Raw genomic sequence first — 144,179 nt, 5'->3', positions numbered from 1 at the left:
AGTGGCTGAGGAGTCCCTATGGAGCTAGGGGCTGCTTTGTAGATTGGGATTTCTTAGAAATCCATGTCCTGCCACCCAGACAGCGATGTCCAAGCAGGGTCCTTATCTAGCTGTCTCAGAAAACCAAAAAGCAGGTGTGTACGTGAGACCTGCAGCCTGCAATCTCAGCAGCTCTCTGTATGCTGGCCCGGCCATAGCGGCACTGTGAGTCCAGGAGGGCACTCCTCCGTAGGGGCGTCCAGGGAGGAGAGGAGCTGGCTCTGTCCTAGCAGGTCTCCCAGCCGCTGCCCCGGCACCATGCTTCCCTACCACACAGCAGGGCTCAAACGTGGTGTGAGTGCATGGCTGGGGAGTACAGCACACAGATTTAAGCCACTTCGTGTGGGGATGGGTCAGGACTGGCAGAAAGAGCACAGAGCAGAGCCAAGCAAAGCACATATCGTTTCCCCATGTGGGTCTGTCTGGGATGATCCAAGCCAGCCACGCTCTGCAGATTAAGCAATAGAAGCAGTGATCCCTCTGACTGGTATTTGCTACTTCCCAACAACCATTAGATGAAGGAATGAATTCAGCAAATGCAGAAGGCACTTTTGTGCTGAATAATCTGCAAAGCATCTTTGGACAGACATTGAGAATTCTGCTGTGAGAGAGAACCAGGAAAAAACAAAGTTGAACTCCAGCCCTTTCCCTCAATAAGCCTGTTTTTCTTACTGAGTCTGCTACTCAATCCATTTCTGTCCACCCGCCAAAAAAACCAAGAGACCCAAAAGCATAATAAATTGATTGACTATTCCCCCAATACCCTAATTTATGCCGTTATTTTGCTTCAGTAAGGAAATAATGAGACTAAGAAACATAACCTCATTTATAAAAACTTGTTTGCCAAGAGGAGGGTGTTCTGTTTCTTTCAGCAAGCTGGAGTTAGCAAAGCAACACTACAGAGATTAAATGCAGACAGTTTTTTATGATACATTGCTTCCTATTTATTGCAGAATTGTATTGGGTTTGCATGGCAAGGTTTTGGTAGCAGGGGGGCACTACAGGGGTGGCTTCTGTGAGAAGATGCCAGAAGCTTCCTCTATGTCTGATAGAGGCAATGCCAGCCGGCTCCAAGACGGACCCGCTGCTGGCCAAGGCCGAGCCCATCACCGACGGTGGTAGCGCCTCTGGGATAGCAGATTTAAGAAAGGGGAAAAGTTACTGCACAGCAGCAATTGCAGCCAGAGAGAGAGGAGTGAGAAGATGTGAGAGGAACAACTCTGCAGACACCCAGGTCAGTGAAGAAGGAGGGGGAGGAGGTGCTCCAGGCGCCGGAGCAGAGATTCCCCTGCAGCCCCTGGGGAAGACCATGGTGAGGCAGGCTGTCCCCCTGCAGCCCATGGATGTCCACGGTGGAGCAGATATCCACCTGCAGCCCCTGGAGGACCCCACGCTGGAGCAGGGGGATGCCTGAAGGAGGCTGTGACCCCGTGGGAAGCCCGTGCTGGAGCAGGCTCCTGGCAGGACCTGTGGCCCCGTGGAGAGAGGAGCCCAGGCTGGAGCAGGTTTGCTGGCAGGGCTTGTGACCCCGTGGGGGACCCGCGCTGGAGCAGTCTGTTCCTGAAGGACTGCAGCCCATGGAAGGGACCCACGCTGGAGCAGTTCATGAAGAATTGCAGCCCGTGGGAAGGACTCACATTGGAGAAGTTCGTGGAGGACTGTCTCCCGTGGGAGGGACCCCACGCTGGAGCAGGGGCAGAGTGTGAGTCCTCCTCCCCCTGAGGAGGAAGGAGCGGCAGAGACAGCGTGTGATGAACTGACCCAAACCCCCGTTCCCCGTCCCCCTGTGCCACTCAGGGGGAGGAGGTAGAGAAAATCAGGAGTAAAGTTAAGCCCGGGAGGAAGAGAAGGGTGGGGGGAAGGTGTTTTTAAGATTTGGTTTTATGTCTCATTATCCTGCTCTGATTTGATTGGTAATAAATTAAACTAATTTCCCCAAGTCGAGTCCATTTTGCCTATGATGGTAATTAGTGAATGATCTCTCCCTGTCCTTATCTTGACCCATGAGCCTTTCGTTATATTTTCTCTCTCCTGTTCAGCTGAGGAGGGGAGTGATAGAGCGGCTTTGGTGGGCACCTGGCATCCAGCCAGGGTCAACCCACCACAAGAATATATAACTGTGTCCAAAAGAGAAACAAGAAGCCAACTACATGAAGCCTCACAAAACAATTTTAATTTGACTGGCAGAACATGAAAAGCTTGTTGATAAGAGTCCCCCGAAGTCCAGGTTTGCTTTGTGTCAGCAGTACACGAAGCCCAGAATGAGTGAGAGATGCCATAACTAAAGAGGTGCTGCAAAAAGGGAAAAGAAGGGTGGAGGGGCAGGACTGTCTGCCTAGCCTTATTATTTATCTTATTATACGATAAATTTAGTGGGTATTTTGACCACTTAAACATCCTGTGGAAAATTAATTATGCTACAGGTCCTCTCTCACATCATAAACCATGATTTTAAATAAATAATAACAATAAACATTTAATAATACATATTAAAGATAAGCAATGATGTTCCTAGGTATTCACATCACTTCTACTTATATACTGAACTGATTAATAGGCTGTAACTTCTAACAGTAGAAAAGAATAGGTAAAGAAAAATACAACCTTTTCCACATAGCTTTACCTTGGGTACGTTGAATTAATTGAACTGATTATTAGTTCTGTAATCTTGACATGAAAGCAGTAGATACTTGGGAATAAAAAAAGACATTTTATTAAGAATATACAAACAACAAATCCATAACAAGCAGTAAACGTATCAGTGAAGTTCTTTACTTACTTAAAGCAACGTCATATGGTTGATGTTTATACGCAAGAGATTTTTTCTTTCAGTAATAAGCAGTTTAAAAAAATAAAGGTGCCATTGTTTTTTTAGAAGCAGCTGCTGAATTAGGAATGCCCTTCCTAGCAAAACAGAGCAGTTCTAAATAACCTGAACATCTTTGAGAACCACAATATAAACTCTACTATGCTGAAACGAGTCTTTCCCCGATTGAGAAGTTTTGACTGGGATCCAGATTCCAGTGTTCTTTCTCGTAACAAACAGTCATTTACTTCAGGAAAAATCTCATTAAAACCTAAAGCAAGTAAGTTCTCAGCTAAAATACTTAAACCAATCATACCTTCTGCAACTAAGTAGTTGCGTTTGAAGCCAAAGGTGTTTAAAAAAAAAGATTTAAAAGAAAAAGATGTTTGTTTACCTTTTCTTAATATTCACCCTCAAAGGCTGTTTCATTGAGAAGTAAAAAGAATACAGCTATAAAGAGCAGCTCATTTTTCTCTTTCACCGGTAACCTGCTTCACAGATACAGCTACAAGAGAAAATGGTCTCTGGCTCCAGCTTTCAGTACACTCAACCTGAGAACCACTGCCGGTAACACACTAAGGTATGTCCAAGTCAGACACAGTACAGCTCTCCCCAGATAAACCAGGACACTGGCCACAACCTAAACCTGTGTGCTCCTCAGCTGCGGAATTTTATCAGGATATGAACACATATCATAGAATCATAGAATGGTTTGGGTTGGAAGTAACTTTCAAAGATCTTCTAGTCCAACCCCTCTGCCATGGGCAGGGACACCTTTCACTAGATCAGGTTGCTCAAAGCCCCGTCCAACCTGACTTTGAACATTTCCAGTGATGGAGCATCCACAACTTCTCCGGGCAACCTGTTCCAGTGTCTCACCACCTCCATAGTAAAAAATGTCTTCCTTATATCTAATCTAAATCTACCCTCTTTGGAGTTTAAAACCATTGCCCCTTGTCCTATCACTACTGGTAAAAAGTCTCTTTCAATCTTTCTTATAAGCCATCTACCTACATTGAAAGGTTGCAACAAAGACTCCCCAGAGCCTTCTCTTCTCCAGACATGTTGCATCCTTCAGAAACTTCAAAATCATTTTATGACATTGCTTTACAGTGATTAATTCTGAAGCTTTCATCTGAAATGCTTTTGCAGGTTTTGGTGATTATACTAGATTTGCAATGAAGCAAGAACTCTGAATAGAAGGCACTGATGCGATATGAGGCAACGTACATTAGGGCAGGCACAGATCCTGGTAGCAATTCAGTGAGACTCCAGGAAGGGAAGTAGAATCCATTTTCCAACAAATATTTTGGTCTAGTTTCTTTGTAAGAGACATCTTTCTCACAGTAAGAATTACCTTGAAATATAGTTGTGAGGGTTTTTTAATCAAGCCATGACAATTTTGGAACTCACCACAAGGGGTTTCTTTCACATACAACTCAACAATCAAACCCCAACTTTTCCTTGGAATGTCAGTGCCCCAAAACCACGCAAAGTATGAATACATTGAATGAAACATTAAAACTTTATCAATATAAAATACTGATCTGTGAACCATTTCAGGGATCACAAGTATCCCAGGCCTCTCGAACATAAGCACTTCTGTAAAATTTGGATAGGGGAATTCTACTGTTACACATCTCCAGATTGGGAGGAGAAGATGCAATAGCATGACTTGACATAAATGGCTATTCAATTTCACTGATAACTGGCAGGGCATATCCTTTAGAGTCATATCCATGGAAATCTCCCACTATATGTTGCTTTATCATTGCAGGCTCTAATGGCAGTTAATATGGCTGGAATTGGTGGATGTTGTTTCATCCCAGTGATTAAGCAGGAGAATATAACCCACATCAACTGTAAGGTAAGTCTCTGTCTTGATTTAGTGGCTGATAAAATACTAGTTCTATTAAAGCTGGCAGGTTAAGGCTGGAGGCTTAAACTCTACAAAGGTACCTGCATATTTTTCAAATACCTAAGCATTAACAGGAGACCACAAAGGACCCAGAAAACCCCTGAGGCATCCTAATGTCTTTGGATGTGCTGCTTTGTACCCAATAGACCCAAAGTGACTTTGTTAGACATGCATAAAAAGGTTGCCTCCAGCTTTGTGGATCCAAGTCTGTTTGGCCATCTGCAAATGCTGGGGTGTTGTAATGCTGTTATCGAGTCAAAGTGCCTTTGTGGATGTCAGCCTTTACATCCTGCAGCAGAAGCTCAGGTCTGAGTCAACTCCTATTTAAAATAAACAGGAATTTAATCACTGGTGTCAACTGGCCTTGCATCAGGGCTTTAGAGGGAAACCTCAGTCTCAATCCTTTGTAATGACCTACATTGAAACAATTCTCAAAGGAATATTTCAATTAATTCAGACGGTTATCAGCTGGATCCTTCTCCTCTCCTTTTTTTAGCATGAGTTTTTTTATCGCCATTTTTCTTATCTCACTAAACAGAAGCAAAAATTCCTACAAAGTAGTTCTTAGATGATGCTAAGTTAGTGAACTTGAGTGAAATTACTTTGGGTAATGGTAGCTTGAGGAATTTTTTTTTTTTTTTAAATACTAATTATATTTGTCCTTAATAAACATGAAACAGAATACAGAAAAATGTGCAAAGTGTCTTTTTATCTTTTAATAAGTAAAAATTCAGAAAAGCTAAACAAATTTAATTTGTTGGGTAAGGAAGTACAAGAGTAAACAGGCAAAACCTGTTACTCATTTCAAGAGAGACCTTATTTTCCTCAACAAAATGCACTGCAGTAGGTACTGTTTCGAGACTAGCTTTTCCATTACACTCCAGTGCTAAGACTACCATCTAGCCTTACACAGAGTTGCAGAAAACTGAACAGACCCCACTCTGGGATTTCAAGTGACATAACCACTTCCATAGGCTGTCCCAGTACTGCCGCTGAGCTCAGAAGGATCCCTGCACCCAGGGCAAAGAGAAGTCAGGAGAGCACTAACATAAAGGATCGAGATCCAGATATGTAGTTCCAAATTAAAAAATTGCTTCTAACAAATTGTATTGATGGCTCTGGATTTCAGATTCCTGAATAGTCCCAAGGCCAGAATTGTTCTGATTACAGTTAAAATAGTTAGGAAGGCAGCTCCAGGCTTGTTTCCTCGGACTCATAATCTTTACCCTGAGACATGCCTTGAGAACATTTCACGGTTCACCTCTAATGTGGGTCATGTAACTGCCAGCAACATTTGAATTAGACAGATGCCAACTGTGTTTGGAGGGGCTGAAGAAGGTGCAATTTGAAGGACCTCCTTTATTGCTATGAACTAGAAAAGCTGCTGAAAGACAAAGAAGGGATCTATCCCTTCCCTCTCATCCATTTTGGTGGGTCTTGTTTCGTGACAAAATGAAGTTTGAAATGAGAGTCCAATAGGTGTGGATACATCCTGCAGAGGGCCATCAGTCATTAGCAGATTGTGACAAGACTCCAGGGACTGTCACGGGAGCTCTAGCTCATCTTGTGGTGAGACAACATCCCCAGTAAGGAGCCTGTCATTTAATAGCATTCTTAACCCTACCTTGCTCACTGCTTATTAACCTGCTTTTTCCCACTGAAGATGTGAGATTTCAGCCGATGGTCTGGTAAAATACTAGATTACAGAGAGAATTTTCTTGCTACCTGCTTCTCTTCTCCCCTACAAACTTAACAAGAGAGGCTCAACAACACGGTCTCAAGACAATCTAAACCCGATACTTCAGAACTTATTAGACAGTTGTTCAATTTCTTAGGCCAGTTCAAGCAAACCATAAGTTAGTTCAGGTAGATGGGGTTAGCAATATTCCAGCCAAACGCTTCCGCTTTGGACCAAGATCCCCAACATATCAATGTGGTGCATCCACAGGTGTGCAACACAGGCTCCAGATCTTCATGTGCACTCTGGATGAGCAATGACTGTATAAACCTGTGCACATACTGCGTATATCTGTGCGTATATGATCAGATAGGCTCTGTAATAGGTGTCAAAGTGATAGAACGAACCTTAATACAGTAAAAACACTAATTTTTGTGATCAGTGTTTCAAAGAGATACTATCTATTGTCATTATCATATAATAAGTGTTGCTTTGGAAGTTTTCACTATATCTGAAGGAAAGCATTAAAACTAAATTGATTAAAACTCATACCTAAAATGAATCCATTTTCATTCACAATTCAAACTAACTGCACATTCAGCAAGTGGCTGAAATTAGGCTCTGCTCCAACTGAAATGGATCTTAGATGGCAGCAAGCTTCCTAGCGGCTTAGGTCAGAGTGCTTGTGAGTATGCACAGCAGCTGAAGTGTAAGCATCTAAGAAACACTGTTGCCCAAAATGTAAGCTCCTAATAGGTTTTTACAGCTGCTGGAACAAAGACTTTTTGGAGCACCTTCTCAGATTAAGATTCGTAATTCCATCTAAATGATGCCTTTCTGGATGTTTCCCTCACCTCCAAACTTGCTAAGCCAAGTTCAACTTTAACTCTTCATTTTCTAGCTTTTTAAGTGTCGTTCGTATTCTTATTGTTATTTCTGTGTCACACTTTTTCTGGCTTAGTGGTTACTTTGTTACTTGATGCAAATCAAAACCATTTGAAAACCACGGAAGTTTCATAAATCTTGGAAAGAAGAACTGCTGGAATACAAGATATCAGCTTCCTGCCAAAGAAAAAGAACCAGTCAACAAATAAGTGTACTCTAGCATACTATGCAAATTTTGCTTCCCTGAACTGACACGCAAGGATAAATTCCTGGCTTCAGCCTTTACAACATCCTCTGAATAGTCATCGCAAAAGTAAGTATTGTGCAGAAAGTAAGACATCATGTAAAGGTGTTTAGTTCTATCTACAAAACCAAATAATGGATTGATAAACCATACAGTTACTGAATAAGACAGGAGACTAGTTGATTGGTTAGCTGATTGGTTTTACTCCTTCCGTAAGAAAAACAATGCATGAGAAAAAAGAAAAAAACTTTTATATTGAAGAGTTAGGTCCCCGCTACTATGAAAATATAAAGTGATAATTTTATAGTAAAGTTAATATTGTTAATTCTGTTTTTAATACTTGTCTTTGGTTTTAACAGCGTGGTTAGACTTGACACACAGAGATTATGGTCCTTACATCTTCCAGGGCATTAGAAATTAATAATGTAAATGAGCACCGCTGTGGGTTATATCATTGTATTTTAAGCTGAACTTAAAAGTGGCTATTAAGAGTGGTTTTGTTTTCTTTTATGGCACTTACGCTACATAGGATATTTTACCTATAAAGAAAATGAGAATTGCTCAGAAATTGTCTATGTCATGCTGGGCTTTGAAGCAAAATTCTCAAGATGGACTCTAATATTGAGAACGAGTCCAAAGAGCTCTCTTCCTTTTTCTCAGTCTCTCCCACACAACGGTTACAGAAATCAAGCCTCTGATACAGCAGTCTGCATGCCGACAGACTGTCTTTGAAAAGCTGTGACAGAGAGGAACTGATGTGTGAGATGAGGAAAACAACAGTGAAGAAAATAAACCACTTGAGATGACTTCTGAATGCTGAAAAATATTTCACAGAGGTGACTCAGTCAGTAGTAGATCTGAGAATGATTCCTTAAAAACTGAAAGAGAAATTGCTCCAGTTACTCAAAAAGTATAAATGCTGTAAAGATGTTATTTACCTGATCTGTTCCCTGCATGAAACTGCTCTTATCTGCTTCCTCTAACCACACAAAGAAAAATCAGCCTATTTCAACTATTTTTTTTAACCTGATGTTAGTTTTAACTGTCACCATAGAAAACAGAGTTGGATTCTCTGTATTCTGGTGGCATTTTATCCCAGTAAGAACACATTATATTTTCCCATTATGTCTACTAACGAAAATGTGAGCATTTAATTAAAACAGCTAGTTTAGTTGTCAAGTCCTTCAGATAAATTTTCCTTCAATGATGCACTAGACAAGGCATCAAATGCTCCAGTTCCTACATGTGCAGTTCATCTCTGGAATTTGGGGGGAGTGTTGCCTGAATAACAACTGCAATACTGGGTGGAAATTGTTGTCATCTGATAGAAGGGAGTCAAGAAGTACTGGACCCATCCCTCTTCCAAATCAGGAATAGAAAGATTGGGATTTAATAGGTAAAATAAACCCCCAGAAGCATTTGGAGAGACTGAAAGCCACTGAATCATGAGAGTTCTGTTAAAGCATGACAGCGTAGACCAGGTTAGGAAATCTGACATGATGGAGAAAGTCCAAGAAGAAAAGGTCACTTGGAAGATCTGAATGATAAGCTGCCCCACAAATATCAGGAAGACATGCTAATTTGGCTGACCACAAATAGAAAGAGTCAAAAAAAAAATTATTAGAAAGATTATTAGAGAAATGAATGGTTCTATAGCACAAAAGTAATTTTCGGCTTTGTGTTCCTGAGTCCAACAGTTGCCATTGAAAATCCTAAGCATTCTCTTTTAAAAGCATTTTGTGCTGAATGAAAAATAAGAGCATATAAACAAGTAACAGTATTGCATTAAACTTCATTAGGCTATGAACCTGTGGGTGTGCAAGGATACAGACACTATGTATCTTATTGGTCATTTACAAGAGAGGAAATATGGAGAGATGGTTTCTGGTTTTGGGAATGGCATAATACACAATCCAAAACAAACCCCGCATAGTTTGATTTATAATCCCTCCTTGATTAGTTACTATCCTTTATTTAATAGAGGTACTTTTATTATTCGTGCTTTTAACTGCAGCTACTCTAATTTAGTGGCTACCCTTGTTTAGCAGCCTCACCTTCAGCATAAGCTTCAGATTAAAGTAATTACATTTAATAGAAGCTGCCCACTTTTGAAGCTGCCTTTGATTTAGAGCTTCAAGGAGAAGTACTTAAATATAATAGAAGCCATGGCCTGCAAAAGAAGTCTAGAACAAAGATTAGTTCATATACCCAGTCTAATACTATCTATATAAGTGGAATGTGTCAACGAAATAGAATAGTTCCTGGAAAAGACTATACTTCATATTGAAAGAAAGCTTCATTCAGTGCTGAACAAAAGGACCACTGTTCTATTGTACCACACTAGCTATCTGTTTTTGTTTAGGCAAATAAACAGTCCTTGAAATGATCTTGCCATAAAACATTATGCTCCTGTTCATTTTTAAAACCTTTATCAACCTCTTTTCTGGAAAAGGAAGGATGGCTCTGCAGTATGACACTATGAGGGAAGTGATAATGTTTCACTTCAAGTCTCTGACACCGATTTCCTGTATGGCTAGACAGTGAGATTTGTTGCCTCAGTTATCTCCGTTTGTGAAAGTGAGATTTCTGTTAACACCTCATCCTGTCCATTTGCACCAGTAAGGCAGAAGCTGCTTCCTCCTATGGACTTGCCATGTATGCCCTAGTTTAGGGTGGGACAATATCCTAGAAATCACTCCAAACACCTCTGTTAATAATGGCATCTCAAAACAAGCTATGACGGTCACTCTCATCAACAAAAAAACTCAAGGTCACCAGGGGTGGCCTTTTGGTTTCTGATTAAAACTGATGTATTTTACTTTACAAAAGAAGTGCTCCCAAGGTCAGTTCCAAAGACCCAGTCGAAGGGGCGCTAACTTCCAAGCAATAGCCAACCGCAAGCAACTCCATTAACAGGTACAGCTTGTCCATGCGAATCAACACAGCTCTCCCTATATCCTGAGGCTCTCTTCTGGAAATAATCACCAGTCCAAAGCTGAGATTCTCCACATGTTACGTGTCAAAAGTAGACATATCACTACCCAAGTTCGTCTCCAGTGAAGAGAGAAGCAAGTTTTCCTGCCATCTCGGAAGTCAACTGCAAGGGCCAACAGACTAGACTGCATTTGCCTGTTCCCCTGGTCAGAAGCATAAATTCAGGACTACGTTCCTACTGCTGTTGCTGATGAGGCCAACGGTTTTCCAGTCTTGTTTCAACCCTCTCAGTGCTTCCCCAATGTATATAGATTAAGACAAATAATTATAACATAATTTTAACAAGAATAAATAAATTATATGTAGGAATATACAATTACATCATAATGGAGATATATTAAATTATACCATAAGCATATTATAATGTTACATGCTATTCTTACTATAATTACCTTAAGGTATACATGCTAGACATAGTCATAAATGTTTACTTTGCATGTGAATGAAAACAGTGATATATTCAGCTGTTTGATTGACACTGAAATTCCTCCTATCCTCCTCCCATAAAAAAAATTTAAACCACCCAGACTGAATTGATATATACCTATAAATAACACAAGTGCTGCTTGGAAAGATTTACAATAAAATACTGTAAACTTTCAATTCAGCTTTTCTATTGACCTCAGCATGGCCATGGTTCAACCCAGACTGTTCAGCCAATATAACAGCTAAAGAAGACTCTCAATGAAGAATCTGAGCCCACTGTTTAAGGAATACAGTAGGTACACAGTATTTTTGCTTGTAATCCAGTGTTAGCCACTTGGCAGCCAATAGACCAGATCTCATCCCTGGTATGACTGCTGTTGGCCCCCTGTCTTTTCTAGATAGAAAGGCTGTGCTTGAGACTGCTTAAGGACATCTAAATGTCTGATTCCTTGAGCTCTAGTGAAAAAAAAAAAAAAAAAAAAATTTGTTTTCTGCTTATTCACATTACTGAATTTTAGAAATCATAACAGCCTATGCTAGAAATACAGCATCAGTGGCTGATAGAGATCTGTAACGTACAGGACCGCTGCACACTCTCCGATCACACTGCTCCTGCCTTGTGGTCAGTGAAACTGTCAATGCATTTTGCAACAATGAACTAAATATATATGATCTTTTAAATGAGTCTTTGAACGCCCTTAAAGTTAATTAGCAGTTCTACAAGTCTTATTTCCAGTGAAATTACAGAAATGAAAATATTGTTTGCCTTAGCCTGACCTCAGTAAATTTCAGTCCTAAAAAAAATCTCTACAATATCTGAAGGAAATTGTAAGTGCAAATAGCTTTCAGCATCAAGCAAGAGACAACTGTCAATGAAGTGACTAAATTTTACAGCCTTTCTTACTGATGAGTTCTTGAAGTATTAAAAACATTGATTTAGAGATGGGAGCAGTGGACAGGAATCTATTAGAAAGCAGGAAATATGTCATGACTATGAAAATCAATGCAGCTGGCAAACAGAGGGACAGAAAATGTGAAAATATGCAATCACCTTTAAATGGGCAATGAAGAGAATTGTGAAACAGAGCTCCCAAACAGATGGGCCAAACAAGGCATCTTCACTGTAAAAATGAAGAAGCAAGCAGGCACTAATTAATTTCTATAGGGACCAGCACAATAAACAAAATTAGCTTATGATAAGATTTGTTTGATAGCTAGGTTAAACCATTTGCTGTCAGCTAAGCAACTACTCTGTCTTGTCAGTGTTAAAAGACAAATGTAGACATTTTTAGGAGTGAATACAGACATGGTAATGTTTGCCTCTTACTGTCATGACAGCAGAGGAAGTTGAGTCGCGTGCTGTGCTGTGCTGCCTGCCCAGTCCCTCGGCACCATACCTCTGCAAATAGCTCCATTTGAAATCAAGGGTTAGAATTACTGCATTGTGTATGGGGACACAGAGACAGACCTTGCATTTGAAAAGAGTCCAGGATTTATCAACATGTGAATTTTAGTGGAGAAAACTTTGTTGTAAGGAACAATATTCCAGGTTTTTTAAGTTCACCACAAAATTCCTGTATACCTTGCTAGGGCCAGAATTTTACCTGACTATGCAGACTCAAACACGCTTATCAAAACCTCACCATGCTTGCTATTTTATAGAGGACTCTTGTCCCATTCTGTGCTGGTTTTGGCTGGGGTAGAGTTAATTTTCTTCATAGTAGCCAGTATGGGGCTATGGTTTGGATTTGTGCTGGAAACAGGGATGTTTTCCTTATTGCTGAGCAGTGCTTACACAGAGTCAAGGCCTTTTCTGCTTCTCACCCCACGCCACCAGCGAGGAGGCTGAGGGTGCACAAGAAGTTGGGAGGGGACACAGCCGGGACAGCTGACCCCAACTGACCAAAGGGATATTCCATACCATATGATGTCATGCTCAGCATATAAAGCTGGGGGAAGAAGGAGGAAGCGGGGGACGTTCAGAGTGATGGCGTTTGTCTTCCCAAGTAACCGTTACGCGTGATGGAGCCCTGCTTTCCTGGAGATGGCTGAACACCTGCCTGCCGATGGGAAGCAGTGAATGAATTCCTTGCTTTGCTTTGCTTGTGCGCACGGCTTTTGCTTTACCTGTTAAACTGTCTTTATCTCAACCCATGAGTTTTCTCACTTTTACTCTTCTGACTCTCTCCCCCACCCCACTGCAGGGGCAGTGAGCAAGCAGCTGTGTGGTTCTTAGTTGCCAGCTGGGGTTAAACCATGACACGTTCCTACCTAAAGAATAGGTAGTCCACGAGCATAGCTTTGCCTGGTGATGGTGCTGGAAGAAAATGCTACATCACCATTGCACCTAGCAAAACAAATTGTAAAATATGTCCTAACAAGAAGTGGTTTGAACTTCAATATGTCATGTCTTTCAGATAGACCCTTCCTTTTTCTTTATGAAACAATAAATGTTTTATGCCATAATGAAAAATGACCATAAAATACCTTATAAAAATAAAGATGACCTCAAGCCGTAAGAGTCAGAGCTTAATCAGTCATTTGCATTATATAACAGTGTAATTGTTAGAGAATAAGATTATAGTTTCCTGTAAATACAGAAGATATCCACATTTCAAAAATTTGCATACACTATACTATTTTCAAAACACAAAAATAAAATAGAGCTTACACTGGGAGTTCTATTGCTAGATAACATTTCACATTATGCATTACACCAATAAATAAGAAGATAAATTTCATATATATAAAGTATATTACATCCAATTGCATATCTCTTTCAGCTAACTAATTCTCCATAGAATCTCAGACTTTGACCACACACCAACTCCTTCTTCTCATAGCACCTTTCCTCTTGCCAAACAACAGAAAGTGACAGCACATGAGCTTCTGTTACTTAAAAAATAACCTTTTCCTTCATTGCCTTTGTCTCCTGCCTTCCTGTTTTCCCTACAGCTTGAAAGGGATCAAATTTTGACATTTGACTTGCATATTCTCCTTGGGGGAGAGCACAGAAGCCAAGAACTGAATGTAGCATAGTTAATATTAAACACAGCTGCAGAATTTCCTCTGCGCTGAATGGCAAAAAATGTGATGATGATCATGTCTGATGTACCTAGCGCAACTCTTTTTATAACATCATTATTTGGCTGAATTTTGGCCAGTAGTGCTGGGCTTTCATTTCATTATGCCAAATATAATGTTGGACTGCAAGTGCCATCTTTAGGCACTCTAACGTACTGGACTAACACCCAAGTGCTTTAAGGTCCAAGACTTTAATCAGTAAAATACTCAATATTATACTCTATTACTCTGGCCTGGACTGCAACTTAGACTGCACACCCAGCAACCTGTCCATGCAGAAGCCTGAACTTCCTGATTATTTATTCTCCACTTACTCCCATAATAGTAAGAGTTCTTCAAGCTCTCATCCTTCTTCTAAAGCACCGGGCAGGAGGATCAGGATTGTGAGAAATGTGTTTAAACTTTGGCTTTTGCCAAAAAAGAAAAAAATGCAAGCTACTCCCACATTGGACAAACAGAAGAGCAGGGAGGGTATTGCCGTTCAAGGTGAAGCACTTCATAAGGCTCTAGAATTGAAATATGATTTAATCTTAAAATATCTAGGGGTTGGAACAGGTGTAAATCAGTGTGTTTCAGTGTTTCCTTCAGGAGCTGACAGTCTGTCCCTGCCTTTTATAAACATAGTTGCAGGGAACATTCAGTAAAAATAAGGTTGAGAGATCACCGTTTAGTTTTTCCCATAGCTCAACTGAGAGTGCCAGTTATCTGTAAAGTCTACCTACCCCCTTGTGTTTGCAGGTGCCAAATCCAAATATAACCCATTCAACCCATCTTTGATAATTACTGGGTAGGGATTTAGTAGGACATTTCTCATTATGTCAATCCAGTATTTCAGTACGTTATATCCCTAGTGACTAGATATCTTTTTTTTCCACCCTCCTTTATCTTTATCTCTCTCTAGTATTTCTTCTGCCTAAAGCCTTCAAATCATATTAGCTGACTGCTATATTTATTAGGCGTCTTCAATACATTAAAACATTGTTCCCTGTGAAATGTGCTGTTAAGTATTACCTTGGTTAGTAATTTAATTTAATAGGATAGTGACAACACATTGACATTGTGCAGGTTTGTGACCTAATGATTTATGAGACAAGTTACATTTGCAGACACATTGATTTTGGTAACTGTGCAATGAACAGAAGTGAAGAACAATTTTCACTTTTCTTTTTTTTAACGTCTGTCTTTCCTCCTCTCCCAATATTACTTTATACATAGAATGTCCTCTTTTAAAGCTTGCTGATCATTTGAAAGAGGTTTTAGGTCATGGCATTACTTTTTGAATGATGCTTAAAGCCTTCATACACTTGAGAAGCCCTGTGCATCCCAACAAGTGCCAATTAATGTGTTCCACATCGCTGGGCCTTAGAAGTGATACGATAAAATGCACTGACTGTAGTAATCCAATTTAAATGATGGTGATAACTTTATGCCTTGACATTTAGATGAAATAAGGAGGACAAGCAAAACAGCAATCCCATCACATGCAGAGTGCTTTCCTCCATCAGCTGGTGAACATGGGTGGCCACATGCAGGAAGAACTGGCCTGGTTCACTTGGACTAAACCTACTGGGAGCATCTGAGTGGAAATCAGAATCCTTCACTGCTCGTAGGAGAAATGCTTTGCTGTGTTGCTGCATAGCCACACCAGCCTTCCAGGAATCTCATCAGGTAAACCAGATAGGGTGACTAGAGAGGAGTCAGGATATGCTACGGGAGATGACCCTCCATCCATCCGTTAGCAGCTGTGGGAACAAAGCACATGAACTTTGTGGCAAGGGAGGGAGTACACAAACATTTGCCATCAAAAATATGCTGCCGTAAAAGGGAAAAGAAAAGTTTGTGTACGGCACAGCCGGTAACCAACAGCCGAGATGGGCGAGGGCTGAGAGTGGAGATGACATCTGTGGTAGCACCACAGCCAACACTCAGGTTTTTCCACACATCAGAAGCAACTGGGGAGTGACAAACCTCAGGTGTAGATCCATCAGGGAACACCCTACCTGGCTGCTCCTTAGCTACAGCCCTTCCACAGGCAGAGAGAGGGGACCACACAGCAGCCCAGCTGGTACCCCACCTCCTGAGGAGAGGGATACTGTGGCACCAGTGGGCAGCACAAGCAGAAAAATCGGGGGTTAATCAAGCACTTTCCTCCGCAGGTAGCATATAACTCAACTTGTCCACAGCTAGGAACCATGCAAATGTTGATTAATGCTACCATAGTACAGCCAAATAAGGAGCATCTTCCTCTACTCCATATTTAGTGAGAAAAATCACATGCTGGTTGGACAGACCTATAAACTAAAGCTGAAGTTCACAGATTACACCATGCTAAATAAGACAATACTACAGTATCTATCTTAAACCTAGAAGGTCTCTTGTTCTTTCAAAATTTATGCCAGTTTAAATCTTTGCAGCTGATCCATATTTTCAAAAGGACTAGTGGAAGTTCTTCACCCCTTCCTCTCCCAGCTCCTGTCCTTACCATGACACCCTCATGTGTGCTAGCAGAGCAAGTCATGTTCTGCTAGTAGGAGCTCAGTTCTGTTACTCAGTTCAACCTGCTTCAATTTATGTCATACTACTTCACATTTATACCGACTTCACATCTGTTTTAAGCTATGCTCTCTTCCTCATCAAATATCTTTTCTGTCTTCAGTCTGATATGGATATTTTATGTCCGTGACATCATTTCAATATGATTTTAAGTATATCTTTGTCCACTTCATAAACTCCATCAGATTACTTGTACCCTTATCCTTTTTCATTTCTTCTGACATTTCCTTGTTAAATAACATTGTTCTAAAATGAGGAAAAAGTTTTGTGGTTTTTTAGGGGTGTGCCTTTCTATGCATTTGTGCATCCCCATATAGCTGCATCTTACTTGCACAACACTATTAAGAGGATTTCTACTTGGTTCAGTACTGCATCAATCAAAAATACCGGAGCTGGCTCTGCAAGAGTCCTAATGAGAAGCAGAATACAATAGATGGCACCCAATAAGTGTAATGCTATGTCCCATTATTTGAGCTAGCTCATTCAGAGCTACCTTGAGTATCTTTACACAGTGCTACATTGCCCTGTGCAGGCATAGCATAAAAGACACTTTAATGTCAATGTGTCAGACATAGGATTAATGATGGAGGAGATTTAAGAGAGAAAAGAAAGGAGCAATAAGAAAATGGGAAGACAATGCCAGAAAAGCCTTTTGAATTCACTACTTTGTTATAGCAAACTTTCTTGTTAAAACCACAAGAAATGTAATAATAATAGCAAGGATTAATTGAGATCCTTCTGCTGCAAAAGCATAGGACCTTATCACCAATCCTGTAGAACCATCAGTTTCCACCATCACCAATGTGAATTTGACACTGGATTTATAAGCTAATGTTCAGTTGGTTAAGGAATAACAGTTTATGCAAAATGTACCTTTTCATTCCCTCGGGCTAATACTCTTATCCCTCTTCTATCATTAAGTTAGGTTTTAAAATAATGTTTAGGCTTCTATAAAGTTATTGATGGATTGAAATGTATGTGGCACTGAGATGCATGTGTGTCTGTGAATGGGATGATCATCCACATTAAGAGAAATCTACAGAGGTCACCAGTGTTAAACTGCTATTCAGTTAAGAGTGTTTCAGCAAAAACTGAAAGAATTTAAATCAATTTTTTTTTAATGATAAATGAATTTGAATAAAAGTAGTTGCTTGGTAAGTTTATCTGCTTCCAGCTCTAGCAAACACCACGACCTCTCACTGGTTTGAGTGTTTGTAGATCAGGGCTCTGTTTCTCTGTCACAGACTCCCCGTGTGACCCTGAGCATCTCTCACTTAGATCTAATTAGGTACTTACAAGTTAAGTGAGTCATTGAGGGCCCCACAGGGAAGGAGGCATCTCCAAACAGCGACTGAACCGACAGCAGCCACAAGCAGAAGTGCTGCAGCCTGTTTTAATGCAGTAGTCTCGTGGCTGGAATAGTCTCCACAGGCAGAAGAGACCAAGATTCAATTTTCTCTCCCACCTTGGGGCCCTTAAACCCTGATCTCCTCCTTAAACTAGCAGACTATATACATTAAGTTGGTTTTATCCTTTTTACATGCTCCTCCTGTGGCCCTGAAGTCTTGACTATTAGTTTGTACTTGGGCACAACTTCTGTAAATAGCACTGAAGAATTATGAAAGGATGAGAATAATGATACAAAATTAATGTCAAAAATTACCAAAAGAAGAGGATATGTTTGAAATACAACTCAAGAAGAAAAATTATACAGAAGGTCCCATGTTTGCCAGGAGGGAATAAATACATGGTTTTTATTCCAAGGGCCATAAGTTCCCATCACATTTATGCAGACAATACATTAAATGTATTTGCAGAGAAACAACCAGATGCTCCCATTCACCATTGTAGTTAGAGGCAAAAAAGCAGACAGTGGGTGAACTGTACATCCCTTACAACAGAGTCTTTCTAAGCTACGCACAGTTCTTAAATGTTTGCTAACTTCCTGGTACTGCGATTATCACTGCAGTGAAAGCAATAAGCTAGTCAAACATAAGGAAAATTAGAAATCTGAACATTTTCATTTATTGTTATTTCACTCTGAAATCGTTTACTGCAGGAATGCCTTTCCAATTTTCAGACTTGTCAGTCCTATTGAAAGTCTCCCGATATCCTAGGAAAAAAATCTTGTATTTACTACTTAGTTGTAAGGCATCATGACTGTTGAACATCACAGGAGTCCTCTCATTTACCTTCGTTATTTTTCATATCAGTGGATGGCTTAAAGATGCTCACAAACAATGGAGAAGGTAAGTGCTGAAATACATATGTACATAATCAACAGAGCAGTTGAAATTAGTTCTAAGAAGCTTCTATTTCTCTTTTACTATAACTTATTAAAGACTAACTTAATGGGCACTTTATGATTTTCTAAGCTAGCACCACTTTAACTCCTTGCTAAAGTTTTGAATTCCAGTAAAAGAACTCATATTTTTTTCTTTTGAGATTATGGGTTGTGGTGGGTTCACCCTGGCTGGATGCCAGGTGCCCACCAAAGCCGCTCTATCACTCCCCTCCTCAGCTGGACAGGGGAGAGAAAATATAACAAAAGGCTCATGGGTCGAGATAAGGACAGGGAGAGATCACTCACCAATTACCATCACGGGCAAAACAGACTCGACTTGGGGAAATTAGTTTAATTTATTACCAATCAAATCAGAGCAGGATAATGAGACATAAAACCAAATCTTAAAAACACCTTCCCCCCACCCTTCCCTTCTTCCCGGGCTCAACTTCACTCCCGCGTTCTCTACCTCCTCCCCCGCAGCGGTGCAGGGGGACGGGGAATGGGGGTTTGGGTCAGTTCATCACACGTTGTCTCTGCCGCTCCTTCCTCCTCAGGGGGAGGACTCCTCACACTCTGCCCCTGCTCCAGCGTGGGGTCCCTCCCACGGGAGACAGTCCTCCACGAACTTCTCCAATGTGAGTCCTTCCCACGGGCTGCAGTTCTTCACGAACTGTTCCAGCGTGGGTCCCATCCACGGGGTGCAGTCCTTCAGGAACAGACTGCTCCAGCGTGGGTCCCCCGCGGGGTCACAAGTCCTGCCAGCAAACCTGCTCCAGCGTGGGTATTCCTCTCTCTCCATGGGGCCACAGGCCCTGCCAGGAGCCTGCTCCAGCGTGGGCTTCCCATGGGGTCACAGCCTCCTTTGGACATCCCCCTGCTCCGGTGTGGGGTCTTCCAGGGGCTGCAGGTGGATATCTGCTCCACCGTGGACCTCCATGGGCTGCAGGGGGACAGCCTGCCTCACCATGGTCTTCCCCAGGGGCTGCAGGGGAATCTCTGCTCCGGCGCCTGGAGCACCTCCTCCCCCTCCTTCTTCACTGACCTGGATGTCTGCAGAGTTGTTCCTCTCACATCTTCTCACTCCTCTCTCTGGCTGCAGTTGCTGCTGTGCAGTAACTTTTCCCCTTTCTTAAATATGCTATCCCAGAGGCGCTACCACCGTCGCTGATGGGCTCGGCCTTGGCCAGTGGCGGGTCCGTCTTGGAGCCGGCTGGCATTGGCTCTATCGGACATAGGGGAAGCTTCGAGCAGCTTCTCACAGCCACGCAAAGCCAATACATGGGTTTCCTCAGAGTATCTGGAAGAGTATCACCCACAGACATTGCATTGCAGATATCCCTTTACAGACACAGCACTGAACGATATAGCACACCTATTTATTGATCTATTGTTTACAGAACTTCAATTTAGAGTAATACCAAGTTCACATTAAACCGAAGTATTTCTCAGTACTATTACTCTTTATTTTGGTGATACTAATGCCCAAGCTGCCCTCATCAAAAGGGTTATCACTGTGGTAGGCACACATGCACAGCAAAACCAGTTGCTGCTACAAAAAGACATTATCTTTACACATCTCTGTGCAATGACTAAGTTTTATCCCCATTATCTGCAGTGTAATTAAACAAGGCACAGTGACGTTAAATATGACACAGAAAAACTCAGGGATTTCCCCAACATCAGTCATGAAATCTTCAACCGATCTGGCAAGAAAAGACAGATCTCAGTTTCAGTCTAGTGACAAAACAATCTTTCTAAAATCGGCCACAACTGATAAGTAGTCTTCTGGCCACCATATGAGCCCTCAGAAGGAAGTTAGTCCATATCGCTGTGAATTCCTACGTTGTTATTTTCTATTTAAGAGAGTCTCATAAAGGTATATTAACTAAGCTTACAACATCTCTCCCCACAGTCAAGTGTTCAACCCATCAAGTACTTCAGTTGCAGCAGCCTAAGGGAGTATTATACATCAAGAAAATGCCATAAAATTTTTCAAAATATACAAATGACTACTTTCAGTTTTAAGATGAAATCCATGTAGTGGACATGATCTATCCAGCCTCTCTGGATTAATCTTCTGGAAATAGCTTAGGAAAAACAATATTTCAAGTCTCCTTTAATGAGACCTGTCATTGGGTTCCTTTTTTTTTTTTTTTTTTAAGCAAGCAGCCCAAGCCAGCCAAATCCTAGCTTTCAGTCTAAGATTCATTTTGCAGCCCACCGCCTAAGGCACCCTTTTCGGATGTCATATCTTGGGCGCACACTGTCACAGTGTATGTCCCCTGACAAAAATCAGCACCAGCAGAGGTGATCTATCCCAACTGTCAGGTCAAGCAATGCAAGAGGGCCCACAGCATTGCAGAGCCATGTACGCACAGGCACGCACAGACTATTTTGCAAAGCAGTGAGAAGGCGGGACTGCTCCTTGTGCTGCGTGATCTCAGGCAAATTCTTACACAATGGGACAGCAGAAAGATGAAAAGTTTGAAGATAAATATGCAGTCCATGGTATCCCAGTAGGAAATATTCAAAGCAGTTTGATTTGCTGCAGATGCACAGAAACCAAAGTAGTCATCATTTAGTAAAATAACGGATGAGACTCAAACATATACTCAAGAAATCAAAGAATTATTATAATCTTTGTCTGGTGGTTGCTTTTTTTTTTTCTTTCTGAGAGAAATATAGTCTGAAAAACTAATCTGGAATCATATCCCCAATAGGCAAGCATCACAAAATTGCCATCTAACATTACATAAATGGTAACACCCATGACTATGTTTTGGAAAAAGATGCAAAAAGTAATTATGAAACACACTTCTCTTAGAAGTCTGATCTAGTCTAGTGGAAAAGTAAGAGTAAAAAAAAGGATGCAGAACAAATCAATTACAAATCAAATACTCTAAAATGGAAATGACTAATTTCTGCAGTCAGTGCAAAGTAATTGAAATACTCTTTGAACTTGGTTATTTTCAGAATTACTTGGAAATGAAGACGAGTGTTCCTTCCTGTCTAACTGCAGTTTGTTCTTAAACTATATGTAAAATTGTAGTATTAGATATATAGTAACTAACATGAAATCACAACTGGTTTAGCTGTGTTCTAGATGTTACAATAAAGCTTTATATTACACCAAACAAGCAGACTGGAATTAATCAGTGTACTGAGTTTATGATACTGCAGTGAACATAGCTTAGCAGTAATTGATCCAACAGCAGGTATGTGTGTAAAATCTAAATACAGGTTTAATAAATTAGACCAGCTTGCTAATTTTCATTTTAGATGCTCATTTATAATCATAATGTCTGAAACATGCATCACCACATATCCTGAAAAGCCTACTTCTGGGCTGTCAGCTTGGTCTGCAAAATTATATTTGCTTGGCATGTACCAGAATGCTTCTATTTGTTATTAGTAAAATAAGTATACACTCACAAAATTAAGACAAATTAACTGTGTCAGTTTTGTAGAGCAAAACACAGTGTTTTCCTACGGCTTCTTTCACAGAGCAGGGCACGCACTGTGGCTGCGCGGCGGGGAAGCACCAAACTGGGGCAGGAAGGAGCTGGGGAGGGAGCCTGGCAGCAGGCAGAAAAGCTAACTTCAGCCTAGTGAGTCATGCCATGCTTCCTATTCACTTAGTGGGGCGAAATGAGTTTCTCCAGAGAACAATTCAGATCACGAGCCTAATACAGTTGTTTTGAATCGCTTATCTCTCCCCAGTGACTAGAGGAGGAGTCTAAAAAGATTAATTTTAGTAGGGTAGAGTTACCCCCAACAGTAGCTAATGGACTAAGACATATGTTGAGACTCATTAGGAGCTTGATTTTCCTTTATTTCTGCAGTATCAGAAAGCTCCAACACCTCCAGATAACACAATGTTCCTGTTGGGCACATTTAAATTATGACGCTAATTTAAAACACTCAACACTGTGGGCAAGCAGTGGGCTGTTGGGGTGCCACAGAAATCTGCTGTGCTACTCCTTTTCCCATCTGTTGCACTGCCACCGTACTTCCAGTGCCAGGGAAAAAGCTTAGAGCCCAGTTTGCAGAATAGATGCATAAGCAGCAAGTTCCTAAAACCTCTGAGATGACTCACTTCTACATCATGATGCCATTTGCACTCAAGGGCAAAGACAGTCTGGCATCCCACACAGAAAACCCACTGTTGTTCCTTTTGGGATGTACTTGGTGGGAAATGCCAGTAAGCAAAGAAAACAGCTGACTGTCAAGTCTAAGTTCAGTTCTGTATGCACAAATGAATAAGAACATTATAGTTTGTCTGGGTAAAGGTGTGAAAATATGATCCTCAAAGCTGGATTTGAACTATGGAAAGCATATGTATCTTATAGTGCTTGAAGTTGAAATCAAACATTAGCCTCTACAACTACAGCAAAGATGAAAAGAAGCTGCCTTGAGGGAAATAGCAAGAAATTGTTAGCAATAGACCTGCCTGCCAGTTCTAGCACTGGGGTCACCTCACTTCCCAAGAGGGTTGGCAAAGTGCAAGCTTGGGGAATTGCAGGAATAGTGCAAATGCTGGTAGAAAAGCTGCTCTCTGGGTCGGACACTAATTTCCTGTAAATGAGGAATAACTCCAGACACCAGTGGCACTCCAAAACCTTTAATCAACTCAGAATCTTTGGTTTAAAACTCATCTTTGTCAGAAACCATTGATCAACAAGGGTCTTCAGGAAGGCTAAACATGAAAACTGACAACAGAGGAAATATATCAAAGACAATTTTTGAAGACCTATTTATCCAAAGTATAACTATATCTTCAACTGCAGTAAACCATTGCAATTGAAAAAGTGGAAAATTCCATTTCTGAACACTTTTTTTCTGAATTTTCAGAATTATTAATTAAAAGTATCTGATATCTGACAAATGAGAGTACATCCTTAACTAGAAACTGATGACACTGAGCAGCTGCTGGGACAAATTTATCTAAAAGCCTAGGAACAATGTTCTTCCAACACTTTCATTGCAGTAATGCATTTGGGTTTGTATCACTGGCTGACCACAAATGAACATAATCCCATCTGTTCTACATGCCTTTCAGTCATGAATTGTCAGCTGTTAGCTTTATTCTTGGTATTTTGAGGCAAACTTAAAAGTTTTTTAAAAGAATATCAAGTACCTCCATATTTTGCTTCCCTGATGCCTCTGCCTCCACCTAAGCAAGTAGTCTGAAAACATCTATATTCCTGAACACAAATAAAACAACCTACGTATAGCAGCTAAGTTGCGTTTAATGTAGCTGGTTAACAATACGTGTTAAACCCCAGCTACTGAGAAATAGTTTACACTGAGATTTGTTCAAATGTTTAGAAAAAATTCCTGAAACAGACAAGTGGAAGAAGAGTGTCCATTTTCACCCCATAGCAAGTGCCCAGCACGATTTCTCAGTGCTGAGAGTGGCATCAAAGCTGCTCAGGAAGCCTGCGAGGATCTTGTGTTATCAGTGCTGTTTACTGAGAGATCTATTACAGAGTGCCGTAATGTGCCCTCTGACGTCCAGAGAACACAGGACTTCTCAGCTAGAGCCACTGTTGTGTTGCAATCGCTAATTCTGTGTCTTTCAGGTGAGGAATAACCTTGTGGTATTGCTAAAGAACAAAGAGAATTGTATACACTGCTATTCTTCCTTTGTTTCGCTCTTGTTCTTACCCTGTCATGCCAAAAGGGTACTACACTTTGATGCTGGTTCTTCAGATGCCAACAAGGATGGCATTTCATAAAGGACATACAATCAGTCAGCAAGCAACTTCTGCAGTTTTTAGATTATTTTCTTTGTCCCAGTTCGTCTGTTGCTTTTTGGTTCTTTGATACCATTGAAGAATGGCCAGATAATGCAGCGTGGATTGCATAATAGAAGTGCAAATTAGAAATCACAGAATAGGGTCTGCATAACATAGCAGGCTGATCTAAAAGCTTTTCATCCGGTGGCCTTGAATCAAACCCTTAGCTCAGAGCGACCACTCAATAAGATTGTAGATGTCTCATCCTGTTCTGGGCCTGACGTTTCATTAGGGCACTGCATGGTTCAGCACACTAGGGTCCCTTTGAGCAACTGTAGGTTTTGACAGACTTCAGAAGGAAGGTCCAGTGTTCACCGCCAGAAAGGCAATATTTGCTAAAATACTTAGTTACTCCATTCTCCTCAGTTAAGCAGGAAAACGTGGTATTTCACTGCATCACAGCAGCAGGTATAAGCTGAAGAATGACAAAGGTGGGACTGTTTGGGAAACCTCACGTAACGTGGGTAAGGCTCATGCTCAGTTCATGCATATTTCTTGCCTTTCATAAACATTGCATTTATCCTCAATTTTAAAACTAGATCTGTACCTTTGCAGAGCAGATTTTTTCATCTGATGTCAAGGGACAGAGGTAGAATTTGCATTTTGTAACACTCAGTGCTCACTCCTCCGAGCACCCATGCAATGGGGAGCCTGGGGCCCAAGCAGTTCAGCAGTACCTCTCACTCAAGGATCTTGAATCCACTAGTAAATATGCCTATTTTCATTTTGGGAGATAAGAGCAAACACAGAACAAGAGCCCCTGTCCCTGGTTGCAGGGAAGAGGTTCAGCATCATGCCAGGAGTAAAACCTGCAGTCTCCCTTCCAGTCCTGGCTGACCACTGCAATCCTGGGTGAGAGCTACCCAAATGCTGTGGGAGCTTCACTCTTGCCTCTGGCCAAAAAAAATAGTAAAACTTTTTATATCGAAGACATAAACCAATACCATAATTTTACGTACATAACTTCATTTATAAGGGGTGTGTAAAATGAACGTTAAACCTGCTATTTAGTGTGATGGTTAGATGCTCATCTTTCTGACTGCTTTAGGTGCTTACAAGCCTCTTATTATTAGAGAGAGTCATAATCTTTCATGAATGTGTCCTCAGAAGACCTTGATAGTAAGGGTAATGTTATTACCTCTATTTCAAAATTTGTGGAAATGAGGTACAGGCAGATCAATGTTAAGGCTAAATGGATGAATTCAGGAACTTCACATGGGATTATCCCAAGACATCAACAAGAAAAATCAGAAGTCCAGATAACATGAACTTTGTGAGGAAACATTAATAAAATGAAGGTTGTTTAAGTTTAGGAAGAGACTTGATTATATATATGAGCTCAAACTTTAAGAAGAATGAAGTACTGGAAGAGACTGCCTGAATCCTAAAGGATTTTAAAGAGAAATTACAGAGACATTGGCCTAGGAAGGCTAATGAAGATGAAGTTGTTTTTACTTTTATGGAAGAAGGATGAGCTTACTGACCTCGGGATGTGCTCACTGACGTAAGCTGAAAATCTCTCTGTGCCTTCAGAGCGATTTGAGTCCAGATCTAGGTGACATAACCCATCGAGGATGATCTCAGTGGGAACTCAACACATCCCAAAGTCATCCTTTTGAACACAGTACAGCCTGCTACAGTAGTTGCTGGGGTAGGTAAATCCAGGCTCATCCCATGCAGCCTTTTATAATTCAACAAAGCTCAAAGATGTAGGCCACTGCTTGCTTTAACATTAGGAAATAACAGTCATTACAGATCTGAGTCTCAAAATGCTGAGCATCTGCAGATACTATTGAATTCTTCTGGAGTTACTATAAGCTCACTGCATCTGTAAATTAGACTTTTACACATCTGGCCACTGTAGTGATTATTATTGTTATTATTAAAAGAGAGTGCAGAAGAGCTAAATAAAACACACAATGATGCTCTTGATCATTCACTTATTTCTTTTCTGTAGCAGCCTACTGTATTGCTAAGAAAAAATAAAATACAATTATTCATATCAGCATAACACTTAATTAGCTTTTCAAGAAGACGCTAAGCAACACACCAGATGCTAATGAAATCCTGAAAGTCCATTTTGTAATGAAGCACATATGTAGTAACATATTTTAATTTCAAACTGATTTAGAGATTACAAAGATAAATTGGAAGTTACAACCTCGAGATGCAGTCTTAAGACTGCATGCAGACATGCAAGAAGCAAATTGACATTATTGGGAGTAGGATTTATAGTTTAAATAAAATATCACTGTCAACAATAAAAAACCCACACAGCCAGGGCATTCATCAGATTAAAACAACTATGACAGCTGGCAACACTATTGGTAAATTCCCTGAAGATAAAAAGCAATACCAAGTCAGAAATCATTGGTAGTCTGAAAGTAGCCTAGGAAAGCCTCAAAGAAAAAGATGTGTAACCCATTTGATGAAAAGTGAGCGAAGATCTGCAAAGAGGGAGAGATGATCAAAGGATTAGGCCAGGAAAATTATCTATTTAAAATCCTTTAAAGCTACCAGTGTGAAGCTCTAAGTGTCTATTTCTGCCCAAATGTAAAGTATCTCTCCAAGGGCCCAGTTCAAAGCCAATCAAAGTCACTGAGAACCATAAATTTTGGATAAGGCCTTTACGATCATCCTGAGGATGTCCATAATTACCATCATTGCATTGCCCTTTTAGAGGGCAGGCAAAAGCAGCTCATGTTCTCTGGCTCTCCTGTGCACCTCAGGCCCAGAGCAGGGATTTGAGCCAGACCATGCCTTGTCCCAAGGACCCCCTGACTGCTGGACCTGCCAGCAGTAAGCGGAGCCGCTCTTGCTCCCCCTGCCCATGCGTGGAAAGCTCCAAAGTGGTGCTTCTGGCCATATTAAATAGAGAAACTCAAAGAACAAGTTTTCTGATGACCTCACTTCGTGTCAAGTAGGGATACATTGCTGGAACAGCGTGAGGTTTTGTGCGTCTCTGAGTTGCTGTGACGTTGGAGAACCAGGCACCCGGTAGAGTCAGATGCCTCTAGTGGCTGGGAGCAGCTGAGTGGCTGTTTCAGGATTGCTGCTGATGGATTTACACACGTAAAGTGGCTGCTTGGTACTTCTGAGTGTATCAAAAACTGGAGTTCTACCCAAAGTGAATGGAAATGGAGCAATTAAGAATTAGTGTTTGAAAATCTGATCCTTTGACTGTTGGGACAGCGTTTTATGACACAGACATCTTTGTTGCCGTATTGTGGCACTGCACAGCTGTGTTAATATTCCTTTACCTTATCACAGTCAGGAAAGTCTCTTTATTCTCAAGAAAAAACCCAAAACATAAAACATCTGACCATATTTTACAGCAATCCGCCAGGGCACTCCACCTAATCCCAGTGATATTACAGACACTAGCGCAGTAAATACTTTAAGGACTGAAGTAATGCAGCAACTCTAGCAACTGAATTGATGCTCAGCAGCACGATTATTGTTTCTCTCTACTATTTGAAAACATTCAGTTTCAAACTCTTTGAAGTAACCAGAAAAAGAAACTGCTACAGGAACTCATTCTGTGACCACTGTCAAAAACGTTATTGCTAACAGTAAGATTACTACAGCGACTGGGACAACTCCCAGTTCTCTACAGAATGCTTAATAGTTGTTACACATATTATCTAATAAAACATGCATTTTTTTTCAGGCATAGGTGGAACATAAAAATTCATCTAAGAGCTTTACATAAAGCTGAATGAATGCAAAAATGAGCAAAATGGACAAGATGCATTTTTATTAACATAATGAAAACTAAACCCAGCAAATTCTCCCTCATTTTTAAATTAGCAGTTAGAGGTATATTATTATTATGCAGTTCTCCTTCTTCCTTTCCTCTCAATGTATTGATTTTTCTTTTCTGCTAATGAACTAGGCACTCTGAGAAACGTAAACATGCCAGTGTCCAGTAATTTCAATACACAAACCTACTAGGAAGCATTTACAGAGAGATTCTGTAGTAGTCACAAAATGCTTTTTTTATTAGTCACTTGTTAACACCCATTGCATAAACGTATATAATTGCTCAAATGTTCCGTAAGCCACCGTTACTTGGTTGAAGAACTTGGACAAATTGTTTGACTTATTCCGTACTCACATTCGCAGCACAAGTTGGAAACACGCCAGAGGAATAAACTACCCAACAGATGTTAATTGTGCACTAGACCACACTGCATGACTCCACGTTGTACATGATTTTAAATATTGCAATTACTCAAAGATACAAGGGCAGGCTCTCCAGACAGCCTTTTGCACCTTAAAAATTCTTTCTGGAAATGAGCAAGGAAACAAGACTAAGTTAAGAGCTTAATGTAAAGCACACAAGCAATAGTGATGTTTTCAAAGAGTTCTGCCAAATTTTCCACGTATTATGCTAAGGAAGAGAGAGGGAGGTTCAGAAAAATACAAGTAAAGAGGCTTTGGGAGGGAAGACAAATAAGGACTGGCAAGAACTGAACAAGCCCAGGAAAAACAAAAGACAGAGAGGTTTATGTTCCACATCAGCACTGTTGCGGCCAAACCCTCTATGGAGCTCTGGATGCATGGGGGTGGGGGGTGGAAATCTGTGGATCCAAAAACCCACACTACAGTTTGCGTATTTGAATTCTAAATCCAGGTTTGCAAATTTCTCCACATTAGGTCTGAATGAGTAGCAAAGAGGTATCTTAAGTCCCAGTCTGTATTCTCTGACTGGAAATCACCTTGTCTCGCAGCATTTTTGGCTTTAGAAACTTTAGATAAAAGCTATCTGATTTACATTCTCCCTTCTCTTCTATGTATGGCATTCATCTTGTCTGAGTTGTCAGTGCTTTGGACTTTTTTTGAAGACATCTTTCACTCCATATTTATACAAGGTATGCATAATAGGACCCTGACCTTAGTGTGGGTACCATTTTGATTTCTCACCTCTATTGCCCTTTAAAAAAGCCTTAATAAAAAGACTGAAAAATCTGAAAGAATTAATTTCTATGTTCAGACATTTCTCTTCTCAGCCTTGTTTTGGTTGTCAAGTAAATATCAACTTAAAAAAGAAGACATTTTCCAGAGATGTTCATTTGATGAAAAAAGGAATTAGTCTTCTTTTAGAGACTGCTATCCAAATATAATTAGACAGGTTTACGAAATTTTTTTTTTTTTCCCTTTCAAATGGAAACCATATTTTAGCGGAGATTTGAATGTGTAACTTCTAAGCAGAATCAAAGGAGCTCATCAATATACAAGTCTTTTATTGTCTGAAAGGCATGGAAATTTTGTCTGAGTAGAGATTGATTTGATGCCAGCTTGCTGCAATTAGAAAGTAATTAGCATTCTTTCAAAGTGAGGACCAGAAGAATGGCCTGAGGTTGACATTCAGTTCAGTGAATAAGCAAGAAAATTTGTGTCTCCTGCTTTTGAGTAGGTGATGATAGAATTTGGAAATCGCTGGCTGTACTGTAAACTCTGCTACCTCTAAGGCCAAGCCCAACATGTATAAACAGAGACCTTTTTAATTAGTGAACACAGTATTTTGACTCCAGCGAAGAAGTCTGCTAATAGGTTTTTCCAATTAGCCAACGTTTCTTCTTTGTCTTTTAAGATGCTGCCCTACTGGCTTATTGACTAAGAAAGCTCAGCTCACTTATGCACTAAGGATGGTAACACTAGGAAGACAACCAGTCCAAAGCCCTCATGTCCTTTAAGTTCTACTTTAATTCTTCATAAAAAGCTTTTTTTTTTTTGGCTCTTTTTCAGGATTTTTTTCATTTCAGTCGCTGTTCAAAGGTATAGGGCAGCCTTGAACATGTGGCAAAAGACTTCTGCACCTTCATAAAATACCGTAAACCTTTAACTGCAACTTACTGAACTAGTTCTCTTTACACAAATACTAACCTTAAATTTCAATATGAGCTAGTACTGTAACCAACCGCAGTGAATGCAAATGTAAATACTCTGCTCATACCATTACCCGTTACTTTTATTTCTTTGATTGGTATTCTGTTAGGAAACTTGCTGGAAGGTATAGAAACTGAGAACACAGAAATATTTGAAGTTTTCAAGAAAAGCCATTCCATATTGGAAACAAAGAAAAATGCAAACCAATGATCTCTCGTGTTTTTTGTTGCAAGTTTTATATTTCTATGTCTAAACTAGGAAAGAATGGAGAGATTAGAAGACAAGGGGTCTCTGATTCTGCATTAAAAGTAGTAACTAGTAGGCCATCCTTTCTCTCAGCATCATCTTTGAACAACCATTTCCTGGAACAAGGGGATAGAGAGAGTGAATTACAGTATGCAGTGCAGGAGAAAGTGATCTAAAGACAGGTCCGGATACAAGAAAATGACGCACATTTTTCTCTTTTTCTTTTACTTGCCTGTAAATATCATGTTTCCTAATAATGACACCAATAAATAAGCTCTCAACTGGAAATAGGCATGTGAACCAATTGAGGACTTTTGACACCAGCTAGACATGGGCCTAGCCACTATTTCATACCCATCATTAACGGCTCTAAATTGCTAGTAAAATAGAAACACAAATATTTTTAAAAAGCTCACAAACAGCAAAAACAAAGGAGAAGAGGAAAGAGCCGGCCACAAAGTTGAAGGGAGAAGGAGAGAAAGCATTTGTTTCCTGACTAGAAAAGCTCAGTTTACAGAGAGGATTAAGTTTAGTTTTCTAATTAGAACCTTCTTAGTCTTGAATTCTATGCAGCAGCGTGGAAAGGAAATCACGGGGGAAATGGTGTATAAGCCTATGTTAATGTTCAGCAACAACCACAATAGGCAGGCTGTCACCAAAGGTGCAACTGTACAAGTTTCTATTTCTTCGCTTTAAGGACTGAAAGCAGAAAAACTTTAAGCGTTAAAGAAAAAGTAACATCACCAGGAGTGAAAGTTTTAACAAGTCACGTTCTAGGAATACACTCGGTCTTACAGACTTAACAAACAATAACTGATCTGAGTACAAATATAGGTGACTTTTAGTGTGGTTTCCCTTTTTGAAACCCACACCCCCCTCGCCCCCCCAAATAAAACTAAACAGCAACTACAACAGCCTAAAGACCCTTATTTTGTCTGAAGACTGACGTTCTGGCAAGACCCCAAAACATGATAAAATCTCATTCAAGGGAAGAAAAAAAAGCAAGAGGAGGACTTAGGAGGGTACTCAGTACAGGAAAAAACTGTATTATTCTCTTGGAATACATGCTTTTAGGAAGATGGTAAAGGCTGCTGTAACCACTGATAGAAGCCAAAATCAGTAACAGCCGTGCTTGACATGGCCATTATGGGTGACGAATCCAACTTAGAGTGGATACACTTTTGAGAACTGTGTATGGATCCCAAAGGGAAGCAGAAGAGTGAACTAAAGAATGAATGAAAGAAAGACTGAAATGAACCAGCACATAAAAAGGGAAAGTCAGCGTTATACCCCCGTGCTTATCTTATACCTTGGACAGCTGTGGCATAGCTCCAGGATTTTACACAGGAGACTACATCTAGAGAAATTAAGAAAAGTAGATCTCTGGTTGCTTATTTTTTCACATGGTACTTCCTTGCTATTTCTATTTAATCTAGAGCATGTTTATAATGTCAAGTCAAGATGAGCTTTCGGGCTACAACTTGGTCAGGATTTGTATCTACACTGAAGTTAATGACATTGCCCTTCAAGGGTGACAAGCAGCTTGGTAAACAGTTACATGTAACCATAAAACAAATTAATGCTGAACCTTCAGTTATCCCTCACTGTCATGGGGACGCACTGCAACCTCAGCAGTCCTCCATGCAAACACTCTCTCAGAAGAGCTCTAGTAGAAATTGGATCTATCAGAAATGGGTAGACACAGAAGAATGCAAAGAACTCTCTTGTTTAGCAGTGAAATTGGGGACCAAAGTCTGGGGATTAGCATAAATAAGTTTAAGAAACAAGACAAACATTTGTATTTATATGTATGATTAATTTCTGGAACATGCTACCATAAAAAGCTATGAACTTATGTCTTGTTGGCTTCAAATCAAGGCTGAAGACCTCTGTAATATATTTACCATGATGGAGCTGAAGTTAACAGGCTCAACATAAGATAAAATTCTATGGCCTCTATTACACAAGGTCAGAGTAAATGATCAAATGTCCCAGTTTGTCCTTAAAAGCTATGGTTCCATAATAAGAATAATTTCTGAAGCAATGGAATGAAAGAAATATAAATTTTCTACACTGACGAGGGTAAAATGTTCCTTTTCCATTTCTTATATCCATCAAAGAGATTTATCTTCTAAACTAACCTTTGAATCAACACAAATGGCCCCCTTTTAATGTCAACCCCTTTCCTCATAAAGTAACAATTAGACAGTTAAGAGTAAATGTCCCAGAACTAATGGTTTCAAACAAACAAACAAAATTATTAAATGTGTTGTTACAATAACTGGGTAGTTAATTATTTTCATGTTTCCCACCAAGGAAAACTTTGCAACTTTGAAAAACTCACTTTGTTAACAGACTGTTTCATCTCTCTGTGAATGTAGTAAATAGGTTCACTTAAACTTCGTTGACTATCTTACTTAACTTGCACACAGCTTTAAAATAGAAACAAAGCAAACCAAACCCCAAACGAAAAAGAGGTGGCTCTTCTAGAATAAGTGATTACAGGTTATTTAACCAGTTTAGTAAAATATCATAGAACGTACTTGTTTTAAGGAGAAAGCCTGCAACCCCTTCTAGAGTAGATTATTCTGTTTTCCTTGATTATCAAAGCAAGTAAAAGGACAGATTTTTTTTTTTTCCCTGCGGCCTCTGTGGTTATCAAAGGGATTGTTGACAGCAGAGTTCCCCTCTGTCTCTCATCTTCATTAAGTTCTAATTTCAAACTCGCCTGAATTTTCTTCACTGTCAAATTTACCCATGTGTGAGGGGTGAGACACAGCCTGCAAGCCATTTCAATCCACAAATTAACTATTCTTTGACCCTAATTAGGCAAATCAGCAAGCTAACCTCCATATATTTCTCAAAGCTAACCCTGTGGTACCATGTTGGGCCAGAGCTCCTCTACCAGTTTCCAACAGCATTTTTTGAGCCTTCACGGGCTCTCTCAGGCAAAAACCAGAGGAGCACCACTAAGAACAAGGTGAGACTGGGATACACAGCCAACCATGAGGCTTCACCACCTTTTCCTGAATATTGACATAGCCAGAAACTAGGCTGAAAGCAGACAGTTTTGGGAGTGAGGGGAACTGCAGGACCAGAGAGAAAGGAAATGAAGACACCAGCTTGGAAGCTGCTCCTATAGCCTTAGAAGCACTGCTGATGTAACAGAGAAAGATTTGCGGTTCAATACAGTTTGAAAGAAGCTGAGAATTGCAAGGTATTCATGTCTCTCCTGTTGTTTCATTCTCCTTATGTTCAGAAAAACAGAAGGGTTTGCATTTTTTTAATTAAATAAGATTGCATATAAGAAACAACCAACTCCATTACCAACATAACAGAAACAACCTACAAGACCCAGAGATTTTGACTAATTGCCCATGTCAAAAGGAGAGAGGGGATAATACAGCTATAAGTTTAAGTTTTAGTAATTAGATATAGTAATAAGACCGACAGCTCCGAATGTCCTTGGGATCACAATTTTTTTGGCTATAAAACATTCAGAATGGTTATGGTGAGCATTATGAATGTTTATTAACATAACAGTACATTCTGGTTCCACAATATGCAGGATGTGTATAATGGTGTTACATGCATTATTCATATTATGCAAGACTAAAATAATTCCTTGCTTCAGTCTTATGGATTCATAATTTAAGATGAAGACACAGTCTCTTTCTTACAACAAAGAAGTTTATTCTGCTCTTAGTTAGGTTCATATGAGTCTTGCGCAGACACAAAGCAGAGAATGTGACCTAACAAATCAATCAATATGAAAAATAGTTAACAGCATTTCTGAGCACCCCGATAATCTCAGAATAAAAAGCAACACCACAGCCCCTTTTCTCATGCAAAGTATCATGTGTTAAACATAATAGATGGAAAATAGCATTATGTAAAATAGCAGGTTGATAAATTCAGACTAGGAGCACAAAGCAGTGTGTGTAGGAGCCAGAAACCTATTATTTCCTATTGTTGTTCTTTTGTCTCTGGCAGCTCTAAATTTGGAAACAAACTAGCTTAAACTATTTTTGTGAGCTTAGAGAACTTAAAAAACAAGCACTGGTTGGGGATGAAATTTTAACCTGGTAGTTGTGACTGCCTGAACACCAAGGTTAATAAAGGAAGTGTTGACAGATCTCTACCTACAACATGCTATGATACCAGTCGAAATGTCATGTTTGCCCAGCACTGTCTCAACTGCTCCCATCTCTTGACCAACTGAAGGGATGACAATTCCCTTCTTAGTAGCTTCTCTCGTTTTTTTATATAGGGTACTACAACATAAATTTCAATACAGACTGTACTGAAATACTGTCTGTGTACCAGGAATATTTATCAGTTTATATTCTTCTTAAACACTATAGAACAGTAAATATTTTTGTTCGATATAATATTTTTGCTTATAAATTCAGTTTTGGATCAAGCGTACTATTCAAGAATTCAGAGAAACTGTCCAAGGAATGCAGCTGAAAAAATCTTCAGAAACAAGTTGAGAAATGTTGAAATATTTCATTCTGGCATTTTGAGATACAATATTTGAATTTTTATCTTAAAAAAATGCAAAAAAATAAAACAGAAAACAAATCAAATTTATTTCATTTTGGTGCGGGAAAAAGATACAAAAAAAAAAATTGTATCAGCCCAAAACAATTCATTTGGCAAACTACAGCAATAGTAAGAGGATTAGTGGCAGATTGCAAACATTGAAAGAAAAGGATGAGAAACAGAACATGAACATAGTGAACCTGACGTAGCATTCACATGTAGGGCCTGGTGATCCGAGATCAAGGACTTTCCTGAGCCAGATGATATAAAAACAGACCAGAATGTTTCATAGAAATCCCCAAACTGTGAAGTTGTCAACCCATTTTTAAATCCCTTCCCACTTTTGGCCTAACACAATTTCCGTTATATCTTGTAAAATCTCATTTACAATCATTTTCTAAAATATTTAATTATCCATTAATTTATCCAGCAATATTAAGTATACATGATGTGGGAATTGACAATCCACGTACCCTACAGAGTAACAGTTTTAAGCAATCAAAGCAATTCTTAGTGCAGTTTTGATACATAAAGCCATACACATCTTTCCCTACAGCTGCGCAATCTTAATCGCTGCACTCTGGCATAGCCAGGCTGCACTATGCAATAATCTACACAGTTGTTGCTTCCAGGAGGCACAAGTCAGATGCCAGTTTAAAACCTCTGTGAACAAACAGTCCTGAAACCACACTGTAATGTGCGCCATTTATATGTCCCTCTCCAGACTTCTAAAATTTACTTTTTAAGCATTCAGTTTGACAGGTGTTTTGATGTATAAATCATACCCATAAATTATGTCTGAAACCACTTTGGTGTCTGACAACAAGCAGAGAGTAAGGATACCACTTATCTAGAAAAGTGATGAAAAATGACACAAAAGACGACCTTGTCTGTCCTTGAACGCAGCACAGGCACACTCAGAGATGACTGCCCTGCGTGACGCAAAGTGAATATATCTGCCCTGGCTTGACCAAGGGAGAAGAGCTCTGTGTCCAGCTGAGTCCATCACCAGTTCTCGCTCTGTCATGGGCTCGCTGTTGACAAGCCTCTTCATGTCCCGTTTCTAAAAAATGCCTTTAAACATGCTATTATTTTGTTTCCATTAAACAGAGTTCACAGCTTGTATCTATTTGCACAACATTGCCATTATGCCCGTTAAATGTCAAGCCTAAGTCAGAGAAGAAATTGTGATTCCTTTGCATTACAACAGCCAGAATACATCTGCCCCGTACTTTTAGTTTATTTCACAGTTTAGTCAATGTTTCAATTTTTGGAGCACAGCAGAGGCATTTTTCCAAGTCCAAATCCAATTAGTCTTTTCATTATGTGACTGCAATGCACAGTATAAAAAAATAATTTATTGGTTTTGTTGCCAGTTATTTAATCCGGGTGTAAGTAAAATTGCTTATTTGATCATTTATCTAGGAACGAACATTGTGTCACAGTTTTACTGATCACATAATTTGATTTTATTTTCATTTGTTATTAGAGACTCCAAACGGTGGAACAAAAAAGTACATTTACTACTTCCAGTTAAAACTGAAGAACTGAATTTCCCACCTGAGTCAACAAACCACCCCCAGCGAGCAGTGAGCTTGTATGTTGGTGTCAAGACTATAGTGGAATATTAGCATGTGCTTAAATAGAAAGATATTAAAACTTTGTCAGCAGGAACACAATCAAGTAAGTACTGTGGTGTCTGAAAGAAAAAAAAGCCAAATTCCAGAATTACAAAGAAGATTTAGCAGAGGATGATGGCAGAGTTGTTGTCCAAGCACTTAGTACAGCGCTTCTGATCACGGTGCAAAAATAGCCCAGATTCTGCAATTGGGCTTTAATAGATATGATGTGACTGACACTGCCTGAGAAAACAATTTATCTGCATGTGTTTATTTTCTTTTGGCTCATAAGCATTTCTAACAAGTCAAGAAGTTTTATCTTATTCTCTCCTGAAATTCATTTTATTGCACAGGAGGTCTGCTTTAACTGTTAAGACCAACCATTTCCCCACCTCTTCAGGACAAGGAAAAAGTGCAATCTGCAGTTTTGAACAAAATTATTGTGCACAGTATAAGTTAATTCAGCTCAGATCTGCGGTAGCATTACACAGTTTTTGCAGCTTAATGTCTAAGAAGTAACACAGACAAATTGCCCTCACTCTTAAGAAAGCTGAGTGTCGTGTTTGAGATTTTTTTAAATGAGGAGCAAAGCACTGTTAGAGAAAAATGTTACCACAGTGGTATATATTTTTAGCTTAATAATATTTCACACACTTTAAAAAATGTTTCTTTAAAAGAAAAAACATCTTTCTGAGAGGAGTTGCCTCTCCCGTGAGCTATACTCCATAATGTGCTTGCAAAGAAATCAAGACCCACAACCTGTCCGGGCAGCCCCACAAGCAGCAAAATTCTTCTCGCTCCAGCATCATCTGTGGTGTTAGAGAATAGTTTGTTTGTCACATATGCTCTCTAAGTGTGAAGTCATTCAAATGAAATGAAAGACAGTCTGGTGTAGCTCATTCATTAATTTTCACAGCAGTTGGTGCCCTGTTGGCATTTCAAATTAACATAAGGAAAAGTTCAAGAGATTTAGCTTCATTTCAAATCCTGTCTACTATGATTTTCAAGAAATGTTACAAATAGATTAAATTGCATTAGTAAAAGCTAATTGCAGAGCAAAAGAGAAGAATATTAAATGCTAAGTACCAAACTAATTTCAAAGTAATGTAATTTTACCAGCTGAATCATCCCCTACATGAAAGATTGCACTCAAGTAGCTGCAGTGGTGACTGTGAGTCAATGCACAAGGCTGAAGTCCCTGAAGATACTGGTTGCAAGTGTTAAATGACAAATTGAAAAGAAAGGATTTCAGTCCTGTTCATTTCACAGCTCCAGGCCCTTCCAACCTTCTCTGCAATTGGATCCAGGGTCTAAAAAATCCTCCACAGGCCTGTAGTTCTTACGCATATAATAAACTCTTCGGGGCTACTGAAAAACTGCAGAGCTTTAAGAACATGCAGAGCTCTTATGATGGGGTTGGAGTTTCCTGATAATTGCCTTTGGCCATTCATTTTCAAAACTCCCAGTAACTTTTTTGTATTAAACTAATCCGATCTGACCATGAAACAGGGAACTCGCATTAAAACCCTGCAATCTCAAGTGTAATTGCAACTCCATATTCATTTCTGCAGTGGTTGGTTTCGCTGCCTGTCCTTGTTCTTCTAACTTTAAGATCTCAGACACAGAAGACTCAGGAAATACATCGATTCAAGAAAATTGGCCTTTTGCTGACTGAAAAAATTAAAACATGACAGTTCTTTCCAAATAATGGAATATCCAATGCATTTTATGCCTGCCTTCCTTCCCTGATGTGTGGGGAATTTCTGCATGAAAACGGTGCACCTTCCAATGAAAAACTTTACAATTCAAAAAAAGAAACAAAAGGTGATAACACTGGGGAAACTTGAAAATCGTAGCCAGGCTTTATCTGATTACAAATCAGGGAACTATTAATGAAGTTGGATAAGAGCTGACAAAAGGACTGAGGTACAACCACCTAATTTAGATATTGGCTGTGCAGACAGCCGCATTTAAGTATTTCCCTTCTATATACTGGAGAGAAATAGGTTCTTCTATGCCATGGTTTATCTTTCCCTGTAAAGGAATCAGAAGTGCTTATTTTTCTCATTATCTGTCTATTTTCCTATTGTCCATAGTCCAGATGATATCCAAAATCAGGTAGGGTGATTATGATCCTACTCCCTGGTATATGGATGCTACTGAGAACCCGAAATGAGGCATTGGCACCCTCGAGAGTGCACCCAAGGGATATTGATGAGGTGGGAGGAAAGGATGAAATTCATCAAATTTCCAAAAAGAATTTACCTAAGGGCAGGACCTACATTGCAGTGGCACTGCATCAGTAAGGTCTGTATGTGTTTTGACAAATAGACAAATTCTCACAGGAATAAAGCATTTCATTGGAATTTTTCTGACCTTATTTTTCTCTAAACAAGTGTGACTTCATGCTGAAACAGCAGCAAGAGCTGTAGAGTTTCTGTGATCAGGTGAATTCAAAGCTGAGTTAGATGGAGAAACAATAAATATCCAGTGGTACTTCACAAATACTTCATGCCACAGGATTGGGAGAAAACATCCATAAGGAAGCCATTTTATGCTTGTTATATTCAAAGCATGGGAGGGACACTGTGAGAACATTTCTGAGCTTAGTAGACACAGAAGGACTGCTCTGGGTTTTTTTCAAAGTAGAAGCTGCATAAACAGAATCATAATAGCTCAGTATTTGCTAAGACTGCATACCCAAGAAATAAAGCCACAAATTAAAAAAAAAAATAGAATAGAGATGTGCATTGCAAAGTATTGAATAAATGAGCTAAGGAGCCAGGCTAGGAAACAGAAGGAAAAATACACAGCTTAGACTTTGGTTGCATTAAAACATTTATTCCTGTCCATAGTAAGAGCTGGCCATGAGGTTGCCTTGAAATTAGTCTAAATCGCATGAGCTGCTCCTCCCTTTCCATAATAGAATAACAATAATAATAATGTAATGTTACAATATAATATAATAGAGCCTCCACTTCAGCTATCTGCATGTGCTCACTTCCTCAGTGTGACACAGAGATGGCTCCTGTCACAAGGCACACATTTCTATGTGCCTTGTGACATAAAACCCTTGCAGAAATCAGTCTGTAGGCCACTGTCTTTTCCTACTTACGGGCTTCAGAGTAACAGAGTAGAGAGCAGAAGGGCCAGAAGTCAGGAAGAAGAAAGTGAGCTAGCTGATCACGGATTCCTGTGCTCAAAGCATACAGAGCGAGTCTAAGTTCCTGGAATGGCTCAGAAGCAGAAAAGCTTGGAGGTGACCAGTTACGGGGTCGACTTCAGAGGGTAGAGTAACACAGTATGCTGTGTCCGCGTCAGTCCTAGCATGGTATATGTTTTAACTGCTGAAGTTATTTGTTCTTCAGGCCTGGGTAACAAAGCTTTTCCCTTCCAGATCAGTGGTATCAGACCGATGGGGCAAGCTCCACTTGAAACTTTCTGTACATACACAGGAATAGCTTAAAGGCAGTTCCTTTCCCCTACCTTCCTCTTGGGTCCTTAAAGATGCTTTTAGATTAATTCCCCTCTACTTCCTCACCATGCACATTTATCTAAGGGCACTGTCCCATCCACAGGTTCACCACTGCTCTTCTGACATTCATGAATTATCAAAGCACCAAAACAGCTCTCTGTAGAGACTCTATTCAAAGTTTCTGCAAACTTGTAGCTTGAGTGTTTTACAGATACTTGAAAACATGCAGCAATATGCCCCATTCACTGTGCAAAAGGGAGTAATAATGAACAGCTTATTTAAGGGTCTTTCCCTCTTTTTCCTCCTCCAGATCTTTGGACTTGGTCTGTCGTTTGTTCAGAGGCCAAGGGGCTCTGAACAGGAGTTATTGTTTACCTGCAGTTTACTTGTGCAAAACTACCCATGTCCATAATGATTTTGCAAAATATCTGTAATTTCTTTGATTGAATGCAAACAGCCATAGCTACAAATTCTAGCTGGGACACAGAATCGTTGGGATCAGCTGATTTGGAAAGCTATAGCCAGTAAGGCAGTGGAGTCATACCCATACTGCAAATTCAACAGAGCTTCCACAGCTGCCACTGGGGTGAAGCTTGTAGGTCTACAGTTCAGATAATAAGTGTGGATGAACTTGAGCAGTACCTTATGCTTGAACTCAGCTATGTTAGCCCAGTCCAAGCCCAAAATCTATAGCACAGTATGCAAAATAATAAAACTATGCAACAGAATGATGGGATGCTTTAAATGCAAATCCAAAGAATTAATTTCTGCACATATGATACAACATGCTGTATGAGGTTTTAACCACCTTTCAAATAAATGGGAGAGAAAGTAAAACAGGACTGTAATGAAACTCTCATTGTCTCAAGCTGTTCTCTCATCAATCTGAACAAGCCAAGCAAAATCGTGCTAAATAAAAGGTTGGGACTGAGGATCTCCAACTGCTGTCTGACATTTCAGCATTGCAGTTAAAGGTCTGCTCCTTTGGAGTAGCCTCTGTATTTTCCAAATTAAGCATCAGGAATGTTTTTCAGTTACTTTGTAACCTTCTTAAAAGTAATAAATAAAAAAGAATGAGCATAAATATCAGACTAAACATTTGAAAGTGTAGTATCTGATTCAATGCGTGCATAATGTATTAAATTCATTACACATATAATGCTGAGAGGCAAAGCATTGCTGTCAGTAACTTAGTCCCAGATCAGAAAAGGACTTCGGTATTATCACATCCAGAGAGGAAGAGACAGTGATTCACATCTCCCAGAAGATTTTCAAGAGCAATGGAAAAATCTTAGAGTGACAAATTACCACAGGGATCAATAGTTTCTTTAATTGCAATTGTCTACAAACAAATCATGTATTTTGGCAAGTGCTTTTGTCTCTACCAGCAGACATGATAAAAACAGTAGTAATAGCATAGTCTCAGGAAATGTTGTGGCATTTGGAGTATTTCACAAGTGTTTCAGTTTAAAGAGCTTTTCATTAGAAGATGGTGAATTTGCTGATACCTAAAAATTTCATGGAATCATATTGAGTTCCATATTTTGGGTAGTGAACTGGGATGACGATAGAATTTCTGGGAAAGTCACAACATCCTGAAAAAACTATTACCCTGCTACTGTCCCAATTCTCTATGTGTTGCAATGCTTAGTGGAACAACACAACAATACCTCTAAGAATCTGGACCCAGGACTTCGCATCCCATTAATCAGAGAGTTTATGATGCAGACATCATATTCTGCACAACACACTGCTTAATAAGCATGCTACTACAATTTCATAGTAGGCAGAGTCTCTAGGGAAACTGACTCTTCATAATGTTCTGTGCAGGCCTGAAATCCCTTTTTTCCCCTGAGGGAATGCCAATCAGCCAACACTAGAAGAAATTTAAACAAACTATACTTTGTTCTGTGAGAAAGAATGAATTTATGTTTATATCAAGAAGATAAAAATAAGATCTAATGGTTGCAACCCCTTACACACACACCCTTTAGGAACACTGGGCATAAACTAAGTCATTTCCACAACCCCAGAAAAAAGTTGAGGGTTTTGGGGTTTTTTTTTCCCCCCAAAGAAGGGTTTGGGTTTTTTTTTTTTTTTTTTACCTCTGAACAGAATGCACCAGGATGCACTGTAAGAAACTCCATCACACAACTAGTACAGTCATTGTATGCCCTGGTACTTCAAGAACATTATTTTCATTATTATTAATTCTTTTCATCTGGAAAGAACTGTGGGAAAGGTCCCCTAACGAGTCTTCAAAAATAACACTTTTAAATCCATCTTTGTTAGTGGCAAGAACACAGAATTAATTCGGTTACTGCCAGACTTATTAGAAATGTAGTGATTATCAGGAAAGCAGCTGGTCCAATTTGGAAGTTTCAATAGAACAGTTTGATAGTCTGAAAGATTACAGACCTTCAAATTTTAGCAAATGAAGTTAAAAGCCAAATGTAGGTTAGCTTGGAAAGAAAAAGATCACCTCATAAATAGACAGAAGGAAGAAAGATATAATTTGAAATGCTTTTTCTGTTACAAATAGAACTCTGAATCCTATTAATCAAAATGTAAGCAGAAAACTTATAACTAGAACTTTTCATAGAAGGGTATAAAGCTTTTAAAAGAGACTGCTTTACCCACACAGTGCAACATGGGTGGGGGTTTTTCTGCATTCTTACATCTTCTGAGCACACATAAAAGCGAACTTAAGAACACTTACAGACATCTATCTGTGCATTTACGCAGTTATGATGACAATTATTATGAAATGGAAAAGTCATGACAGTAATGGAAAACAAAAAAAAGATAAATATATGAAACAGATAAGAATAAGCATAAAAGTCTGATTGTAATGCTGTAACATGGTAGCAGACCTTTGATATAAAGAGTGATGGGAAGATTTTTCTCCCAGTTCTAATGATGACGAGCAGAAAGTTGGCACAGAGGATCTATGCAGAGGAGCAAAGGCCTTCTGCAGCTTTAACAACAATTTACATCCGTAACCATGAACAGCGTTGCATAGAATGTACATTTAATACGATAAATAATACTGCCACCTAACTTTCATCAGTAGCTTTCAATGGGCTTTTTTATTGTCCTGCATGTCTTACAGATGGTGAAACAGAAGCAGTGCGAAGTGAAATGATTTGCCAAAGATCATCTAGGAGATTACAGACTCCCGAAACTCCAGACCATTGCTTTATACTTTCAGAGTACTCAGCACAGAATGTTGCAATGCAGCGTTGTTGTTCTAACCAAGCTAGACTCACCGTTCCTCATTAGGTCTCTGCATTACAGAAATCACTGCAGCTGTTTACAAAATTATGGTTCCCTATGACTCACACAATCTCTTTTAAGTAACAAAGTGAGATATTTCATGGTTCAGATCACTGTTTTTGTCACTTCCTTTTCTTCCTCTCTTCCTGCGGAATAAACAGCGGGGATTTGACATAGCCCTGCTCACGTGATTTTGTCCTTTCTATTTTACCAAATTTCAAGAAATTATAGGCAGAAGGTAAACATATATTTTCTTCTCTGTTCCTTAGAAAAATATCTTAAAATGTGTTCATTAAATGGTCACAAGATTTACATAGTCAACAGAATTCAATTGTATCACATCTTTTTTTGCAATGACATTGAAAAGGTAAGTAGAGGCAGTTTGCCCTCAAAAAATGCTAAAGAACTATGTTCATCTACCAGAGAAATTTACAGACATGTGGCTTGAGGACAATCAGCTTTTCTTTTTTTGTCACTTGCCCCAAACATGCTCTTGATGTGAAACAATTGCACGCTTGAGGCCAGCAATTTTAAAGATGTTGACATAACTAAAATGGGGTGACAGCAAAAACCAAAATGAGTCCCTGACTTCAGACAGGACAGCAACACATGTACAGGCAGCAGCCAAAAAAGGAAAGGAGAGGCAAAAGATGGCAACAGGGACTGAGTACCAAGATCCCATTCAGCAAACGTGAGGATAGATGTGCTAAATTACCAAAACAATGACAGAGCAGCTGTCCCAAGGTGATGACCAAACAACTCTCACCACGTGATATGGGCAGGCAGGAGCTGGTTTTCGTACTTCTCGCACCTATCTTCATCACCCCGGCAGCCTCACCTCCCTACCTGTGTCCTGCTCTCCCCTTCCATTCCACCTGCTTCCACTCCTTCAGCTCTCTTCCCTGCACAATTCACCCAGGATCTGCACAAGACACACAAAAAGACACACACTCCCCTCACCTTAGCTCCCATCAATAGCGTTTTCAGCTCTCTCCCACGTCTCCAGTGGCATCACAGCCTCGCTGTCTTCCAACACCTCCCACATCTGCTGGGTGACACAAAGGAAAGGACACAGTACGCTTGGTTTAAGTGTGCTGTTGACCCCACAAGACTCCTTTTGAAACGAACAGTAATTGGTACCTTCCTGGCTTGTTCTCAAGGCTTTATTTGGCCTCACTCACCTGTGCAACCATTAATTTTCTTAAAGTTTGAAAGAATTTAATATTTTTGCAGAAGTTTGGCAAATAGATGACATTTTCATCCTTGTGAGAAGCGGTACTTAAACTCTTTGTCTTCGCTATTGCTCATCACAGGAACATCTTCAAGCCAATGTTACACTGACTGGAAAAACGTACATCCTACATCAAACTCCTAAATAAACCACCAGCAGTGTGACACTGGTTCCACTGAAGTACATGGAAAAGCTCAGAACAAGTTCAAGATAAGCAGGCAACATACTGAAAGATTATTTTCATATTTTTCCAAGGGTAGCTGGAATCTTTTTCCACCTACTCTTTCTTTGCACTATGCAAGAAAGCTTGCCATAATCATACAGATCAGCATAGCTTATATTTATTGCTTAATTATGAAAGAGTAATAATGAAAATGAAAAACGGCAATATAGATTTTCAGTCATATAATTCCAATGTTCCACTTTGCTAAAATGATGTAAAACACCTACCCTTATTAGCCAGGAATATGCTGAAACAGCATTTAAAAAAAAAAAGACAAAACCCACAGCCAGGCAGTAAGCAAAAATGTTACGGACACATTTTACAGTTTCCAATTAAGTGTTTCACTGCAAATAAGATATCAAAAATACATATTTCTATCTCCATAACATTATACAATGCACAAGTATCTCAGATCAGCACTCGTTATACAGCCTCCATCTCAAAGCAGTGTTTTGAAATCTCCAAATAAAAGTACAGCTTATGACTGGACAAAAAGTATATTTTGTTTGTTCTTAGATTTGCTATGTATCTTCAGTTGTGATAAAAAGATGCAATTCCCTGCCTTCACAGTTATATGAAATACTGTTTACATGAGTCAAGGACCAAAGCATTTCTTGTCACTATGTGAAATTGCAGCAGCTAAGATGCTGCAGTCATTTGGTGATAATCTAAGCATCAGACGCTACTGTGTTTAAATTACAGCAAATGTTGGCATTTTGATGGAGAAAACTACACACATAAAAATAAAATTAAAACAGCAAATATTAAAGTAGCATTAAGACTTGGAGTTTAATTAACTTCCCTGAAAGTCAGAATACTCAATACATTGGAGATCCTCAGATGGCTGACCATATAAGGAACAGAGAAAATGAGGCAGAGATAAGAGAGACCGTAAAATTATCTAAATCAAAGTCACAGCACTGTATAGCCACTGGCCTGGGAGAGGGGCTTGCTCAAAGCAGGAAGGAGCTGGAAGTGACTATCAGACTGACACTGGAAACAAGATGTCCACTGATTTAACACCAAACAGCACATGAACAAAGGATCTGCTGATTCCTGTTATATTAGGGAGAAACAGCAGCTGGCCTGGGCAAGCATGGGAAGGTCGGGGAACAGCCTCTGGGAACCTGGAAACCACAGCACGAGAAAGCAAGGCAGCTGAAATTTTTAGAAGCAGGGAGTAAAATGGCTTTACAAATCTTTTGATTACTGTGGCTGTGATGGCAGGTGCTCTCCTCAGCAGTCATCTCTCCGACACACATCTCTTCATTTACTTTGAGTACATCTGTGTTCCTTCAGTGCCACTGTCTATACACAAGAAAATAACTGCAGAAAAAGTCCTCTCTGTTTCTGACATACTTTATCACAGATCTCATGCGCACTAAAAGGTGTTTCTGGAGGCTGCAGAACCTGCCAACTTCTGGATTTTTAAGAGGTAAGGTAGCAAAAATTCCCAAATCATTCTGTTGAGCCAGAGAAGTGTTATGGAAAGGGATGTTTAGTATATTGTAAGTACAGGTTTCTCAAAAAAGATTTGGAGATACACTCTGCCCACCGCATTCCTCTCCCTCCCCCCCTTTAAAGACTTAGATTAATGCTCTGGCCCTATCCAAGCCTTATTTTTCTCATATCTCACTTCCATGTCTTATATTTTAACTTCAGAAGATCTTTGTGTTGTCCCAGGCACTGCTGAGCTCTCAAGAGAGCACGCACCAGCTCTGCTCACAGACAGCAGCATATTATGGAGTTCAGCAAACAAGGTGATAGCTTTCTCCTGACACGAATGAACAGATGTAAGGAATTAACGAGGCACACAGCACCCTTTGGGCAATTCGTTGACACTGGGGTCCTCCTCCCACCCCCAACATATGGCAGCAAACAGTCATTTGAACTGCTTGTGTCTAAAGCCAACCTAGTACACGCACCCAGGAGGACTGCATGTGAAACTTCACCAAATGCTCTTAACTAGCTGGATAAATTGTTCCAGCTCCAAGAACTGCTTCTTTTTCTCTTTCTACCATACGTTTACTTTAAACAGTGAGATACATGAGGTTGGAGCTGTTGCCTCTGCATATGTCTACCCTGGAGCCAAAGATACAACTGCAACTCCTCCAAGTAGCTTTAAAATATCCAACTTGGGTACCAATAGCAACATATCCACAGTGACATAGAGACTGTTCTGGCTAGCTGCTTTGAGTATACACCTTAAACTCTACACAGGTTTCTCCAGCTTTTCCTCAGCTCCTCGCTGCTGTGCTCAGTGCTTACTGTACCAGAACAAGCTGCTTTAATCCCTGCTGTAATGCGTCACACTTCTGCCGCATCATGGATGGACCCTCAGTGCCCCATGCCTGGCAGACCAGCCCTTGACCAGGGTGGAGGGCTGGATGTCCTCTTCCAGTTTCTGTACAGACAACTGAGTTGGCCCTGACATCAGTGCAGAAACCCATTGCCGGGCAAGTACCTCTTCTGTAAGCCGCTGCAGTTCACAAAGCTCTACCTTTTTGTTAGATGGACTAGAGAGATAATAACAAAGAGCAGACAGAAAACAAAGACTTTTTTCTTAACTCCTCTCCATTCTTGCCAAAGAGGGTAGCTTCTGATTGTGGATGCATTGGGTGGGAGCTATTTAGAAGTGGTTGTTCTTTGACTACAAAAATCAGCAAAACAATTTCCACTTTACCCTTGGAAATATTATCTTCAACAACACACTTAGAGGTGACTAACACAATGCGGGATGTTTTATTTACAGCTACACAAGTGACCACAACACATAGCGACTAAGCTGTCTGTGGATATAGATGAGTTGTTTGGGAGTAGTTTTTCATCATCTCTATGCTAGCCTACCTAAAATTTTTATCCTTCACATCACTTGAAAACAATGATTACATGTGTCAGATTTTTAATGTTCCTTATCACCATGATATTAACAGGAGCACACATAGCATGAATGTCTGGGAAATTTATTGCTTAGATTCACTCCCCTGTTTACTCTTTTAGTCTTAATTTAGCAGCAGAGATTGTTTATCAATATTTTAGACTCAAATTGGCTACACTGAAAAGGAAAGGGGATTTCAGCAGATGGCTGTTGCAAGCTGCATACCTTAAGTGGGTAATGCACAGATATGCCTCTTGATGTAACACCGAACAAACACTTTTGCAAAATTATGTGCTGAAGAAGGCCGAGCTCAGGCTGTGTGATAGAAACTGTGACTCAGGTTCTAATTTAGTTTTTCATTCTACACTCTCCAGATTATTCCATAAACAAAAAAAAGGCATGAGCTACACTGCATCATGTTATGCAGAGACGCATTTGAATTCAATGCATTAATTTACTGGGAAGTTAGTTTGACCTTATGTCTACATAACTGAAATCAGAAAAGTCCAATGGCTCAGGAGAAAATAAAAAAACTAAACAAGCCATAGAAAGACACACCAGAAACTCTCTCTCTGAGAAGCGGCACTTCCAGAAATCGTTTTAGTTTACAACATCATAAATCCTTATTAGCAGCCAAAGTGAAAACAACGGCAACAAAGGCAGAACAGAAACATGAGCTCTTCTCTCAGTCTCCTTCAGCATAAAGGTGGCTGGCTTTGACATAAGGATGGGTCACCTAGGGCCATTTTTTTCTGGCAAGGTGCAGCCGCAGCAAGAGCCTACTGTGATTTAATCTGTTCCTTAAAACAGCTTAACCAGCCAGGAAAAGAATAATTGTGTTAAAAATGCCCCAGCAGAGGTGAAGAGAGAGGTCAGGTGGTCTCAGAGCACTCCCTTCACCTTGCTGTCAGTGGAGTAAAAAGATAAGTGCAGCCATGGCAAGGTTTTAGCACATCCAGGATTCCCTGGTGTCTCCAGTATTCAAGCCACAATTTCACCTCTCCGTAGGCATTTTAGCCCATTGTGAGGAAAAACAGCTCTTGTGCTGCTCTTTTCCAGGCCAAGGGCATTAGGTCCACATAGCTGCCACTGGCATCCCACTTCGGCAGCAGCTGTGTCGTGTGCTCTGCTTGCAGTTGACAGACTGGTGTTTAGCCTTTGATGCATCTTCAAGTCTCTTACTGATTTTTTCATTTATGGACAAGTATGAGGAATCAGGTTGGTTTCCAGTTGTGCCATTCGAGTCAGAAGTCCCACTAACAGAAGTCCTCAAAGTCAAGAGTATGATAATTACAAGATTGATCCCCGCCTAAACTATAACTACCTGCCTTGTGAATATTTTTATTCTGCAGGGCTGTCAATCTAGCATCTTCTGTGAACATTAAATTTATTAGAGTAACTTAAAGAAAAAAATGATGTGGTTTCAAAGTCATCTCTGAGATTAATATTACAAGAAAAGGGAAAGGTGAGCATGAGACACCAAGGACACCCATGTACCATGCCCATATAAATTATAGCTTTTATACCTCTGTTGCCCTTAGACTTAGGTCAGGATTCTGCATCAAGGTACTCTGAAAACAAGGATGGGAGCACAAGGGCAGACACAATTAGCTGAGAAAACTTTTCCAGGCCTCCCAGACAGTCCATGACTGAACCAGTACTAGGACCACCCTGTCTCACATGCTATGCCTGCCTGCCTACCACAGCTGCGTGCCTCTGATTACTTTTACTACCCTTGCATTTGGTTTGAATTTCCAAAACAACCTATAAGGACAGACTGTTTAATCCATTCTTATCATAGTCCTTAAAGTATTTTAGTATTATTATGCTAGGATTTGAGTATTCTTTTGCCCCCTTATTTTTAATGAGTGCTAGCAACCTGAATTCAGACACAAAGAAGAACATGCTCCTTCCATAGCATTCAAAATATTTGTAAGCAGTTGGGAGGCAGTTTAGCATTTTAAAATTTCATAATAAGTTTATGTATAAACTAGCTATTTTTAATGTAACTTAAGAACTCCTGCAGATGCAAAAAGAATTTCATGTTTCCTTAAAACTGTATGTGAAGCATGAATTCACTGAAAATTATCCGAGTGGTACGCAACAGTACATTGTTTAAAAAGTAGACCAAATCTTTAGTTCATGTCAAACCACTATGACTCCCGTTCATTCATTAAAATAATACCGTCTCCCATCATCAGCCAGACATGCACTCCCTACTTTCCCTTTTCAGCTAGAATTTTTTTTTTTTTTTTTTTAAACAGACAGTTAGGTGTTTCAAAGGAATTATACATATGGTTAATTCTGTTTTTCTTGGAACTTGAGTGGATATTATATGAAGTGATACAGTGTATTTGATGAAAATATTTAGACATATAATACTTCTAACATACACATCTACAAAGTTCTTAAAAAATTTTGTTCAATTAAGTATTCTTTTTACTTAACACAAAAGTAACATGCAAGTTGCAATCCAAGGACAATTTTAGACTGAAGAAATATGAAATTAAGGATTTTTTTTTCTTATATTTGAACATCATTGTTGTACTAATCCCTGAACTGTGGCTTTTATAAAAAAAGAATTTGGAAGTGAGGTATAAGGTGGTGATACAAGACAATAAGGGCTTCTCAGTTTTATCCTCCAATTTCCCTCATATAGTGATCTCTTTGGACACATCTCTGTCTTCAGGAGGAGCCCATAGCAGAATTCATTTTGGAAGAAGACCTGGATGAAAGACCTGGAGAAGATCTGAAAAGATCTGGAAATTTTGCATCAAATAATCTCAATCTCAACAGAAACACTATTACAGAGATACCATAATTGACTAAGTATCAGACTGTTTGCAAATGTAGAACTGTTTGGAAAATATTTTTATCACTATTCGGATTTTAAACTTGGCCTTTTTTAATACGTAGATCAAGGAGCATGATTTGCTCATATTTACAAAAAAAATTGTAAATAAGAACATAAGAAAAACAGGAAGCTATCTACTTTCATAGTTACTTTCAGACACTTGATTCCTCCCTCCAGATAATTCCATAGATCCTAAATGCCATTAAAAAAAATAGCATCTTTTACATCTGCCACTCGCTATTGCAGAAAAGGGTGTATGTAACTATTGAAAATCAGCCATACTCAGCATGGAAGTATGTTACTGCTATGGAGAAAAGAACTGGGATGGATAGAAACCACTGAATTCTACCACTACAGGAAGATAAGGACCCGTCCCTTTCTCTGGGAAGAGTGACTGACAACAAATAAAAAACATTTTGACAGTATCTTTCTGTCAATGTACTCCTGTGTAAGAAATCTCTCTCATTTCATGTCTTTTGTTTCTTCCTAGAGAATGGCCTTCTCTGGTGACTGCTTTCAAGGTCCTAGAAATGGTCATTACACCAAAAGTCATTATCCTGACTGAACTCTCAAGATAACTTTATTTTTCCTTCTCTTGTGGCTCATAGTCCTTTTTGCTTGTCCATGTTCTCCTTCAGTACACTTTAAAAGTTATAGTGCCTCACTTTTGCAAGAGTTTTGGCTCTATCCAAACCTGCTGCAGTGCCCTAGATCCTCTCTCTTTTTCTCCACCAGAAATCATAAAGGAGATATGATCTATCTACACCATAGAGTCTATATGGATTCAGTTCACTCCCCCATCAAAGAGACATTACACCACAGATGCACAAACACCAAGCTGGTACCCTGGCTTCAGACCATGCTGGGCAGCCGCTGGTAGAGTGTGTCAGGACTTGGTGTGCATTTCCCTGAATCGCTGTGGTGCCCCGATAATCCAGGTGTATGCCCTCCCTTGAGTAAATTATCTCTGGCCAGACAACACAACTCATGCCAGCAAAGGCCATACAAGATCCTTTATATATTTACTTCTGAAGGCACACTCATTTTGGGGCAGAAGACCAAAACACAAATGTTTAGCAATCCTCTCATCCCTTTTTTAATTTGTAGGACTATGTCCCATGAGATCTAATTAAAGCTGAAAGGGCACGAGCAAAAGATGTTTTGAAAACACTCAGGGGTGGGAAGGGCTTTTTGCAATAAAATCAAAGAATCTAGAACTATAATGAATTGTCAGAGTGCTGCAATTAGGAAAGGTGAAAGGTTTGCGTGTCTTACGAGGATGAATTTCTCTAAATTGCTTTCCTGTGACTTTTGCTCTAGTGTTACAATGAAAGTGTAAGAGCCATTCAACTACTCAAAAGATATATAATCACAATGAAAGTATCCTAAAGTACATGTTTCTATGCAGAAGTGACAAGCAGAAACATCTTCAAAGGAGTGATTCTTACCTAGGCTCTATTCTTTTCTCACATCTGCCTTTCAGTTTCTGGAACTTACGTGATTTGAAGCATTTCTCACTTTTGTGTTCTTTTCACTTTTTAGTACCGCAAGTAGGATAATATACTACTATTATTCATATTTTGCAGATGCGAAGCTAAAACAAATCTAATCTTTAAGATCTCAGCAAGTTAAACAAAATCTGCTTTAATGGGAGCAGGGATTCTTAAATATTTTTATGGATCTGGAAAGAAATGAGTCAGGTGATAAAAGGCACCGGAACAGGGAATTAAAGCCAGGGATCTGAAGTCCCACTGAGCCTAACCACTCCATTTCTTGTCAAAGACAGCCTGTCACTTTCTGGAACAAAGTGTGAAGTTATTTTTTTGAGGTAGATAGAATAGACACCGTGAGTTATCATCTCTTTCCATCTTCTAGATCTTTTCCTCTGCATCACCCAAATTCCTGCCTGCTCCAACTGATGTTCAACTCCCACCTTTCTGTTTCTCCAATGACTTTTACATTGTTTCTTTCAGTTCATGTTTTACTGCCAGATAAACCAACCCACCATCTCTCATTACTCATATAGCTATAAGCACAATACACTCAGCCTACAGAAAGTGTTTTTGTAACTAAATCTAAATCCGGCAACTTGCCACATCTCTTCTACCTTTCAACACAGCAAGTCTGCACATCACTACATGCATTTGAGTAGGACACTGCATGCACAAATAGGAAACCACTGACCTTAAACTATAATTAGTACAGAACATAGCAGCCTATTCGTTAATGAAGTGGGTCACTAAAAGCTCTCACTGACTTACTATAAGTCAGTGGCATTTTTTGTCAAGCTTTCAGTCTTTTATTTTTAAAACCAATGTTGTACCAATAACCAGAGGGACACATACACATCAGACTGGTCTGCTGGACCAGAGTGAACTGAATCACTTCCCCAGAGCTTAATCCCACAGGAGCGATGCCTTCAAAGCAAAAAGCAAAACCTGGCAACTCTCAGCAAGAACAGTCCAAAACAAAATAAGAATATAAATGGAGCGAAATAAAAGAAAAATAAAAAGGGTGGGGGGTAGAGTATCCCTATCCACTTAGCTAGTGGAAAATTTTGCAGCCCACCTGTCTTTGATTTGAGGAAACCTCAATTTTTGCATTTTAACAGCCCCAGAATTTTTTATCTGTTCATTTTGAAACTGAAACAGCTGAGGTCAATCACAAGCCGTCTGTTTCAGGCTCCTGCTGAAGAATAACTTGGTTTAAATGTTCAGATAATAACTGAGAGCATGCCAGTGAAAAATCACTTCCTGCAGCTTCAGTTCTGCCACTTCTTGGAACATTCAAAGTAATACTTTGACTACTACTACTGACTACTAATGACAAATATATCTCAGGCTCAATTCTTGCAGTGAAGCTGCTGAAAGCAAACTTGCCAATACATGAATATAAACATAGAAACAGAAACCGAAATAATTCGTCAGATAATACCTTTGATCAGGATATGAATTGGTTTAGGCAGAAGAAATCTTCAGCTCCTGCTGTATTAGCAGAACCAGATTAACTGCACAAGCCTATAGGCTGTAAAGAGCAGAAAGCAGAGCAAAGGCTGGTTTATTTGTGTTTATATCTGAGATTGCATCTGAAGTTTCTGTGTAAAGGTGACGAACTGACAGTATGAAGTTCAGTTAAATACTGCTGCCAGCTCAGGTAGCAGCAGTATGATTTTCACCTCTGGACTCCTCAGGGTGGACACTTGGACCCATTTTTCTAATGGTCTCGAATCTTTCATGTAGGAGGCAAGACAGATAAATATCGAATAAACATAGCTTTAAAAATCAGTATGCACTGTGCATAAAAGGAGTGGTACTTTTATCCTAATTGCTTCACAAACATACCTAAAATAATCTTAAAAGATGACTGGTGTCCTCTGCTATAGTATTTATCTTAACAACTGTCTGAAACTCACAAGTCTTGTCTGAAAATCCATTACCCCTTGGTCCATATAATACAATACTATATCAACAAGAAATTAACACTATTTACTCTCACGTTTTTACCAAACCTGGCATCTTGCAAAAATTCCATGCATAAATGCACAAGGCAGCAGTTGTGAAAATGATCCCATAAAAAAGGTCTGCGCAACAGAATACTTGCATTGCATCCCTTCATCTGAGCACTGGGATCTGTGCAAGCCCTGCTCAAGGTTTGAAGCTCGTGCATGAATGGGAAAGACTGCACAAACAACATGGCTAAAGGAAGGAAAAGCATAATCATCATGTAGCTGCTTATTTTCCTCAGGGATGCACTAGCAGTATAAGTTTAATTATGGTTCAGCTACCCACTGCGTGATGCCCTCGTAGCAGCAGGAACATTTAGCTGCGCACCTGGACTGTGCTTTTAACTTACTGAGTTAAAATACTGCAGAAGGTTTTCTGCTATGAAGACAGTTTATCATTCTTTTACTTGGTGGCTCTTCATTGACTTCCAAACTCCTGTTTTATATCCACAGTGGGAAACAGATCTGGACTGATGCAACAGTTGTTTTGACTGAGGCCATCTCCAGCCCCGATGGCGTGAGAAGGTATGCATGTCGACTGTCCACCCCCAGCCCTAGCAGCTAGGAGCCATAGGAATTGAGTTAATGAATATAATCAAGCACATGATGAAAGAGTATAGTCAAACATGATTACTTACTATACTAACACCCTAATTCAAGATCATTTCAAATTAATGACATTGCAATGAACCATTTCCAAAATCAACAAAAACAAGACTCCTGGAAAAGGGAATCCTTCTGAATAGTGCTTATTGCATCATGTTTTGCAGGTGCTTCTGCAGAGGGAAAAGAACACATGCCTGGCTTTGGAGGGGTTTCACCATCCGTAGAGGACGTCTCACCAAAGATCCGGTCCTTTATGCAGTGTTTTCTGTTTTCCTGAGCTTTTTCTTATGGGATGCTGTTGCTTGTTAGGTATGTCTAATATCATAGTGTTAATTGTCTAATATTATAGTGTTAATTAGAGGTTCTCCACCAATGACTACTTCACCCCACTCATATGTAGAGCTGATTAACTTCTAGGTTTGCATTATATTAAAAGATATATTAATTATCATTCTAAAATTTATAATTATATTATGCATTAACAATAATATATTTAATTGCAATAATCACGATGACATTGTGTGTGTGTGTCACTACAATTTAATACATTTACATTTTTCAGCCATGAGAATTATGATCTAAATTTCAGCAACTCCTCTTCAATAATTGATCTAATTTTTGTGCTTTTCTTTAAAGGCAACTGCTATTCTGCAGAAATTCTTCGATTCACAAGTGGAAGCTGCAAGTTTAAACTAAATTTCTTTTTCAGATGAGATTCCTGCCACACACAGAGATGAGATAGAAGGTCACCGAGTACAAACTGTGCAAGCTAAAGGGAAAAAAAGAAACTCATAAAAGACGTAAAAACATCCTTGCCTTTTATTGTTAGTCTACTGTATTTCTGTGATAGATCTTTCATGCAGTGAATGTTATTGATGTCTAGATATCTTATCCTTTTTCTGGCTTATTGTTACAATCTCTAGTCTTCTTCTGTCTAGCTGCAAAACTACCACAACATCCTACTAAAGGCATACTTAAACATTTGGCTGACCTAACATCAATATTTTTTGCTTCTGCTCCTCCTCCCACAAGATCTTCCTCTGATACATTATTATTTAGAGACTCGCTGACTCTGTACCCAATCCTAATCCATCCTGTTCCATCTCTGAATGTAAAATACCACAGGCAGTATCTCAGCAGGCACAAGGATGTTAAAGCTTGGTTCTCAGAAAAGTGAAGTAAGCCATCAGTACCCAAATGCAGCACATACTTTTTTTACACTCAATAAAAAGATACTAAAAGTGACAGGAGTCGTCTTCTTTCTTTGCAATGAATATAAACTAGTTAAATTTGCATTAAGCGTTATCCTACATGCAATGGATAGATCTTCTGGCAGTGTCATCTTCCACCAGTCTGGTATGTAACTGCCCCCAGGAAGAACTAAAGGGAGATGTTTTGGATGCATAACACAAAGTTGAGACGGATTTCTTGTGTGTGAAGCCAGATTCTGCAAACATTGTACAAAGAGAGAAAGGACACAATCAGCTGTCCTTTCTAAGGCCCTTTAGAGACTCCACCGTACCTAGCACATGTCCAGCCCTATGACCGCTTCATGTCCCTTTTTGCTTTTTTTCCTGCTGCTTCTCATACAATTTGTGTTTCATCATATACAAATCACTACTAGAATTCAAACATGAATTATTTTGTTACCTTTGTCATGAGGGAAGCATTATTTCAGTCTGAGGGAAGCAGCTAAAGCTACCCAATGTGTCTAAAACAGTTTTCTAAGAAAGTTCTTAAAAGCAATGTTAATCCATTTTTTGTTACAGTAATTAAGTGTTTCTGGCTATGTTTGCATGCACACACATTAGGTATCTATTCCACTGTCAGTACAGTTCTTTGCATAAAGGTCATGTGCCAAAAAACCATGATAATAGTTTGTTATTGTTCCTTTTTGTTTTTACTCCTAAGCAGAGAGAAAGGAATAAGTAACTATAATTTTTTTCCATAGTTATATAAATCCTGACTGCCTTGAGAAATTCTTGTATAAGGTTGTCTTAGGAAATTCTCGAAACAAGCTCTCATGGTTTAACCCCAGCCAGCAACTCAGCGCCACGCAGCCGCTTCCCCCTCCCCGTGGGAGGGGGAGGAGGAAAAAAAAAAAGTAGAACTCGTGGGTTGAAATAAGAACAGCTTAATAACTAAAGTAAAATAAAATATAATACTAAGAATAATAATATAATAATTGTAGTGAAAAGGAATATAACAAAAAAAAGAGAAATAATACCCAAGAAAAGACAAGTGATGCACAATGCAATTGCTCACCACCCACTGACTGATGCCAGAGCAGCGATCCGCCCCTCCCGGACAACTCCCCCTGTTTATATACTGGGCATGACTTTCTATGGTATGGAATACCCCTTTGGCTAGTTCAGGTCAGCTGCCCGGCTCTGCTCCCTCCCAGCTTCTTGCACACCTGCTTGCTGGCAGAGCATGGGAAACTGAAAAGTCCTTGGCTTAAGATAAGCGCTACTTAGCAACAACTAAAACATCAGTGTGTTATCAACAGTATTCTCACACTAAATCCAAAACACAGCACTGTACCAGCTACTAAGAAGAAAACTAACCCTATCCCAGCTGAAACCAGGACACAAGCCCATACAGTTTAACGGATTTTTTTTCTTTTCCCCATTGCTGCAAAGAACTGCAGAAACCCCCACACCCTGTCATAAGGAGGATGTAATCCCATAGCCCAGAGTGGCTCAGTGAGCCACTGCTCAGCAATGAGAGAAACCATCACTGGTGATGGTCTACAGGATCGTACACAGCAGGTTTATCATGTTGTTGGTTAGCAGCTAAAAACACCATGGGTCCACTGCAGTGCAGATCATGCGAGAACAGCCAGACAGAAAAAATCAGGAGGTCAAGATATAATCCTTACCTGCACACTACAACCTCTGGACCAGGGATAAGATAGCGTCTCACCTTGCAGGGGCCTGCAGGAGTTGATGTCTATGATACCAGGATCTTATTTATGTATCTGGCCTTGTCAGATTCATCACATTCTTATCTTAAATTAGCATTTCAACCTGACTGTAGAAAGTGAAAGCTATTTTTCTTAATGCTTATTCTTTAAAAATTTAAATTTTGTGACTAGCAATGAATATAAGATTCGGTTAAATACCTGATCTGACAAGAAATTTTTCCTGACATTTTTCTACTTAATATAAAAATAAATGTGTAGGTGTTTTTTTGAAATGAAAAATTACTCAGGTGCCTTAGAAGTCTACTGCTTTGGAAACATGTAAAATGCCTATGTTAGCTTCAGAAATTCGATTCAGTTCAAGTCACTTGGGCACATTTGAAAATATTACCCTTGATCTAACTCTTGATAGAAAAAGATTGGTGTCTTCATCAAACAACCCTGTTGAAATCAAACTTCTGCCAAGTTCTCCATTTTGATGAAAAGAGCTATTTTTCTCTGAAAAAGTATTTCAAATGACAGTTTTCACTTGCTCAATTAAACACACATTATGGATTAATGCCAAGACACAGACAGCTTTAGTTAAGCATCATGTCTCAAAGTTTTCCGTTTTAGAGGGTTATTATATGCAGTCTTTTCCATACATATTACTCTCATTTAGTCATAATAATTCATTCATTTTCTACGTCTAATTTGACAAAGACTGAGAATTTAGGCAGTTTAAATCTGAGGGTATGAAGAGATCCCTAGCACAAGAGTCCCTTCTCCATATGAAGAGGTTATTAAGTAATTGGCCATCTCTGTTCAAATCATTGAAATGATTGTTCTTTACAGTTATTACCCTGTGCTTTCAGTTTACGTAATTTTTCCATTTAATACAAGTAGAAGACAATTTACCAAGTTGGCAAACAGTGTTCTGATTAGCAAAAACATTTTGAGCTAAGACAAACTCAACGCAATTATTAGTATAATCTTATTACGATCATAAATCTTTAGACAAAGTTCAGACATGAGCCAGTAGCTTCTATATATAATACTAAATGTAATTACACCTAGTTAGACCATTAAATGAGAAAGCCTGGGCTAGGCTGGGAGCTTGTGGATATCTAAGGAACAGCCCAAGACAGTTGACAGGTATTAATCCTATCCTCCTATTCTTCCTGCATAGGTTTGGCGAACAATGAAAAAGGGGCTTTGAAGGGGACAGAAGGATGAAAGTGATCTGTTCCTGCACAGTAATTATAGCTCCCAGAGTATATCATTTCGCATGGCTGGGATATGGGACCAAAGCCCCTTCCTAGGAGGGTGTAACTGGCTGGTGTGGGTCACAGACACAGACAGTTGTCCACTCCCAGGTACAACCCCATATACCCAAAGCTACTCCTGAGCCAGTTCTGCACTGTGGCACAGGTCACTCAGGACACTGAGCAAAGACTCAAATCAGACCCAAGATAACCCAAATTCAATTTGTACAGAGTCCTCTGCTGACCAGTTAGAATGCTAACACTGCTGGCTAAATGAACGTGTATTTTAAAACACTGTATTGCATACCAGTTACCAGTGCTGTTGTAATCCTTGTCAGCCTTTTCTTCTAGCATGTTGCATTTCTGGTAGCGCAAAGCCAGAAAGACACAGCTCAAAGGTCTGCTCTGCCAAAGCAGATGCAAAGTGATCATCTAGCCCCAGGACTTGGGCTACAGACCTTGACACTGCAGTCATCATCTCAGACCTCTTTTCTCACATATGCTGCTGCCTACAATAGCATCCACCTTCAAGTAATAAGCTGATGCTCTCAGATGTTTACATGTTTCTTTTAAAAGGCCTTATGGCAATCTGATTCAGTGGTGACCTACTCTTGGTTTGCAATCATCTGGCATAGACAGAGATAGCCCTGGCTCACCACAGTGGAGATCTAGGCAAGATCTCTTTTTTTTCTGCTAATCCGAGTACTGTAGAGGTAAAGTGAACCAAATCCTGCCAGCCAGTAGTGGTGACTGATTTACCACAATCACAAAGTACGATCAACAAAAACAATGAGGAAAGAATATTGCACATAGGACTCAATACACAACCTCAAGTAGTTCTGAAGTACAGGAGATATGAATACCTAGGGCATCCACATCCTTAATAAGTGATGGAAGTCAAACATTTGAAAGAACACCTAGGACTCAAAAATATAAAAGCAAATCCAACCAATTTTTGGAGTTTGCATCTGTGCATATTCAAGCCTTATCTATGACATGTTAGCTATACTGGGAAACTTAAGAACACATTGTACCAACCAAGAAGTTATTTCTGATTATCTAATAAAATCAGTAGTGTTATACCCTTTCTTTTCACTGTGTTCTTGATCGTGGCTGCTTTTTTATTTGTTAATACACATTGATGATTTCAAGATACAATATTTTTCAAATAATCCAAAATAACATTTTGGATTTGAGCGTATCTGCAGTTTTCCATTAGTGAAAAAGTCACTGGATGCAGTCAGCATTTACAAAATTGTTGCCATTCTAACTGCTGTAGAGCATATAAATTATGACACTGTACTTCGCAGGAAATCAGTCACTACTGAAATTAACCACCTTCCTTATCACCTTACGCTTTTAGCTTATCACATCATTGACTAACTGCTTATAATGAGTAACACTCAGGGATTATTGTTACATATACAATTTACAGTAATTATTAGGTTACTGACAATGAAATGACTTATTAAAACTAATAGTGCATCTCTGTTTCTCCAGGTTCAATTTAAGGAACTTTGCCATTCTCACTCCATTTTAAAGCATCAATAAAGCTGTTTCCAAGTTGAAATTCATTTTCATTTGTATATAAACTATACATTTCAGAGGACAGAAACCCATTTCCATATTAATCACAGGAACAAAATGATTTCTCATTCTCCCTCAAGTTTATTAAAAACGAAGTGCTTTTAATGTTGGTTGAAGATGGATTAAAAACATACGTTAGCTTCTGAAATTAAAATGGAGTAATTTTATTTCTTATTCCACAGTCTAAGGCAGCATACCATTAGAAGTTTAGAGTTGCAACAGATATTTTGGAATTCCAGTTACTGCATTAAGAGGCAAATCTGGACTCCAAGCAATTAATGCATTAAGAGATGTATATAGACTATAAAGGTGGATACACATAAAGGTTTAATTATAATTTCTTCTCTTTAAAAATATTACTGTAAAGTACTCACTGAGAAACAGCTTCCCAGACATTGATATATTTTCCTGTTTTTCTACCCTGCACAAGGAGAACACTAAAATCCCTAAAGTTAATGTGTCAATAACAATCAAAGTGTCTCATTCTGCAAAACAGCTTAACAAGGCTGCCCACCAATAAAAGTGCTCCTTCATGCACATAATTCTCAAAACTCTCAACAGAAGCACTTCTAGGTTTACTGTCACTCCCCTCTGAGCATTCCCCTCACGAATTTTGTGACAGCTCCAGGACAAACCTCAACCACAGCTCCTTCTGCAGAGAATCCCCCTCTCCTCCCTGCTCCCACCTTAGAAAAGTTAATAGATGAGAGGACACTTCAATGCCTCTGTCTCACCCTGTGCCACCAATCCGCCTCTGGAGAGGTGAGCAAAACGAGCCACCCTGCTTTCGCGCTCTCTTCCTCTCAGTTGCCTTTAGCTGTAGCTTCTTGAAGTGCACAGACGCTTTTCCTGGTCTAGGCTTCAATAAATTTGATAGCCCTCCTGCAACCCAGCAGGTCACCATGGGCTGGCCCAGCAGGGAACTCCTGCCGACTACCAGGACAGTTTATCCCACCACCCATCCTCCCCTAGAGATCTCTCAAGCTCTCAGGAGAGAACAGATAACTGCTCCCTGGCAGCAATTCCCATGAGTTTCAAGAAGTCCAAGCCAGCTGGCTTCCCCTGAGAAACCATTCACACAAGCTGTGGTTGCCCTTCCTCCTCCTCCTCCTGTCTGTTGGCTTCTGGTGCCAGCTCCTTCCAGGATGGGCTGACATGTCCCACAGGAGCTAGAGCTGTTTTATTTTAAAAACAGTAATTAATCTGACAGTAACAGACTCCTCTCACAGGTGATAATTTTCATGCCTATGTTATTCTTATTTTCTCACACAAAGAAAAATATATGGGATCAGGATCATTATTTCTTGGCGATAGATTGATTATACAGATTAAAATGCAAGACAAGCCTTGCTTTCAAAATGTATTATTATTTTCAGCCAATTGTATACACAAATTAAAGCAGAAGGAGTACTGTTTGGTTTTAAACAAGCCAAATAGTTTGCATGTTTCAACACTGCATAGGAATGAGCCAGGTATTTTTATTTTTTTTATTTCTACCATGGCCAATTTGCTTCTTAAGACTCAGTAAATTAAGTCTGCTGTTTATCTGCAAGATCTGGCTCAGTGACTTTATTTTTGATGCATCAAGGACAATGAAAAAAATAGGAATGTAGCACAACTATATAAAGTGCAAAGACGAGAACTGGGTCAGAAAGACGTGCCAAGATCAGGGAGACTGCAGTTGGAGTGCCATGGTGGAGTCAGGACACATAGAGAAGGTGGCTCAAGTGGGTTAGGCTGTAGACAGCTGTTACCAGACACTGCTAGCCAAAACAGACCAGACTGCTTTTGCATGGAACAGCACGATGTACAATAGCACATAGGCACACGTTCTGCAGGTGCTGAACCCCAAGAAATCTCTTACATTAGGTTTAAAAAAAAAAAAAAAAAAATTACATGCCAGCTGAAGGTTGATGCGAGTTAGACTCTCTAATAGCAGGCTGAGCAAACCCACAGAGGCTCTGTGCTCTTGCCCTGTAGGACACTAAGAACTGCCATCCTGGCTAAACCAAAGTGAACACAATCCAGACTTGTGTTTCTGACAAGTAATGAACAGAAACTGCTTAGGGAAAGAGTATAAGGAAGAGAGCATGGATAATGTCAGCATCCCCCTCACACCCTCTGCCAAAAACCACTTAATAGATTTGCTGAATTAGAAATGTAAATAAGACTCATCATTTTAAATAACCATTAATGGACTCATCCCTCACGAATTTATACAGACCTCTTCTTAAACATAACTGTAATTTTGACTTTCAGAATACCTTGTGGTAGTAAGCTTAACAATGTAACTATAAATTTTCTGAGAAAAAAAAATTACTTCTCATTGTTGGTTCTGCAGCTGTAACAATAGTTTCATTTTGTGTCCTTCCAATTACAAATTCATGCCCCAAAAGTGTTTGTACACCTGTGTATCTGCCACCTTCAGTTCTTCTGGATCTGTCACCTGGTAAGGAGTGGGAGCAGATAGCCTGCAGTAACCTGACAGTGCCACACAAGTAATCCTCTTCCAGTTCCCCGAGACTACTACAGTTACATTGGTGTAAGAATTTGAATTCCATTTCCTGAGAGGTCAACATGACAACTACCCTTAGGAGCAAATTCTGTAGTCAGGTCCTGAGGGCACACAAATTAAGATGGGTACATTGGAGCTGCTACAGCGGTACTCTTGTAAATAGGCAATGGAGAATTTAGGAATTTTTTGCCATAAACTGGCTGATATCAAAAGAAAAGCTTTTCTGAAACTTCAAGTCACAAATGTAGAGAAAAAAAAAACTGTATCGATGATCCTAATGCCAGTAAAGTGAGCAAGAAGCATATGAATAGCAGCATAAGGCAAAGCTTACACTTCTCATAATCCCACAATAACACCAAGCTATTCAAAATTCTCTGTTTCAGTAGAACAAAAGCCAATTCTACTTTTATGAGGGAATAATTCAGCCTCATCACTATTCATTTTTAAGCACTTGGCATGAAAACAAGCAAAATCCAATCATTCTTTCTATTATAGTACCACATAAGGCCCCCTACCAGGGCTTTAATAGGTGAGGCACTCTTCAAACACAAGGGGAAGACACCTCTTGCTTGAAGTTCTTACAAAATAAGTTGCTGAGAAAGCTGACATGAAGGAGAGAAAACAGAGACAGCAGTCATCAGTTCTTTAGTTCTTTTCACAGTGTTGGAAGCTGTTTACTAACTCACAACCATTCCTGTATATTCAGAACAGTCACTTCTGCTGCTGCCTATCTCAATAGGTAACTATTGGCCCAAAATTTTTATTTTTATTTATATATATACACACACACACACATATATATATATATGAGTCAGTTCATGCTTTTCCTCTGCTCTACTGTCATGGTTTAACCCCAGCCAGCAACTAAGCACCACTCAGCTGCTCACCCCTCCCTCCTCCCAGTGCGATGGGGAGGAGGATCAGGGAAAAAAATGTAAAACCCATGGGCTGAGATAATAGCAGTTGAATAACTAAAGTAAAATAAAATATAATACTACTACTAACAGAAATATAGTAATAATCATCATAATAATACTAGTAATGAAAAGGAATATAAAAAAAGAGAAATAAAACCCAAGAAAAGACAAGTGATGCACAGTGCAATTGCTCACCACCCACTGACCAATGCCAGAGCAGCGATCCGCCCCTCCCAGCCAACTCCCCCCAGTTTATATACTGGCCATGATGTTCCATGGTATGGAATATCCCTTTGGCCAGTTCGGGTCAGCTGCCCCGGCTCTGCTCCCTCCCAGCTTCTTGCAGACCTGCTTGCTGGCAGAGCATGGGAAACTGAAAAGTCCTTAACTTAGGATAAGCGCTATTTAGCAACAACTAAAACATCGGAGTGTTATCAACATTATTCTCACACTAAATCCAAAACACAGCACTGTACCAGCTACTAAGAAGAAAACTAACCCTATCCCAGCTGAAACCAGGACACAAGCCCATACAGTTTAACAGATTTTTTTTCTTTTCCCCATTGCTGCAAAGAACTGCAGAAACCCCCACACCCTGTCATAAGGAGGATGTAATCCCATAGCCCAGAGTGGCTCAATGAGTACCAGTGTTACTAACTGGTACTCAATGTATCCGTTACTAAGAAGAAAATTAACTCTATTCCAGCCAAAACCAGGATATCTACAAATAATTTGTTTTGAGTAGTCATTCTGTGAAACTTACACTTGCTTGGTTGAGACAAATTATGTGGTATTTCTTAACCAAGTGACCATAAGGACCAAGAGGAACTCTGAGTCAGACAAGTGGGACACAACAAGGTCATTCCTAAAGCATGTCCCTGCCCAAGTAGACCAAATATGCGGCCACATTTATCCCTAACTTAAGGATAGCATGGGTTTAGAGACAGCATTCCTGACATCATAGGTATTATTTTAAAAAATTAAATAAATCTTTTAATATCTACTGTTTGCATCCGGTGTTCAAAAAAATAAAATACAAAGCAAACACAAAGCAATGAAAGATGAAGTATAAAACTCAGCCAAAGTACATTACTGTGAGTGTATTTGGACATCATAAAGAAGGGCAAAATCAGCTCCAACAGGGTGCTATACAACTTCTAATTAAACCGTAGTTTAAGAAAGACAACATTACTGATTTTTCATCAGAGATAGCTCTTGCAAATCTAAGTAAATCCACTCAACTAAATCACGAAAGTATTTTGAAGAATCAGAATGACTGATAAAACCAAGTGCTGTCAAGTGACCTGAACAAAGGCAGACAGAAAATACCATTGTAAGACTTTTATTCTGAATTTGTCCGTAAAGACATGTTCAAGGTTGCGATTCCCCTGTGAATTCACTATGCCATTAACAGTTACAGCAGCATTACTGGCAAAATAGAATAGGAACTACAATTTCAGCAATACATAAATCAGCAACCCAACATTTGAAGCAAGTAGCTGTCAGAAACCGGCTTCAAAGCCTCTTTCAGCCTTTCTGTTATTGACTTGGTAAAACAGGAGACGCCATCTAGTAGCCAGGGCACTGTGATGTGCTTGTTTATGATTGCTCACATTGATTCCACACCATTTACCACCTCTCTGGACAGAGCATAACTGGATCAAAATATTTATATAAATACAATAATAGGCAGTCTCATGGACAAATCTGAACAGTGTCTTTTGAGTCATGCAAATTCATTGCAGTCAATACAACTGAGGCAAACTCATCCTTTGTTTTAGGACTCTTCAGTCGATGAACTTGCACCAAGAGTGAATTTGGGCCAATACCTTTAGGTATGTGAATCAATTCTGTTTGTCGGTTGTAATTTGACAAAAAACACTGAGCCAAAGACCATGGGATCCAACCAACACCTTGACATTTTAATTACTGTTATTCAAGAAGCTGAGGGAATGCAGAAATGGAGTGTGGTTTGCACAATGGCTGTGTGTTGCTTCCAGCAGAAGTGACAGAACTACTTTGTTTCCCATTGGACTACAAAAAAGAATTGCAGAAACTTTGACACAAAAGACAACTGCAGTGGAGCCAGTAATATTTAAGTTTCCTTTCTTGTATTTTCAATACAGTCAATGGAAAGCTGACTGTTTTGTACTGTGGTCAATAATTAAACATATTGAGAGCTTTATTGATTTCTCCACTGAATTTGCATTTTGCATCTTCCTAGCGTACCTTAGGAATCATAAAACGGATAACAATTTTATTCCAAAATGCTTAAGACATGCACACATCATAATGTTAGTTATTTCCTATGCAATCTATACTTATACTCAAGATTTGGAAAAGTTGAATCACTGTGAGGAAACACAGTCAAGCCTTTTATAACCAAGGATTTATATGTACAACAAAGTGTGCTTGGACAAATTCATGGACTGTACACTGACCTCAGACTCTTGGGTTAATATTAGCATCTTCTTAATGGACTACAACAGAAAATAAGATTTCATGGGCATTACCCATGAGACACCCAATCTTTACTGGCATCATCAAGCAATTACAACATTATAGCAACTCAACCAAGGGTGAGGAAAGGAGACACAGAAGAACACAATTTACTGTAATTAGTGTTATGTTAATAGTATGCATTTCACAAACTCACTGAAGCAGGAACTATTACTTTATTCCTGGAATACAATGCAAACTGGGGCATTGTGCCTTCAATGCACAATGGTAGGTATTGGCACGCAGTGCTGCAGTGTTTCAGCAGGTAGGCAATAAAGGGACAGATTAGTGTGGTCAGGTGAGCAACTTGTTCTTGCTCCTGTTATAACCATCTCAGTACTAAAGTTTCTGATCCCAAGTCTAAAGCAATAGTTCTGTTCATATTCGCATGGACAGGTATTTCCCTCTGTCTCTTCCAGATAGCCGTCTGCTTTATTTGAAACAAACAAAGGTGAAGGTTAACACTAACCACTGAAATAACAAATCTGGTCATGAGTAAAGCATGTTCTTCTACATGCTATCCTGGTTTTGGGGGGAAATAAGTTAGTTCTCTAACACAGGAATCCATTTTCTAATTGGGACTAAGACACAGATATATAGATGGTTTCCATTTGCTTTGTTTACATCCATACCATCCTGTAATTCATTAATCAGTATTGCTAAGATAATTAAAGAGAAAAGTTTGATAGCTAGCGGATAATATATAATTTTATATTTAGAACTAGTGATTGAAATGAGGGATCCTCCATTTCCTCTTCTCTGCTGTTTTGCTAATATCCTGCCCAGCTCCTTCCTTCTTCATGCTCTTTGGCTCTTCTATCCTTTAGCGACACTTTTGGAACATTTCAGTCGTGTGTGTTCTTGGCACATTTCTGCTGGAAACTACTTCTAAATATACTTTTTTTCAGCATATTCCAGCTAAAATAATAATCCCAGGTAGAATTACAATGCTTTTTTGGGAGCCTTACAGATATACTGTTAACAGAAAATTACAAACTTAGAGCTTGTAGACAGGAAAGTCTACACCAAGGACTTCCACTTGAATTTCTGAAATTCTTTTAGAAGTAGTAAAATGGAAGATGTATTCATGAACTAAACAAATATGTTATGGCCATACAATAGATGTAGTGCAGAACAGATTGTCTCCTAGGGCAGCAGACCTACATCGGCAGCAAGAGAGCCACAGCCTCACATCTGCAATGCTCCTGCACAAGAGCTGTACTCAACTTTATTCTATATAGGAGGTATGTATATACAACTACATGCACATAATTATAAAGTTCTTTATTTTTAAAGACATATTAGAGATCTTCTTCATGACTTTATCAACTGCTTATGAACATGTACTTTTTTTCTTTAGATAATTAATAAAGCTCACAGCTATAAATTGACAAAGTTCATTTACTAGTCTGATTTACAGCCAATATTTATCAGACACTTAAATTTCTAAGGTGAATTGAATCATCTGCTAATCTGTTTGCTGATAAGTGGGAATTAGACAAGTTTTGATTTAAATGAGGAGCAGGCTGATCAGAAGTGAAAATGATATTAAATGTTAATTACTGTAACAAATTGATGTGACAGTTTTCTAAGTCATATATAGGACTGAAGATTTGATTCCTTTTATGTGCAAGGCTCGAAGGCATTCATTAGCTAGCTTGAGAGAACACAGAAACACACACTTTGAAATCATTATTATAACCAGCCAATGCTCTTTCTAATGAAAAACCATTATGCCTGATGTAATTCTAATTACAGAATTATTGTATGCTTATATCACTATGCATTTTAACAGTACACTAACAAAATCCAGTGTGCTATAGACTAGGAGTTTGCCCAGCAAACAATTACACACTTGAGTAGCTTTCCTCTTAGGAGAGGTTCCACTTCAATAGATTTAATGAGACAGGTCATGTGAGAAAAATTCCTCTTACATATATTAGAAAATTTCTCTCCTTAGCATTTAACCTTAGGGTTTTGGGTTTTTTTGCATAGTTAGCTGTTTTAAATTTGGGGGGGGGGGGAGTGTCCCAAGAAAATTTTTTTTCATTTGTTTAGCTTTGCCTAGTTTCAGTAAATCAGCACAGACAGCAGATCTGTTTGAAACAGACTTTCCAAGAGAAAAAAAAAATATTTCATTGCCTTTGTGTTTTGAAACAATATCCTATTCCATAATAAACCAAAATAAAACAAACATTACTGTCCTGGTTTCAGCTGGGATAGAGTTAGTTTTCTTCCTAGTAGCTGGTATAGTGCAGTGTTTTGGATTTAGGAGGAAAATAATGTTGGTAACACACGGATGGTTTTAGTTGTTGCTAAGTAGTGTCTATACTAAGTCAAGGATTTTTCAGCTTCTTATGCCCAGCCAGCAAGAAGGCTGGAGGGGCACAAGAAGCTGGGAGGGGACACAGCCAGGACAGCTGACCCAAACTGGCCAAAGGGATAGTCCATACCATATGACATCATGCCCAGTATATAAACTGGGGGGAGTTGGCTGGGAGGGGCGGATCGCTGCTTGGGAACTAACTGTGCATCCATCAGCAAGTGGTGAGCAATTGCATTGCGCATCACTTGGTTTGTATATTCTAATTCTTTTAGTATTATTATTGTCATTTTATTATTATTATCATCATTATTTTCCTTCCTTTCTGTCCTATTAAACTGTCTTATCTCAACCCACGAGGTTTTGTTGTTTGGTTTTTTTTCCCCCCCCCCGATTCTCCCCCCCATCCCACCGGGTGGGGGCAGTGAGCAAGCAGCTGCATGGTGCTTAGTTGCCGGCTGGGGTTAAACCACAACAATTACTTGGGGGGGAGAGAAACAGGAGTCTGAAGTATCAAGAGATTAATATGTCAGTTTTATAATAATACTACTTCTTTATATCATTTCTCATTACTAGAAGATTCAATGTTAAAATTTCAGTTTCTTAACATCTTTTATTAGATCTATGGTTTCCACAAAGCTGAGCAGCCTTGTGTTTTGACTATTCAGGACAAGCTGACATCCCAATTTCCCTGTTGGCTTGACATCCAGCAGAGAACCAAGATCTGGAACACAACAGCTACTTTCCCCTCTCCTTCCCCCCTTTAGCCTATTTACTTCAGTACAGCAAGCATCCAGCAAACGATGAAAAATCCAGCTGCTAATCTCAGCATACAGCAGAATAAATCTTGAGGTTACATTGGAAGTGACTAGACATCATCCTTGAGCGAGTGAAGATTTATCAGGACATGGCTGGGTATTTCAGCCCCCCTCTATCCTCCCAACATATGATTGAAGAGATGTGGCACAGTCATGAGAGGTGGTTGTGAACAGTGGCCACAAAGTTCAGCTAGAGGCACGTCAAGTTTGCCCTGGTATTTGAACAAGATTGCTTCTGAATGAGAACAGCTGACTCAAGCCTCTAAACAAAATAAAAATCTGAGGACATGGCTCATGAAGTACATTTTCAATTTCCACAGGAATATACATCTTCTCTTTAATCAGGTCACTCAAAACCTACATGTAGCCACAGTCCATAAATTGTTCACCATAACTTTTCCAAAATCCTTCCAACAGGTCCAGCCCCGGGTCTGAAATATTCCTGTACCACTCCAACTCAATTCAGTAGGATTTGAACACTTATGTCTGCAGAGAGTATGATATTTACATTCTAACTAAATTCAACATTTATAATGTCAGGCTATTTATTTACTGTTGCCCATAACTTACGCTGCTTTAAAGGTGCTGTTCTTTATCTTATATTTCTGATGCCCTCTCCATTATTGCTTATTTAAGAAAACAACTCGTGCCATTACGAATTCTTTAATAAAAGTCAGCAACTGAAATTACAACTATAAACAGAGATCAGACTTGCTGACCTGTGACAGAGTGCACTCATAGGGAAAATAAAAACTAGGTTTAAATTATCACAGGTATATACAATGCAGGCTTTTTTTTTTTTTTTTTTTTTTTTAAACACAGCCTTGTATATTTATTTGTTTGAATGAACTTAAGTAGCACTTAGGGGCAGTTCATATTAGCCTCTAAGATAAAACCCCTGGCATTGCCAGAGGACCTGTAATACTGCGTGAGGTGTACAACTGGGTCCACACCGAACATTGTGAAAAAACAGTATTTTCCTTTTTCTGTGTCTGCCAAAGAGCAGAATTAATTTAGGCGTTCATGGCGTGCCAGCTGCTAGATGTACCAAACCAAAAGCAGACCTGGAGAGAGCAGGAACTGGAAATAGCAGAGGCAAATCATGTGTGATTTGGGACAGAGGGAAAAGGAACTGACCAGCATTCAAAGCAGCATTACTGAATCAGGAGCCAGGTGCTGCAGCACTACTTGCTGGAGGAACTGAGCACAAAGCTTCTGGGGACTGTCTGGTTTCGGCTGGGACAGAGTTAATTTTTTCTTAGGAGCTGCTACAGTGCTGTGTTTTGGATTTAGAGTGAGAATGATGTTGATAACACTCTGATGTTTTAGTTGTTGCTAAGTAGCATTATCTTCAGCAAGGACTTTCCAGTTTCCGTGCTCTGCAGTAGCAGGTGTGCAAGAAGCTGGGAGGCAGCAAGCCGGGCAGCTGACTTGAACTAGCAAAGGGTATTCCATACATGAACGTCATGCCAGTATATAACAGGGGAGTTGGCGGAGGGCAGATCGCGGCTCGGAACTAACTGGCATCGGTCAACGAGTGTGAGCAATTGCATGTGCACACTTGCTTTGTATAGTTTAATTCTTTTAGTATTGCTATTTCATATTATTATTATCATTATCATTGTTTTTCATTCTTTCTGTCTATTAAACTGTCTTTATTCAACTCACGAGTTTTTTTCCTGATTCTCTCCCCATCAGTGAGTGAGCGGCTGTGTGGTGCTTAGCTGCGGCTGGGGTTAAACCACGACAGGACAAACTCAACAACATACTCGAAGAGGAGCACACAACTACCCAGAGACCTCTTACAACCACTATAACACAGAGCCATTAGCAGAGCTGTAAGAACAGACCATACAGTCCAGCAAAGGACAAAAAACCGCTATGTTTCCTCTCTACAATGTGTGAATGTAGTGTGGGGGGAATATGAAGTCATTTTTCAAATCTTCTCCAGCAGTGGTGCAGAGGAACGCCTGCAGGATATGACCCAGGAAGGTCACAGGATATTTCAGGGGTCTTCAGCCAGCACAAGAACTAGCAGCACAACAAATTTGAAATTATTTTCATAAAGATCTTTTCTGAGCAAAACAAATGCTGGAGGACAGACCGCTACCTTCATACAAAACTTCATGGAATTTCTGAGACTAAAAGCTGGAAGTTTTGGCTATGGAATATCAGTCCATTTTTCAGGTGAAGAAAAGGCCTGAGGGGCCTTTTATCAACCAGAAAAGAGATTAATCTCCGCTGTGGATTAACTGGAGCAACAAGGGAGATTTTAAACTAATAGTACAAAGTCAAGCAGATAAGGGAAACAAATGAAGCACAGACAAGTCCAGGATTTCATGAATGAGTTCAGCTGAAGTAGGAAGGAAAGACAAGAAATATTTCAGTTATCACTGTATCAATGACAGGAATCTGCAAAACAAAGAAAGAGGAATTGGAAACTCACCAGTGGGAAGAAATTTCATATAATTAGCATTAGTGAAGTCAGATGGGATGGTTCACAGCATCACTGAAATGTTAAAAATCCTGTTTTATAGCCTGCTTAAGGGCAGAATGGGTGATAGAGGTGGAAGTGTATATTAAAGACATCATTACTTGTTTTATGGTTATTGATTACTGTGGAGTAGAGTGTCTGGAATTAATACATAGCAGTGTTTTCAGCAGCAACCTCCTGAAAGAGGCACTGGTGTAGTAAATGGGGCTGGAGAACAGGACGAGCATCTCCTTCAGCACCTACCTACAACATGCAGAAGAAAGCATCTAATAGGGGGCTCCAGTCTGAGACGCCTGGCAAAAGTTACACGTGCCTTGTAGTTTAAAATTTGTGTTCCTAAAAGTTACACTTGAGGACTGACATTAAAATGAAGCAGCCTAGTATTAGTTAACTCTATATGCAGCCACCTCCTAATATAAAGGAGTATGCTTAATCATGGCACTGAATTCTGAATTCATTTGGGGACAAATGATCACAAAATAGTATGCTTGATGTGAGCAGAGGAAGGTAGAAAAACATGGCAAAAATGTTAATTCAGAGAGGTCTGAAAAACAGTTATTCCAAATAAAAGGCATGAAAACCGATGGATTCTTTGTTTCTCCACATTATCCTCTCAAGATGGGAATAATTTCAGAAAACTAGTGGACTCCTACAAGGCATACTGTCTCTAAAGCACTGGACTTGGAGCAAGATGGAATGGATGACACCACTGTTCTTCCTTTCTGACCTCAGCTTACATCTACGGAAAATGCCAAAGTTCAGAGGGTTGTATAAAACAGCCATCAGATCCGACACAAACATAATGGATACAATGGGTCAAGAAAGAGGACACGGTATTTTCCAGGTAGTCCCTACAGCCAGCAAGCATGGTCTTCCTGGACTCATACTTTCACCAGTCACTCGCGTCACCCAGTTGTGCCCAGAGAACACCTCAGGGACTGGTTTTAAAGGCAGAATCCAGATCCTGGAGCAGAGTTCAGAAAAAAAACTCCATTTATTACCATGATATTGCATAGTCTAGTTTCATATGTTCATATCAGAAAATTTCTGATGTTAACATAAATCAAAATTATACAGAATGCATTGACAGACAGTTGCAATGTGTTCACCCTTTCCAGTGTGTTTAATGACACATGTATTTGTGATTGTAACCGGAAAACTTATTTATCTAGTAGCTTGTTTTAATAAAGATATTCTCCTATGGCTATATAGCCTACATAGAATTTATAAGCAGTAAGAGTAGCTGAGAAAAGCTATAAGCTCTTACATATTGTCCTGAACTGTAAAACATCCCAAGGGAACTCACCATGTAAAGATTACTACATACTATGAATAAGCACCCAACACAGCACTTACTCTTTGCATTTCAGATTTGACAATCATCATCGGAAGTCTTAGCTTCACCAGAAAAATGCATCGAGTTCTACAGTTCAAAATTCTATGAAATCTGCTTGCTAAAACAAACACATTTTCAGTCTAGTTTTCCAATAGTGAAGTTTCCTCACAGTGAAAACTCAAATATAGCATTGCATAAAAATGTATTTTGTGCTTATACAGCATAAGTCCTAAAACTTATTATTATTGATTTCTTCTGTTCAATAGAAGGAACTGAGTTACAGAATGACTCTTAACTGGAAACCACAATGTTAAGGTCATTACTTTGAAAACACCAGGTTTTGCTAAGCAAATATTACTGCAAAACCCACACAACTCTTGAGCACATACCAGAAAGTTTATCTCCAAGATTATTTTGAAATTCATTTAAAAGCAGCTGAAAACACCCTATTTCAACATCAGCAATCGTGACTGGGTACTCTGAAGGTGAAAAAAATCAAGTCCATTAGAATTTGAGTTGCTCACAAGCATCAAGTTGTAGGTTTTTTGCTCCTTTGTCAGTCCATCTGTTTGTTATCCCTGTAGTGATAACAATAGGAATTCTGTAAGGTATTTCTGTGGGATGTTGACTGACAAGACATGCACAGCCTTTCCCTCTGACCACTAATCCTTCTAGGCAGAACACAAAACAATTACAGGGTTGATACAGAATAGAATAGTTCAGTTGGAAGAGTCCTACAACAATCACCTAGTCCAGCTGCCCTCCTTTTAACTCACTGGCTCAGGTACTGTCACGGCATGTAGTTTAGCCTGAGCTGAATTGAGACTATCGAACCACACTGAAGTAGAGCAGCATAGAGCTAGGTTTAACCTCTCTCATTATGTGGCCTTACAACCACTGAGACTGAATCTTGAGGGACACTGTCTGTCCCTTCTATATTGGTACAGCCCCTGCCACTACCATCTGCATTCACATTGTTAGGCTCCTCCCTAATAAGACTACAACAGGTATTTCCACTTCTATCCAAAGCAGAGTATCAGCCCCTTAGATTAAAGTCTGAGCACAGGGTTGTAACACAGTATGTAACCCAGTTGTAATAAATAGCATTTTCTTGTTCTTATGAAGAATGTGATCCTATCGCTGAAGTCCTTCCATTATTCAATAAAAACACTAGTATTCTGGCCAAACATTTAGTAAAGTAGCAATAGTGGAACATCTGTAGCAGACCTGAGCTGGCCAGGAGAGCTGTCCCAGGAAGACAGTAACCTTTTGTTGGAGAAAGTTCCGATTGCAGGGAGGATTCCTTGAACAGACTATCTATAACTATCTCTTACAAGTGTAATTTAAGGAAGTGAATAGGAAAAATATAATTCAGTAAACTGAAAACATCTAAAATGAGAAAAACACTTAAAATCTGCTTGAGACAGACTTTGTTCTACCTACATTTTTAAATGCTTTAGAAAACAAAGTCCTTGTCCTTGAAGTTGGAACAGAGGAGAACAAATAAAAGAAAGAGGAGCAAGTGTTCTTAACTCAAATTACAAAAAAGGAATTTAGGCAATGAGGAGATTAAATGACTTGAAATGAGAGAAAAGCCTGTAGTTTAATAAGAAACTGTCATTCAAGATTTCCCAGGTCCTAAGCTGATGCTATAACTATATTCCATCTGTTGGAGCTTTATTGATAAATACAGAGTTTGAGAGTGGCTTAAAGCACTAGAGGTTATACTTAACAAACTAATATGCCACAGTTTTATACTACTACCATTTTAGATAAGGGAAATTAAGTGGAAATATAAGCATATTCAGATTTCCAAAGGGTACTTAATGAGATTTCACATTCAAGATTGCTTAGCAAATCGGGAACCACAAGGTTAATTAGGCCATTTGGCTTGACAGGCAATGGCTCAAGAGCACAAGTCATGCGTTGGCAATTCAGAAAACATTGGAAAATACAGGAATCACTTGAAAAAGTCTACAAACTAACAAGAAAAAAAATACATAACAGGCCACATCAACTTGTCAAGAGAAGAGCATCAAAGAAATATTTGTTTAGGTTTTGGGGTTTTATTTTTCCTATTATAGGGTATAAGGCCACATAGCTAGAGAAGTTGTGTAGCTTCACAGCTAGTGTAGAAGAGCTGGTGGCCTCTCCTCTGGCAAACAGGAATAGGTTGCCCCAGCTACCTCCCTCCCAAACTGTAGGAGCAGGAGTAACGGGGCACATCATGGGGCAGTCACCACTCACTCTCACCCAGCACAGTCACCTGAAAGAAATATCCAGAGTGGGAGTGCTAACAAAGCCTTTAAGTGTAGATATCACCGATTCAGCATCAGTCTGGAAAGATATATCAAGTGGGGTCCTCTGAGACTGGGGCCTGTGCACTGCTGTCTTTAATGACCTTGATGGCATAGCAGAGAACACAGTTATTAAACTTCCAGGTGGCACGAACTCACAAGGGCTGTAAGCATGAAAGGCTGAAGATGAGCAAAGACAGAAAATTGACATACTAGGGAAGTGGTCAAAAATAAAGTACACAATTCACCAAAGAAAGGTAAAAAACAATACTTCAGAGAAATATGCATCTATATGAAGTTGATGGAGAAAAGCTTCTTGCTCACAGTATTTTGAAAAAGGACTAAACATGGATGGCAAGCAAGCATGAGTCGCTAATACCACGCCATCATAAAAAAGCATCATAGGAGGATGCTCTGCATCTTCACTACAGATTACATGGAAGCAACAGGCTTGAGCCACAGAAAGGAAATATTTAGGCTGGCCATCAGGAAAATGGACAGTGTAATTGGGACCAAGAATCAGCAGTCTGAGATACAGTTTCATCATCAGCGGAAACTTAAGAACAAGTTACTCAGCCATTTCTTAGGAATGGATGATTCTTCATCCAAGATTTAAGAGGAAAAATAAGTTACAGGAAGATCTTCCTTCCAACCTCATTTTCTCCAATTCAGTCAGAGTGGCCCACATAACCTATGCAAGAAGGCTGCTCTCACCGTTCCCTACACATGGCCAGTGGAGAAAAACAGGCTTCTACAGGGGATGGCTTAGAGCCCTTTTAGGCTTTACTCTGAAGCACTTTCCAAAAAGACTTTGTCTCTCTTTTGACTACAAATAGCCTGGGGAGATGAATTGTCTGATTCAGGATATTTAGGAAATGCTTGGATTTAAGAAGTGTGAATACTGCACTATGGCTCTACCTGGATTGAAAGGGTTTGTGTTTGTGGCACAGTAGTTAGCTAGGACCTCCATGACTCCTTTAATATACTTCTAAACTATAACTTTGACTGAAGTTAACAGGGAAAGATAAAAGTTGTCACAACAAACAGAGATAAGAAAGCATAAGCCTCCCTGCTGAAGAGCTCATCCCAAATCTGCATGAACTACTGAACACTATAGACAAAATACTAAGATCCAAACAGATTGTAAGTATCTCCATAATTGGTTCAACAGAAGGAGAATGCAGTTCAGCGCAAATTAATTTAGAGGCAAAGAACCAATTGCCCTATACACTAATCAAAAAGGGTTTGAAAGGTCTTGTGAGAAAATAGTAACAACTGGTAGTCAAACACCCTATTGCAGTTTTGTTGACATTACTGTGTTTTTAATAGTGAAAGAGTAGCACAGCTGTCAGACCCATGGCATCCTGGACACACCACTATTACTGGCTTAGCACCATGTAACATCAAAGCTTTACAGCCTCTGAAGAATGTAAAGCATGAAAGCTATTTAAAGGAGCTAGATGTTTTCTTATTGGGGGAAAATAAAAACAACTGAGCTGGCCTAACATGAAATATTTAACCAGATAGTGTCAACTGGCAGAACTCCATTAGCTTTAAAAGTAACTGCACTGATTTCTGCTAATTGAGGATTTCTCTAGCCCTTAAAATGCTCCATTAAGAAGTATCAGTTGATAAAAAGAAAGAAGGGCAACCCGTTAGGACCGGTCACTATATTGCATACACGGGAAACAAAAATTTGGAATACAATTGAAGCAAGAAAAATTCAAGATGTACCTGTTTGACTGCTGACAAATACTGTTAGTTACACTTTGATAAGAAGACAGAGGGGAGAGGGAAGAGGAAAAAATACAGCCACGAATATCAAGAAAATTTACAGTAATAATGCAAAAATCCTACAAATGTTTCCAAACCTAATACAAATTAAAATTATTTTATATGTTTAGATTTAAGTCAGCATGACTCAAATTTCTCCCTGCCTACGTACTGGTATTTTCAAATATCCACAGTACCAGTTTTATCTTCCTTTTACCGAATTTTATGGTAAAATTTCTAGGGCCTCTAGTAGGAAGAGCTTACGCTCAACACATCTGAAAGGTATTCCCCTGGCACAGAAAACTGTTTCCTAAAGGTATTCCTCATTTAGGATTTGTCATCCCCTTTTGGGGGCTCTAGTCTCATTTCTTCTGGGAAATACTTGCTACAGGCCAAGATCTTTCAGATCATGTTTATTACAAGTACAAACAGACTGTGTTTATTCGCTATCGTGGTTTCTGAGAAAATCCAAAAATAGACAATAGGTTTTGGAAGAATAAATCTCTTTGGTTACCAGTCTATCAAAGAGAATGTTTACCGAATTATATAAAACACACACTAATACTTGCTCTGTGCTTTGGACAGATACCATAAATAAGGCATATTTGAATCTAGCTTTCTGTGATCATTTCATTCATACTATATTTCCAGTTGAATACCACAAAATAACTATGTCCTTACGGTGCTTAGTTTAAGCTATTTTCAACTTTATACAAATATTATAAGTAATTTGATACTAAGATATCACATGGAATAGAGACATTTTCCTTACTATTAAAGGCCCACCAAAATCAAAGTACAAAGCTGTTGAAGAGAAATTCAACCTTTTCCTGAGACAAAAATGAACCAAGTGAACATGAAGTATGATCAGAAAAAACAATATTGCTGAGCTCCTACCTCCTCTACTTATACTGTACCTTTCATCCACTAGTGACAAAAGACAGTAAGGAAGACAGGTGCTATTAGCACTGTTTCACAGGTAAAGAAAATAAACAACAGAGCACAGAAACTATTTGCACAAGTAGGACAGAGCCAGACAGCAACACTGATTTCTTCACTCCCAGCTTTATACTGCATGATACTTATTTTCTAATTTCCTCTTTATTTTCTATTGCATCCTAAAGCTCCATCACAGCACGCTGGTGAAAATCAGGAGATACCACTCTGTGCTTATTAGGACTCCCAAGACCATACAAATGGTTAGTAAGTTACAGAAGACTTTAATCTTTAGTTCGCTGACTTCTAACCATAGTAGATGGGTATCTCTGAAAGAGACTGACCTCAATCTTTCAAAGAGTCTTTCATCCTTTTCTTCTGTCCTTTGTTCTATCACCTCAGCCTGCCTTGGTGGATGGGATGACCCACTATGGTAGGCAAAAGAATGTAATTTTCTTGATCATGTCTTAAAATAGATTATATTTTCAATCTATTTCAAGTTCAAAAACTTGAAATACTCCAAGCTAGCTACACATAAGTCCCTTCCCATTTGTCCCACGCACTTCTTTTTTCCTCCTTTTTTTTTTTTTTTGATGAATCCTAGTAGAAAGCCCTCTCCTCCTCTAGAAAGTCTTTTTTGCAGAGAGAGATGGTCTTTGTTGTGGCCACCAACAGACATACACAATGATATTAGGCTTCAAGCCATAGGACTTCACAAGATATACAAGCTATTTGCTATACTTTTCATTGAATTTCCATCTAAGCTGAAGATATTTTTTGTCTCAGAGCAAATTCTGTTGAGAAACATCCAGTTCCACCCAAAACAGGACTCCTGAGAGTCCTTTGTATCTGAAAGAAATTAAATAGGGATATTTTTGTGCTCATGCAACCAAAGTGTCAATTGAGCCTAAGAAAAGCATCTGGCTGTGACAGGAAAGATTCCTACATCTGATTTTATTCTCTGTGCTCAGGAGTATCCAAAACACTAATCATAACTATCTCTGTATGAGCTGACAGACCGCAACAATATTTGTCTCAGTTGATTACTTATCTTTGCCATGGTTCCTACTACCAGTCTTTCTGGCTCTGTCTGCCTTTCTTTTGAGAGTTTGAGATTTATTCCGCCCCCCCCCAAAGATTTACACTCACCATTGGGGTTTTGGGGTTTTTTTTGTTTGTGGGGTTTTTTTTAAATGAGTCTGTCAGAGCCTGAGAACAGACATGTCCAAATCAGGCAAAATGACAATTCAGAGTAACTATGTGGTCCACAGAAGGATGACCTAACAAGATGTGGCTTTGATATGTTAGATATAACCAACAGTTTAAGACCAATAGGAGAATTACTCTAACAACCAAAACTCACCTGTCCAATTTCAAGATAAACCAGTTTACACACAAAAAAAATTTTCACATAGTTTTGTGTTCTATATTTTTTATTTTCTGCAGAGAGGAGATATATCTAGAGATGATATTTTTGCTAACATTTGTTTTATTTAGTGCATGGCTTGATCTTCAAAACGAGAGGGAAATGACACTGAATTCAAAAGCCATCCCAAGCATTTTCTGTCTGGTCATGTCAGTGAGGACTTGCCCCAGGTGAGAAACTGATGTTGGCTGGAAGTCAGGTGTGGGCCCTGTGTGGCCTCATTTCAGCTACTGTTCACCTTGTTGCAAAACTTGGCACAAGTTTCTCTTCACTGAATCTTTGCATTACTTCTTGCATGTATTTCAAAGCATGTTTGTGTATCCTGTGTTATTTATTTGTCTACGCCAGGATTGAATGAGTCATTTATAATGAAAACTGCACCAATGGGATTTCAGCTTTTTCAGTTCACAAATTGCCTGTGAACAAATTGCAGAAGCCTCCAACGGATTTACTAGTCAAAAGTATTGACAATTTTTCATATGAGTAATTAATCAGATTTGCAAGCTGTTCGCAAATATTTCACTGACGTTGTTGTACATTCCCTGCTCTGCTGGTTAGTTTTAAAATTTATATCGTACTGCTTCTCTTTTATTGCGTCTTTTATGTATGGTAGACTCAACATCATCTAACTTGAAAACTATGCATCTAGCCATGAAAATAAAATCTGAATTACGTACTTGAACATCAAAATTAAAATCCACAGTTCAGAACTGGAATTCTCTTTCCATTTCAGAGCATACCATAGTATTTGAGGTTAATACTGTATTTCTGCTAATCTTCATGTTGCAACATTTCCACACTGTCTGTCACAGAAAGCAGCTCCCAGAATTACAGGGCTGTAGCCAAGGCAAAGCCATCTTGAAGTTCAAATACATATTTGCTATTTCTATCCTGTGCTACCTCTTGTCTTTGTTTTCAACACCTAAACAAGTATGTGATTAATATGTAATTCATATCATTAAACTGCTTTTCTTCCTCCTGGATGATTAACTACTATGTTAAACAGACACTTCATTTCTTTCTCTTAGAATCTTTAGAAAGATTTTAATCCACGTTTCCGTTCCCACAGCCAAGTAACTTGGTTTATTAGATAGAACTAACATCCTATCAATTGCTTGCTAAAATCAGGAAATTTTATTTGTCACATGCCTTAAAATCAGTGATTTTCATAACTAAGTAATTGTAAAAATCATGTTGTTTTCAGTGATTTGCTCTTCATAGAAGTAAAGCTTTTCATAAAATGTCTTCATAACACTCAAGTAAAAGTAACAGCTAAATTACTAAGAAACCAAACAGCTATTCAAGCCAAAATGAAGATGAGATCACACTTCCGAGAAGACAACATAGCTGCTATATCCTGTGACAAAAGGTGAAGTTCTCTTTCCTTCCCCGATAGAAAACAACCCACTCCTCACAGCAGAGAGGCACAAGCTGCAGTGGCTTCAAGCTACCTTTGTGCTCCTCCAATCTAATCTTATCTAGGTTTCACCAAAGACCCAGAGATTCACCATAAAGTCACCACCACTAAGTTTCATGCAAGTGCACGGTATCTCAGGCAGAAGTAGCCTAGTTATACTCAAATCTTGATATTTTAATTAGACCAACAGTTCCTGAACTAATTCATTTATATATTTCCTAAATAATTTTGAAACTCCATTAAAGTCACATGATCTGTTTTACAAAAGCCTTTTTCGTCTGTCCCATTGGGCCAGCTTACACCTCAGCATCCACAGCATTACAAATCCTACTACCGACATCCCTCCGATAGCTTCTCTGAATTTCAATCATCATTGACAGACCCTGTATTTTGGGAATAGAAGATGAATTCTCGGAAGACAACTACACAGCTTTCTCCTGCAGCACTTTACTTGTGGTGGGAGTCTGAACTAGCAGGATCCTGACCTGTTAGAGCTGCTGTGTGCCAGACTATTTTTTCATTTATCTGAAAGAGCTAGAGCAGGAATGCAAGGAGAAGAAAGTTCAGCCTAACTCAGAATTAGTCCCACTGGTAATTTTTGCAGTTCAGAGGAGATACAAGAGAAGAAAGATTATTTTTCCTTCAACATAAATACTTCTAAAGCCACTGATGTCTGGAAGCATTTTTTGCACATGATTGTAGGCAGTCTGGGGAGCCCATAAAAATAGAAGTTAGTCATGAATAATTTTCCAAATTGTACAAGGACAATGAAGATGGAGAATTAGATTTAATAAGCAATACAATGAGGTTCCTTCATAGAACAATACCTCTACATTATAATTGATAACATCTAATACCAGCAGAACTAATGAAATCCAGTTTCTCATGCATTTGTATTCCTCATTGCCACACAACCCCACAACATCAGACTCCACAGTCTCCCCCTGCCACAGCAGTACCCCATTTCCCCCTCCCCAGGCCATATGTCCCCCCGACATCCTTTTTACCCATGCTGCATCCTATGATCCCACCAACAGAGCCCGTTTGCCAGCAGGGCAAGGGCAAAGCGGGCTCAGGGCTGTGCAAGAGCTATCACTAGGCACAGGCACAACCAGACCCTGGCCACAGCCTTGGTCATTTCAAACTCTGCCACTGAACTGTTAAAATTTGGGGGAACTTACCAGTCTTCGAGACTCTTTTCTGTGTCAAAAGCGGACAGGAGTTCAATGGTTACAGTCAGAAGGAAGGACAGAGCTGGTGATCAAGTAAGCCTTGTCGTCTTAGGACACCTTATTAAAAAAAACCAACCACCCCACCCCCTCCAAAAAAAAAACCCCCTCGATATTAGCATTAAGAAGTGTCTACATTTTACAGCTCATTATCCCAAATTTCAAACTGCATTGCTGAACAGTGCCAGTTCCAGAAGCATGGGGAAGTGACAACAATTTCAGAGCAGAAAGACCAAAAAAAAGAAAAACTGAGTTGGCCAAAAACACAATAGCTATTTTGTGGTCAAAGTTATCCAACAGCTTCATAGCCAGCAGCTTAGAGGCATGTGGAAATGGACAAATATATAAGCAAGGAGTGAGTTCATGTGTGTCAGTGCCATAGGAAGCTAGGCTAGAGAGAAATCTAGTGCCTTACTCAGAAGTGGAGCATGAGAAGAGCTTATCAAAGATGAAGTTTAAAGGATGAACAAATTAGAGGCCATTAGTTGATAAAGAGAAATTTCCAGCATATTTCTTAGGAAAGAGCATAAGAAGACAGGACGATGAGAAGTTGGAATTCAGACTGAAAATAAGGCATGAATTTTAAACCACTGGAGCAGTTATCGAAAAATATTTCCAAGAGATATAGTAGGTTCTCCACCTTCTGAAATATTTCAATAGTGGATAGATTACTTTTAAACGGGTAATCTCTTATCCAGGAATGAGGTTTTGTGAGCAGGTACAATAGTCATTGCTTGGCACTAAGTGCTACATGAAGCTGGCATGATCACAGTCTAGCCTTCAGAACTTGAAATTTATTCATTTATAAATCTGTTGATATAGACACACATGAAAAACACTTCTTCTGTCCATTCTAGCACCAAAGAGCAATAGCTGTCATGAGATGTGTTTATTTTATTTTGAAGAGTCAGAAATCCTATACAAGGTAGAACAGAGATCATGGCATGGAAAAAGAGAACTGATTTGAGGCTCAGTTCTAATTGATAACCTTAACAGAAATGCAGAAGGATGCACAGCTTGCTTGGAAAATAGCTGAAATTGTTGAACAAGATGAGCAGGGGCACAATAGAAAATACACAAAGGGAATTCATATTCTGAAGCTTTTAAGTTTTTGCATACACACACACACACCAGGAAAGCCAAATGGGAACTTCAATGAAGAGCAATTTCAACTAAAGCTTTTCAAAAAGTGGGGGGTTTTTTAATCCAAATTTGGTTTGGGTCCCCTCCCCCCCCTTAAATGGAAATCAATTATTTGACTAAAAAAGGCCCAAAAATTGCGTTTCTGTTGCCTGTCCTTTTGAGGTTGTGGTCCACATATTTACCTTTCCTTTCTGCTACTGACAAGATTCAAAACAGGATGGGGGGGGGTGAGGAAATTCAGTTTAAGTGTCATTTTGCCAAAAGTAATCAATTCAAGTAAGTAGTAAATACTGAAGGCATTACATTATCCCCAAAAGCAGCAAGGGGGTGAGTTCACAGCACTGTGCCAACCCTTCTGCTATGAAATCCAAACCTATGAAACCAGCTCCCTGCAGAGCTCAAGATCACTAGGAGAAAAATGGACACCCAGACTGCAGACCAGTCAGATATAACACAGTCGTGTTATTAAACAGGGGCTGTGTATTCTCCATCAAAGCACGGTGTGGAAATGGAATATGACTGCTTTGGGCCCTGGTAAACACCAGCAATTCATTTCTAACGAGGACCCGGGACCCTCTGCTCCTTCCTTCCCAAGCAAAGGTATTAGGACACGTTAAAGTAAGTTTCTGTGAAAACAGAGGTGTGAATTTAAATTTCCCCTCTGGATTTGGACCAACGTCTGCCCTTTCAGGATGACACACATAGAATTAATACCTTGTCATTCAGGCTAGGAAATCAAAGCCATCACCACACTGCTTTTTTGCTGACTTCTGGGAGCGGCAAGGTCCTGACGTTACCCTGATGAGACAGGACAGGCCTTTGACTTGACCACCACTTCCAGGGTAGCTCGCTTTCCTAAACACATCATGTCTTCTCCTGATTTCATATTAAATCAGATCTAAAACTCTTACACAAAATGATAATCAAGAAGAAAACATACACACACACTACAAATAAAGCAGCATTAGAAGATAGCATACAAGCATCAGGGAAAAAAAAAAAAGGGTAAACATTTCCGTGAATTAAGATTTCCAGCACTCAACTAGTTATTTGCTTTGTATGACGGAAAATAACATGTCTGCTTAATTTCTACGGTAATTATATAGCAAAACACATCTTTACTTAATGACATTTTTAAATCACTTAAGCCACTATTTTATTACTACCTGACAATTCAATATTAGAGTGTTTAGGGAGTATTATTCCAATTTATACTCAGTATGCTGAATACAGATTTTAAAATGCTTTTATTTCCCTATTGGTATTCATATTCTTATGTGCTGATTTTCTTATGTGTTGATTTTTCTCTAATAGAAAATTAATAAAGGATTATTTCTTTTCGATTATAGTCTATATGGTAACGTGAAAATTGTAAGCTTGGCACAACTAAAAAGCCTGTAGTAAAAGAAAGCTAAATGTTGCAATAGTGGGAGTAGATAATACAGTTTTTAGACGAAAAGGAAGCATCTTATTCAACTTGGACTGGTTAATAATTACATGTCTTAACACATTCTCAAGACAGAAATTCCCACTGAAGATCTGCACCAGTATTAGGTTAGACAGCAACATAATAAACACTAGAAAATGTAAACAGCTTACAAGCCTGGATAACAATTTTGTAGATAAGAATTTCTGTATGTATCTATGGCTGCATATTACTCCTGTTTCACCAGAAGTACGGTACTAACTCTTTTAGCTGTAAGTAAAACAAGATGATTGTATGGTTATATCATTGTAAGAATCAAGATTTTGGGGGAGACACACAGAAAGTTTATGTCAAGTAACAAAATGTTTGAGAACAGCCATCCGAACTGTAAGGTTTCTAACATCAGTTAGAGAAATATTTCACATTTTTTTTCCCCATCTCAGATAAAAACATTCCTTAAAAATACCATTTTTCATACGTGGTAAATGGCATAAAAAAACTGAAGGACATAGGCAGTGAAGACACACACGAAAGACACGGGAACGAAAAGTGGGTACAGTACCCAGCCACTTCAGCAGGGTTTCATAGCTCTGCCCTGGAGCTTTCGACAGAATTTGGGCATCAGAGTCCGGCCAGGCTAACAGTTCCTCCCCTTCCCATACTGGGAAAGGAGAGTAGATTTCTGCAGCATGGCAGACAGAAATGACTACTTGCATGGTTATTCCACCAAGAGGAAAAGTCATCGTTGTTCTAGGAAGCACAGAAAAAGTATCAATTAAAATATATACACACATATATATTTGAGTGCTAAGACAGCAACTACTTTAGGGTCATTAAAATGCCTTGACTACACATTGTTTCAGAAAACCAGCTAGGCAAGTTAAGTTTTACTATCAAGTGCCAAATAACAATACAGAAACTTCTATTAAAATTTTTTATAATATTAATTTGCTAGTTCTAATTTCCACAGTCAGGTTCTGTCACGTGTACACATATTATTCCCCTCCACATTAGAAGAGATAGATCCCACTCCTATTGATTTCAAATCTGAGGCAAAACCCACTGAAGTAAAGAGGATGACTAAATTATGTAGAATATTTATTTGCATGAACTGAATGAAATTAATAGCCAATTTATATTTCTTTAAAATATCTGGTTATTACATCAAAATTGTTTCCTACCTCACTTCATATGTATGGGTCAATATTTTAACTTCAAAATTTCCATCTTAATAACTAGCTATTACTGCATATTACATAGGGGTTTTTAACTGTAGCAGAATTACAGTAATTAACTTTGTACCAATTACCAGGGTGTATATTAATATTCATATACTTTTATAGAAAGAATGATCTTGAAATCTCACAGCAGGGATGGTTAAAATGATTCATTAATGTTCTGCACAGGTTTCTTTTCTAATTCATTAAGAAAATATTAGCATAATCATGTGAAATTAATTTTCTTAAAAAGGTTGATATAAGCAAGGGATTAAAGGGACTGGTGCTAATATAAGAAACAAGTCTTGCACCATGCTCTTGGTCTCCAGAGGCCGACTATCATATTTGAGGTATTACTTGCCACTGCATATTGATAATGAAGAAGAAATCGGAGATAGATGGAGCCAGTTGAGCTGAGGATTTCATTTTCACATAAAAAAAAGTCTCATGCATCCTGTTCTTATATTTGTTTTGTGAAGAGATAGAGAAAAAACACATTACTCAACGTGAACAAGAGTCTGAAAGAAAATAATGAAATGAAGTGATAGGCTACAAATGAGAAATGTGTCCAGAGAATGGAATACCTAATGATAATAAAAGGTGAAAAGAAAGTTCAGCAAAGAGAAGGAAAAGTGATCCAAATAGACAGGACTAGAGAGTGAAAGTTAAATAGCCTCTCCAAAAAAAGTTTCAGGGAAAAAGAAAAAGCAATCTCAATAACAAATGGCAGTGAGAGAGTAATAGACCTCATTCATGGATTCACGTAAAAAGGCATTTAAGGTAGGAGGACATTAAGATATCTTGTGCTATAACCCAAAGTGTCTCTTGATAAATCCAACTCTGGTGCACCCAGAAAAATAAAAAAAAAAAGAAAAAGAACCAAGGAAAAAAGTGAGTTGTGGAGCCTACATTGAGTGAGAATAATGTCACCGAAACAAACCCAGGAAAATGTGTGCTGTGAGCCAAGTCGAGGCTTTTTATCAATACTACATTACATCTGGCATTGCTATTCCATTTTCCTCATGGTGACTATTCTTTCAAGTCAGGTTTTAGCTCTATAACAAAACCAAGTTCAATAACACTCGAATGTGTTCCAGAGACAATAGAGAATTGGTCCTCTACTAAGATAGGCAGTGAAAGGTTTTTAATCTTCTTTGTGAGGACCGTATCAGAGAGGTGGTTTGTAACCGAAGGGTATTCAAGGAGCTCATTATAAAGATACATATAATTCTCCCCCTCAGGCTCCGTTTCTCACATCTGATCTGTCTGGAATAGGCCCTGGTAGACCACAAGGCAGCTCCTCACAGGGTGGGAAGTATTTCACAACATGACATTTGAAGTTGGGTATTACATTGTCATTAATGACTTTTTGGCACTCAAGCCTGAGCTAGCCCACCTTCATTCCCACAAACTCCTCACGCACAGGGCTTCCTCCTGAATAGTTCTAGGCCTTCAGAAATCCACAGGAAATAACCCAAGGATGTAGGGGGAGTTCAAGTCAGACAAATCTAGACCAGCAAAGCATGTATGCTTTCAGGCTCCCCCTTCCCCTCCAAAATACAACCTTAAGCCTTTGGTTTCCTTCAGCAAGCGATTGCTTGTCTGGAAGAGACAAGGCTGTGCAGAGCTGCACATGTGGATGTGCCCATATGGTCTGAGACCACTTCAGTGCTCCCGGCCACCTGCTCGGAGTGAGAGCTACCAAAACTCCCCGAAACACACACATGCATCTTCACAAGCAAAGCAAAACACGAATATTGTGTAACACATTGAGTGCTGTAGGAAGAAATACTCACAGGGGAAAATCTGGGTCCTTAATAGACCCAACTGGCCTTCATGACCTGAATACGTGAGCTCGTTTGTCCATTAAGCCTACTACCCAACTTCCAGCTGTGCCAACTTCCTTACTCCTTTTCACAAAAACGCCTTATCTAATACTGAACTACTGGAAATAGATACAAAACAATTTTTTATAATCATTTTCAAAGTTACATAGCACCTGGATCTCCGTACCAAAAAAGTGCACATGGACTTAACTCTTTAGCTTCAACATCCTGAAAATTAATATTTTCTAGTGTTGTTTTGCATCAGTGATGTGATAGTTAAACTTTGGTACAACTTCCCAGTGCATTCCATTACCTATTATCACTGGAAATTATTATTCTATGGCATATATAGTCCATCCTTTCACAAGTAAATTATATGCACATAAGTTCCACTGATTTATGACAGACATCAATTAATTCTTATATGTGCTCGTATTATTCAATCTATTGATGTGAAAGGGTCATATCTCACTTTAAGCAGCAAATCTATACATATAGACAGGGAATGTAGTAGAGTAAGGACCCATGACATGGCAGGGGGCAGAGGGAAGGATGCTGTTGGATGAATCACCATTGAGAGAAGAGAGAGACAAAGAATAGCCAGTGCAATTTATCCCTGCTCCACATTAATGCAATTTAAAAAATATTTCACAAGCTTTTTTCTTCCCTTGTAAATATTGCTTTAAGTCTACAATCTTCACTTTAAAAAAAAAAATCTTTATTCTTAAAATTTAAAATTCGTGATTATGTTGTAATTTCAATAAATAATTTCCCCCTCCCCTTAATTTCAACTTTTGATCATTTTTTCCTTAGAAAGTATTAAATTAAAACCAATATTTGTAGGTACCAGTTCAGAGCTCCAGGTATTTCTCAAAAAAGTTTATATGTTAAATTTTTTCCTTTCTCCTATAACCTCAATATTCTGGTTATACCCACTACTAAGTGAGATCATTAAACTCAGGTATTTTAGTTTTCTACCTTCCATAATTTTCTGCCATTTTAAGTAAAGAAAACTACTTTTAACGCAGAAAAACAAAAAATTTGATTGCTTTCCCTAATTCATTCTTCCTAATTTATCCGAATTACAAAGGCTTCTTAAAAACCTCATAACATTTCTCTTCTAAAGATTTTTTTCATCCAAATAAAAGTCATTTACAGTAAAGCTACAGTTCTGAAGGTTTTAGATTTATATGGACAATGTTCAGTTCAAACATATAACAAAGATCCTCGTTCTTCTATTGACGTCTGTTATTGATGGTTTCTGAATGAGGAAAGGGAATACACTCAAAATATGCTCAAGGGCACCCTTCCATCTTTTTTCCACATGGTCTTTTCTCTTGTAATGCTTTTTTCTTGCAACTTCACCTGCTTGCTGGTGGGAAAGTATTTTTACTGACATGAAAAATTTCTTTGACAAAGGAATGAAAACCACTGTCTGAAAGCTTTCAAGTTATTACTGAAAGATCATCAACAGGAATAGCTATGCAGATTACCTTTCCTCACTAATAAAATTAAAAAACGTTAAAAAGGCATGTATTCTTTTAAAAGTTAGGAAGCTCTTTTAAACACTGTTTCGTGAAAGTGCGTCTTTTTTTTTTTTTAAAAGAACATTAGCTTCCCCCATTTTTATTAGCATTCTATTGCTTTTTGTCTCTGTTATAAAACTCAAGCTTTTAGCTTCATCTAATAATGATGTTAGCAGGTTTTCCATCCTAATTCATGATTCATTAACTGTTATTATATAGAGATTTATTTCAAATTGCTCTTGAACAACTAGACAGCTTAAAAGGAAGGGGGAAAAAAAAAAACCAAACCAAGTCCCACATCACATACAGAAAGGAGACATTTTCAAGCAGTCTTAAAGAATGAAGATTAGACTCCATTGCTGTGCTGGCAAGTGGGCCAGGCAGCCACAGAGGTAATTTATTGTTAAGCCCTAAGCAGATCTAAACTTTTGTGTCATCTCTTTAAAGCCTTGTGAATAGTTTAATTATAGCTGTTCTATGAATAAAATTGAAGCAAGTCAAAGGAAGGCTGTAGTTTCAAGGACAGGTTAGTTTCAAGGACAGGTTACATAAAGACAGCCTCACACTGCAAGGCACCACCATAACAATAAGCACTCAAAAAAAAAAGAAAAAAAATCAAGCCTTTCACACATGTAGGCATACATATAGGGAAGAACACGAGCGATAAAGGGCCCAGCTTTACAGAGAAGTGTTTCATGTTATGTCAATACCCTGTGGTTATGTGACTACTGTAGTCTATACATGCAGAAGGGTATCCAGCTATCTAAATACGCATAAAGATATAATTTCAGAGCTTACACATCACATTCCTTGGCCACTGCCAAGAATGCTAGCAATGGCAATAGTAGTGAAATGCCAAGGTTTTGGACTTTAGTCACACCACTCAGTGCTACCTAGTGCTCCTAACACTGTACAGAGCTCAAAGTGGTTTAGCACGCTTCATCCAGCATCAGGGAGTTATTGCATCCTTACCTCGCATGTTTTGAGAATGAAGACTTGTTTAGCGATTCTGGGTTTTGATTTGTTTGTTTTTACAAAGGCAGCACAAGTTGAAGATGTTCGAGTTTTGTTAAAAATGCAAAAATCCTGCAGTGTTCTTCACTGGTTACTATGTCTTCGCTGCATCTTGCTGAGCTTTGCAGAAGTCTCAGATGCCAAGCACAGGTGATCCCTGTGCTACTGGTCTCCTAAGGTTTTTGGTTTATCTCAGCTCTAAAGTTTTAAGTGACCATACTGAAGTGGTGGCATGAAAACAAGGGTAGTGAAACAACTCGATTAAATAACCTAGTCATATATCGTTTTCTACAGATCTTCTATCTAGATTGCTCATTTTCCTCACTTACCAGCACCGATGCTTGAAAAATTGTGTTCTCTCCCATTCATCAACACTTCTGTGACCTTTTAGCCAATTCTCATTTTGATCGTCCTATTAAAAACAGCAAACCTGATTTCCATGTTTTTATGTCAGTTAGATCCATTCCCTGAAGAGTCTGAACCCTTATTCTTTTCAAACTTGTTATCTAGGGTCAATGCTTCTTGTTCATTAAGTCTTTTATGAAATTACGGTTCGGTGTCTCCTCACTCTCTCTGGAGGTTTTCCTCTTTGCTGCACTATTTTCTCCCTACTTCTCTACTGTTTGCCATGTTTTTTGTGGTTTTTTTTTTTTAATAACACATTTCATCTCACATCTTGTGTCTGAACCAAGCTGATATCAGCTGCAGACACAGCCGTCTTGATACAGCTGAAAATGCATTACACTGAAAAGATAATCATGAAAATTATACTGGAAAAGGCTCCACCTAACTATATAACATTTAATAAACCAGACTATCAAGGGCATGCAAAACCCACCCTGTTTCAGAATGCATTCATTCAATCATTCCTCTCCAACATCAAATATCACATGCATCAACAACCACAATGCTTCATTTGTGAGATCTTCAGCTGTTACAAAAGGAAATAAGGAGCAGAAAACTGTAAGATGTTTTGAAATTGTTATCCTCTACAAGACAGATGCCAAGAACAGGCTACTAGGGACAGGCTGACTTCTGCTCAGTTACTTTTAATACATTTCAGCAGTGCCTGTGTACAAAGTTAGTCAGTATTACCTAGCAACTTCAGAACTTGCACCCTACTCTACTGTGAAATACAAGCCCCTAATATCTACTATGAATAACATCTCTCTGTGTACATAAGCTTATAGTGTTGATTACAGAGAGAACTATTTCATTTATAATTAAGAATTTTATCTTAATAAATTATGGAAAACAAGTGACTTTCATGCAGAAGAACCCAAGAAAATGAGATAATCAATAAATTAATACCAAGAGGTACAAGGTAAAATTCTATCAATGAATCCGACATTGGTTCAAGAGAAAACAAGAAGTGCAAATTACAGCCTGGTTTTCAGTCCACAGAGGATCTTGCTTTAAAAGCTGGAGGTGTGAATTAAGTACACAGAAGAAAATAAGTAATGAAAAACAAGTAAAATACAACTTTATAAAACTGAAGATGTGTACAGTAAGACAGCAACATTTCCTAATAGCAGATTCTGGAGATTGGTGAAGTCTCACAGATATAATGATGCACATCAAATGGATTGCATCAAATTCATCAAATACACAATAGAATCATGATCCAGGAAAGTGCTTCCTTTGATTAAGTATTCCTTGACATGATGCTAATGACAAAGGTTTCTCAACATACAGAAGTGTAGTAAAGGAGCAATTTGCTCATATGTCATTGTAGACAACCCAATTAAAATGTCTATTTGATGTTCAGTGACAGACAAAAAGCTAGAGGTGTGAAGTTCTATTAAAAATGAATGAAAATAGCCTTAAAACTTACTTAGATTTCAGGTGCACTCTGACATTGAACTAGTGTCTGATTTTGGTTATCATATTTCTAGAAACAGAGCATTGGATAAGTATCACTAGGTTAAAGGGTTAATAGTAAAACCAAAAAAAAAGCCATTAGAAGAAAAAAAATACTAGAAATGAGACAACAAGCAGGCAAATACCAGGTACAAATATATAGGCAGGATACACATTTTTTCCTCTCACTTGCCAAATAGAACTAGATAGAGTAATACATCTAAAAACAATGATTTTTTAAAATATTGTATTATTATACCGTAGCTGTGATAAAATAATGACCCAAAGAAGTTTCAAAAATGTGAGTTGATATTTGTAAGAATATTAAGTAGATCACCCATAGTTAAACGAGCTTGGGCAGAGACATTAACTACTATGTATCTAAAAATGAGCAACAGTGTAAATTAGTAGCTAGGCAGGCACGTTATTAGCATTATTTGAACCTATCACTACAGGAGTTGTAAAGTGTAAAACCAGCAGTAGGCACATCTCATCATATGGGCATAATTGCTGCTTCCTATAACACACCTGCACACTGATTTCTCCACTCCTCTTCCAACATTCTTCACCCCCCAGGACAGGGTAACAACATATCTTCCCATTTCTACTGTACATTACCACTATTAAAATGTTAACTATTATAAAGCACAGTGCTATGTCACTCAGCTTCCAGCCTGAAGACCTTTAGAAATATTCTGTCTGAGGTCCTGCACACACCCACATGCATCCCAACACTACTTGGAAGGCACATTGCTGCTGCTCATGGAAGCATCAACAGGCACCCACTTCATCTCTCAAGAGTAAGAACTTCCCAGATCCTCAGGACCTTTTTTTTTTTTCTTAATAAAGCAAAATATCCTGCAATCAAACTCCTTCCCTCTTTGGAATTTCTGTATAGGTTTTCATCCTAAACCACTTTGCATCTCAAAGGCAGTAAGCATCCAAGCTCCTGAGTGAACTCAGGAACTCCTGCCTGCAAAATTACCCATTGCAGTATTTCTGTTACCTCCTTTTCACTCAACATTGTAAATCCATGTTGCTGTAAATTCAAGTTGGTGGGTTCGGTTTTGAGAGGTTTTTATGTATAAAATATGTGGCAATACAATCCACTGGAGACAAAAATAAATGAGAAGCTAATTCTACCTCATCCAATGAATTGGACTGGAACTGCCACTTGAAAAATTTTGGTACTAGAAAGCTGCAATTCCCTCATGAATGGCTACATGAGATATGTATACTCAAACTTCTAATTCTTTTATTTGCAGCCATCACCTTGAACAGATAAATCCAAACATGCAGAGGGGCAGGTGGCTGTGCAGCTGCAGATGTCATTATGAAATAGGTATAATCAGGCTAGATTTAGTGATGACCCAGTAGGAAACGAATTAGAGATTATAAAGGTGATTGTAGGCGTTTTTAACAACCTGAATTGCATTTAAAATAGGTAAAATCCTTATGCAAATTTGGGCCACTTTGCAGCTTCAATAGAATAATTTCAAACCTATTTAAAACAATCTCAGAACATAACATTACCCCATTGTTCATTTTCATGAGGTGCAGGATAGTGTTATGGTTTATAGCAAACCATTATAGATAACAAGACACAATTGTACTGCACATTGTCATTACTGGAGACACCACATTTTGCAGTGGAGTTGCTCAGGATAATGTATATCAGCTTACCAGAGACAACAGGACAGTGGCAATTTCTTTTTGCTATTTTTCCTTCCTGTTTGTTAGCCTCACAATTTGTTATCAAGACACTTTTCAGCTGTTTACTTCTGAGCAGCTCATTCTTACAATATATGACATTACAAATAATTCAACTTCCCGTTGCATTATTACATCAGTGTGCAATAGAGAAGCAACACATGGCACATTGTAGGGTTATTAAATCACAGTGCTATCTCCACAGCTGCCACAGACATGCAAACAAACATAACTTATTTTTCCCCCCTCTAGTTTTTTTTCATTTACCCTCACATCTCCCTCCTCTTTCTACCTCACTTTGCTTTGTGTTGTCTAACCTAGATAAAGTATGAAATAAATAACTGCAGAAGAACATGTGTTATTTCTTATAGGTTACATTAATCTGAAGTGAAATTAATAGCAAAAGCCTCATGGACTTCAGAGGTGCCAAGATGATTCTATTTGTCCCACAGATGTGCTCGGTAAGCATTACATTGCTAGGGTTTCCAGTGTCCTCAAACATCTTGAAATGAGTTTGCATCCTTGCAATAGCATCTAACCATTAGATCCTATCCTCAGAGTTGCACTTAGTGTAAATCTAAAGCCACTCCAGACTCTAGCCCCCAGCTGGAAAAAAAACATGGTTTTGTAGAAAAGGAGAGAGATTATCAACTAGTCTTAAACACTGGTACAGTTTATTTTGGGATATGCCTGTATGACACAGAGACACCCAAAATTCCTCTGATAATCAAGTTTGGGAACCAGAAGCAATATAGTAGCATTAGCTCTTAGATCCACTAATTAGCCTCCCTGAAAGTGGGATATATTAATCTGAGCAGAGCACTGTGAACTGGATCAGTCACAGCATTCCTATTTGGTTGTTGATAGTTGTTGATGAAAGCAGTTTGTTTGCATCTGATGTCTGCTCCTTTGTAAAAACATTTTAGTTTTCATTGGGTTCCTATGGACAAGCATTCCCATTACCAAAGCCCGCAGTGTGTTAGCCTTTTTGACTTTATTCTCTTAAGCAAATGGAGAAAAGGGTGGTTAATCCATGCCTACATGTTCCCACAGACCAAGTTCAGACAGACCAATATAGGAACAGACAGTGGAGGAAAGTTCATTGGGTTTTTTGTTTTGGGTTTGTGGGGGTTTTTTTATCACCAGCTCTTTAAAGATTGCTTCTTACACAAAGTAGTGACCTGCAGTTTTCAGATATCAGTCTAAAACATATCACAAAATGAAACCGTCTGAAGAAAGGAGACTGAACAAATGCGCTGCAAGTGCCAGGTCACAAAAACTTGACCAATTCTGACATACAGGACTTATTTTTCTCTCCCTAATTCTTTTCACCAGCAAGATCTTTTAGGCTAAAAGATTGAATTCAGTACTTCTGTAAAGGTAAAAAAGGACCATTTCTAAAAATCTTTTCAACTTTCTTCTTTGCTTCTTTTGAATAGTGCACAAGAGAGAGCAACTGTATGGGCTTAAGCTTCCATTTAACGTATTTTTGACATTTTGCTCCTCTGGTGATGGAAGGAAGGGCAGTCAGTCAACTTCACTGGAGCTCACAAAGAAAGAGATGTCAACAGAGCTTAGACCATTTCTTTAGAGCTGACATCAGTCTTCAGAATGCCTGGGAGGAAGCCACATGAAGTATTTTGTCATATAATTTTTTTTATTATTTTATTTTTTAAATCCTTCAGTGTTCCCTGACAGACCTAAGGTTCATAATGCTGTATTTCAATTTATTTGATAAAGCTAACTCTCAGTGCTACTACAGATTATTTTAAAAGCTCCCTTAAAATATTAAGTAGCATCTTGGGTCTGCACAAAGAAAAAAATTATCACCTAATCGCAGCACCATTGAATCGCAGAAATTAGGGATGGAAAGGAACATTCACTCTATCCCCATGCCAGTGAAGGATTGCCCTCTAGAGTACACTTTCTACTACTTTTTCACATTTAATTTTAAACTGTCTTAAGTGATGGGTCTTTCACCACTTCTTATTCTTCTTTCTCTTCTGCATTCTGAATTTAGTATCATGAAGCTTTATCATGGCATTCAGCCCACATTTTATTTTTCTTAATTTCAACCCATTATTCTCAGTTATACCCCTCTGTTCCTCTCCATAGGAATTCTTCACCATCATTGGTCTTTACTGAGCAAGTATTTCAAGATAGTTATCACGTCCTGTGCTCTATTTGCATATCCAGTCTAAATATATTGCACTTCTAATATTGCCTTATAAATCAGATCCCTCTAGTCACTTAATCTTTCTGGTTGCTCTTCTATAACTTGTCTCCAAACCGTACTCATCCTCGAGGTGGCACAAAGGCAGAGGCATGAATTTTGCCTTCAGGCTATGTTCAGCCTAAAGCCACCAAAGCAAGCCCTGGTATCATCTTGCCAGTCTCCAAGAAAAATGCAACTTTTGTTGTCATTGCTGTACTCTGAGCCCTGTGTTTTAGCTTGTGACAGGAGAAGGTAGGATGGACAGCCTGCAGACAAGTGCTATGAAATGATGGCAAGGATAAAGGGAGAGAAGAAAGAATTTTGGTGGAATGGAAAGCAGAAATGCATGAGAGAGAAGATGACAAAAAGAAAGAGGAATATAATCTTTCATTAACACATTTGGTTTTTCCATAAAAAAGATACAGGAGAAGCAACAGAAGATTGAAATATTGGTTTTAACAGTTATTATCATAGTAAGTAAGACCAAATTTCCAATTGCGTAACAGAAAAACAGTTGAAACGTGAAACAGTAGCAGAAGGTGGCAGAAGAGCAGAGGAGGCATGGACATCAGAGATCCCTCGTTGGCTAAAAGGTAGCTGGTGAGCAATGTAGCGAAGAACCACTCCGAATCATTGTAACCCTTTCGTTTTCAGAACCCTGAGGGATACTACTAGGAGATGATTAAATGAGGTAAAATACCTTTCTGAAAGCAATTTTTTTTTAAATTTCTTTTTATATGAATCCTTGTTGTACTGCTGTGTTCTACCTGAAAAAATTTGGCACTTGTTTTGTAGACAAATATCCTGTTGGCTTTGAGTAAGCCATAAATTAGTATGCATTCTTTTCATGAAGGATTGAATTTGTGGCAAACCCAGCCATCAATCTGGTCATAGGTAAATATGCTTTTTAGTGAATGAAATGTTAGCACCTTTAAAATGAAGTTTACATCTGTTGGTACCAGTACACTTTCTCAAGTATGCATTCCCTTTTTTTTTTTTTTTTATAATTTTTATTACCATCATCTGGATTCATTGTTCTTTGGAATGGAAAAAAATCCACTTAAATTGACTTAAAACATGTTCATATACATAACCAGATTTTAATCCAAAAAAATAATCTTGCATACAAAAGATCATGGGAAAGCAGGGGGGTGCACAGTCAGCAAGACTACTAGAATAAAGAAAAACAACAACCTTAATTGAAAGAGAAAGAAGAGAAATCAACTCAATGCACCAAGGCAGAAAACTCCCCAGCCTCAGGAAATGTCTGTGGTTTTTTCCTTTGGACTGGCAAAACACAGTATTTCCATGTAGCTGTGAAGCTTGGAATCAGACTCAGTTGAGATTAATAGCAGCAAAGGGATACTGTGTTTAAAAAAAAAAAAACAAAAACAAAAAAAAACCCAAACACATCAATCTTAGAAGCACTTGTTAGCTAATTTCACTAGTCAACTTTGAAGTCTCCACCTGTACCTCATTATGCCTTAGTTTACCCTTAGTAATACAGGTAGCACACAACCTTCCATCCTGCCTTTTTGAAAATAAAACCACTACAATACTCTGTTTTTTCCTGTAGAGTCAATTAAGTCAGTCCTAGTTATCACACTAGACCCTTGTTCCTAAGAACACACACGAGAGATTCACAATTTTCCCAACTTCAGCTGCTTCCTCCCAGCCTCACCACACATGCCTGCCTCTTCCTCTACAGTGATTCAGATGTTTAGGACTAAGTTCCAGATAAAACCAGGAAAATTGTTTATTTTAAACTCAGACTGACCCCTATTCTTGCACGGTTTTTAAGCCAGATTGTGGGACACTACATTCTGTCAGTGAAACAAACAGCTGAACTGAACACCTTAGGGCTCAGGAGGGAAAGCAGGAGATGAAGTTTTCCTCGTACCTGCCAGACAATTGACTATCATTTCTTAGAAAAGCCTCAGAGGTTTGCAGCAGGACCCACCGCTACATCCTGAGTGGCAAGCTAGCAGGCTTAGGAGAGGCAAGGGGCAATGATCAAACTCTTAGAAACATTTCATAAGTATCACCTTATACTCCATTAAAGCTAGTAAGAACTCGGTAAATCAGTGAAATTAGTTCATCTCCATTTTAATCCAGTTCACACTTCACTGTTAGGAAACAGTGTGTGTTTCTTTTCTACTATATATATTTTCATGAAACATTGTTTCTATTTATATATGCAAGCATTAAGACTTCTTGCCTGACAAGAATATGTTGTAGAACTGGAGTGAATTTCAATATTGTCAGGTTTGATTTTTTTCCTTTTTTAAACACAAAAACAACACAGATGACTCCCTCTATAAGTATTGTTCACATCACTGTGTAAATTTGAAAATTACAAACAACATCACAGGGTGTTAGACAGCCTCCTCCCTTATCTGTCCTGAAAAAAAAAACATTTTGTAAAAGTCCAGAAATATCTCTCAGCTGTTTAATGCTTTTGGTCCCTAAACAATAGTGATTGATTTTGTTTGGTCTGGCAAACACAAATTATCCCATAATCATTTTATCCTGCCAGCCATGCTTCCATTGACTTGTTTGCATTTTAGGAAGAAAATGCAGTGATTGTAATGAAAAATGAAAAGGGCTGGAGGCAAATAAAAGATTTCTCTGCTGCTGAAAACGCATCTACTTTAATTGTCTACACAGACTAGGCTTGTTTTTTCTGTGAAAGCGAAGCGAATTTAAAAATAAAAAGGCATCCTCCTTTCCCTTTAAACTTGCCTTAACTATCCAGGGCTTTATTTCCTCATTTTTCCTGCTTTATGACAAAAGTACAGGCAACAGTGATGTTTCTTTCCTCTTTCTTTTTTTTTTTAATATATAAAATTACTTGAAAACATGAAAAATGGAACATAGAATTCAAACCTTCAGACTCTTAAAAGAAGCTTTGATTGAGGTAACATGATCAAGAGTAAAAGGGATCAGGCTAGGGCAAGGTACGCTAAGGGCCATGGAAGTTTATACATTTCTTAGTTGGCAGTTTGGTGTGCTTTGCCAACAGGCTCAGGAGTCTAAAGAACAGGTCAAGACATCAAACTTCTGCCTGTTGAACCTTATCAGTGACTGCTGTCGTCTTCTCTACCACACAGCATATTCATCCTTTTGGACCATAGAGGATGTTTTCTAAATGAACTCCTACATATTGCAATGAATTAGGGCATTGCAAACAGCACTGATGACTTCTAGTCTCCCTGTACTACGGTATAACCACGCCTCCAACATCTGAATTACGTAGCTTTAGTCTGTGATATGGATTAGGAAGTCATTTGTAGTCTGTGGTGCTACAGTAGATGCTTTTGGCTGCTACCAACTGATGGGGATGATGGTCTTTTTCAGGCTAACATTGCTGGGAGGGAAGGAGAATCCCCAGTCAAGAGAAGTCTTCCTCAGGAAAGTCATCAGAGCATCTTACTCTCAACTCCACCTTCAGGAATACATCCCTCTTCCAAATACATAAACAGGCAATGAGCTACTGAAGGTATGGGAAATGGCACTAGGAGAGTAGGAGGAAAAAAAGTGTGCACAATGTCTGGTCAAGGTTGAAAATTCAGTCAGGAAGAAAATCTGGGAGAAAAAAAAAAAAGGAGAGAGGGACAAGGAAAAAGAGAAAGACTTAAAAATAGCAAGCAGACTCTGCTGTCACATATCACTACTGTCCTTCAGAGAATGAACAGAATTGAAAGAAAACAATAAAAATTTATGGGAAAGTGAAAAAAATGAAGCATGGCAGACAGAAAGCCCAGGGAAGGCAACAAAATGCACAGGTTGTTCCTGTATGGGTTAATAGACCTAAGTTTCAACATTTGAAACTTACTTTTGGGCAACAGAATAACCACCAAGGGATAGTGAGGTGTCTGTGGAAGGAAGATAGCCTGTCTTGAAACCATATATATGGTGTTCTTAAGGTCTTGAGCTTAAAACATTGGCACGAAAACAAAGTAGACTCCTGTCTTTTTTCTTCCAAAATTATTCTCAAAGTTTCACACAACTTCACAGATAAGCTGTTCCTTGAGAAATGTTTTTCAGGGAATTTATTACTGGGAATGGAAAAACTGCCTGTGTTCACCTAATCTCAGACAGTCCCCTTCTGTGTGAGGGCTTGCGACCAGGCTCTGCAGGTGCCTTGGGTACCAATGGAGAAATAATTACGGGAAAACAGCAGGCTAAAGAGAAGAAAAAGTTTCTGTTGAGAGACAACAAATAAAAGACTCTCCCATGGACCGCTGAGCTCAGGAGAGCCACAGTCCTGTTGAATCCATGAGAACTGACAAACTCAGAACACCGAAACTCAGCCAAATCTGGACAAGACCACCAGCATGCACTGACATCAACAACAGGCTGCACAACATCCAGGGCAAGTGTTGTCTGCGGCGTGCACAGAGTAGAGGAACATACACATACAGGGTAAAGCAAAGGGTATCTGAGCAAACAGCCAGGGAGCTGCAAGCTGTTGCTAAAACTAGGCTGAACATGTAAGTCAGTGTGATGTGCGAACAGCTTTCTGCCTTTAATAACAGCTTTAGTCTATTAATAGTAGCTTAATAAAAGGTGTTCTAATAATATTGCTTCTAATCTACATCTCCACTCCCAGCAAAATCCCCCATTAGGGAAAAGGGAATTTCCAACACTTATATTAAGTCCAGCTATAATCTTACTAGATTTTGATTCCTTTATGATTCTCCAATTTCCTGCCAGCAAGATAACCCACACAGCACTTCTCTGAGACAACAAAAGGGATATGCTTGCACTCACTGCTAGTAATATATCATATTTAAGAAGCTTCGTTCAAAAGCAGAGGTAGCCATTTACAAGGAATTATTGTATCTCAGCTTTCAAAGACCTCATAAGTTGGAAGCAAGCAAAACTTTAAGTGCAATAAATCTATCTTTAATGTCAATACAAAACTCATTGCTACGGTCAACAGCATTTCAGAGGAGTTTTAGGAGGTTCAGAAGCAAAACACTCCCTGGAAGTTCTATCAAATATAGCTGCTATGTCAAGTCAGCAGTTTTGAAATGCTCTATTTGGGAAAACAGCAAACAGCTATGGTCTATCAGATTCTTCTGAGCAATTCAACCCAACAGTGATTCAACAGCTGCTGCGGCTTCAGCCAGCCCATTTCAAGCAGAGTCCCCAGCCCTCTCCTCGTCCCCCCTGGCCGAGCACTAGACTCCAGGACAGTCTGAGTGCAAACACACACTCCCCACAAACTCCCTTTAATGGTTATAATTTTCAGCTTCTTAGACTATACAGTCAGCTATTAAGGAAGGACAAGCAACCCAATGTTGAGGAAGGATGATCATATAGCTGCCACACAAATCTAACTCCTCACTGTACCAACTCACCCTGCTTAAAAAAAAAAAAAAAATCAGGAAATAATTTTTTTATTAGAGTTCTTTGGCTTTTCACTCAAATTTACCCCACATGCTGCATAGGCCCATCTTCCTGTCCAACTTTTAATTACCACAGTACTATACTTTTGTTATTATAAACACCTAGAAACAAGCAGTTTCCCTGTAATATATTCTTAAGTGTCGGGAGTCTCAACTGCAGATCTCCTCCTTTAGGTATGCAGAAAGGCCTTTGAGGTAACAGGCAAGTTTTAAGAAGAAACATCAGAAGGAACAGAAATAGCTCCAGTGATGATGCTTTAATCAGTCTTCTGCCTCTAGATCTATAAAACACTGAAGTCACATGTCAGCACTCAAATTGGAGTTCATTAGGTGGGAGGAATTTAAGTGCATTTTGGAATCCTGATACTCCACTATTAGTTTTCTTTTAATGTTAGGATAAAAAGTTGACAGTGCAATTAATCTTTCACTAAAATGGAAGCTTCAGAAGAAATGCATCAAAACACAAACATTTTGTTTGGTCTTTTCTTAAACCCAAATATTTTAATGTTCCTTCAAATTAAATTATTTGTATTAGTCTACTGAAATGAAGCAAAGTGAAAGTTGATCCAAAACTCATCTGCATTTTCATATATTATTTATTGAGTGTGATATGCTTAAATTTAAAAAATAACACATTTCCTGTACAGTGATGGGCATAGTCATCTTACCCGCATCATAGACTAGGCAGTAACAGCCTAGAAAAATGGAAGCTCTGAGCTCCAGAAAATGCTTCTATGAGGCAAGGTAATAGGGTTATTAAATGCAATTCAATTTTTGAATCAACTGAGAGTGTTCAGTTTCCAAATAAGTAAATAAGCTAACAGAAAGGAATTGATAAATCTGTAGATCTGACTTAAAAAAAAACCAAACAAACAAAACAACACACAAACACACAGTTAATCAGTTCACACACACAAAAAAAGCTGATCCATTCTGCTCTCCTCTTTCCTCCTTTTCCTGAAGTTTCCTGCAGAATAGGCCACCAGGTAATAACAAAGTGAAGAAGTAGGTATGTCTTTCTAGATCACTTTTTTACCATGCCTCAGAATACCAAGAAATCTATTTGGAACAGTATACACCTCCCTCAGTAAAGCTCAGTTAAAGCAATTCAAGAACTCATCAAGCAGCCAATATAAACGAACTACTGTGACACCCACATTGTGCTTTAAAACCCATGGGCAACTGCGCTGCTTTCAGCGAGCTGCACTCAGTGAGTCAGTCGCTGATAACTCAACATATAGAAATGACAGTAACTGCGATGCCTTGAGAGCACATATTGCCTCAGACCACAAAGCTGAGCTCTATTTAATACGTGGTTTCCCAATGATAGGGTGTGATGAAGAAATGAGAACATCTATTTCATTTCATTCGCAGCCTGTAAGAAGGTGGCCCAAATGAAAGAAACAATAGAGAAGAAAGTCTTTTTGTAAGTGGTTTTCAGTCCTGCCAACAACATCCCCATCTCTCCTGGTTTGAGAACAGGGTCCCTTTGACATATCCAACCTACAAACTGTCGTTCAGATGTTCACCCAGAATCAAGATCAAACCCTGACAGCAGAGCATGAAACATCCGAGCTGTCTCTTGGGACAGCAGTGACCTTCTGCCTCCCAAGCTCCCTTATGCACATCCACAATCAGCACTATATTTGACAAGACCAGCCCATGGAAGATGCCAAGTCTTTTATTAACTTAAGTTTAATGAAATCCCACCATCCAACCCAAAGCAAAATTAGCAAACTGAAGTCCAAGACTTGCCTTATTCTGTGGAGCTAGTTTATTTAGTTTGCCCAAGAGTTCACCATTATTCATTTCAAATCCCCCCTCAGTGATGTCCAGTGTAACAGATCATGGGTAGCCCTTCCCTCTCACTACCAGCAGGACTGAAACCTACCCAAAATTACCTTTTTTTTTTTTAAATGTCCTTGATATTCACAGCCCTTTCTCCCAAAGGAAAGGCTGCAAAGAGGAAAGCTAACTGTGCACCATCTTTATTCTGTGTCACCGAGAATCTTGTAACTGCACGAGATTTGACCACAGTTTAAACCAATAAATGTCACCTGAAAGCCTAGCTTTAAGTTGGCCACACTCAGCTAAACTCTGGCAGGAGCAGACAGCAAGTCCTGCTGCTTAATAAGGAGCTGTTAGCAGCTGGACAGTATCAAAGTTTCAGAAAATCTAAATAAATGGCTATTAGAATTGCGATTTCTCCACTGAAAGCAGCCAGAGTCCTTCCCCTTGCCCTAAACTTCTCCTCTATTATAATGTCCCACAAGCTGTTCTGATGAGAAACGCCATGGATGCTACGGGTGGGTACTGAGCGTTTCATTTAAGTTCATTAGAAACAAAATGGAAACAGATTGAAGCCTACTGCTATTAAGCAGCAGCCATTTCCATCCTCTGAGCGCCTCAATTGCTCCTGAGCAGCTCAGCACACATCTCAGCAGTGCTGAGTCTGGCAAGGCAGAACCCTGGGGCCTAACATCTAAATTATTCACAATTTGCCCAGGAAGGCTCTGAATACAATACTTCTCAGCAAGTACCATTTCTAAAGATGACAAAGGTTATTTATGTTTTGTCTTGCATGCTGCAGAAGTTAACACCGCCCTGCAGAGGCAAAATAAAGTGAACACTAACTCCTGGAATGGGTACTGCATTTGCACAATGGTATCAGTGCTCAGAAAGACCTTATGGTTTTTTGTATCCAGCATCCGATGTTTGTCCTTTGATGATAAAATGTGCACGTGTCTAATGTTTCAAGGATGTTCCTTAGGGCACTATTATCACAGATACAGAGGAGGATCAAAATAGCCTGTGACTTCATAGCTACACAATTGTAAAGACCTGCAGGAAAAGAAAATAATCCGGAAGGATATTAAGAGCAATATTGTACAACTACCTGTCTCTTCAACAAGTATCTTTAAAGCCACCAATACGAAATTATTTGCTAGCCTACTGCTGCAGTTTGCTATGGGTGAGCTACTGCCTGACTTGTGATCTACGCTGGATGAATATTCCCCGCTCTCAAGCCAAAGAGTGCAAAACCAGTGGGAAGGAGCTGACAAACCAGAGGGCAGAGTACCCTGCTATGGTGCTGCGGCAGTTACTGCCTCTCGCCTTTCCAGAGAGCAATTGTCCTGCCGACTGGTGAAAGGTAACCTGCTTTTAGGCACAGCAAGACCGGGGCGGGGGGACGGAATAGACTAACCACTTGCCCACAAGTGTGGGGAATAAAGTATTTTCAAGTATACCCAGTTAAAACACTGCATGAAAAATTGCTAAGAAACTTTCTACTGAGCATGATTTATTTATTTTTAATTCTTAATTAACTGAGGGCTTTTGTTCATACTTTCTAGCGAACTATCACACCTTGTTTAGATACTGACACAAGGATAAAGAAAATACCCATATTTGCCCACACCTATGCATCAAATCCAGTCATTTTAGTTCCCTTATGATTTATGAAAGGAGTCAGGCTTGGAAGAGGAAAAAAACCAACAAATACGACACTTGAAAAGATACAGCCTCAAAACTAAAGAGGACAAGAGGACAAAGAAGAAAGTTGCTGCAACCCACAACAGTTTTCACCGATCTAAGCTCCCAAGGGTTTAGCAGAATAGAAAGAGACAGTGGCAGAAGTAACAAACAAAAGCCAGTTCAGATTACTGGTGATAATACAGGGGAACACACAGTGCCAAATCACATATTTTGCAGTGTTATTCTAATAAATGGACAATAAAAAACAGTCAAATGTAGAGGTGGGACTGAATCCCATCTGCAAATGTAAATGTATTTTAGATACCTCAGCTGTTCACAGCATTCACATCCTCACTCTAGTTTCCTCAAAAATGATAGTAGGGAGCCCTACCATGGAAGAAAAGACCATGAAGGACTATTAAATACAAAGATACAGTATAATCTCAAGCTCAGAAAGTCCCTAAACTGCAGATTGCCAGAAGCGAGAAGAGTACATCAGAGTTGCAGGTTTGATTTATTCCCACACTCTTCCCCCTAAGCATCTGCTGCTGGCAGCTGCTGAGGGCGAGTGGTGGGGTCAGGCAGACCTTCCCTTTGTCCCACTCTGACTGCTCTCATTTTCCAGACTGGCTGAAGGTTCAGCTTTTGAATGGTGCCTCCTAGCTCCCAAAAACATCATGTGGGGTTGAGGAAGACGATAGAGATACTTATACAAAATGAAGTGGAAGTAAAGGGGGACAGCTCTTATGACCAAAAAAAGAAAGTATGGCATAGAAAAAGAATGGTAGACAGGAAAACGAGACACGGGATTTCTAGTAAAATCCATGGGAGGAGACCTGAACAAGATGTAATCCCTCCAAAGTAAGGGATATTGACAGGGAAGTACTTACCTGGGAGACACCAGAGGCATCTCTGATACAGTTAATACCTACGTTAATATCACCCTTGGTTACTCACAAGACCAACATAAAGCAAACCTGTTTCAATAAAGCTCTTATTGAGAATGCAAATGGGAACAGATTTATTGTGAATAAATGTGTGAAAAAAATTGCAGTTGCTGTGGTCTTGCAGAAGCATGCACAATTTTCATAAGGATTTACAACATTTCAGCATATCTTTCTCAGCATAAAAAAGAATTTAGTCTGTGCAGAGCAAATAGCTAGGAAAAGCAAGCTGTGCATGAAAGCTTGTCATAGCAAGGACATGATAGACAGGAGTACTCAGCTTTCAGCTTGGCTCCTATGCTTCCACCAAGTGCTCTCAGCAGAGCTTGAGGAAAATCCTTCAGTCTCTCACCAGTCACTGGATAATATCTTAAGGAGGATGAGGAAAAACCAAATAATTCTTCACTTCAATTCTCATCTCTAAGCATCTCTTCACAAGCATAGAGAACACAGTTCTTCAGTGCTGCAAGTGAGCAAGACCTTCTCCAAAGCTAGAGCTGCTAAGTGACGTCCATAAGGAAGAGAAATTTTAAAATTTCCTTGAAGTTTTTTTCTTATTTCCCACTCAAATGCACATTTTCTACTTTAAGCTGCAGGTGCTGCTGTTAGCTGGAGATTACACACATGCACCAGGGATGAAATATATTTTTCCCCTTCCAACGATGTACAAACCAAGATTCAATTATAATGACACCTCCCACATGTACAAGGAGAAAAGCTCCTGAACAAGATACTCTGCTTAGTAATATTTAATTTCCATAGAACTGCAAACACAAGAGACCTGAATTATTATTAGGATTTCCATAACTCAGGCCAGTAAGTATTCATAATTAACTGCTGCCCTGAGTAATTGCCCACAAGAATCTCTGCTGCTGTGAGCAAAGTAGAATCCACCCTAAAGAAATAATACCGTTGTTAACTTTAAGGTAAATAGATTTAAAAAAAAACCCAAAACAACAGAGGATCAAATACTTAAAATCAGTTCTCTTTCTTTTTTCCTCACCTTTTTTTCTGGCAATAAAAAACCCAAATATGTACTAGTACATACAATGTGAAAGCACATTATTTCTTTCAGAAAGTGCAACGGAAATCGGCCATCATCCATAGGGGAGAAAAATCCCACCAGGCAAATCCCTAGGTGTTTCTAGGACAGGGCCTAGTGTCGATAGACTTGCCCCCTCACACAACAGCCAGTACTGGAAATTGGGTTTTCTGCAGTCACAGGCTGTGAGTTCAGAAAAACCCTGCTGCTTGCAAGGTGTAGGGAACCTTTTGTGATTGAAAAAGTCCTTTCTGACCGTGGAATACCAAAGCAACTCAGGCTCTGTGCTCCTCCAGACTCAGCACAGTTTGAGTCACAGTCCTACACAACTATCCTAACTCAAGGATTAATTTAATGACTGCTTACATTTCATGACTTCATTAATTCCCTAGGGAGGGTAGGAACAGGGGAAAAAAATATTTAAGAGTCATCCAGCACTGGGAAGGGCTAATTGCCCCCCACAAATAGAAAAAAAACCCCAATATGCAACATAAGGAAAATCCTGTCTGATATAACTAAAGTAACATGAATCACTGCTACTGAATGGGAGAGGAGGGAGAACCTACTGCAGAAAGAAAGCAACTGATAATGGTGCCTGTGTCCAGCTCATCCTCATAAAGCAAGCAGCAAATGGCCAATACTGTTTTGGAAGGCAGATAAAGGAGCATCATATCACTAAGTGCGCAGAGGAAAAAAACTCTTTGCACCAAATCCAGTCAATTGATGCTGAACCTCTATTGACCAGAGCAGCTGTGAAATCCTTCAAGTGCAGGTGTGATACCAAGACATCCTGGCAGCTCGCCCTTTTAAATAAATCCACACAAAAGTATAGCAAGGTACAGCCTAGTCTTGCAGAGGCATTACAACCAGATCCTACAGCAACAGTTACAACAGAAAATACGTAGTAATGACAACCTTGTTGGAGCAGAGTATTATTGTTCAGTTATATATGTATCTATAGAACACAGTATCATGGGAACTGGAGAACCAGGCTGGCAAAGCTATATCAAAGCTCACAGCAACCTATTCAGGTATAGAAGTTAAGACAGGCCCTTCTTTAACATGATTTTTCTCTATAGGATTTTGTTGTTACTGTTAATAAAAGAGCTTTTTGTTTTCAGAAAGCCTGTTGGCACAGTTCTGCTCTCTAGTTGAGCCACAGCTTGTTTGCTTTGTGGTGTTCCAGTCTCATCTAGTTTTCCTCTCTTTTGTCCAGCTGCTTGGATTTTCTCTACGTGAGGAGAGCAGTATGATCCATACCTAGGGTCTTAACTTAGAGCTGAGACATTACCAAGCCACATACTAGGAACCAGGAGCTGAGAAGCATTTCTGGGTCCCACACTTTAGATTCAGCTTATATTTGTTACTGGTCACATATTCACACACATACATGCAAAAAACCAACCCAGCAACATCTAAACTCAAGTCCAGCTTCTTGAGCAAGCACAGCTGATAGCAGGGTACTTCGGGTGAAGAACAGTAGGTATCCAACCCAGGAGAGACCCAATGCTCTTGGAAACACTAGAGCAGAGCAGATATAATGCAGCTGAATCAATGTCAGGCAACCAAAGAAATACCACTGAATACGAATAGGCAGAGTTTTTTACCCAACTGAAAAATGCTAGGCCACAAACTGATCTGACAAGAGCTCCTTAATCAATAAGCCTTTCCATTAGTCAGTCAAATTTCTGGCTAATGAATACTCTTATATGCAACGCTGAACAACTCCAAACACTCCCCGACACAAACAAAATAGAATAGAAAAATTGTTTGGGTCACTGTCCGTGAAGAGTCTCCACTTCATACATTTTACATAAACCTTGTGTTTACAGCTTGGAGAATTTCATGCATCTTGAAAGCTCAAAAGGTTTTTACTGAATAATTATCATCTCAAAAGCACAGAGCCGTCTTGATCACTATAGCTAAAACCTTAAATTCAATTATTGTTTAGTAAAGGCAATTGGCTGACTAACAGGATGAAGTTTGTTGTGTTTTGGTTTAAATCAAAATTTCCTTTGACTTAAAGAGAAAGGTAGAAAAAAGAAAGTATTAATGAACTGATTCAAATTCCAGTAGATTTTCATGGCCAAATAATCTTCTCTGGTGTCACAGTAACTCAGACTGAGACACTTAACTGATTTCCCGTACTTTCCAATATTTCAAAGGTAACCTCAAAAGTTCCTCACATGGAGCCAGCAGCTCAAGAGTGAGAGCTACTCTACCACAGGTAATGGGCCACTGGGGATTCAAACAGCAAAGTGGAAAAAAAAAAAAAAAGAGCAGGAGGGAAAAAAAAAAAAAGATTTATTTTTTTAAACTGTAAATGCAAGAGAAATATAAAGAAACAGATGTAGGGAGCGTGGGGAAAGCTACGGAGATTCTTTGCAAGAGCACTGAGAGCCAAGAGGAAGATACTTAAGAAGATATTAATCGAACCTCAGTTCTTCCCTTCTGCAGTTCACTTCCCTGAAGGCTGCTGTATTTTATTTTTTTTGCACTTTGGTGCAAAAAGTTACCAAATATATATCCTTTTATCTACAATAAATTTTGGACTTTAGCAGTGTCGTCGTTTAACCCCAGTCAGAAGCCAAGCACCACATAGCCACTCCCTCAATCCCCGTCCCCCTCCCCCTGCTCCCGGTGGGATGGGGAGGAGAATCGGGAAAGAAGGCAGAACTCATGGGTTGAGATAAGAACAGTTTAATAACTAAAGTAAAATATAATACTAACAATAGTAATAATGAAATATAATAATACTAATACTACTACTAATAGTAATGAAAAGGAATATAACAAAAAAAGGGGGGGAAAGGAAAAAAACCCCAGTGATGCACAATGCAATTGCTCACCACCCGCTGACCGATGCCCGAGCCGTGATCCACCCCTCCTGGCCAACTCCCCCCAGTTTATATACTGGGCATGACGTTCCATGGAATGGAATACCCCTTTGGCTAGTTCGGGTCAGCTGCCCCGGCTGTGCTCCCTCCCAGCTTCTTGCACACCAGCTTGCTGGCAGAGCATGGGAAACTGAAAGGTCCTTGGCTTAAGATAAGCGCTACTTAGCAACAACTAAAACATCAGAGTGTTATCAACATCATTCTCACACTAAATCCAAAACACAGCACTGTACCAGCCACTAAGAAGAGAGTTAACTCTGTCCCAGCCGAAACCAGGACAAGCAGCAAAGCTTCACTGATATCTGAATCTTATTGTTTCTTCATGGGAACTACTAATAAAGACCCAAACCCAGTTTCTAATGTGTAAAACAAACAGCATATTTACAAGATTAAAGTACTTTGGCCATTTTTGTATAATAGAAGGGGGAGAAAGAACTTAACATCTCATACTCCAAGCAGCTTTCTTATTTCTATCAGCTATTTCATGGTGATTGTAAATGAGGGTTATATCTGAAGAGTTTAAGATACACACAGAGACACACAAATTACTTTAAGGTTAGCACCATGATCTATGGGGCCAATACAAAGAGGACGAACACTGGTGTCGTAACGGGATTAAGTACAGGTATGGCATAAGCATCAAATCCATCCACATATGGAAAGGATGTCATGAAATATAAATGGTTTCAGAGAAAGTCTAATCTGAAAAGAAGAAGTTACAGACAGAAATAGCATTAAAAAAATGTTCATGGAGAACATTTGTCTGCATTCACTGTATAATCAGGACAGACACACGCTGCCAAAACAACCATGAGAATAAAAGTTGAAGATAGTGCATCAATAGAGGAAGGAAGCAAACCTACAGCTATCCGAAGATATGAAACCCATCTATTATCCCTCTGTAGCATTTACCTTTCAATTTGAACAGGAAAGTACAGCCTCATGTTTTTTAGCAGTTTCTCCTATATGCAATTTTTATTTTCCATTGATTTCCTGTTGTAACCGTACTTTGTGTGAAATAGCATACAACAGAAAATAATATGTATGCCCATTTTACTGCCCCAAATTGGATTTCTGTGCCATTTCTTCTGATAGACCAGTTTTATTTCATCCCATCATTATTTTACCTTATCTGCTCTCAGTCTTCATTTTGTTTCAAGGAGAAACTCATCCTCATGCAGGAAAGCCAGCACATGATATATCCAACATTAAAAGCTCACTGAAGCTTTATTTGGAGCGCATAGTTCACAGCACACGGATGAATTTCACCCTCAATAAACACTGAAGATTTCTGGCCAAATAAGGGAGAATACAGCATGCCAGTATTCAACATGTTTTCTTCAAAACAGAATCAATGCTTCATTTCTGAAGTGATTTGTGGCCATATCCTACTCCTGACTTTCAATATCACCTGAGTGTTTTCTCAAACAGCAGAATAGCTGAGGTTATGATACTGTCTGTCAACCAGGTCCTGTCACAGAGTTAAAGGTACTGGCAACATAAATTAGGCTCTCGTTGACTATTGGACCCTTTTTCAGGAAAAAAAAAAGACAGCTGTATACCTCCAAACTTTTATGTCACATACATGAGGATGTAATCACCTACCCAATTGTTTGCTGTCACAAACACAATGTATCTACCTTCTACACTTAAGCCAGCCCCCTCAGAAACTAACTCTAAAATGAAATTCCTTAGAGAAATCCAGCTTTTTCTTCTTCGTAATTTTAACTAAGATTTCTGTGTATAGGGGAATATCCAAAATATCTACTGCCCTAAAATGAAGTGTGATCAGGGGAGGAATTAGCAGAATATATGCTTTCCTTCAGCCTAAAAACATTTGGAGCAGAGTAGTGAAAGAGTACATCCCAAAACATCTTATATGTGATCATAGGTGAAAAGAAAGGAATCCCCACAGAAATAAACTCGTATTTTTCAAATTATTTCATTCCTCAGTGTTAATAATGAACTCAGTAATTAGGACAGTCACACACCAGGCTGTCTTAGAAAAAAAACACCAAGCATTCACTTTTAACATTATCAGAGTCAACTGCTCTAACCATCCTGGTCTTGTTTACCTCCTTGCTCAAAACCATTGCATCCATGGAGGTTACCTATGGCCAAGCGGCAGCCAACCTCTGAAGCTAACAGGGTTAGCATCTCCATGGGATACTCCAGGCTACACCCCTGCTCTGCACTGTATCCCCAATCCAGCTCCCCCATAAGACACACACACACCCCACTTCCCCTATGACTTCCCAAGGGCTTCTTCAGACCATCCAGGCTTACCTCACTTGGGAATTCACCTGGGATTTTCTAATTTTAAAAGGTATTTTTCTTTTTGAATACATAGCAGTACTTCCAAGCCTTGCCAAGCTGTTTCCTTTTTCTCCTCAACAAGTGGCAACACCTCTAAGTATGATGTATGAACTGCAAACAGTCTACTACGACGAGCTTATACTAAACTTTAGGCTTATTAAATAACTGCTACCTCTTAAATCAATTACATTCAAGCACAAATACATCTTTCTTGGGGATTTTTGTTTCATTTACAGTTAGGGTTTTTTTTCTTTTTCTACTTTCTTACTATTTTAGCTTGACACCTTGTGTTATTCCCTTAGACCAGCAGGGGCATCTACAGACTTGCAAACTGAAAATGAATTTTATGAGGCTCAACAGGGAAAAGGCACCATGGGATTCATCATGGTTTTGTATCAGAGAGACTAATTGACAGCAGACTAAAGGCACTACACAGTTCTGATTTCACAATTCCCACTACAGCTCTGCAACCACTTTTTTCTTTTTTTTTTCTTGGAAAGCAGAAAATAGTCATTAAAAGCAGTATCAAGTAGTCAAAAGGAGGAGAGAACTAAGCATTTATGCAAACTAACCTATTGCAAATATCTGTGCTAAACCACAGCAATTTCATGCAATTCAATAATTTATAGCTACAGTAGAAAGGAAGAAAGAGGGGTTCTTTAGTATTTGCAAAAGAAAAATTGTTACTTAGTTTAAATATTAAGGAGTGTAAATGTACACAGGCCAGAATTTACCAACCTTGTTCAAGCATTAATTTTAGTGGCAGGAAAGACACCGGGGTTTAACCTCAGACATTTGAGTACAGTTTAGTTGTATGTAGGGAGTTAGAGTCACAGGAGTTTTTTTATATATATATATACTGGCCTATTTCCTTATCTCTGCTCTGTCTGGTTTGGAAATAATATAATCTTCCATGAGTGAGTGCATTAGTTCCTCCTGAAAGTCTTCCTGTTCCACATTCAATACACACACACCAAGTCACCTAATATGCAGTGACAGCTGCCAAACTGCTCTATTCTTCTCCGAAAGATGGGACCCATCTTCTATTTCAATCTGTAACCTCACAGTCACAGCATTCCTAATTATCCACAAATTCTGGATCATCTCTTACATCAGCTAGATAAAGCAGTTGTTGCAACTGCAGCCCTCCTCAGGGACTCTCAGCCATCCCACCGGTCCCAGCAGACATGCCAGGTCTGTTCCTCTTAGTTTCTGCTGAAGACGTCGAGTGCATGCAACACAAGTGCTCAAAACTTGCCGTCTAACTACTGTCCAGCCAACATTAAAAACTATTTTCTTTGGTTTGGGGTGTCCAGTGGGTGGGGGTTGGGGTGGTGGTTGTTTTTTGGGGGTTTTTTTGGTGAGATTTGGCTTTTTTTTTTACCTTTCTTTAAAAAAAAATCTCACAACAACAGAAATATTAACATGCCAGTTTTCTGCAGAGATCAGGACATTCTCAATGTCTAGAATTTTAATGTAATTTAGAAGAGTCTGCAACTCAAGGAAGAGGGTGGGAAGAGCAGAGAGTATAGATTAGAAAACATACTGAATACAAGCCTGTAGCACTGTGACACAAAATCTAGGGCTTTTTTTTTTTAAGCCAATTAAGTTGATAATTTGCCAACTTTGTATTCTTGTCACTAAATCATATATAGTGACTGGTGTCACAAATAGAGTCCCTCCCTTGCAAAAACACATCAGATAGAATAAAACAATTGGAAATCATGTGCATCTCTAACAAAGAGAGGAGAACCAGGAAAAAAAGTTTCAATTGCATGTGACTTTGGGTTTTTTTGGTAATTTTGAATTGTCAATGTGATTGTAATGTGTATTTAGTTTGCAGTGCTTGTCGGTTTACACTAACATTACACTTCCAGGAATGCTAATGTAACATAGATGCAAGGTGGATATAAATATTTATGATGCTGTAGGAAAACACACAACACGATTTCCATTACTATCTGCTGGGAGCAATGTATTATATAGAGGAAGGACACCTTGTCCATGAAAGTGTGCAGAATAGTCACACTGTGAGATGAACCAAGCAAGACTTAGGTATTACAGAGTCCAAACTGATACAACCAACACTGAGCTTCCAGAAGGACCTTGCCTTTCACCACTGACACCTTCCTGAAAGGTCTGAAGGACATTTCCACAGCCTGCAGCTATGATGCCCAGGGTCTCGATAACACAATGCTAGAGACAAGCATCACAGCAGATCCAAAAACTATTGACAATGGTTTTCTATTAAAACGATTCATCAAGTCATGCCACCGTGGCTGGATCAACAAGGTGTAAACCAGCCAATTTCTCACACATCAAATGAGAAGTCAGTGCCACCTTCATGGAGGGATTTGGTCACGCAGACAAACAACCAAATGGCTAAATCACCTCACAACAAATGGTTGCCTTTCCGGGATGACACGTTTTAAATGAGGAACATTTGCTGTTAAGATAGCAAGAGCAACAACCGAAACCACATGTTGTACTAGCACTCTGTGATTAACTGTCAAGGGCAGAACGCACAGAGAAAACACACACATGTAAAAAGCCTACATAACACCTAAGAGGCCATGTGTCTTTTACACCCTACTTGTTGCTTTGAATTTAAGGGCTGGAAAAGTTTCAATGAGAAATCTCTAGAAAGGGAATGAAGGAAAGCACAAGAACCATGTTGACTACTATTAGCTGGTCTTAGGAAAAAAGTGCATAATATTATGAAGAACTATTCAGGATTCTCCATTTTTCAAATAGTTTTTCTTTCTCTGCATCTGTCACCAACATAAACATCACACTTGGAATGATAAAACATAAATATGTGCTTTGAAGTTTTATCGTTTCTCAGCACCATGAAACATCAACACCATTTATGTGTTTATCCTGGATTGACGTTATGCAAGTCATTGTGAACCACTTAACATTTTATGTAGACAACAATTAAAAAAAAAAAAATCACAGAAATTTCTTTTGAGGACTGAAAGGCTCCACAGGACATGTGAAATTGGGATTTTAGGCTATTTCCACTGTTGCAGAAACCAACAGCTGCTGCTTCCAGGAAGCATTTGACCAGTTACACAGCCATGATAGGCAGAGGCCATTCTTCCAAGTAGCTTCAACACCTCCCAGACAGAAGAGTATATCCAAACAGAACAGCAATAACCAGTGAGCACAGGAGCATACAAGACGACAAGACGACCACCTGTTTGTCCCTTAGGTACAAGGGAATGCTGCAAAACACATCATTTTAAAGAGAGCTCTCCTCCTCCACAAAAGTGAGGACAACCGCAATAGTTGTTATGCCACCACAAGGTATAGTAACACATCCAAACGTACAAGAACTTATTTGCCCGATTATTTAAAAAGAGAATTTTACTTTCAAGATGCTTAACAAGTGTATTAACCATTATTTAACAAAATAGCAATACGATCAGGAACATCTGTGGCTGGCTACACTATATTCGATGGTGCCTGAAGGAGAAAAGCCAATAAATTGATTAACCATTAGCAGGAGGAAGTTGTCATTTTTTTCCTCACTACAGAGATGCTTTTAAGCCTTACAGACTTTAGTGTGAATTTGATTTGCCATAATTTTGTTCAGTAAAACTGGAATGCCAGCCATATGAACAAACTGGACAGATATGATTAATAGCACTTAATCTCAGCATTGTCTTAAGCTGGCAGACTTTATTTCAAGCATCATGTGTCTCACACCACTTAATATTTCACAGCAACTTTTTTTTTTATACTTCAGAAACAATCATAAACAGTATTGGCATAAAAAGCCAAATGAAAATTAATTTTTACCCTTCTCTGTTGCAGCATGTATTTGATATGCAGCCTTCAATCAGATAGTGTGGTGGTTCTTGTTTGGATCAGATTGAGCAAAGCATTCCTTTTTACAATTTATTTAATCCTAAATTGAACCAAAATGTATCTTTTTTGTCAGACAAGCAGTGATTCTGTGTGGGGAAATGCAGCTGCAAAGGTTGATGATGTGTCTATACGTGCAAGTTGATTAGATGAGGGTTTTTTGTGTGCTCTGAACTCAAATAGTCTCTCTTCAGAGATCTCTGCTCAAGCTATCTATTAGTCACGGTTAAGTGAGCAACAATTTCAAATATACAGAAAACAGATACACTTAAGTCACAGAAATTGTGCGTGTGCAATGCACGACATCAAACACAACAGCAGAGGTTATCCAGAGCCCACAAAGCTTGGCTGAAGCTGTGGAAGGAGAAAGGGAGGCTCTCCTGCTCTTGCCAGGGCAGAGACACTGAACAGCAATCCCACCTTCCTGCTTGAGGCATTGGGGCATTGCAGATGGTCCCTTCAGAAGTAAGCATTAAATTCTACAGATCATGCTTTGGAAGCAGATTTTGCACCACTATGGTTTAGTTGTAAGATTTAACACACAGCATATATCTGCTGCAGGGATTTCTGGTCACAGAGCTTTATATTTACTCTTTGCTTCAGTGATTTCAGAATATAATCAAACTCCTGGTCTACGAAATTCAAGAATTGAGGTCCCAGAACATCTGTGCAACCTTTCTACTCTATGTCCCCTTTATCAAGCTGATCTTCCAAGCATGATACTTGATGCCCCTCACCATATATGAAATACCACAGAGTATTGCCTGACAGCTACCAAACAGTTACTGTGGTCCTCAGAGTTTTCATGGTCCATAAAATAGAAAGGATGAGTAAGGGGAAAATAAATGTGATGTACCAGGATTTTTTAAAAAGTCACATGTGCGGAAATGCAGCACCGCGAATTATAAAAAAATACAGCTCTCCTTTTAAAGCAGGATTTATTTTTTATACTTATCCAGTTATGGGAAAAATAGTCATAAATGGAATAGTGATCTATATTCCACATAAATAGTTCTCTATAGAAGCCTAAATTTGAAAGATACCCCAACTAGATAGAGCAAACTTCTAGGGAATGAAAGGGACAATTTTGCATGTATTTATCACATGAAAGTGTGCGGAACATGGCGAAGATAAGTGATCATGCATAATGGCAATACATGTCATTAATCCTAATAATTCACGTAACATTACCACATTTGGTTTCCCATCTTGGGATGCTGGGAGAAGAATCTGGGTGAAATCCATCACCCCATCCCCCAATGAAAACTCAGTTTCCCAAAAATTATTATTTTCTCAGAGAAATATTCTCAGCCTATACACTTCACTGTTGAAATGAATAGGAGGCACTGTTCACTTCAGTTACAGTGATTGGGGGGGGGGGACAACTTAAAAAAGAAAAAAGCTTAGACTTTACAGCACAGACACTGAGCCCAAATTTATATCTCATTGTGGTCTTATCCTGAGAAGCATCCTCAAATGAGAAATAGTACCTGGTGAATCCGACTAAGGGACCAGACATTACTCCTCCCTCAAGTGCCCTCTGTTAGCAGATGTTTAATCATGACCATGTTATCCCAGGGGAACGCACATACGTGGGAGTCAGGTTTTGCCTCCAGCTCAGGAGGACTGCAGTTCTGGGACGCAAACATCTCCCTTCTCTCCAAGGCCTGGGCTTCCTTCCAACACCACAACGTCAATCGTTTGGTGGTTTTGCCCAAGGCACCAGAGTGCATCATCAGCCTCTGTGTGCACAGAAGCAGAGGTGGCCACAAGCAACCCGAGACATCCTTGCCCAGCCAGCAGCCTTCATCCCCACTCAGAACCAGTGGAAGGTGTTTCAGCAAGAGCTCTCACGCACTTGCAGTTTAAACAGTTGATGTTTCTCCAATACTGAACAAAAAGACAGACATTGAAGTACAAGAATATCCTGACAGACAAATTCTCTTAATTTGCACTAGCTTTACTGATTTGAAAATGGTAGTTATGATTTCTTAGTTAAAGCAAAGCTTACTTTCTTCCACCACACTGCGTATAAAAAAATTTAAAAAAAAATCTACAGTTAAACAGAAGGGATTGTGAAATTAAGTGAAATGACTAAGAGAAAGTAGCTGATGTTTTCCTGTTCATGCTTCCTAGAGGCAAATCACATGAACCCAATTCAAATTTTGTTGTTTGTCAGTATAAACCAGAGCCAGCAAGGTGTGCTCAGAGCAACTGAACATAAAACCAGTGCTGGTGTGAGAAGAACTGGACTGTCATGCTGCATGGTGGATAAGTGCTCAGACTTTATACTCCCTGTGACCGCTTCAGTGCGGTCGTGGTTTGGGAAGGAGACCGGGGTGGTAATAGTGTTCGCATACTGTGGCGCACCTCAAAGCTCCAAAGCATAGATTTAAAGAGTTGCCTGAAAGGAGAGCAGAAGGTACAGTAATGAAACTAGAGACTGAGAAACTCACGGGGTACAGGCTTTTCAGAAGTGCAGTGTGATGTATGTTTACAGAAGCCTCAAATGCCCTTTTTCATAACTCCGTTTATAGCTCATCTGTGCGCAGTAAGTCTTGACCAGAATTGGTCTTTGACACAGACTGTAAAATACAAATCTTAAAAGGACCCAATGGAAAATAAAAGTCAGTATCATGACAAAATGGATGATTTCTGATGTAATCTCTTTCTACTCGTGCCTTCCATATAAAGGAGATATGGAAAATATGTTTCCCACTATAGAAATTAAGAATTCTGCTTCAATAAAAACACATCTGGCTGCTATGATGTTGAAGTAAGAGCTTATTAGTATTATTGCTGCTGTTATTACTATAGCTGCTCCCAAACGAACACAGAGTCCTCCTTTTTGAAGGAGATCTTCCTCTGCTGCCTATTTGTCAAGCAAACAGAGGGGCAGTCGTTAGAAGAGATGGTAGCAGCATCGCAGTAATACACCAAAATATTACTATGAAGACAAGCTGAATCTAGCAAAAATGCAACTGAATTACGTAGAGATAAATAGGTATTTTATCTGTTCCAGATATGTTGACACCAACACAGCTTGATGACAAAGACATAAAAAAAAGTTGTCTTCTACAGCTAATGACTTCCATGACAGAAGAAGCTTGAATAGGAGAGGAAATACAAGTAATTTGTTTTCCGGGCTGTCAGGCCCTTTGTCTTGACCCAACAACAAACCTATTGATCTACTTCAAAGCACAAAGGGAACAGTAACTGTCATGATGGTATAACACAAACCAGATTTAAAAATAAAGAGACAAGAAAAAACAGCTTGTTTCTACTCTGACAATTGTGTGCTCGGGCATTCCTCCTCCGTCATTTCACATGCATTTGCAAGGGAGATGTGACATACCTGTCCCACATGGCAGTGCTCTCCTGGGAGTCACTCAGAGTCCCTTCTCCTGTGTCCCGTGAGCCCTCTTGCCCCTGCTTCCTCAAGGAGGACAGCACTGGGAAAAGGTAATAGTGCAGCTCGCCATTTACCCAGGCAAAGGAATTTCTCAGCCTGCTTTGGAGGATAAATGCCACGAGGAGGTGATGGTGCATGCTGTGAGCTCAGCCACATGTCTCCAGGAACAAAAGCACACACATACAATTCAATCCCTTCTGTTGGACATCTCCCAGTAATGGTGAGGGTACCATGCTTTCTCTGCATTGCCAGCAAGCAGCACATCCACTTCATTTCCATCCCCCATCCCTCAGGGCCAGGATATCCACAACTTCCAGTTGAATCCAGATGTCTTTTTCCATCTGGCTTCCCTGCAATACAGACCAGCTTGGCCAATGCCCTCACAGCACCTGTCAGTATGGCAGTAGTAGCTTCCCTAGACCTTCTCCAAGTCCATCTTCCTGAACAGCACTGGAAAAACTACTCCATCACACCCACTGGAAACAGCCCCATTGTTTAAGACTAATCGTATTTTTCTTCCCTGTTCAAAGAAACAGTCTAACAAATTTTTGGCTACCCTACCTGACACATAAGGAGGGCTCCCACTCTGGCCAGTGCCCTGTGGGCGGTCCCATGCCACCTGCAAGAGCCAGCAGATGTGACCAGAGAAGAGAAGTCCTCCAGCGGGAAGACCAGTTTCCAGCAGCAACAGTACCTGATGTGGAGAGTCGCAGCTCAGCACTGCTCACAGAGCAAACTGAGAAAATAAGCAGCTGATGGTCCCAGAACAGGGCTCAGTGACTGTTTTCAGCAGTTAACATGCTATCAGCGGGTTCAGGTCATAAGTATATTAAAATGTCAATCTTCGAAACCCTGCAAGAGGCTGAGACGGAGTTGCATGATTCAGATACAGTAACACAGAGAAAGTTAGTGACAAAATCTAAACTAGGAGTCACATCAGGGGTATTTGATGCCCCACACATCTGCTTCCTAACAGCATGTAGCGTCCACAAATAAAAATGCTACCATAAAAGCCTCCACATGGTCCTTTCTTAAAAGTTGGCTTATGTAATTTTTCAGTGAATGTACAGGTGATAAACATCAGAAAAACTGAGTTTAAGGAGAACTGAATGATTTTCCATGTTGGCCTAATCCAGCAAACAGTATTAGTTAAAACCAGTGATTTTGGAGTTTGTTTGGTTGCTATTGTCATCATAATTTTTTTAAAATATTCAATGTGTTTTGGTACTTAAGAGCAAATCACCTTGCTTGAAGAAATATCAAAAGGCTGAACTAGGATTTCATGTAGACTACCTGGCATTTTTGCTCTAAGAATTGTATTGGAAAAAGAAAGAAGTTTAAAAAAGAGAATGCTTTACTCTGCAGTTCTTTTGGATATGTCCAAGTTTGATTCATCAAATATCCCGAAAAGTTTCTCTCTCATTTCAGCCTGACTTGTTCCCCTCCCCGATTATTGTTTTGACTGTGAAACAAAAATATATTTCCCAGCTGTATTAATCAGATATTGGGGATATTCCATTATTATAGCACAGCTATAGAGACAGTCCTTCAGGTTTTCTTTTAACAGAAGTGAGGTTAAATCAATACTAAGCAAATTTCCCAGAAGTCAAATTCCCTAGAATTACAACAAGGATGGATGAAAAAGTATTATGCCAGGTAATGCTGCAAAACACCAGGGCATCTGGGGCAAAAGATACATTTTTCCATACCAGTTAGAGCTGCTTCTTTGAGGGGATGGGCAACTGTACAAAACCTGAAACTTTTGGTGGTAAGCAGAGCACAACAAGGTGATAAAAGAGCCTATTTTTACCCCACACCAGTTTAATCTTTTCTGACACGAGTGGAGATATATGGACTGGCAGGTTGTATGTTAAGATGTCCATCATTAAACCCTAGACTGAGTCTGCTGGATTGACTGTATTTTTAAAAGGATACCAAAGGGTACCCAGACACAGCCCCAGTGACAACACAATATACTGTACATACACAGGATGTGGGACTTCTTCCTTTTGAGTCCTCACCTGCTTTCACATAGTTCATACCCCAAGCAGCTGTACAAGTCTCAAGCAGGTAATTCGGCAAGCATTAGCCAATATACCAAGAAAAGGTGCAAGGGAGTACAGCCCCATATACTTTTTTCTTTAAATAAGAAACTGCTCATAAATTTTGTTCTTGCTTTCACAAGAGTACTTCCATAGAATATAAGTTTTCTTTTATCTTCAATTCATACAGTAAATAAAACTCCCTCCAGAAAGGCTTGCAAGTACGTGCTAAAATTTAGCATGTGGAGACACACACGGAAGCACAAAACAAACATTTTAAAACTTTGTTCTCAAAAGCCCAATTTAGCTTAACTAAAACAAGATTTAACTTATACTTTTTCTTTGAAATTGAAAGTGTCAGTATAGAGGACTTAAGAAACATATTCAGAGGAGTAAAAGTCCCAGCACATCTATTAAGGCAGTTTCTCTAAACAGAGATGAACTATATAGTAACACACAAATTAGATAAGGGCCTCAGTATTCACTGTACCTCAAAAGGCAGGCTTTTTATAACTTAAAGTATAGACAGTGACAGGAATAGTAAACAAAACAGATGACTAAATATTTTGTAGGAAAAAAGCAACCTATTTTCTTTCTGTAAGCAATTCATGTTATGATGTTTATTTTTATGTACTTCTCACTTTTTTGAAAAAATCCACAGCTACAGTAGGCACTATTTCTTCAGTAAAAGTGGCAAAACAGTCTTGGATATAAATCTCATTTCCAGATGTACACAATTCTCAGACATGGCCGCTTGCGTGCTCTGTGTCAGCAGTCTATTAGTAAAATGAATTTATTGCTTCCTTCATGACAGCAGTTGAGTAGCACCTCCCTGGCTTGCAGCTTGGAAAGAGAATGCTTTTCCCACTTGGTTAAGCTCTAATCTGTCAGACACTACCTGCTCATGGAAACTGAGGTCTTATCAGGGAATCTCATGTTACTAAATATTACTGATGCATCCCTAAAAGGACAAAAGCCCAAAAAATAGTTGTTGTTCTATTAGGATGGGATCCTTTAATGCTCTCTAGTATTATTTTTTCATGGGGGTCAAGCCTTTCAAACTTCCATTTATTTCCTTTTTGCTACAATAGCGTAATTGATAAAGTGATGTAATTTGCCAATAATATCTCAAAAATTGCTACCAAGCTGCCTGAAGCTTAGCAAGATCAGAAAACATAGTCTGAAATTCCCAGTAATAAAGATACAGTATTTTATCTTTTCTCTCTGGTGCTCTGATCTGAAGCAACAGTTCTATAAACAAGGGGAAAGTCTGGATCGCATCTGTTGGAAAAACTGACAGCAAATTTTAGGCTCAGATAATGTATTCCCACTAAGTTAAATCCTTAAATCAGACAAAACTAAATGAAATTTGCAGAACCTCTTTAAGAAATGGCTTACATTGAAATACTCATTGTCAGAGTTGTATTAAAAATAAAAGCTAATTTGGATAAGCAAGAACATTTAAAAACACGTAACCCATAGTAGAATAGGTTAAAACACTGCAAACCAAGAAAAAACATTTCAAGAAAGTGATCCTTATACACAGTAGTCATTTTCAACCAGCCCTATTCATTAATTGTATGCTGTATTACAATTACCAAGATCATATCAACTTCTGGCATAATTCTCATTCCCAAGAACAACAACTGTGAAGCCAGATACAAAGAGAGAGAAGGAAAGAGACATTACATTTCATGGAAACTCCTTTGTCTTGGGAAAACCTACAGAAGCGCTGAAAAGTCAAAGTATCCTGTTCCTCCAGACCCCCATTTCTGGTATTGCTGCTGCCTGTTGACTTTGGATCTCAGCTGTAAGTAGATGCAGAGGAAAAAGACGACAACATGCAAGGAAAAGAAGACTTCAAGTTTTTCCTGCATGTTGCTTGTTCTTTTACTCCTTTCTTGCTGTTTAAATGCGTGCTATTATGCTTGCCATATCTGATCAAACCCTAAGTGTGAGGCACAGAGAATCAAATAGTATAATCAACATGACAAAAACATGCATCACAAAACACAACTAATACGAGCATGTTGCACATATTTAATAAATTACTACATACATAGAGTGAGTAGGTGTGTATCAGGCACATACAGGAGTATGTGCCTATGGAAGTTTTACTTCCATATTCAGATATTGCTCAGGAACAGATTGACAGGGAGCACAAAACAAGCTACAGCTAACCTTACCCTTTTATTCTTGGATGTGTCATGTAAGGCGGGAAATGCCCGAAATAGGTAAAAAATTGGAAAATGATTGTACTTAAAAGGATTAAATGATTCATTCAATTGCATTTCTCCAACCCTCTTTGTAATTGAACAGCTTTTCTTCCACCTTTCTCCTGAAAAACCCTTAATTGTAACCACTGAAAGGAAATACATTTCTGGCTATTTTTACAAAATATATGTGTTGTTATGTCTCAGCAATCCACTCCCATTTAACTCTGCAGTACAGCTATAAAATGGTTGATTTGGTTTAGTGCCTTACTTCTGAAGTACCTCACACGCCACACGAGGCAGCGACCACAAGAGAGGTCCAGACTACCGATGGAAATGCAAAATCTTGAATAAATCCCCTGTAACGAGAAACTCCTGAGGGACTTTGCTGCTGTTATTTTGGGGAGAGGAGGCAAAGCCACTTTGCAAGCCTGCAGAGAACTTCAGCTCCCATTAGTCCAAAGTGCCATCAGCACCACTCCAGCAAACCATTAACATGCCAGCTGGAAAAAAGGGGAAACTTTTTTTCCCCACCCCCAATCTTTCCCAAGAGATGATATTTCTTTCCAATTTTCACCCCAGGCACCATGAGAAAGCACAGGCAGAGTGAAACGGATATCTTTCCCACCATAATTCAGCCGCTTGCCTGCTGGCTTACATTCTCCAGAGAGGTTCATCCCTGCCTCTCCCTCGCCCGCCCAGCACTCTGCAAACCAACAGCTCTTATCTTCCTGCACCTTTGCAGAGGATCCACTTCAGTCACACAGCAACTAAAACGGGTTGGGCAGCTCCTTCACACACATCCCTCATTATTGACTCGGTCCAAACAAGTTGATGGCCCTGATGCTCATTTACACTAAAGCCAATTAGCCTGAAATTTCATTTACTCTAAACCCACAATATCACCCTGGCAGCATAAAGGGCCTTTAAAATGAGTCAGCGTAATTCATTCCTCCTTTACGATGCCAGAGGAGCATAAAGTGGCCTAAGTGCAGACAAGAACGTAGCCAAATGACTTCTGCCATTGATTTCGTCAAAGTAGAATTCGATGTGATTTTAGCATTTATCGAACTGAACTCGAAACCCAGCCCAGCTGCGCTGGTGTCATTGAAACTGCTGGTTTGGCTCGGCTAGGGACGTACACCAAGACATCTGAACATCTCTGGGTGCTTAATTTAAGAGCCCCAACAAGATGTGCTGGAGAAAAGAGCTAATTCAGAGAGTGGATACAGAACACGTTGCAACTCAAGTCCCTCTATTTACTCATTACATGGACACTAAACACAGAGGGACCAAAGACATCCAGTTGTTCCTGACCTTAATTTCTTGGCCAGTTTTCAGCTACCATTATTACATTAATATTAGGTAGCTAAGCACTTTGCTTGATATCACAATATTGCAATCTGCTATATTTTTGAACCTCTGTTTTTCATTTCCCCTCCTCTTCCTTCCCTGACAGTGACTGGAGCACAAACGAGGCCAAGAGGCCTTTGCCAAAGGCACTCACGGGACTTTTCTCACTGTGCACCTAAATCAGACCTATGTTGCTCTGAGCCGCAAATGGTTATCACACAGCAAACAGCAGAGAAATCAGAAGATACCATCAGTCTTCATCTAGGCCAAAAGCCTGTTGTTAATGGTAGTTTTTCCCCAATTTTAGCTTGTGTCCCGCTTGTGGCCCTCTGGTACATCAAAGTCACCATTTGACTTTTATTTTTTTGCTAATTTTTTGGCATCCCAGCTGTCACCATCCTTAGCAACCCCATGGATGGAATAAACATGAACTAATGCAGCATTCTTTTAGTTTTGACTCCTGGGGAGCACAAGCGAGGTAGGTAAGTGGAGGGATAAAGCTTTATGACTAAAGGCCATTAGCTCTGCCCAGTTCTACCCACATGATCCCCCTTTGCTGGGCTTGCAGCCCAATATTGTTGTGGTTGCTACCCTGTTCGTATAAATTCATAGCCAAAACAATGCTAGTAGTCTAGGCATATGCAGTTTTTGAGGCGAGATTAGAGTGGCTAGACTAAAACTAGATCTGAAATTCTCAGCTCATTTTTGTTGTCTCAAATAGCCCCAAACCACTGATTTTTTTTCAGGCTCTTGGTCAGAATCCTGCCTGTGATACTAATCTGTATGTTCAAGTAAACTCAGTTCAAATGCTCTGGATACAAAATTGCGTAGAAATGAAAAGTACATATCAGTAAGGTGTGTTTCTCAAGATATAATGTCATACACAATAGCATTTGTGTCTGTTATTGTAGGTGGACAACAACTAGATCATACTGGATGATTCAAATGCATTCTAAAAATAAAGCTGCTGTGAATGTTTGCAATGCAGCATCTCCAAGACTGCTGAAGAAAAAGTAACTGGTTTTGTGCATCAGTCCTGCAGACAGTTTAATGAGCAAAGCAGTGCTATCTTCATTTTCAGTATTCAAATCATTCCTCTTTCCTGTTCAACTATTACAGCTGACATATAACATGACTAATCACCACCACTATCTCTGCACAGAATAAGTAGACCATGTGTGGCTTCTGACTGGACCAGAATAAACATTTTGAATGACATTCAATTAATATCAAGCTCAATTTCATCAGAGAATATGACATGTATATCCTCTAAAAAAAATAGTAAGCTTCAGTCAAATGTGTACTGCTTGCAAACTGAAACCAGTGTTTGAATCGTAGTTATTCAGAAATCGGTAACTAATGAAAAATAGCTAGGGTTTTGTTTAATACACATAGTAAAAAAATATTTACTAGCTTAGAAAAAAAATCATAAAATTTTAAGATTTCCTTATAAAATTATGTTATTTAAGAAAGAAAAAGCAAACCAGATTTTTCTTCCCCTTTTAAAAGTTTGGGAAATAATTTGTTTTATTCACTTTCCAAAGGAAAAAGAACGGTTCATTCATTAAGAAACATTTTTTATTTATTAGGAAATAGGCTTTCTACATAGAATTTAGGCAGAGAATTTGCTTTTTATTTTAAAAAAAAGCTTTTCATGTTAGATGGTTACACTTTCCAAGCGGTAAAGTGAGCTTAAATGATTAGCATTAGGAGTACAGAAGTGAGGCCTGTCATATACATTCAATCCCCAAAGTAATCATCCACCCAGACTATATCTGACATGTCAACTATGCCTTTTTGCCTTCAGTCTTTTGTTACCAATTTCATTGTTAGACACTTTTGGAAACAACACACATACCTTAGCCTTTTTTTTTTTTTTTTTTTTTTTTTTTTCACACAAACATGCCCATTAACAGACCCAATTAAGCACAAGCTACATGGACCACATCATTTTGTTCCTGTTAGTACAGCCAGCATCATATAGCTCCTTCGTAACCTCCAGTTTTCGCTCCCCATACTCCTGTTTGAGGGCATTTCAATAACCATTTTTCTAAATCTCATCCTAAAACCTGCCTACATGCATTCCCAGCCAGTTTATAACTTTGCTCAGTGCCAACATTATCCCTCAATTTAAAAACTCATATTCATTTATGCTTTTTTAATCATGATCTATAAGCAGCAGTGAAAATGTACAGTCGGGCACAAAAATTAGTCTGCTTCAGGTGCGATCCTGCAGCCTGCAAGCCTTACTTGGATAGATGTGAAACACTGGATGGCCAGAGCCACGTACTGTATATGTTCTTGTAGAGGCCTCACCAGTCCTCAGGCACCAGTACACCCCAAACCCTGATGGAAATACCTGTCCTAATTGATCCTCCAGTTGCATTTATCACCATCACATTGGTGTCTAGCACGCTTCTGATAGAGCTCCCAACTTAGACCGGCAAATGTTTCACCCTTCCTTTAGTACATATAGCTTTGCATTTTGTGCTGCTGAATCTGATCCTATTCTTGCTGCTTTTCTCCAAGGTCATTCATTTCTTGTGTATGAGACCCTTTTCACTATTCAATCATTCCTTCTAGTTTTGATCTGCCAGGAAGTTTCATTAGCCCAAGCCGATTTTTTTGGTGCCAAGGTTATCTCATTACCAAAGGAAAAGAAATGCAGGAAAAAAAGATATGCTATGCAAACATAGGGTTAACTTCAGTGTTTATTACAGTTTTATATAAGAATCTCTGATGAACCCTTGCTTGCTGAGTTCGTTTAGGCAGTTATATTGACTCTTAAGTAGTACAGTGTGATGCAGCCCTTAAAAAGACCAAAATATGTATCTCTTGCATGTACATTTAGATAATTTAAACAAAGGTTATATCCTGAAGGGCAATGTCAGTATTTAAGAATCAAAAGAATTAGTGGCGTCCCATTTGCAGCAAATATGTATATACAGTATTAATAAAGGACAAATTACAAGGCATATTTTACATGCACCATTAAACTAGGATTAAGTTTGCACAAAATGTAATTGCCTTTTGATGTGAATAAAGCACAAAAAGTCCAATCAGATGCAGCACAATCTAATTTATGACACAGCCCTGGAATTTTTTGGTGATTAGCGTCACAACATCACAAGTCTAATATATTGCAGTGTTAAGAGGTACACAGCCCTGTTGTAAATTATTTCACTTTTCTCTCCTGTACATCTGAGGTGACAGAATGAAGGTACATTTCTTCCTGACCATTTAGACAGCTCATTATTTCCCCAGAACGTTCCTGTGCCATCACTAATCTCTGCAACGTATCATCATTCATTTAAAATATCAATTTGCTACAACCAATATTTAACAGCACATTGTTTTCTAATTTTTCAATATTTTTGAGGACAATTTCTCAGCTGAATTCTGTAAAGACTGACAAATTGGAAACTGCCAAAAATGTGAGGGTAAGACACCTTTATGAGCTAGTTTCTCAGGTAATGCAAGTTGTATTTTCTCCATTATAGTATACGTTGCACTGGGGATTGGGTTAGCTCTCGCTGAAGCTGAGGGACCCAAGAGCCATCTTTCACTTGGTATAAGCTTCACACAATCAGCTTCTTCCCAGAACAGGTAAAAGGACTCCTACCCAAAAGCATCTGCCAAACTGCAATTCTAGCACACTTATATTGTGAGCATCATTTATGAGGCTCTGCAAATAAAGATGCAAACAGAGATTCAGGCACCGGTGAAGTGGGCAAACGAGTGCTACCAAACAGAAATATTCAGAAAGCCATGGAAACTATCCCTCCAAGGACCCAGAATTAGATCAATAATTTAACTTGGGAAAAAAGTAAATTCTTCAAAATTTCCCAGATATTCATGCAGAACGTAAGGAGAAAAAACAAACAACCAGGAAAGCTAATCAGAACTGGCTGCCTATGAATGTTCATTCTGGTACCAATTCAAGATCGCAATGAAGTCAGCAGGGATCTTCCCAATGATGTTCATGGGAATGCCAATATTTTCCTCCTCCCTTTTATCATCAAGGGAGGAGGAAGAAGTGTAGACAGTCTGAGAAAGTGATATTCAATTAGTTGCATTTCTCAATATTAAAATAGTGCACTGTCTGCATAACAGCAGATCACAGCAATTCATATACACTAAATTATTGGAAGGCTAAAAAGACAAAAATACAAAACAATAACTCAGGACGCCAGTCAGGAAAGGGTAACACAGTCACAAACCAGTCTTGTCATCTAGAAGTGCCCTGAAAATAACACTTTTAAGTACATTCACAGAAGAGGGCTATATAGACACTATAGCCAGTTGGAGGGGACATGAGAATATTTTCAAGTATTTAAAAAGAGAAAAAAGAAACCACGTGTTTGCTAGATTATAAGTCTATGTCACCGATAATAATGTCACTAGTTATTTGTGCACTTTTTAGCACCCAGTTCTGGTATTGTATCTCATATAGTAAAGACAGGAAAAAGCCATTAAGAAAATGATGAGAATCTCTATGAAAAAACAAAGCCGTATTGCAGCAACAGCTGTTCTACTGAAGCAGCAGAAAGCTATGTGACACATAAGGTGATCTTCTAGTCTTGAAAAGTCCCAGAGGTCAACTTTCAATAAACATGTGCCACTAGTTAACGTGTCAGGTAGCTGTTCATACCAGAAAAAGTTTTTTGTCCCCAAGGGGCCAGTTGCAGAGCCCATGTCACAGCCAGTGGAGTCACACTGGTATCAGGGAGTCCTGGATCAGGCCCTAAAGCAAGAGAGGCATTTTCACTGTGAACCAACTGTATTACATCAAATCCCTTTGAAATTTAAATTTCAGATTCCTTCCTTATAAAAAAAGGAGATTTCTTAGGTTACCCAGCATCTGAGCACTGTATTTCTATACTGAGAGCATTGCATGAAGAGTTTTGCACATGAGATACTTGAGTTCCCAATGACATGTAGGGAACGAGTCTTCAGATATCACAGTGACTGCAGCAGTAACACACACAAAATGGTGCCCGCAGTTTGCAGGATCAGCCCTCACTATCGGTAGCATAAGCTCCTTTCAAGAGGAACACCTGGCAGATCGATGACATTGTTTGGGGTTACGTTAGGGAGGGGAGGACAGGACAGATGAAGCTGACAGTATCAAACGACGAGAGCTGCTCAAACAGGAGGGCAGGTTTGCACAGCCACATTGAGAAAACACAAGACTGTTGCACAAATGACAACTTGAGAAAGAAGGGCAAAAATAACAGTTGAAAATCAACATCAGTGCAGCTTTGACTGGATCCTGGGAAAGGTACAGCTTTTGTCAAAGAAACTGTTTTGACCCTGGTTGGTTCAGTCTTTTTATGAACTTGTGGGGAAGGCTGGTAAGATACTGTGTATGAAAATGCACAACAAAGATTTGCATCAGCTTGCTACAGCACAAAGTGTCTCTGCAGACAGAAATAATGAAAACTAACATCTTCACTAAGCATTTTTATAACAATAAAAAAAAAAGAATAAAGCACAGTCCTATTGAGGCAAATGAAAGACCATGAAAAGAGAAAACAAGTAATCAGGGTCAGAGTAACTGAGCCTTTGCAGGAATCCCGGAGAATGCTGTGCGGCAAGAGAAATGCTAAAATAACAAAGCCACCACCAAAGCAGTCTGAGAGCTTAGGACCCAAGCCACACTCAGCACTGTCACAATTTTAAATATCAACCACAACCAGTGAAGACAACTAAGCCTCAAAATAAGATTTTTTCTGTTTTCCCATCTACAGCAGGATCATTGTCCGGTGGGAGCATCAGGTTCAAGCAAAGATAACCTCATAAGTATGTTTGTAAAGCAAAGGATGCAACAGGCAGCTGCAAAGTAGCTCAAACACCAAGTCGTTCAATAAAAACATTTCAAAGACAGACATGGCAAACAACTTCCCCATATCCACTGCTGGAAGGAACTCAGGAGAATAGCAATGATTTTTAAGTTTAACTAGTAGGCAAATTATAAATATTCAGAAGTATGCATTATGTAACTTTTGGCTTTTATCATTTGAAGAACTGTGATTACCCGGGAAAGAAGGCAGCAGGATTGGCACAGTACCTGGGAGAGATGCTGCAGAAGTATGTAAAAATTGTGTATCCAACTAAGGAAGGATCTCTTACACTTCTGGAACCCAGAGTGGGTTTTTTTAAGCATCTTCTTCATTACACACTAAGTTTAGCTAAACTCCTACCATCCCCCCTTCGCCCAAGAACTGCTGCTGTTCTTTGCAGTCCAAACTCAATTGTCAATTTGTCCAGCAATGTAACCTTGACTGCACCAGCATTTCTCAGCATAACTAGGAGCAGAATTTTGTTCAAAAAAAGAAAAAAGACAAAGTTGTTTACAAAAGATTTCTTTACACATCCCAATTTAATTTCTCTAAATTTAGAAATATCAAGAGAATTTGCTGACTGACACATGAGGCATCTGCTTACAAGTGCATTCACTTAGTCATCTCTCAGTGACAAATGCCAAGCCCTAATTCCCAAGCACCTTCATGAGCATTTCCCTCACCTGCGTGCACTGCACTCCTGTGTGCAAAATAAGCTGGTCAGCCTGATGTACGGTTACTGATCAGGCAGACATGGGGTGAACCCTTGCCTGGAAGAACAGCTACTGCCCCACACCAGAGAGGGACAGTGACACTGCATGGGGCCATCAAGTCCAGGGACAACTCCCCGAGCTACAGCCTCAGCTCTGGGCTTCGTGTCAGCTGGCCTCAGAAGCACACTGCCTCAAGTGGCATAAAGCAGGGAACAGTTACTGTGTGCATTTCCCAGTATTTAATAGAAGTGCTTAAACAGTTCAAAATAATTCCTATTAAGGGAAAAAGGTGTTTTTCATTAATCAGCCAATTCAGCTCATTGCAGAGAATCATACTCTTGAACTGCACAGGTTGGTACTGATGAGGACAACTGAGGGGCTGACCCAGCTTTTCCCAAAGTCTGCTCAGTTCAGTGGAAACTAGGGCAACTTCTGTGCCAGAGATAGTACCACTTTCTGTTTAGGAACATCTTTTCCTCTCAGGATCTCCACCCAAAGAAATTTGGTTTTAGAATTTTTGATGCAACAAGAGAAAAGCTGCCAGCCCACGAACGTCTAAACACACCTTCTTCAGTGCAGAGCATTCACTTATGCATCAGCCTGTGGGCAGCAGAAGAATTATGCCTTCCGATTCCTTTCAAATTGGATTCACAATTTTCCTGCAAGAGACATCATATGTTTCTTGATCCTGGATATGGCAGATAGAGTGAAGACATTTTGTAAAATTGACCAATTTTTTTTTTTATTGGCACGCAGTATAATCAGCCTACTCACACATCAGGCAGAACTTCTATTAAGCAGAGCTTTGCATGCTTTCAAAACACCTTCAGAAAAGAAATGTGTCTATCGAGGGTAGTGATAATGTATGTCTGCTTTAAGCCATGAAGTCCCTGAAAGGCTCGGTGGATACACAGGCATGTAGCACCACCTGCTAAACGCTGGAGCAATGCAAAATTCCTGCTCCAAGCCCAGGCACAAAAGGGTTCTTTGTATCACATCCAGGCTGGGTGAAGCACAGAAGAGGAAAAGGACGACCGTGATTTTCAGCTTTTAAACATATTCCTAGTCCTTGTGTAAAGAATTCAGCCTAGAAGAGTTGCAACAGAAGAGGCTATTCATCCAAGGTTATACCAAGAGGTTAATCAATTTCAGCATTCATATTCCTTATACTAAATAACTGCTCAAGCCATGAACAGTTTCACCAGTGCTACTGAGTCAACATGTGAGGGAGGGCATTCATTATGACTTAAGTTATCAAAGTCATGACCTTAAACTCCTGTAGGTTTGTTTAATTTCACTGACAAGGTAAAGAATTAAATTAGTTAACACAACCTGCCTAAGAACCATTATAGATTTAAAGTGAGGAGACTATAGAAGCCCTGTTTTACCTCCACTACCCTTGTCTGATTGAAAACTCCTTCTAGACAGAAAACCTTAATTCTCTTAGATAATGTTATTCTGTTTGAGTTGAGATTTCTTTTTCCTGAGCAATTGCTTTAGTGGTCTACAAGGTTCTCCTTGCCAGAGCGTGCTCATAGGCACCATCATAAATACATGGACTCTTCCAGCTGGTAAAGGTCAACCCGTGGCTAACGGATTTTGTTGGGAGGGTGTGCTGTATCCTGTCGTGAAGAAAGCAAGAAAGGCTATTGCCCAAACCAATTCCGATTTAACAGATGCAGCTTAGCTTAAAAAAACTTATTCTAGATACTAGAAATTTTTCACATAGTACCTTGATTGCATAGATTTCCTTTATTCAGATCAGACTGCTCAGGAAATCCCCCTGCAGTAACTCATGGTTCATATTTATTAAGTCTATAATAAACCACCCAGTGTATTGACTTAACCTGCATAATTAAGGGCAAAAAAGTCATACCAAATTTTCCTATTTGAATTTTATTCAAATTCATAAATGCCATTTACAAATGTAAATCTTCACTGTTTAGCAAATAACAGAATATCAAACAGATGTTATAAGCTTTAAATGGGCAGATTTCCCACACTGATTGTGCATTGAAATATTCAATAATCAGCTGCATGGTGTAATACACGCTACATCTTCCATGCCAGAAATAGCTAATGGCAATTATTATAAGCAAACTTGCTTTCAAGGGGGCAAATTAGAACAAAGGGAAATAAGCTGGAAGAAACTACATCTGCTCTGCTTCCCTGTAAGAACATGCACTGGGGCAATGGAGAAAGGAAGACTGCAACCAAGGAGCTAGAGTTGGCTTTTAATAAAGAATAAGTTTTAAGTTCAAAGAAGCCTGGAAGAAAGTGTTTACTGAGCAGACAGACACACTTTGCCAGCAGATATCAGTAAGCCAAGAGGAAGCAGCAGGACAAGCTAGAGGGGTTTCTACACCAAGCAGCAGGAATCCCCACTAGCAGAGCTGGGGAACTGTGCACAGATACCTCATTTCGGCCATATCTCCTGCACTTTGTCAATGAGTAAAGACCATTTAGTTCCTCAAATCCTCTGCAAAAGCACTGTTTTCTTTCCTTCAATTGCTATATGTCCCCAAAGAATGAAAATATGAAGTGTAGTAATCGGAAGCTGAAACTCTACCAGGAGCACAGCTGAGCGATAGGCAAGTCCTGGAGATCAATACTCCCGCTGCAGGTGCCATTCCCGAGCTGTTGCGCCAGGGAGAGCAAGCATCAATCTGCGCCCAGCAAACCTGCCCGTGGAGCTGCAGACAGAGTTTATGACTAGACCCATGACAGCTCAAGGAAGAAAAAAAAAAAAAGTCACACAGCTCCAAAATTCAATGCAGTGGTTCACAATCAGCTACTTAGCTGGGACTGAGAAGAACAGGGCATACAGGTTTTAAATAAGCTCCTTGCAAAATTGAAACACTCAAACCATATTTTTTGAAACACTACATTTTAGATACTAAAATAGAAAGGCACTTTTTTCCTTTTTTTTTTTTCCCCTTTTAAAAAAAAGAGACTCAAGTCTGCAGGATTGAGCCTTTAAATCCAGGGTTGGCACCTAACGGAGTCCAGCTCCCCTGCTACAGAGGTGCTGGGAACAGCCTGCTCCCCTCATTAGGATGTTCAATTTGGGTACCTAAACATGCATTTAGAGATCTGCCTTTAGGCCCTAACCTCCCTGAGATACAAAAATAAGTTGGATTTCAAAAAAAAAATCTGCTGCATTTAAGCTGAAAACAGCAGCAAATTGCAGCTCGATGTGAAGGAAGAAGCCTGGTACGCCTCAGGGCAGGGCTTGTAACAGCAGTGTTGACAGACCCTCAGGAAAAGCAGCATTAAGAGGGGCTGATAAAGCATCCTGTATGAAACAATCCTCATCCAATGGCATCTTTTTATTTACTAGTAGAGTCTACATCTCCTGTGTATGTTACTATATACAGCATATGCACAGCCTTTAACCAAGTGCACAGAGAGGAAAGACAGCAGCAGAGTAAATCAGGAAAAAATACTTCCACCAAAAGGAGATATGAATTCACTAAATATCAGAGTACAGTAACAGCGTTCCTAGACTGAAATATTAGGGAGGAAGTATCAGACCCTTGTTCTGCCCAAATTAGTTTGCTCAGTCATATCTAAATTCTGAGTTCTTAAAAAAATCTGTCTATGAAAGTATAAAAATAATACTTCAAGATGATTTTTCCATATTAAAGTCATCTGTCCTTTTTATTCATGCCCCTAAGAGGAGTAAATACTTCATATCTTGCACAGTATTCATATTTTGTCCTGCAAATTAAGCTGCAAGAACTGAGTGCCCCCCACCAGAGCTGCTAATAATTAGTTCTCCTGTGTTCAATTAATCTCCTGACACCTTGAAAAAAAGAGGTGGGAGCACTGTCCATTTATGAAGGGGAGCAGTGTCAAAAGAAAGGCTGTATGGAATAGGCTCTAGTCAATGCCAGACTTGTAGCGATTGCTACAAGAGGGTCACGTAATAAAAGCCACTTAAAATATTTTATTCATTTTGTGTCCCATAGTTCTTTATAACTCTTAAGCACATGCACATGGATCCAGACAAATCACAAACTGAGGGATGCCCAGCTGCACAGGTTGCCTGGAGTGCTTTGGGTTGATTGTTAAAGGATTGTAGGCCTCGCAGCTTATGCATTTATCTCCAAAACCACAACAGCTGAAGAACATTTCAGTTCTTGAAGGAAATGCTGTTTCTAAGGCTCACTCACCTTGAAATGAGTAAGTAAATCAAGTTCTACACTGAAGCAGCTTTCTGGAGGACAGGTGTGAGAAATGCAGTTTCTTGCACCTAACAAGTATGCTGCCGAATTGCTGCTTAGTCACGTCACTGCTGAAGTTGCAAGAGAGTCACAGAAGTCTGGGTTTGACTTGTTTTTTCTTCATTGGCACCTTAATATTTAGTGCAATGCAACTCCCGTGCTTATAACTATCAGTAATAATGCAGTTTTGATTTAAACTCATTTGCACACTCAAATGCTGTTTACAGGATTTCCTCACTGACAGCTGACACGAACACCGCCATCAGCACAGACATCACAGCTCAGGTCCGCACAGCATTATAAACACCAGTCTACCACGGACAGGACAACACTCTGCAAGTTTTTTCCCTTTTATTTGCCTCTCTTTGAAGAGATGAAACACAAAACACCTGCTACAAGACATTTCTGGGGCAGAGTCCCTAAAAAGTCCTAAAAGATCCTCAGCAACCCATAGCACACAGGTACTGAGGAGTACAGACACAGCAGCCTCACAGAGAATCCAACCCCAAACGCTTTGCCATTGCATTAGGGTAGTGTTCGTCCTCTCAGATAGTAGCGGGGTGAGGGGAAATGGTGGGGTGGTTTCCTCCCTCTTTGCCAGCGATGTTCCAGATGTTAAATCCTGTGTTATGTTTTGTTTATCTAGCTTGTTTGGACTTGGATGATGGTACAAACAAAACTACCTTAGAGGGAATTGTAATACAATGAAAACTTAGTGGGTTATTTGGAAGTCAGGAGTTGTGCTGCAATGCAAAAATTACATTTTTGGCTACAACTAACCTGTCCTCATAGTGAAAGTGTTATTTGAGGAAGGAAAAAAAAAAAAAAAAGCTTTCAACATTAGCAATTCCTACTGCAATAAAATCTTGGAAGATCTAGTAATACTCAACAAAAGTCTTTAGTTAAAGCAAAGATGAATTAACTGTTTGGGAAAAAAAAAAAAAGGCAGAAGCCTGGCCTCAATTATTTTATAGTTTCTACCAACAGAAGCAAGAAATCCTGTGGGAGGACAGAAAGCAGTAGGTGATTTAAAGGGTGCAATATCTCTTATTTTGTCCAAGAAAAGCTTTTTATTAGTTTCACTATTGAGCGATTTTTAGAGGTGAGAGGAAAGGAACAAATGAATCAATATAATAATTCTGAAAGAAAAGTCAAGTTTAATAACAAGCAGATGTAATGTATGAACAGATACAAGAAAAGCCTTCAAGATGATAGTTCTGTGTCAGCTTGTGACAAGACATGGTTGGAAGATTATATATTGCATTTTGCATCAGTTTCCATTAAGTGGTTACAGTGAAATTGTGTTGTTCCCCCTTGTCTCTTTCTAGCATGCCACTGTTAGATGAAAGTGGCTTTTTTTTTTTAACCTACCTAACTGTGCTAAAAAGTAACATTATACCTGAGGAAACATCAGCTCCTCTACTGCTTTTACTTACAATAACCAAAGAGAGAAATGCAGATTAAGACAAGCCAAAAGCAACAACTATTCACACAAAGAAGATATAGGACTTAATACAATGAAATATGTTACTGTGCTACTGCTACACACAAGTCAGTAGAAGAGTTTAAGTGCTGCTTTTACAGGTCACCTACCAAGAATCAACCTCGCTTACTCCACCTATTTCCTTGCTCTTTTGGTCACTCGATGTGTAAACTACAACTTGGACTCTTGGTCAGGGCAACAGAGCAGGGATAAGTAGATACAAGAGAAAAGACAGAGGGGAGCCCATGCTGTAGCTGTATCTCAAAACTAGCAATGCAAAAGGCACAGAAATTCACAAAGAAATTCCCAGACTCCATTTGTTTAGATCAGGTCCAAAGATCAAGGGATTTTTCCAACCTTCTTTAACTGAATCCAGACCTTCATGGTACAGCCTGGAAGTTCCCCATCTCCTGAGCCTCTTGGCTCAGTAGTTTTCTTCACAACTTATTTGTCTATTATACAGTTGTGAGCTGTTCTGGTATTCCTGATAAAGCACTTAGTTCCAGTAAGCTAAGCTTTGTATCATCTCATTTGTCCCTGCATAAGAGCTTTTGGCTCTCCTTAGATAGGCTCTACACGCTCTTACAAGCAAATCACTAACAAATACACAATCTACTTTAATCTACTTTTAAGGTGTAGAAATACAAATAAGCACTAAAAAGGACATTTTACATATAGACAAGGTACCTCTGCATAAGCTTATAACATCCAGTAGAAGACACATCCTTCACCTTGTAGCAGGCAGCTCAGCAAGCAGCATCCTTTACCTCCGCTTATCAAAGGGGATCATTGGGGGATCAACCACAGATCTTAGAGAGTACTGTGGGTCGGTTCCTACTCACACCTCAAACACCATTCCTCTAAACCCAATCCCTTCCTCCGCACACCCCCCCTCCAACCCTCCCCTCCTGCAATGAGCCTCGGCCACCTGCTCCACCCCACCCTCCACAAGATGCAGGTGACACCAATCTTCCAAGGCACCCAGCAATTAGCCTTCAGGGGTCCCAGCTGCCTCTGGGCTGGACATAAGAGCCTCCTCCCATGCCCATGTTATTATACATTTAATCTAGGAGTACTATATATTCCTATAGCATCAGATACTCGTTATCTGATGCATTATGAATCCCCCCAGCAACTGTTGCTGTCATAAACAAATTAAATAAGCTGCACTGCTTAACACTTTTAGTTGAACTCAGTAAATACTTCAGATCCCCCAAAGTTATTGTGAAATACTACAGAGCAAATCCTTCAGATTCAAATATTTCAAGTGATAAGTCTTCTAAATAAAGGATAGTGGAAAAAAAAGGTATCAAAAAAATACTATCTGAACTTAGCAAGTACAAAAAGAAGATGTAAACAAAAGGAATGTAGTTCATCTGCTTACAAAAAAAGACTCATCATATGATAGGCAAGCACCATCTCTCTGAAAGGTGAGTTGGGTAGCAAGTCCTGGTCAACTAAAAAAGAAACCTTCTCAGCCTGTAAATACTAAGTGATCAAGACTTCTGATTTATCTGGTTTACGATGAATAGTAGAAGATAGTGGATTAAATGGCACTCGCAGTCCTGGGTTGAAATTTTTCATGCAGAAAAAAAATAATGACTGCCTAAGCCCTTTAGGTAATGTAAAATAACATGGCATAAGCATCAGTCACTCATTACAAGATGCCACAGATGTTTCCCATGACTGACAGCAGAGCACTATGTGTGCAATGTAATGAGCATAGCGAGCCAGGGGCATTGTATTTCGTGTTGGTTATCTGAACATCCCAAAGCTGCTGACCAATCTGAACCTGAATGAACCAGCAACTTCGTTCCTTTTCTGTCTCATGGTTGTGCACTTACTAGTATACTGTCATTAACAAAGTGTATCTTCATGCCTACCAAGCATGAGGACGGAAAGATTTACTGATGTGCTTAAAAGCAGTTTACATTGAACTTTTACAGCAGGTGAAGGGCAGAAGTCCCTTGCTCTGTTCTCCTCTGCGTGCTTGGAATGGATATCACTTAATTTCATGCATTTGGGAAAAAAACATGTAATTAATAGTCTGTAGATGGTGTGTATTTTGGAGCTTTTAATATGCCTAGAGAAGCAGCTTTGGCTATTCTTGTTGAACAAGCGCTACTCACTCAGCTCTCCTGAGCAACGTGCCAGTATTGCCAGCCCAAAGAATTCAACAATCCTAAGCCGGAAGCTTCAGAACCATGAGATTTCAATTAAAAATTACAGTTTTTTACTCTTTGCCTTCTGATTCTTATTTTCTTCTTCAAGGTTCAGTCAATGCCTACTTGCAAGTTTCTTCTTCACAATCCTAAGAGCTTAACAGAAGCTGAAACTCTCATATAATTGCCAAGAACTGGAAACTGAGACCTTAAGCAGAACATTAAATACTGTCACAAAGACAGAAGTTGTGAAGTCTGAGCAATTCATGTTTCCAAAACAGGCTTACATCTAAACTTTTGGAAATCTTAATGATTCAAGTTCACAGCTAACACAGGTGTCTCAAAGCTACTCCCAGGCTTATCGTTCTTGCTGCAGGCTTTGAGATCACCACTGAACATAACTGGGAATTCATATGGTGACTTCAATGGAGCTGTGTTGATTGACACCAGAAGGTGATCTCAAAGTTCACCAAAAAGAGATGCTATCTTCAGTAAAAATTCTGTTCAGAGCTAATAAGAGCCTTGGAAGTGCCCATTTTTACCCATGAAGCGGTATCTAAATACATCTGCACCTTAACCCCGCTTGTCTTGAAATATTTGAGCTTCCTTTGATAATATCAAGTTCCAGCACTTCAGAAATACATTTCTCAGTCCTTCTGGGTTCCTGCTTTGGTGACAAGCTTTTTCCTTTGATCTCAGTGTAAGAGTTTTCTCTGGCATGCTCTTTGCTCCCACCTTTTTCTGGTCTACTTCCAGGAACTGAACATTTTTAGTTCTCCCATTAGATTTTAGCTTTTGTGTATTTCGCTTTATTGGAACTGGCAACATGGTGCTATTTAAACGCAGCTCCATCTGTCAGAGTCAAGTCCTGCAGGTAGGGTGTCATGTTTGATTTCATGTTATCATTTGTTGTGTAGTCAGAGCTAAAGAAAAAAAATGTTGACTATAAAACAGTTACTTTTATAAATTCCTTTGAGAGCTCTTTTACTGCTGTTGCAGGACCTACTTGTGTCCTTATGAATATAGACCCTTCTGCACTGTCAGGGAGAAAACAGAAGGGGTGTGCTCAGTCTGGCTTTGTTCGTTGTGCTTCCCTCTTCCGCTCTCCATGTCGACTGCATGTCCTAAGCATGTATGTGAATCTGTATGCCAGCGTTATAGCTGATGGAAAACATTGTAGGCCTAAAATAAAGCTGATATGTTGGAGACTGAGTTTTCAGATTTGAAAATGAAGGTACTTATCTTTCATCACCCAGCTCCAGAACTGTTGTCTGGTATGAGCTTACATCTAACACTGGAAGAAGAGGTGGTCGACTTTTATTCCAGCATGATAACCGTTGTACTTCACAGTCAGTGCTTCCCAGCCAAAAGGGGAGTAGAGGGGAAGCAATGCCTAATAAAAACATCATTTACTGGAGCCTTTCTGGTGCGCATATCAAATAGATCTGGTGAACACAATTATTTCCTTCCCAGTCTCCTAGATTGACATTGCTTCTTCTGTTCCTTTTTCTTCTCAAAAAGACATAACCTCTAAAAACCTCAAAAATGTGATGCTGACTATAGTCTGGAGATATTTATGACAGCTTATATAGAAACCTTTGCAACCCATGAGAGTGTTTGTCTTCACTTTTCTTTTCACAAACAGTATGCACATCTCACCTTGCAGGTCTAGCTAATCACATTTGCTTGGGAAAAGCATTACACGCACATTTTAATTTTGCTTTGTCTTTGGCACTGCATCAACATTGTTTTTCTTCAGCCATCTAGAAATGGCTATTCAGGTGTACGAGGTTTCCTGAGTTTCATCCTTCTCCCTTAAGCAGTTCTCAGTTCGTTTGTTTTTTCCAAACGGCAGCATTAATGTTTCTAGCCCGACAACTTCTAAAGAAAGATAGACCTGCAATATATACTGCCTGTACAGCTTCACCAAAGGCAATGGTGTCCCAAGGCAGAAAGCATGGCCCGCATCTCTCATGCCCTCCCACTTTGACAGACACCACAGTGGAGAGCGATCAAGTGCTGGCAGACAATCCACATTGCAATAGCGAGAGATTAAGCCATGGAAGCATCTCCCAAGGGGCAGTCACACGTCTCCTCTTAGGACAGGCTCGAGTGCTGCGAGGCGGGCTGTTACCTTATGGAGGATCTGACACTGCGGGAGTAACTGGCACTAAAAGGGGGTGACAATCCCACTCGGGCTCTCTGGCAGCGGCCGTGCGGAGAGGCAGGGCAGCTTTCCTGCCATGAGGACCCAGCAGACTGTGTTCAAGGGGGCCATGAAAGGAAGGCGTAAATGTAAACACAGGGAAGCAGGCTGCTGGGAGGACTGAGCTGCAGCCTTGCTGCAACCCTTGCAGATGGCCATGCCACCAGCTGGCCCAGGCACCCGCTTCAGCCACACAAGTCCAGCCTGGCTTTCCACTTTTAACAGCAAACAGCTGGGGAAAGGCCACGTCTTAAACAATCAGAGCTCCTCTGCTCAGTAAATGTGAGGCATAAATCTGAGGGCTTACGTCGACATCAGCACAGCTGACCCAGTGCTAGGCTGCTATCATAAGATCTGTTCTTTTAGTGCAAATAAAGTACCGTGCCATGGGGGAGGAATTAGTTAAGACCTCTGCTATTAGCTCTGTTGTCATTGTAAGCACTTTTCCAGGTTGTGCTGCTGGAAGCAGCTATTTCAATTCATCCACAAATTTTTCTAGAGCAGATATGATCAGATTCTCCACTCTCAATGGAATGTAAACCAGCAAAGCAGATGCACAGCGTGGCCAGAACATAGGACATGCACACAAACTCTCATTAATGGCTGTATTAAACTGGGGGTTTGGAGAGCACTGGTGTGCTGGACATTGTGCAAATAGCACACAGGAATTATGTTCACAATGTAAAACAAGAAGCAAAATTACATATGAATAGCTCCTATCTTCACAGGTGACCACTGCTCCTATTTAAGCCTCCCAATTAGAGCAATCCAAGCCCAAACTCCTGCACTAGAGTTACACTAGCACTGGCCTTGCCCAGGAAGGCTGCTGGGATTCCTGGGACTGTGTTTTCTGGTCTAGTAAGCTAATCCACAGCCATCTTCCTTCTTGGTTAGTTAGTGGCTGTCCTGCACACATGGAAGGAATTGTGGACAGCTGGAAAGCCCTCTCCCTGCAGCGAGCAGCTACCAGAACCGCATCGGTCGCAACCTACAAAGGCCCCATAGCCCGAGCCTGGCCTGCAGTGATTCCTGTTTCTAAAAACAAAAGGAGACAACAGCAAACTCTGGGTCAGGTACAGCTCAAGCAATAAGCACTCAAGCTGATAGCACAACACTGGAATTAAAGAGAACTTTTGGTTTGTTTGCTTTCCTTGTATTTACAGCTGCAAACATCAAAGGCTGACTCACACACAGGCCAACAACCACATTTAAGTACCAGGATATGCCAGAACAGCTGCTGCCTGATCAGGATAACCACCCTTCAGGGCCATTGTCATTAACAATTCTGTAATTTATATTGATGGCAATGCAGGGAAACAAAAACTACTGTTGTTTTCAGCACTAGCAGTCCTCAGGTAGACAGCTTGTCTTTCTTCAGGAGTTGTACACAGTCCCCTCCAGTTTAGGGAAGGATGGAAAAATGGAAGACGAGAGCTGGAAAGCAGCTATCTGAGTAGGAGTACATCCCGCACTGGCATTGGTCGATTATAGCCTACAGTAATTCATATTTGATGGATTTAGTAATTAATTTAGTAGTCGATGAACAAATGCATGTTGCAATGGTTTGGCCAATTCCTGTAGGCTTTAAGTTGGACCATTTCTTTAATGGATCAAACAGTTCATTTTCTGCTGCTTGACAAATGGTTTGTGCACAGCCCCCCTAGAAGTCCACCTGAGAGAATACCTCTGCTAGGCACTTAGTATGTGGCCCAGTTTATACAGATGAGAGACAAAGCGGGGGCCTTTCATCCTGCCACCTTCCCATTTTACAGATGCAGATGATGTCTCTTGCACGGTCAGGTGCTTCCTCTCTGCTCTGCTGGCCGCAGATGGGCTTAG

At 39.4% G+C, this 144,179-nt stretch overlaps 1 long non-coding RNA gene across 1 annotated transcript; it reads right to left on the bottom strand.

The window, feature by feature from the left end:
- Positions 1 to 43,564: 43,564 nt before the first annotated feature.
- Positions 43,565 to 138,808, bottom strand: LOC127018626 (uncharacterized). The gene is made up of 3 exons (XR_007766794.1): positions 138,660 to 138,808; positions 44,726 to 44,810; positions 43,565 to 43,911 (listed from the first exon to the last, which is right to left on the bottom strand). It is a non-coding gene; the product is annotated as an uncharacterized LOC127018626 (long non-coding RNA).
- Between the last annotated feature and the right edge of the window lie 5,371 nt (positions 138,809 to 144,179).

The sequence above is a fragment of the Gymnogyps californianus genome, chromosome 7 (assembly GCF_018139145.2).
Source record: "Gymnogyps californianus isolate 813 chromosome 7, ASM1813914v2, whole genome shotgun sequence".
In the NCBI taxonomy this organism is placed as follows: domain Eukaryota; kingdom Metazoa; phylum Chordata; class Aves; order Accipitriformes; family Cathartidae; genus Gymnogyps; species Gymnogyps californianus.
The sequence above is the reverse complement of the archived record's forward strand: the minus strand, read 5'-3'. Positions and strand labels throughout refer to the sequence as shown.